Raw genomic sequence first — 144,179 nt, forward strand, 5'->3', positions numbered from 1 at the left:
CATAAAATTTTTAAAGTTAAAAATTTTTTTTTTATTTTTTTTAAATTTTGTTTTACTTTTATTTTTTTTAAACTTTAATTAACATATTTCATACATAAACTTTATCTAAAAAAGCTAGAATGTTATTCGGAATCAGAGAGAGGCATATTCAAATGCTTTATAAGAAGCAAACTCTTAATATCGTCGGCCAAAATAATTGTTTTTGTAGAAGAAATTGCAGACCCATTTGACAATGAAGTTATCAAAGGATCGAAAGAAACTAATAAGGCGTTTAAAACGTCTTCCATGGTATTTTTTCTGCAATTTTTTCTTGTATATTGCTCCCGCGTACGTTTCCGAAGTCCTTGTTCCTTGTTCCTGGCTTCAAGAGCTTCCCCGGTAATCTTAACAATTGGAAGGCAAAAATTGGCTTCAAGAGCTTCCCCGGTAATCTTAACAATTGGAAGGCAAATTATGTATGCTCCATGAATTAAAATTTTGTGAACAGACGATGGCATATAAAACCAAGGGGATATTATTTCACAAACAATTCGGCAGTTTCCAATTCGTAAGATCGGAATGTCTCCGCATTTATTTTATGGCAAAAAGCCAGTACTCGTAAGACCACACTGAATCGAAGAATTAAATCATAGCTTACTTCTGTTTTACGAGAAGCCAAATTTGATTGTTAGAAAAACCTCCTTTCAGTGTTTCAATTGTTCATACTGCCAGCAGTAGCAATTGTATATCTACCAGCAAATGAATTTCTTCCCTCAACTTTTGTTAAATATTTCTTTTATTTTCTACAGAAAAATCCTTGTCAACACCACGAGCTTGCCACTTTTGTATCGGAATTCTATATGCGATGTGCAAAACATACTCAAAAAACCTAATCCAGGCGTGAAGACTTGATAAGCCATATTCAAAGAGGTTTTCATTAGTAGGCAATATCTTCACCAAATGCAGATTGTTAATACTCCTCGGAGTTGCGTTACAGCTTCCACATGTTTGTGAAGAAGATTCCGATATGACAATGAATGTTTTGCCATCAAGCATGGTCGTATTGGTGATAAATTCTAAAGCTACTCACTAATGTTGGTTAAATATTTGATATTTGGCTTTTAATATTTTAAATTTCTCTGCGAATTAAGTCTGCCAATTCTTTCTCGCAAATTATCCTAATGAGTCGACAATATCGAGTAAAAGGTCTAATTTTTTTCCATAAAACTATCGGTCCGTTCTGCACTGTTAATGGCACCATAAAAATTGATAATAAATATTGATCTATCATGTTTCCACTAAATTCATAGAATTTTTTCCTGTACGTTGAATGGCCGCTGCTGCCATCACAGCTCCATTTGTATGTAGAACTTAATTGGGTATTATTATTTTTTTCAATAAGGGTTGAACAACTTTCTGGGTGTGCTTCAATAATACTAGCAATCGTATGGTTCACTAAGCTTTATAGTGCTACTTCAGCTAAATGGTCAGTGACCGTGATGATACTGGGATAGCATTTTTTTTGCACAACGTAGTTTATCGTAGCACGCATATATATGAGCGTTTTGTCCTTTGCCGGCTTTCTTTGACAAATTCCATGTGTACTTTATGTCCAACATCTACAAATAGGGTCAAACTTTGTACCAAATACAAAGTTTTCTGTGACAACTGCTTGGTTGGGATGACTTCGGGGTGCCATACTAAAAAAAGATCCATTTTTGCAACTGACACAGTGCCGAAAAAGTACCATAGTTTGAAGGCTAGCAGGTAATAGCAGTTCATATTACACATTTTGGACGCCACTGATTCACACATTCGGCTAATAAAAGAATCCACTTGAATTCGGTAAGTTCGACTCCACGAAAAACAGCTGTCGACTTGTGTTATGTGTTATCTGTATCTGTGTTATCTGTTATCGACTTGTGTAAAAATATAAACGCTTTTATTAATTTGAATTAAATACCGCTAGCGAGACCAAGTCGCCCACTGTGCGACTCCTCCAATGCTCGTGCATACAACGGGTGATGTGCCAGAGATATTGGTTCCATGTTTCTCTATATATATTGAAAACAGGAGCTTTTCTTCACTGAGAATGCAGGCTATCGTCCTATAGAAAAAAGTAAAACGAGATCCGGAATCGAAAATCATTGCGATGTTTTCGTCACTGTCTATATTAAAAAAGTTTCCTCGACTAATCCTCTTCTTCTTAGATTACACTGTGCGACAAAATTTATTAAAATCTTTGTTTAAGTTACTTTGTTATACCACTAACCATACAACATATAGACTTCTCATTTCATACAACGAAAATGGACGCAAAAATTTGTTGCGACAGGCCCCCGGAGGCCCCAGAGAGAATCTTACTCTCATTCTTACGCTAATTTTTACGCTCAGAATCTCATTTAACTTTTTTGGTTGTTCAGTCGCAGAGAGGCGCATCATCAAGAATGTTCTTCCGCGGTTTAACCGATCTTTATATGTATGCGTGCTCACACATTCACATACACGGTTTCATGTGTGCGTTGGATTTTGAAACCAGCTAAAATTTTTGATTTTTGTAACTTTACAGGCATGCTACCCTAAGAAAATGGGAGTTATCATTATTATATACGTATGAAAAAATTTTATTATATTTTATATTATATATTTTTATATATCATACTTTTTATACATATTTAGGAATACGATTAGATGGCAGCAGTAAAATGCTTCACATATATATTTACGAAATTACGTATTTATATATTTACGAACAATTAAAAATCATTGTACATAGATAGGAACAGGGTATCTGTTGAGCTATCAGCGTTTTGATAGCGACCGAATTAATAAAATAATCCACAATTTAATTTCAATAATTTTATTGGGTCAATTTAACCCCAAAACAACGGCAGCGGCCTATCCCAACAATGCCGAATTACAAGTGCTAAAACCTAAGAGCTTGCGCAGAAGCTCCACCAAAGCTCCCAAACTGCATGCGCTACAAAAGAACAACAAAGCGCATGCGAATCTGGGAGAAACAAAGAATATGGAGCAGCTGATAACGGGCAATTAGTGGACCGCTGCGGCTGGTTACACTGAGAGAATAGAAATAGAAATAATTATGATTTTTGATGCTGGCACAAGTCCCAACATCCTCCCCCCGTTGAATTCCATCTTTCAACAAAAAATCCTTAGGGGCATGGGGCAGCTTCATCACATAATATTGCTGATAATCTCAAGGTCCATAATTCTCAGTTGCAGGCTGCCGTGTCCATCCAGATCCAGAGAGCGCTCGAGCCAAGCGTCAACAGAGTGGCGAGAGTGGAAGGAAACATCTTTCCGAAATTGCGCGTAGGCGCACCTTTCGATTGCAGGATCGGGAGCCTTCACGGCTGGAGCAGCAGCCACCTTGGCAGCTGCAAACGGCGGCAGCAGCGATGCGGACGACCTCCCCCCATTGGAAGGGTGCAGGCTAGAGTTCCGAATGGAGTCAGACCTGGGTGCTGACTTAATCGGCAACGGTGACAATAATCCAAATCCCGAGCCAGATGAGGGATTAAGTTCAGCAGCTTCAGAAAATCCATCGCAGACAACTGCCAGATGCGACATTGAAATAGCGACCACGGGGGGAGCGGTGGATAGCAGGGGCACTGATGAGACGCAATTGGACACGTCCTGGATATCGTGATCCTTGTTCAGGTTTCGCTCCAATTTAAAAACCTGAGAACCCGATTGGATGTCGCAGTCCAGCGGGTAATCCTGACTGCATGAGCGACGCTTTTCCAACAGACCATCCTGCACCTTCACCACCGCTATGGTTGGTTCTGCCATTGACGAAGCAGTGGGACCATTGGGGCCGTCGAGACAAGTGGAGTGTGCAGGTACCCTCATGGAGTGCTTTGCCATTCCCACCTGAATGTCAAAGCGCACATCAGCGGCAAGCTGGGAGAACTTCCAGCATAATTCACTCCCAACTTCAACAGAGCTCAATCGCTCTAACTCATCCTGGAGTGTGGTAAATTTCTTGCGCAACGCAATTTCCAACGGCTCCAGTACCATGATGGTCAAATCTTCCTTCTGAACTGCAGCCTTGACCTTGTTATGCAGGGCTTCCATCTCCTGGTAGGTCACCTCTGCTCTTCGCCGCAAAAGCCTTTCCCTGCTTGCAGGAACCGAGGCACTAGCTACATCTCCAGACTCCATTATGCAATTTGTTTTTGTGCAAGGTGCAATGCAATGGAAACAACAGCAACAAGTTTTCCTTTGCAAGGTTTCCTTTAAGCACTTTAATGATCACAAATCAATTAGAGCGCGATCACGTCGGGGTCACCAATGTTGAGCTATCAGCGTTTTGATAGCGACCGAATTAATAAAATAATCCACAATTTAATTTCAATAATTTTATTGGGTCAATTTAACCCCAAAAAAAAAACGGCAGCGGCCTATCCCAACAATGCCGAATTACAAGTGCTAAAACCTAAGAGCTTGCGCAGAAGCTCCACCAAAGCTCCCAAACTGCATGCGCTACAAAAGAACAACAAAGCGCATGCGAATCTGGGAGAAACAAAGAATATGGAGCAGCTGATAACGGGCAATTAGTGGACCGCTGCGGCTGGTTACACTGAGAGAATAGAAATAGAAATAATTATGATTTTTGATGCTGGCACAAGTCCCAACAGTATCTTTCAGTCGCTTTTATTTAAAACCTAAATTTCACTGTTGTTATTTTCAAACGGATGATTCTTGCATACCCTACTGATGCCCACGGAAACAAAAAATCAGCCGTTTGTGTTTATTCTCACTCCACAAAAATCATCCATCAGAAGGGTATGGAACACCATCCGCTGGCAGAACTACAACAACTTAAAATCAATCGACTGAAATATACCCTGTTTCTACCTTAATATATAAATTTTAATGCATTCGTTGACATATGCATATATATAAGTTAAAAAGATTTTATTAATATTCTTTAAAAAAAATAAATTAATCTTTTTCACATTTTGTTTATTTGAGTATCGGATTAGAACTGACATGATTCTTATAATTAACAATTACTCCTATGCGTTGCTCCATCGCTGCCGCGATCTCGGTCGCGGTTGCTGCAGCTGCTTGCTTCCCTCGATGTCATTGGTAGCTGATGTTGTTGCTGTAGCTTAAGTCCATATCTTCATTGCTGATTGGTCAATGCAAGTGCATTGTGTTGTTGGTGGATGCACTTGCCATTAAGTTCAGTGAGCTTTGCCAAATATTTGGGTGTTTTCTTTCTTTTGGCTTTCCCACGATCACAAGCATAATCAATGCTTACTCAGCGCACGTGTCTTTCGATCCGTGTGACCCTTATTGGTGTCACGGCATCATATTGCATACGGTGCACGGTGCACTCAATGCGTTTATGTAAGCTCTTTTGCAGTTGTTATTGAGAACTTATGTGCTTGGACTTAGCGTTTTATTAATATTATCTAGTGTTTGACATTTTAGGTGTTAACTTATATGTGAAAAACATTTTACAGCTACCACTTAATCGTATTCCATAACAAATATAAAATATAGGTTGAAATATTAATATATAAAACATATTTTTTTCATCATTAGCGTATAATGTATACCCCAATTTTCGTAGGGTCGCATGCCTGTAAAGTTACAAAAATCAAAAATTTTAGCTGGTTTAAAACGAAATCCAACGCACACATGAAACCACACGGTGAATGTGAATGTGTGAGCACGCATACATATAGGGATCGGTTAAACCGCGGAAGTACCTTCTTGATGATGCGCCTCTCTGCGACTGAACAACCAAAAAAGATAAATGAGATTCTGAGCGTAAAAATGAGCGTATGAATGAGAGTAAGATTCTCTCTGGGGCCTCCGGGGGCCTGTCGCAAGAAATTTTTGCGTCCATTTTCGTTGTATGAAATGAGAAGTCTATATGTTGTATGGTTAGTGGTTATCTAATTAAACCAATGACTTCAAAGCCTTTTTAATTGCTTTACGAAAAGATGTAAAAAATATTAAAAGAAAAATGCACCAACTGCATAATATAACATTGTCAATAACAATTATTTGATATTTATTTATTTTATTGAAAATAAAAATGTTTTTAAAAAATCATAACATAATTATAAAAAGAAATTTGACAGTAATCAGTCAATAGTATAGAAAAGCCAATAAACTAGATTAAATACAAGAAAACTTATTGGAAATATTATGCGAGAATATTTATCAATTTTGTTAACATCTTCAATCCTTGGTATGGTGGATTTAATGACAGAGGCGCTTTTTTTTATTGCGTGAAACATACGGGGTCTTGTAGGTACTCCTGCTTAAGAATAGATAAAATATAAGCATGAAACCAAAAATTTTAAATAATTACCCCGCTGAGAACGGTATCTAAGTTGAGAGCGGCCATTTCCAAAATTACGAGATATACGAAAACTTGGCGGAAACTTTCCCAAATGCATCGTTTCATTTCCGATTGAGGTTACAGAAATGCCAAAATCACTTTTTCGTAGTGAAGGAATGGGACTTAAGCAATCATCATGAAATTCATTTACTCCGTCGGTAATCGAACACGTATCAGACCGGTAACTTTTTACTGTTAAAAGAAAAAAAATTTAAAACATACGAAGGATCAATTCCGTGAATAATTTCATTTTGTAATGGGTGAGGACTTAATTGTAACAGGGAGAAGGAATAATCTTTGACCCCATAGAAAATATATGTTATTGCTCAGCACCAACAGCCGAGTCGATATAGCCTTTTTTTATTAAATCGTTGGATTCATTTATTGTTCTGTAGGAAAAAATTCGCTAAACTTTCTGTAACTATAATAATAATATGAGCTTAACTGTAAATATCGATATAGCCAAGTACGTCTGTGCATTTGTTTGTCCGTCTATCTGTCTGTATGAAGGCGCAGATCTCTGAGACTATAGAAGATAAAGCTTTACGATTTTGGATGTAGTTTGTTTCAAATATTTAACACGCACCACACAACCCCAATTTACTAAATTTAGAAAAGTTTTTTGAAAAGGTTTTATTGCTAAACTATTTCAATGCCTAATTAACAGGTGAAAAACAAAACTCATGCAAATTGGATGACTTTTAGACTACTGGATTGTTTGAGTTGTTAATTTGAATAATTTTTTGGTAAATTTCTGTTTTGAGAATCTTCACTATGAAGATTAATTAAAGTTTGGTTGGAAAAGATGGTTATTGCATACCATATACTCGAGAAACTCAACAGCCGTCCTTACTTTTTTTTATTTTGATGTAATCTTATCCTCAGTAATGCGCCAAGCATAAACACATAAAACTGCCTTGCCTTTTAGTTGATTGGAGCTATAGTTAACGTTTTATAGAGATACACTCAGAACTCACCCATAACACTATCTGGTCTTCCAGATGCTTGTCAATTTTTATTATTAGCCAAAGTCTGGTTTTTATACCATAGAAGAGAGTATTATAAATTTGATGGTACCCATAAATAGTGCCAAATCAATTGTTATAAGAAAAGAATTCCGATTATAAGAACTTTCTTGTTGTGAACACTCATACGTAAACCTTCACAACCAAGTGTCATTCTGAACGACGGTCCACGTAGTTGACATACAGCAGGCTTAAGCGTGAGGAGGTGGCTACTATATACAGCCAAAGAATTAAAAATTTTCTGCGTTATACCGTTATAAAAGTTATTACTTCTAGTGTGGAACCTCTGTTTCCGTTGCATTGAAGAGTCGGGCGTATTTTACATAGCTAAAATTTGATCAATTTCTTCTGTTAGGTGTACTGCGGTTGGAACCTATGTTTGTTCTGGTTTTGGTTCAGGGGTTTTGGTTCCCCTGGTTTGGTTTGGTTTTAAAGCAAGTGAAATTATGAGTGGCGATTTTATGCTGACGGCTGACGGTGTAATTTAATTTAATATAATAATAATGTGTAATTTAAAGTTTATAATGTACAATAATGTAAAAGTCCCAATACGTCGACCAAATTTCCACAATGGTAAATAAAGCAAAAGGTGTACTTTGTTTTATTAAAAGTTGATCAAAATAATTTAAAGACCCCCTATATTATTATATATGGTGTGTCATGTGTCTGGTGTCCCCCATGTGGTATTTATAAAGACTGCATAGAACCTGTGTGAAATAATTAGTTATTATTTTCTCTTAGAGGACTAATGATAACTGGTATGCAAATTTTCAACTTCCTTCGTATCGTAAGTAAACTCTTACTAATAAACCTACCCGCCTTAATAAATCATAAAACAATGCTGGATTTTTTTTTTCACAACCTTATTAATGGTTGGATAGCCAGCATTTCCTTTACATTTTAACATTCCGAATAGAAGGAATAGAAATAAGGCGGGAGGTAGGCTGTATGCAGTGGAACCTGCGATAGAAAATGAGGCCGGTTATCATTGTAATATGCACATATATGCACAATTAATATCTTGTATATATATATCGAACACCCACTGTACCAAGAGTACTTAAAGGGTGCACACTGTAACACTTTGTCGCAGGGTTTACGTTTTTCAAGGTCTCATATGTGCATATGTCCGCATAAACGTAACACGAGTGGACCTTATGTATGTCCACATACCTCCGCCTAAGCGAACATATATAAATTAATTAAATTGAGGGGAAAGGATAGCTGTTTGTCCGTTGCTGGAGAGGATGTCTTCAGTAGAGGGTGATATGATATCTTTGGGTTGCCTGGGGTTCTTCCTTCTCGCTGGAAGGTATGTTGGGAGTTACTAACTCCGTTGTTACCGCCATTGAGGCTGAGTAACCAATTTTACAAGTGAATTGACTTTAATGGCTTGTGCCTTAGTTTTGGTATATGAGTTCTTTATTGTGTGAGACTCAAACATAAACTGAACTTAAAGCTAACAAAAATATATTTCATAGCGGCCACGCAAACAGTGTTCGTTGGCTATGCACGGGCATCCGGCCAGACGCTGTGTCAGCAGTTTGGCCAGAGCGAGCTCTTAAGTAATCGGACATTGCCGTTGTGCGGTTAACTTCGGCGCGGTGCCATTATCCACACACACTCGAGACGGGCTATCATTTATAATCACAATCCCCTCATCAACGTAGGTGATGGGGTGTAAATCACTTTGCTGGATCTCGCAATGTGCTGTGCCTCCAGCATGGAGCTCTTGAGCGCATGATCTTCTTCGTGCCAGCCGACAAAATGTAGCCCCTGCCGGCAAAGAGCAGTTTTCTACCGTGTGGATATTGTCGCATTGAGCAATAAAATTGTCCTCCAGCCTGAGTATGGTGTCGTGATGTGACACCGGGAAAACGGTGATCTTGTTGCAGGCCGCCTTAATCTTTGGAAACTTAATGATAAAGTGTATGATGTTATTGGATTGTAAAATCTTAACGGAGGATACGGACAAAACATTCCTAATCGAGGTCTCGGTGGGCTCTTCCATCTACACACCTTCCAGGTCTGCATGATCTTAGATGCTAGGGCTAACGACATTAACTTTGGCAAGTGCTACTGCCAGTATTAAACCGTGCAGCTCCATTGTTATCATCCTATTTCGAGTTAAAAGCATCTCGAGTAGGTGCCCTGTATCAATTTGGGACTTTTTAGCAGACCTCAGAAGTTGGTTGACGGTAGCGGAAATTTTATTAATTTGAATTTGCACCTTGTTGTAAATATTAACCTGCCTATTGTTTGCATTTGTTAATTCGAATTCTCTAAATTTAATTTTCTCGAAGTCTTCCGCGTCCGGCGTTCCCGCCACTACTTTCAACGGGGTCCCTAGGAAGTCTAAGCTTCTTGCTACCATATGATGGATGCTCAATGAGTCGAGCAGGTCGCGCAGATGGGCGACATCAACAATCAAGAGTTTCTGCATGTGAGACTGAGGGAACATGTTGGACATCCCGTAAGTTTCTTCTATGACGCGCCTATATTCCGAGAGATTCGCTGAATGTTTCACAAACACGAATTCCTCCCATATTAGAATTCGGCCATCAACGATGGGAATGTATTAAGCTTTAGAATAGTCCGTGACGCGTGCCGATGTTTTGGTCAAAAGGAAAATCAGGGATATGCTTGTGAACCTGTAATTTGGAAGTGCTGTAAGTTTTGTTGAAATTGGGTAGCCCACCACCAAAGCGTGATTAAAATAATAATGGAAGCAAAACTTATGCCAAGTGGCTACAAAAAAATGGATAATAAAAAAATTTAAAAATTATCAGGCGAGGGATGATAGAGTCACGCTCGGCCTACCTAAGGTTGTCTTTGTGGACCACCCTCCCCTTAATGAGGACTGTGGTCTCCATGTCCGCTTCAACGGTTTTTTCTTCACACAAAGGTGAGAGTTTGTTGCCCAGGCGTTTGTTGGACTTCACTAGGACTTTTTCGCCAACCTCGAACTCACTATTTTGTCAGGAAGCGTTTTCCCTGTTTCGGAGTCACGCTCGGCCTACCTAAGGTTGTCTTTGTGGACCACCCTCCCCTTAATGAGGACTGTGGTCTCCATGTCCGCTTCAACGGTTTTTCTTCACACAAAGGTGAGAGTTTGTTGCCCAGGCGTTTGTTGGACTTCACTAGGACTTTTTCGCCAACCTCGAACTCACTATTTTGTCGGGAAGCGTTTTCCCTGTTTCGGAGCTTGTCTTGGACTATTTTTATCTTATCCTGTATTTGGTACGCCACGTCAGCCTATCTATCCGCCAAACAGTCGATGACCGAATGGATAGATTTGTTGTATTTGGTTGTAGCCAGTAGGATCAGCTCTACGGTATCGCTAATGCCTTTGTCGATTTTAAGGCATCGAGCAAGCTCTACCAGAGTGCTGTGGAAGCGTTCCACCTGTCCGTTTGAGACACTGTGGAGGGGCGGAGCATTTGAAATGCTAACGCTGAAATGGTTTTCCAGCATGGCCACGATAGTGTGCGAGTTCAACGATGGATCGTTGTCGCAATATATGACCTTTGCCTTAGGGAAAATGGTCATCAGCTGTAGTAGCGCTGGTTTGAGGTCCTCTATGGAACTAGAGGGAACCGGTTGGACGACGGCAAATTTCGAGAACTTGTCGATGCACGTAAGGAAATACTTTTTATCCGTGGAGAAGATGTCTATGTGTAGCATTTCTCCTACATGAGATGGGATTGGTGTTTCGCCAAGCTCCTGTTTCTTTGGATGTCTGTCGTATTTAGCCTTGGCGCAAGTCCTGCTGGAATCGACTATTTCGTTCGCCATTTTGGTCATATTCGGGAAGTATTACTCGGAGAGTACCTGCTTTACGTTTTCTTGGGCAGACCTGTGAACTCTGTTGTGCTCGACAGTGAGAATCTCCCGCCTCTCGTCAATTGCAAAAATATCCGTTACTCGGTTTTTGCAGTGCCAAAATTTGGTGGCAGGGAATTGCCGAACCAATTTGTCCTGTACCATTGCTAGCGTGTGCAAATCGCAAATAGCGTGAGCTCCTCCAGCAATGACTCCTCGCAAGTGAAGTCAATGTTGTGGCGTCTCTTGTTTCCAAAGAGAACAAAGCTGCGTTTTGACGATAAGCGGGCTTCTTCCAGAGTTATCTGGTTTTGGAAGCAATTGAGAGGCTTGTCCGTGGATGGGAAATTGTGGGTTAGCGACAGCTCACTGTGAATTGTGGCCGCGCTTAAAAATGCCTCTTTCTCTTCTACATCGTTGAGTTGTTGCCTCGAGAGGGCATCTGCAACGAGGTTGCCTTTGCCAGGCATGTAATGAACTTTGGCACCACACTCGTCGATGCGTTCTTTCCACCTTTTAATTTTCGTGTTCGGATTAGAATCCGACACCGCGTAGTTCAGCGGTTGGTGGTCAGTGTAGACATTTATGTCTTTGACCCCATATAGGTAGTGACAAAGCTTTTCTAGTGCCCACACTATGGCTTACAGCTCCAATTCGTTGGTAGCGTAGTTAACCTCTCTGTCCTTTAAGCTTCTAGAGATTGTGAGGAGATTAGATCTCCCACACTATTATAATTAATTAATTTTAAAAATTGTATATATAAATAACAGATAATTGTTACTACTACTTCAATAAATAATTCGCACACACCAAGACAGGTGGCAAGAGGGGCAACAGCGGGGGGGGGGGGACATGCAAGTCAGCACTGCAGCGTCGGATGGGCCAGCGCTGCTGTGTTAGAAATACGGAGGAAGAGAAAGGTATCAAGGGAGAAATGCGTCGCGCACAGACGGCATGCGGGGGCAGCAGCGGGGGCAAGAGGAACCAGCACGGCGTCGCGCACGGAAGAGGGCGAAAGAGGAGTCACCGTGGAACGTAACGGTCCCGGCCGGGCCTCCGCGGCCGCGCTCGAAGGTCATAGGAAACAGCGGGGACCGCGCAGCTGTGTTTACAAAATGCACAAAAACACAGAAATGCATTTGAATGTCCAGGGGGGGATCGCGGGGTATCGGGACGAAGTCCGATGACCGGCACAAAATAATGCGGATCGGAGGCCCGAACGGGGCAATCGGGGGGGGGAACTATAAAGAAAGCCCGCCGATAGAAAGACGGCGGGCTTGGAGAAAGCTAACGGAGAAAGTGAAGGAGCGGAGGATTAACGGCAGGAAGTGGATTTGCAAGGATTAACGGGCGCCTCTGGCATTATATAAGGAGGGCCCCTGGAGCGAATCGAGGCCGAGTCTTCTAGGGAAGCTGGGAGAGTGAGTGAAAGACCCCCCGTGGGTAAGTCTGCCATTCAAGTTGGAAAGCTTCCTTGAAGAGTTAGGAGTACAGGCTGAAGGACCCCCCGTGGGTAAGTCCGACAGTCTTCAGTGCGGGCTATTAAAGCGAGTGAGCAAGGATATATGAAAATAGCTTAAGGACCCCCTGTGGGTAAGTCGGGCGGCGGTACGCGCATCGAATCGAGCAAGGAGTCAGGGGAAAAGGATCAAGGATCCGCGGCAAAGCTGAGGCCCAAGGGTAAAAGAGTCGGGTAGAGTTATTCCCGGACACGACACGTATCCTGGTGTAGTGGCGGCAACGACGGATCAGCCTGGCGTACGCCTTGTCTGCTCCTGACCGTTCGATCCAGGTGTGATCCTGTAACGCGAGGGATAGCCAACCCGGGAACTCAATCCCACTAGTGAAACCAGGCAGGGACACCCCGGGAAGTCAAGAGAATCCTGATCCAGGCGCTGGAGCGTATGCACAGCGATCCACCTGGAGTCAAAGGAGACGCGACGCCCACACCTCTGGCCTACCATAGATCCTGCGGGGCGTAGGCACGCAGGTGTTTGGAGGCGAGTGGCGAACGCGACCGGGGGCGTGTCCTGTAGGGTAGGAAGGCCCTTCGTGCCCTGATCCGGCCGCTAAGCAGCGAGGAGCATATCCTGCCCGGCGTATGCCTGGGAGGTGAGCCACTCGGTCTGTTAACACGGATTGGGTGCCGGCCACGGCGAAAGGGCAAATCCAGGCAAGCCAAAGGTTCCGAGTCCACGGCACCTCAAGCGGAGATACAGCAACGGCAGAGGCGACGACGAGGGAGCAGCGGCAACAGGAGAGCAGCGACGACGAGGGAGCAGCGGCAGCAGCATAGCCGCGACGACGAGGGAGCAGCGGCAACCGTAGAGCAGCGACGACGAGGGAGCAGCAGCGATGGACAGGCAGCGGCAGTGGAAGACGACAAGCAGCAACACAGGCCCCGCAACCAGAGTCCGTGAGTCCAAACGAAGGGAACCGAGAGCCGTTTCGGCGCCAGGCACCAAGACCGCACGACCTGCCGGGCGCAAGCTTTGGGAGGGCGTGCGTATTGGCACCAACCCGAAGCGGGGATCGGGACCACGCCGAGGCAGAGAGCGGTGAGCGAATCGGAAAAGCTCATCCAAAGTCTGGCAGTGCCGGAAATGAAGAGCATGGAGCCACAAGCGCGGAAGCCAGTCCCGGTACAGGTGGACCATGCGAAGGTGGCGAGACAAGTCCGAGAGTGGTCGTTCCGATTCGACGGAACAGGGGATCCTCTCGAGTTCGTGGACCGAGTAGCATGGTCTGCCAAAACATACGGGATGGATATAAACACAATCCCGCGAGCGATGCCCGAACTACTCCAGGGCAGAGCGCAAAAATGGTTCCTAATGAACGACGAGGAGTGGCTCACATGGAAGGAGTTCAGAAGGAGCTTCGAGGCCTTTTTCCTGCCAAAAGGATACTTCGAGAAATTGGCAGACCAGGTAAAGCAGAGGAAGCAACAGCGAGGAGAGCCTTTCAAAGAGTACATGGTGGACCTTCAGGCGCTGATGAAGCCGTTAGGAAAGTCCACAAAGGAGGTCATCGATAGGCTCGTGGAGAACTGCATGCCACGCATGAAAATGTTCATGAGACCCTACGCATGTGCATCACTCGAGGAGGTCATGGGTCTAGCCGAAGAATTCGAAGAGCTGGCTTTGGAGGAGGAGGTCTTCAATAGACAGTCCCCAGCGGTAGACAGAAGATGGCCAAAGGAGGAGTTGCACCATAAACCACAGGAGCAACAGAGCCATCCAGGACAGGGATGGGGGCAGAGATGGCAGCCGGAGGAGCATCGTCAAATGCCACAGCAACAGCAGCCGAGCCAGCAATGGGCAGGCCCAAGGCAACAACAGCCGAACCAACAATGGGCAGCAAACCAAATCCAAAGGCAGCCGAATATTCAGCGGGCAGCGACGCCTAGACAGGGACACGTAGAAAACCCAGCATAGGCGTGCAACAGATGCGGAGGCATGGGCCATTGGGCCAGCGGGTGCAGAAACCCCAGAATTTTGTTCTGCAGGATGTGCGGCGCAGTGGGGGTGAGAAGCACGGAATGCTGCCAGAGAGCGGGAAACGTGCAGCGATCCCAGCAATAGAGAGGAAGGCGGAGATCGCGAGGTGCTGCCTCTCAGAGATAGTTGGAGGATTAACCGGAGACGATCAGCAATTGGCGGCGGTCATCAAGGTCGGAGGAGCAGAAGTGAGGGCCATGGTGGACACCGGGGCAACGGCTAGCTTCATTTCAGCTAGCAGAGGACCCGGGAATCGCCGGAGAACGGAAAGCGACAAGGAGACTAGTAAAGTTGGCCGACGGGAGCCACATAGAAACTCAAATGGTACTCCTTACAACTGTAAGCTTTGGCAACAAGAAAAAGGATTTAAATATGATAGTGTTGCCAGGCATGGGAGACAGCGCGGTGCTTGGATGGGATTTCCTCGCAGAATTCGGCACAATAATCAACTGCGCAGGCCACCAAGTCACGATCCCGAAAAGAGAGAGGTGGACCGGATGCCTGGAGGATAGGCTGTCCATAGCGATAGCGGGACCCTCGGAGGAATGGGATCGCGAGCGGGACAAAAGGTTTATCGAAGAAGAGCTGGCGGCGTTCAGGAATCAGAAGGGTTGTTCAAACATAACCCAGCATAAAATCACGATGAAGGACGACATCCCAATTAAACAAAGATACTACCCACAGAACCCCAAAATACAGGGGGAAATCAATGAAAAGGTGGAAGAACTGCTGGAGAAGGGATGCATCGAACCGTCAAACAGCGCCTACAGCTCACCCATTGTCATGGTGAAGAAGAAGACGGGCCAGTGGAGGATGTGCGTAGACTTTCGGCAGATAAACGCAAAGTCAGTGAAGGATGCGTACCCGATGCCAAGAATAAACTTCATTTTAGAGCAATTGAGGGAACCAAAATTTTTCAGCAGCCTCGACCTTAAGGATGGCTATTGGCAAAACCCACTTGAGGAAGAGAGCCGGAAAAACACGGCCTTTACTGTACCAGGGAAAGGTCTGTACCAGTGGAAAGTGATGCCGTTCGGACTACACTCGGCCTCGGCAACATTTCAAAGGGCCTTAGACCAGGTCATAGGCCCGGACATGGCTCCCCACGCATTCGCGTACCAGGACGATATCATAGTGATCGGACGCACTAGGGAGGAGCACATGGCAAATTTGAAGGAAGTGTTCCGAAGACTGAAGGCGGCAAACCTAAGGATAAACACAGAGAAGTGCCATTTCTTCAGGGAAGAGCTTTTGTACCTAGGCCACCGGATAACGAATCACGGAATTGGTATGGATCCGGGAAAAGTCGCAGCGATCACGGAATTGGAACCACCGAAGAACGTGAAAGGGGTACGGCAGTTCATAGGAATGGCGTCGTGGTATCGACGGTTCGTTCCCGATTTCGCGGGGGTCGCAAAACCCTTGAACGATCTCCTGCGAAAGGGAACAAAGTGGGAGTGGACGTCGAGACAGCAAGAAGCGTTCGAAAAGTTAAAGTCGCGGTTAGCAGAGGACCCGGTGCTGGCATGCCCCGACTTCACGAAGAAGTTTGTACTGCAAACGGACGCCAGCGATTACGGCGTAGGCGCAGTGCTGACGCTGGACACGGATGAGGGCGAGCGAGTGGTCGCTTACGCCAGCCGAACGCTAATAGGCGCGGACAAGAACTACTCGGCAACAGAGAAAGAGTGTCTTGCAATAATCTGAGCAATTCGGCAAATGAGGCCATACCTGGAGGGATACCAGTTCGACGTGATAACGGATCACATGGCGCTGAAGTGGTTAAACAACATAGAGAGCCCACTTGGAAGGATAGCGAGATGGGTTTCACTAGTGAAACCAGGCAGGGACACCCCGGGAAGTCAAGAGAATCCTGATCCAGGCGCTGGAGCGTATGCACAGCGATCCACCTGGAGTCAAAGGAGACGCGACGCCCACACCTCTGGCCTACCATAGATCCTGCGGGGCGTAGGCACGCAGGTGTTTGGAGGCGAGTGGCGAACGCGACCGGGGGCGTGTCCTGTAGGGTAGGAAGGCCCTTCGTGCCCTGATCCGGCCGCTAAGCAGCGAGGAGCATATCCTGCCCGGCGTATGCCTGGGAGGTGAGCCACTCGGTCTGTTAACACGGATTGGGTGCCGGCCACGGCGAAAGGGCAAATCCAGGCAAGCCAAAGGTTCCGAGTCCACGGCACCCCAAGCGGAGATACAGCAACGGCAGAGGCGACGACGAGGGAGCAGCGGCAACAGGAGAGCAGCGACGACGAGGGAGCAGCGGCAGCAGCATAGCCGCGACGACGAGGGAGCAGCGGCAACCGTAGAGCAGCGACGACGAGGGAGCAGCAGCGATGGACAGGCAGCGGCAGTGGAAGACGACAAGCAGCAACACAGGCCCCGCAACCAGAGTCCGTGAGTCCAAACGAAGGGAACCGAGAGCCGTTTCGGCGCCAGGCACCAAGACCGCACGACCTGCCGGGCGCAAGCTTTGGGAGGGCGTGCGTATTGGCACCAACCCGAAGCGGGGATCGGGGCCACGCCGAGGCAGAGAGCGGTGAGCGAATCGGAAAAGCTCATCCAAAGTCTGGCAGTGCCGGAAATGAAGAGCATGGAGCCACAAGCGCGGAAGCCAGTCCCGGTACAGGTGGACTATGCGAAGGTGGCGAGACAAGTCCGAGAGTGGTCGTTCCGATTCGACGGAACAGGGGATCCTCTCGAGTTCGTGGACCGAGTAGCATGGTCTGCCAAAACATACGGGATGGATATAAACACAATCCCGCGAGCGATGCCCGAACTACTCCAGGACAGAGCGCAAAAATGGTTCCTAATGAACGACGAGGAGTGGCTCACATGGAAGGAGTTCAGAAGGAGCTTCGAGGCCTTTTTCCTGCCAAAAGGATACTTCGAGAAATTGGCAGACCAGGTAAAGCAGCGGAAGCAACAGCGAGGAGAGCCTTTCAAAGAGTACATGGTGGACCTTCAGGCGCTGATGAAGCCGTTAGGAAAGTCCACAAAGGAGGTCATCGATAGGCTCGTGGAGAACTGCATGCCACGCATGAAGATGTTCATGAGACCCTACGCATGTGCATCACTCGAGGAGGTCATGGGTCTAGCCGAAGAATTCGAAGAGCTGGCTTTGGAGGAGGAGGTCTTCAATAGACAGTCCCCAGCGGTAGACAGAAGATGGCCAAAGGAGGAGTTGCACCATAAACCACAGGAGCAACAGAGCCATCCAGGACAGGGATGGGGGCAGAGATGGCAGCCGGAGGAGCATCGTCAAATGCCACAGCAACAGCAGCCGAGCCAGCAATGGGCAGGCCCAAGGCAACAACAGCCGAACCAACAATGGGCAGCAAACCAAATCCAAAGGCAGCCGAATATTCAGCGGGCAGCGACGCCTAGACAGGGACACGTAGAAAACCCAGCATAGGCGTGCAACAGATGCGGAGGCATGGGCCATTGGGCCAGCGGGTGCAGAAACCCCAGAATTTTGTTCTGCAGGATGTGCGGCGCAGTGGGGGTGAGAAGCACGGAATGCTGCCAGAGAGCGGGAAACGTGCAGCGATCCCAGCAATAGAGAGGAAGGCGGAGATCGCGAGGTGCTGCCTCTCAGAGATAGTTGGAGGATTAACCGGAGACGATCAGCAATAGGCGGCGGTCATCAAGGTCGGAGGAGCAGAAGTGAGGGCCATGGTGGACACCGGGGCAACGGCTAGCTTCATTTCAGCTAGCAGAGGACCCGGGAATCGCCGGAGAACGGAAAGCGACAAGGAGACTAGTAAAGTTGGCCGACGGGAGCCACATAGAAACTCAAATGGTACTCCTTACAACTGTAAGCTTTGGCAACAAGAAAAAGGATTTAAATATGATAGTGTTGCCAGGCATGGGAGACAGCGCGGTGCTTGGATGGGATTTCCTCGCAGAATTCGGCACAATAATCAACTGCGCAGGCCACCAAGTCACGATCCCGAAAAGAGAGAGGTGGACCGGATGCCTGGAGGATAGGCTGTCCATAGCGATAGCGGGACCCTCGGAGGAATGGGATCGCGAGCGGGACAAAAGGTTTATCGAAGAAGAGCTGGCGGCGTTCAGGAATCAGAAGGGTTGTTCAAACATAACCCAGCATAAAATCACGATGAAGGACGACATCCCAATTAAACAAAGATACTACCCACAGAACCCCAAAATACAGGGGGAAATCAATGAAAAGGTGGAAGAACTGCTGGAGAAGGGATGCATCGAACCGTCAAACAGCGCCTACAGCTCACCCATTGTCATGGTGAAGAAGAAGACGGGCCAGTGGAGGATGTGCGTAGACTTTCGGCAGATAAACGCAAAGTCAGTGAAGGATGCGTACCCGATGCCCAGAATAAACTTCATTTTGGAGCAATTGAGGGAACCAAAATTTTTCAGCAGCCTCGACCTTAAGGATGGCTATTGGCAAATCCCCCTTGAGGAAGAGAGCCGGAAATACACGGCTTTTACTGTACCAGGAAAAGGTCTGTACCAATGGAAAGTGATGCCGTTCGGACTACACTCGGCCTCGGCAACATTTCAAAGGGCTTTAGACCAGGTCATAGGCCCGGACATGGCTCCCCACGCATTCGCGTACCAGGACGATATAATAGTGATCGGACGCACTAGGGAGGAGCACATGGCAAATTTGAAGGAAGTGTTCCGAAGACTGAAGGCGGCGAACCTAAGGATAAACACAGAGAAGTGCCATTTCTTCAGGGAAGAGCTTTTGTACCTAGGCCACCGGATAACGAGTCACGGAATTGGTATGGATCCGGGAAAAGTCGCAGCGATCACGGAATTGGAACCACCGAAGAACGTGAAAGGGGTACGGCAGTTCATAGGAATGGCGTCGTGGTATCGACGGTTCGTTCCCGATTTCGCGGGGGTCGCAAAACCCTTGAACGATCTCCTGCGAAAGGGAACAAAGTGGGAGTGGACGTCGAGACAGCAAGAAGCGTTCGAAAAGTTAAAGTCGCGGTTAGCAGAGGACCCGGTGCTGGCATGCCCCGACTTCACGAAGAAGTTTGTACTGCAAACGGACGCCAGCGATTACGGCGTAGGCGCAGTGCTGACGCTGGACACGGATGAGGGCGAGCGAGTGGTCGCTTACGCCAGCCGAACGCTAATAGGCGCGGACAAGAACTACTCGGCAACAGAGAAAGAGTGTCTTGCAATAATCTGAGCAATTCGGCAAATGAGGCCATACCTGGAGGGATACCAGTTCGACGTGATAACGGATCACATGGCGCTGAAGTGGTTAAACAACATAGAGAGCCCACTTGGAAGGATAGCGAGATGGGTTTCACTAGTGAAACCAGGCAGGGACACCCCGGTCGCTATCAAAACGCTGATAGCTCAACATTGATAGACAAGGTTCAATTTTATAATTCAATTTATTGTGGGTCAATTTAACCCCAAAACAAATTCCGCTCAATTTGTTTTTGGGCAAGGTGCAATGCAATGGAAACAACAGCAACAAGTTTTCCTTTGCAAGGTTTCCTTTAAGCACTTTAATGATCACAAATCAATTAGAGCGCGATCACGTCGGGGTCACCAATGTTGAGCTATCAGCGTTTTGATAGCGACCGAATTGATAGACAAGGTTCAATTTTATAATTCAATTTGTTTTGGGGTTAAATTGACCCACAATAAATTCTGTTCTGTTCTGGTCTGTTGGAAAAGCGTCGCTCATGCAGTCAGGATTACCCGCTGGACTGCGACATCCAATCGGGTTCTCAGGTTTTTAAATTGGAGCGAAACCTGAACAAGGATCACGATATCCAGGACGTGTCCAATTGCGTCTCATCAGTGCCGCTGCTATCCACCGCTCCCCCCGTGGTCGCTATTTCAATGTCGCATCTGGCAGTTGTCTGCGATGGATTTTCTGAAGCTGCTGAACTTAATCCCTCATCTGGCTCGGGATTTGGATTATTGTCACCGTTGCCGATTAAGTCAGCACCCAGGTCTGACTCCATTCGGAACTCTAGCCTGCACACTTCCAATGGGGGGAGGTCGTCCGCATCGCTGCTGCCGCCGTTTGCAGCTGCCAAGGTGGCTGCTGCTCCAGCCGTGAAGGCTCCCGATCCTGCAATCGAAAGGTGCGCCTACGCGCAATTTCGGAAAGATGTTTCCTTCCACTCTCGGCACTCTGTTGACGCTTGGCTCGAGCGCTCTCTGGAACTGGATGGACACGGCAGCCTGCAACTGATATTATGGACCTTGAGATCATCAGCATTATTATGTGATGAAGCTGCCCCATGCCCCTAAGGATTTTTGGTTGAAAGATGGAATTCAACGGGGGAGGATGTTGGGACTTGTGCCAGCATCAAAAATCATAATTATTTCTAGTTCTATTCTCTCAGTGTAACCAGCCGCAGCGGTCCACTAATTGGCCGTTATCAGCTGCTCCATATTCTTTGTTTCTCCCAGATTCGCATGCGCTTTGTTGTTCTTTTGTAGTGCATGCAGTTTGGGAGCTTTGGTGGAGCTTCTGCGCAAGCTCTTAGGTTTTAGCACTTGTAATTCGGCATTGTTTTGGTTCGGCCGCGGAATTTGTTTTGGGGTTAAATTGACCCACAATAAATTGAATTATAAAATTGAACCTTGTCTATCAATTCGGTCGCTATCAAAACGCTGATAGCTCAACAACGGGTCAGTGGAGGATGTGCGTGGACTTTCGGCAGATAATAAAAGTCAGTGAAAGATGCGTACCCGATGCCAAGAATAAACTTCATTTTAGAGCAATTGAGGGAGGCAAAATTTTTCAGCAGCCTCGACCTTAAGGATGGCTATTGGCAAAACCCACTTGAGGAAGAGAGCCGGAAAAACACGGCCTTTACTGTACCAGGGAAAGGTCTGTACCAGTGGAAAGTGATGCCGTTCGGACTACACTCGGCCTCGGCAACATTTCAAAGGGCCTTAGACCAGGTCATAGGCCCGGACATGGCTCCCCACGCATTCGCGTACCAGGACGATATCATAGTGATCGGACGCACTAGGGAGGAGCACATGGCAAATTTGAAGGAAGTGTTCCGAAGACTGAAGGCGGCAAACCTAAGGATAAACACAGAGAAGTGCCACTTCTTCAGGGAAGAGCTGTTGTACCTGGGCCACCGGATAACGAGTCAGGGGATTGGTATGGATCCTGGAAAGGTTGCAGCGATCACGGAATTGGAACCACCGACAAACGTGAAAGGAGTACGGCAGTTCATAGGGATGGCGTCGTGGTATCGACGGTTCGTTCCCGATTTCGCTGGGGTCGCAAAACCTTTGAACGATCTCCTGCGAAAGGGAAAAAAGTGGGAGTGGACGACGAAACAACAAGAAGCGTTCGAGAAGTTAAAGTCACGTTTAGCAGAGGACCCGGTGCTGGCATGCCCCGACTTCACGAAGAAGTTTGTGCTGCAAACGGACGCCAGCGACTACGGCGTAGGCGCAGTGCTGACGCTGGACACGGATGAGGGCGAGCGAGTGGTCGCTTACGCCAGCCGAACGCTAATAGGCGCGGAGAAGAATTACTCGGCAACAGAGAAAGAGTGTCTAGCAATAATATGGGAAATTCGGCAAATGAGGCCATACCTGGAGGGGTACCAGTTCGACGTGATAACGGATCACATGGCGCTGAAGTGGTTAAACAACATAGAGAGCCCACTTGGAAGGATAGCGAGATGGGTTTTCGAGCTGCAGCAATACGATTACGTAATCAGCTATAGGAAAGGCAAGCTGAACGTAGTCGCGGATGCACTTTCCCGCCAGCCGATCGTGGAGAAGCTGAGGAGTGCCACAGCAACGGAAGACGCGGAAGGCGTTTGGGTTGGCTCGCTGAAGAAGAAACTAAAAGAAAACCCACAGAAGTATCCGGAATACGTCGAGGAGGCAGGCCTGATTTACCGACATGTTCCACACAGAGCCGGAAGCGAGGAAGTGGCATCGTGGAAATTATGTGTGCTAATGTACATGAGGCAACAGGTGCTGAAGGAGAACCACGACGCACCAACAGCAGGACATTTAGGCGGAAGGAAAACAATTGCGAAGGTAGCAGCAAGGTACTTCTGGCCAGGGATGCAGAGGGACGTGAGGAAATACGTCAGGAAATGCGAGACATGCCTGCGCTATAAACCGAGCCAGATGCAGGCCGCGGGGAAGATATTAACACAGGTCCCAGAGGAGCCGTGGGCGACGGTATGTGCAGACTTCGTGGGACCGTTGCCGAGGTCCAAGCATGGGAACACCATGCTACTAGTGATGATCGATCGGTTCTCAAAATGGACAGAAATGGTCCCAATGCGGAAAGCCACAACAGAGACGCTGCAGAAGGCAGTTTGTGAAAGGATCATCGCCAGGTACGGGGTGCCAAAGGTAATGGTGACGGACAATGGTGTTCAATTCACCAGCCGGAGCTTCAAAAAATTCCTCGAGGAGCTCGGAGTTCGCCACCAGTTCACGGCACCATACACGCCTCAGGAAAACCCGACGGAAAGGGCAAACCGGACGGTGAAGACGATGATCGCCCAGTTTGCAGGAAAAGACCAAAGGACGTGGGACGAGCACTGACCAGAATTGATGCTGGCGGTGAACTCGAGCGTGTCGGACTCCACGGGATACTCTCCGTGTTTCATCACCCAAGGCAGAGAGCCAAGAATGCCGAAAGCAATTTTCGACCAAGGGGCATTGGGGACAGGAGAAGCCCAAGCCACTCCCTCAGAAAATGCGGAAAAATTAAAAGAGGTATTCGAGCTGGTGCGGATAAACATGGAGCGCGCGGCGCAGGAGCAAGCTCGGCACTACAATCTGAGGAGGCGGGAGAGGAGCCCGAAGATCGGCGACACAGTATGGGCAAAAGAGCACCATTTGTCCAAGGCGGCCGAAGGATTCGCGGCAAAGTTAGCGCCAAAGTACGACGGGCCGTACACGGTGGTGAACTTTGTGTCGCCAGTGATTGCTGTGCTACGGCACGCTGGCACAAGGAAGAAAAAAAAGGCCCACCTGAGTGAGCTGAAAGCCCAAGCGCAGGAGTCGGCGCAGGCATAAACCACAGAAAAACAAACAAAAAAAAATAAAAAATAAAAAAAAAATATACAGTAAAAATATATAAAATAAAGAAAAAATATTATTAAAAAGGAGAAAAAAATGAAAAGAAAAATACAAGGAAAAAAAAAAAATATATATATTTAAAATATATAAAATAAGAAAAAATATTATAAAAAAGAAAAAAAAGAAGAAAAAAAAAGAAAAAAAAAATACAGGGAAAAAATAAGAAAAATTATAATAGAAAAGAAATATAAAAAAAAAGGTAAACAAAAAAAGAAATTATTATTATGAAAAAAATATACAAAAGAAAATATATATATAAAACGGCATAGAATGACTCTGACGTCATCCGAAGAAGGGGGGAGGTGGATAAGGGTATCCACACACAAAAATATCCACATGCAAAATGAGGAAAAAAAAAACAAAAAAACAAGCAAGTCAGCACTGCAGCGTCGGATGGGCCAGCGCTGCTGTGTTTAGAAAAGCGGAAAGGGAGAAATGCGTCGAGCACAGACGGCATGCGGGGGCAGCTGCGGGGGCAAGAGGAACTCGCACGGCGTCGCGCACGAAAGAAGGAGGAGGAGAAATCACCGTGGAACGTAACGGTCCCGGCCGGGCCTCCGCTGGTTATAGGAAATAGCGGGGACGGCGGGGAACGAAGCGGCCGGCGACTGCGCAGCTGTGTTTACAAAATGCACAAAAACACAGAAGTGCATTTGGAATGTCCATGGGGGGATCGCGGGGTATCGGGACGAAGTCCGATGACCGGCACAAAAATAATGAGGATCGGAGGCCCAAGCGGGGCAATCGGGGGAGGGACAATAAAGAAAGCCCATCAATAGAAAGACGGCGGGATTGGAGAAACCTAACGGAGAAAGTGAATGAGCGGAGGATTTACGGCAGGAAGTAGATTTGCAAGGATTAACGGGCGCCTCTGGCACTATATAAGGAGGGCCCCTGGAGCGAATCGAGGCCGAGTCTTCTAGGGAAGCTGGGAGAGTGAGTGAAAGACCCCCCGTGGGTAAGTCTGCCATTCAAGTTGGAAAGCTTCCTTGAAGAGTTAGGAGTACAGGCTGAAGGACCCCCCGTGGGTAAGTCCGACAGTCTTCAGTGCGGGCTATTAAAGCGAGTGAGCAAGGATATACGAAAATAGCTTAAGGACCCCCTGTGGGTAAGTCCGGCGGCGGTACGCGCATCGAATCGAGCAAGGAGTCAGGGGAAAAGGATCAAGGATCCGCGGCAAAGCTGAGGCCCAAGGGTAAAAGAGTCGGGTGGAGTTATTCCCGGACACGACAGGTATCCTGGTGTAGTGGCGGCAACGACGGATCAGCCTGGCGTATGCCTTGTCTGCTCCTGACCGTTCGATCCAGGTGTGATCCTGTAACGCGAGGGATAGCCAACCCGGGAACTCAATCCCACTAGTGAAACCAGGCAGGGACACCACGGGAAGTCAAGAGAATCCTGATCCAGGCGCTGGAGCGTATGCACAGCGATCCACCTGGAGTCAAAGGAGACGCGACGCCCACACCTCTGGCCTACCATAGATCCTGCGGGGCGTAGGCACGCAGGTGCTTGGAGGCGAGTGGCGAACGCGACCGGGGGCGTGTCCTGTAGGGTAGGAAGGCCCTTCGTGCCCTGATCCGGCCGCTAAGCAGCGAGGAGCATAGCCCGGCGTATGCCTGGGAGGTGAGCCACTCGGTCTGTTAACACGGATTGGGTGCCGGCCACGGCGAAAGGGCAAATCCAGGCAAGCCAAAGGTTCCGAGTCCACGGCACCCCAAGCGGAGATACAGCAACGGCAGAGGCGACGACGAGGGAGCAGCGGCAACAGGAGAGCAGCGACGACGAGGGAGCAGCGGCAGCAGCATAGCCGCGACGACGAGGGAGCAGCGGCAACCGTAGAGCAGCGACGACGAGGGAGCAGCAGCGACGGACAGGCAGCGGCAGTGGAAGACAACAAGCAGCAAACGAAGGGAACCGTGAGTCCAAACGAAGGGAACCGAGAGCCGTTTCGGCGCCAGGCACCAAGACCGCACGACCTGCCGGGCGCAAGCTTTGGGAGGGCGTGCGTATTGGCACCAACCCGAAGCGGGGATCGGGGATCGACGGGAGGACGAGCGGTCGGTCGGCTGAGCCAGACAGCCGGTGAGATTCTCTTTATTGCTTTGTAAATTAATTACAATAAAGGGGATTTATTTGAAAAGAAGCAATACCGTGTTATTTCTGGGCTCGGGCAATCACGTCGAATCAATAAATTCGGTGGAACGTACCCTCAACCTCTGTGAGCTAGCCGCGGCGTTTGTTGCGAGCAAAACATAGCAAAACAGTTCGTTACAAGATCATAGTAATGGGTCGTCCCTTTTGGGAAAGCACTGCGCCAATGCCGTAAGCTGAGGCATCTGTCGTCAGATCAAATGCCAATTTATAATCGGGGTATCTGAGGATGACATCCTCAGAGGCCAGGATGTTTCGAAGCTTTTCGAAGGCCAGCCGTTGTGGCTCGGTAAACTGTACCTGGATGTTTCTGGACCTGTATCTGCTGACATTTCTATGTTCCCCTTTTAAGATGCTCGAAATGGGCTTAGCTATTGATGCAAAATCTTTAATAAAGCACCTATAGTAGCTAGCCAAGCCCATGACCTTACTTTAAATACGTTTTTAGGCTTCGGGAATTCCTTGATGGACTGGACCTTTTCTGGGTCTGTTCTAGTCCTTCGCTGGTGACTATAAACCCCAAAAAGTTAACGCTTTTTTTGAAGAAGACCGATTTCTGCGCTGACACTCCCATGTTGGCGTCGTGCAGGCTCTTTAACACCCAGTCTACGTGCCGTACGTGGGCGTTTTCGTCTTCTGAGAAAACGATAACATCATCGACATAGACATAGCAAAATTTGCCAATCTGCTCTCGCATTATGTCGTCGATGGTTCTTTGGAAGATGCTGGCAGCATTCCTCAACCCGAATGGCAGTCGGCGAAACTCGTATTTTCCCCCGTTTACGGAAAAAGAAAGAAAAGTTTTTTCACGGTCACGTTCCGCCAGTGTAATTTTGTGGTAGCCAGACTTCAAATCGAGCGTTATGAAGTATTTGGCCTTGCCTAAATTCCCTAGTAAGATAGAGATAATTGGCATGGGGTAGCGATCCGGTATTGTCCTCTCATTTAACTTTCGAAAGTCTAATACCAGCTGCATCTTACGGATGCCAGACTCGTCGGTGCCCTTTTTGTCTACTACCCATATTGGGTTATTGTAGGGGGATCTCGACTTTTGGATTATGCCGTTCTTTAGGAGGTCTTGAATTTCGCCATTGACGAAATCTGCTGCCCCCATCGGGTACGGGTAGGGTCTGGCATAAATGGGCTCCTCATCAACTGTCCTAATGGTGGCAACCACTGAAGTGTTGTAAGGTAACGCCTCATTTGGGTTCGCGAAGGCATTTTTGCTGTCGCTTAGCATTTTTGAAAATGCTTTTCTGACTGAAAGTGGTGCACTGGAGCGGTCCCCTTCAGTAAAATTTACGTTGGGGCATGCTTGGAATTCTAGCTTTTCTATTTCGGAACCCCATTTGAGGTGTCCGGAAGCTAGGCAAGGCGATGCCCCTGCCTGTTTTAAAAGATCAAGGCCGATGATGGCATCAAAGGAGGACAAATTTGGTAAGATGAAGAACGTGGCCTTCAAGTTGAATAGGGATACGAAGCATTTTTTTGAGATTGTGGTAACACCATGGATAGAATGTACTGAAAATGGCGAATCTACTGGGCGGACGCCCTTCAACCCTTCGTATGGACGGATGAAATTTTTTGACGCGCCCGTGTCTATTAAAAGCTTCATTTCTAGCCCCGCTACTCTTTGCCTAATGACGGGTAGCAGGGACTTTTTCCTAAAAAATTATTGACGTCCGAATCATATTCCTTAATGGCGTCGACGTCAATTTCTTGAGCCGCGTCTGAAGCTGCGGTGGTATATTTCACCCCGGATTCACCTGCGCTCTGCACGACGTGGTTAATCCTCTGCCTTTTGTGTGGGCCCGATCGCTCGGGCTCTGCCAGCTTCCTGTTTTGGTATGCCGGGGCTTGAGACGGCTTAAGCATCCTGCAAAGTGATGGATCAATGTCCATGGGTTCAGGGGTGCCTCCGCTGTGTGGGGCAGAGTGCACTTGTGCCTTGTATTGCTTGGCGTAGTACGGATTTTTGCCAGTGTTTGTCTGGGCATTTGCCGGCGCAGAAGCCTGCCGGTGTTCTTGCGCCTTTGGATATTGTTTTTTATCTTTGTCCTCCTGGCTTCTGGCAAACAATGCCGCGAAGGAGTACCTCTCGTGGTTAGATTCTATTTCTTGTGCCAAAGCGAGGGCTGAAGGCATATCTTTCGGCTTTGCCGAAAAAAAGGACATCCGTAAGGCTACGCTTAAGTCCCGAGATAAGTACTCGAAGTGCGTCGTCCCGGAATTTGTCACACAAAACCTTTGCCGCCGAGGCTTCGTACGACATGGTGGCTTTGTTGGTGAGCAAGGTCAGTTTTTTCTCGACCTCGTCATAGTATTGCAGTAGGGTCATATTTCCCTGCCTGAGAGTACTCATCTCCTGCTCGATAACGTGAATCTGACGCTTATCACTGTACGTAAAGTCGAGTCGATTTATAATCGCTCAATATAATTAATAATTATATAATTATATATTATTATATTAAATGCACACAATTATATAAATTATTTTTGATTAGAAGTTAAATTTTGAGTTAGCGACTTTTTTGTCTTGGTTAAGAATTTTCTATTCTGCAACGTTGTTGTATAAATATGTTTATTTATTTATTCATACAGAAAAAAGAAATGCAAACAACTTTACTTTCCAATAAGTAAATAGCCCAAAAATGGCTTAAAACAAATATATGTATAAAAATACAATGCTAAACCGTCAGCCAATTAATGGAAATTAATTAATGTAAAAAATGTTAAAGTGGCTGCAGTTTTTGAGCTGTCAGTGTAAGGAACACAATTTCACTACTTTTTTTAATTTTTATTTAACAAAAAACTAATGCAAACGTGAAGGATTTATGGGTGAAAGTGCTCACTTACATTATTTTACGATGGGCGCCAATTAATTAAATTAAGGGGTAACGATAGCTGTTTGTCCGTTGCTGAAGAGGATGTCTTCAGTAGAGGGTGATGATGTCTTCAGTAGAGGGTGATGATGTCTTCAGTAGAGGGTGATATGATATCCCTGGGGGTTGCCTAGGGTTCTTCCTTCTCGCTGGAAGGTATGTTGGGAGTTACTAACTCCGTTTTTACCGCCCTTGAGGCTGAGTAACCAATTTTACAAGTGAATTGACTTTAATGGCTTGTGCCTTAGTTTTGGTATAGGAGTTCTTTATTGTGTGAGACTCAAACATAAACTGAAACTTAAAGCTAACAAAAATATATTTCATAGCGGCCACGCAAACATGCAGTGGTCGCCGGCTATGCACGTGCATCCGGCCAGACGCTGTGTCAGCAGTTTGGCCAGAGCGAGCTCTTAAGTAATCGGACATTGCTGTTGCGCGGTTAACTTCAGTTAACTTATACATAACATAACTATATACTTAAGAATACATAACTGTCTCTCCACTGCCGCTTTGGGCAGCGCAGCTACGAGACTTAGACCTCCTTTAACTCCTAAGTAAATTTGTAAAAGCAGAAACTCCTATGAGCTCGGAGCGGCAACAACAGCTGCTCCTGACCTAAATAAAATAAAGAAGATTAAACTAAACTCCGGCAGCTTATTATATTAAAATCTTTGGGACCTTCGATGAAACATGATACATGGCGACCGTGACAGGACATCATTCCATTCAGGACATCGACATCGAAGGATCACCAACAGCTAGGACGTCGAGGGATCCATAAATAAAACTTACAAAAAAACAACTTGGGTCGATGAAGAACGCAGCAAACTTCAGGACACATGAAGATCGGCATTTTAAATTGCACATCACAGCCAACGCTGGCCAAAGAAACGGGACCAAACTAAATAGCGCAGTAAGTAGAGTGTGATGTGTGGAAAGAGAAGTGGCGTGGTGCAAAGACTTAAAGCCAGAAAGGCTGAATTACTGAAGCAACTAAATAGCGGATGTAAATTAGAATGGAACAGCTCGGTACACGCCGAAGTTGAGTACATTAAAAATCTGATAACCCTAAGAAAAAATAAAACCAGCCACACACACACATCCACCTACGGTGCAATTCAAAATATATCAAAATCCACAATAAAATCCAATCCACCGCCAAAGCAGGAGTTACCCAGGTTAAAGAAGAGTTGCCCCAATGACTGCAGAAGACCCCTGGAATCACCCTTCTGTGAACACACCTGTGCCAGCACCGGTGCCACAATAACCTAATGGAAGAAGATAAGCCTGTGAAGCCAGCACCGGCCCCGTTTAGCGCTTCAAGCTAAACCCGGAACAGTGAGCCGACAGCGCTACCTAGAGCGCAAAAATTTGTTTCACCCCCCCCCATGCACTGCGTTGCATATTTTTTTGTATTGCACTGCGATGCATATTTTTTTATAGTATAATTTTTTGTAAAATTGAGCGACATTAAAGTTGCCCGATTAGCGTGTGGCCTGAAAACCATACAAAAAAATAGGCAGGTTTTTTTCATGTAAAAAAAAAGAGATAAAAATAAGAACTAAAAAAAAAAAACACAATATATGTATATATAGCCAAATAGGGCAAGTTTTTAAATGAGCTAAACTGAATGGCAAATTAATAATAAATTAAATTATACGATTTACGCAAAAAATTATAGACCAATTTTAGAGAAAATACCCAAAATGGGTTTAGTAGATGTAAAACAAGTGGACACCACAGCAAATGTAATAAATAAAATTGAGTCCAAAACAATGAACACAGAATTGACAAACATTCTATTATCAATTATTGTATTTATTTTGATCGCATTCATTTTGTACAAAGCAGACATCTTTCATAATAAATGTATAGCAAAAAGAGCGATAAATAAAAGCCAGGCTATCGATCTGAACAAAATATAGAAAAGAAAAAAAAAAATTTGTATATATATATATATAACTAAAAAAAAAAGTTTATATACCCTTGCAGTTGTAGACTTATGTACTACCTGCAAGGAAAAGAAGGTGTGTGCAAAGTATCAGCTCGATAGCTCCAAACTGAGAGACTAGTTTGCGTAGAAACCGACAGACAGACGAACAGACAGACAGACAGACAGACGGACATGCTTATATCGACTCAGGAGGTGATCCTGATCAAGAATATATATATTTTATAGGGTCGGAGATGTCTCCTTTACTGCGTTGCACACTTTTGACCAAAATTATAATACCCTCTGCAAGGGTATAATAATTAAAATAAAGAAAATTGAAAAGAAATAACCCCAGTATGAATACACAAAGAGCCATAAACAAAACATATGAAAAGGACCCATATTTCAATGAAAGAATCCAGCATTTAGTATCAACAACCCCAGTTAGTGTGTATGAGTTAGAAATTCTTTAGAAACATTTAACTGCCATATTTCACCATTGTTTCACTGCACCGCAACCCGAAAAGGAATAGTATTAACAACAATTCCGGGTGTGCTAGTGAAATCAAGAATAGACGAGCATCCAATTTTAGGTAGAACGATTGTTATGATGGTTTCTAAAAGATAATCCATACCCATAATACAATGGAATGGATTGAATTATCGAAAGAACAATCATTAAAGCAGAACTCGACAAATCGCATGAGTCACTAACACAGAATAGTCCGATACAAAAAACAACGGTCAATAAACACGTAGAAATATTAGTTAAATGATTTAATGAAGCTCAAATATTAATATATGAACACAGAGAAAAGTTAAATCCAGATCACTGGTCTCGAGTATCAAAGTTTTTGATCAGACTAAGATCTAATCTAACATCTGTTAAATGTTCAAGCTTGATATTTCAATACCTACTATTCTCAATACTTCAATAATAATTAAAGCTGGTGACGAAACAGAATCAAAAGAAATTATTGACCAACAAGAAATAGAAGAAAGAGATATTAACAACCTTACGATCCCGGCAGTCCTTATTCAATGTGAATTATCAGACCAAGACTTGACCGACTCTGAGTTTAACGACAGCATTGTAGAATTAAAACCAACCACAATGGCTGATGAGAGCAATGCCCAAAGGGCTTACATTAAAGAAATATCGAATGCCATCCCTGAATTTAACGGGCAAAGGATACACCTTCAAAGATTTATAACAGCTTTGAAGTTAGTTAACCCAACGAAAGGCACATTCGAGAATTTGGCTGTAGAAGTAATTAAATCCAAAATAATTGGATCAACTTTATACAGAGTCCAAAATGAAAGAACTATAGAAGCAATAATCAGAAAACTACAAGACACTATAGTCGGAGAAACATCTGACATAATTAAAGCCAAACTGGCAAAAACAACCCAAAAAGGCAAAACCGCGGAAAAATTCACGACAGAAGTAGACAACTTAAGAAAACTCCTAGAAGCTTCGTACATTGACGAAGGCCTATCGGCCGAACACGCTGACAAATTCAGTACCAAGGAGGCCATCACCACAATGGATAAAAACTGTGAGCCTGGCCGCCTCAAAAAAATATTGGTAGCAGGCACTTTCGTAACTATGAATGAAGCCGTCACAAAGTACATACAATGAAGTACTGAAATGACGAGGAAATAATTATCGCGGTAATAATTTCAAAAAAAATTATCGCGGTAGAGGTAATAATCGAGGTAATTATAATAATACCAGATATTACCAAAATAACGGTTATTATCAAAAAACCCGTTACTACAGAAATAAAAATAACCAGAATAACAGTTATTACACAAACAACAACCGCGGCGGAAATAACCGTGGTGGAAACAACCGCGGCGGAAATAGCCGTGGGGGAAACAACAATAATAATAATAATAATAATAACAACCAAAATAACAATATAAGGATAGCCCAAACGAATTCGGAAAACTCCCAAACACCTTTAGATACACGTCAGTAAAAAATAACAAGATTCACACTATAAATCTCAGTCAAAGTACATTCGTTAGTTTCATAAACGCAGCAACAGGAAAAGAATTAATTTTTCTACTAGATACAGGTGCAGAAATTTCCATATTAAAGGAAAATTCTGATAATTTTCAAAACATTCAAGATGATCATATCATAAACATACAGGGTATAAGCCAAGAGGTTACCAAATCAAAAGGCATAACTTCTATTAAAATTCAGACTTCTAAGTACATCATCCCACATGATTTCCATATAGTAAATGTGCAATTCGCTATTCCTTGTGATGGGATACTGGGAATAGATTTTATAAAAAGTTACAATTGTCAATTAGACTTCAAGCCTTCTGAAGACTGGCTTGTAATTAGACCAAGTAATCTCAAATATTTCCAATTTCAAATTTCCAAATATTCAAATTATCCAATTTATGTTCCGATAACATACAGTTCTGGCAACAAATCCCTAATTCTGCCAGCAAGATCCCAAGTCATCCGAAAAATTAAGATAAATTCCGAAGAAAACAGTGTATTAAATCCGAATCAAGAGATTCATAAAGGCATCTACATAGCAAATACCATATATATCTATATCTATAAACAAAAACTGAGATTAAGTGATGATAAACCCGTATATACAAAAAATTACAGAAATCCTCATAGTCAACAAGACGAAACTCAAAGACAAGTCAAAAAACTCATTAATGATAAAATACAGAGGGTTCTATCTGTATCACCTTATAATAGCCCACCTTTGCTAGTACCAAAAAAGTCACTCCCAAATTTAGAAAATAAAAAATGGCGATAGGACATAAATGCACAAAAAAAGGAATCTTGCCTGACGACAAAAAATACGACGTCATTCAAAATTACCCAGTCCCACATGATGTGGGCAGCGCTAGAAGATTCGTTGCATTTTGCAATTATTACAGACGTTTCATAAAGAATTTTGCAGAATACTCCCGTCACATAACAAGATTATGTACGAAAAATGTAAAATTCGAATGGACAACATAATGGGAAAACGCTTTCGAACATCTAAAATCAGCATTAAAAAACCCAACTCTGTTACAATGCCCAGACTTTAGCAAAGAATTTTGCATAATTACAGATGCTAGCAAATATGCTTGTGGAGCAGTACTAACTCAAAATAAAAATGGATTACAGCTTCCAGTTGCATACACATCAAGATCCTTTACGAAAGGTGAAAGCAACAAGAGCACTACAGAACAAGAATTAGCAGCTATTCATTGGGCAATAACATACTTCAGACCATATATTTATGGTCTTCACTGGACACTTCACTGTCAAAACAGACCACAGAGCACTTACCTATTTATTTTCAATGATAAATCCCAGTTCCAAACTAACACGAATGAGACTTGAATTAGAGGAATATAATTTTACAGTAGAGTATCTAAATGGTAAAGATAATTATTTAGCCGATGCGCTGACTAGAATAACAATCACCGACTTGAAAAACATACATTTAAACACTAAAATTCTGAAAGTCACTACCAGAAACCAAAGTAGACAAAAACTCTACGCAGGAAAAGAAAAAACAGAATTGCATAAGCAATCCATAGAAAAAGCTTCAAAGCCCAACGTATATGAAGTCATTAATAATGATGAAGTACATAAAGTAGTGACCTTGCATGAAAATAACAATATGTGTTTATTTAAGCAAGGAAGGAAAATTACAGCAAGATATAATGTTAGCGATTTGTATACTAATGGAACCCGTGACTTAGGTCAATTCTTTCAAAGACTTGAAAAGCAAGCCGGTATGCACAAAATCAGCCAACTTAAAGTGGCACCGGGGGAAAATATCTTTGAACATTTTTCAATTGATAATTTTAAAAATATGGGCAATTATATATTGAAATCATTAAAAGTAGCGCTACTCAACCCGGTGACCGTAATAAAAAATAATAAAGAAAAAGAAGCTATATTGTCTACATTTCACGATGATCCAATACAAGGTGGTCACAGAGGCATTACTAAAACCTTGGCCAAGGTCCAGAGACACTATTTCTGGAAAAATATGTCCAAAGACATAAAAGAGTATATAAAGAAATGTCCTAAATGCCAAAAGTCTAAAACAACCTAACACACTAAGACCCCATTAACTGAAACTCCACAAAGAGCTTTCGATAGAGTAATTGTGGATACGGTTGGTCCACTACCAAAATCAAACAATGTAAACGAGTACGCAGTAACACTCATATGCGATTTAACAAAATACCTGGTAGCGATACCAAAATCAAATAAAAGTGCAAGTACAGTAGCAAAAGGTATATTTGAAGATTTTATTCTAAAGTATGGTCCAATGAAGACGTTCATTACGGACATGGGAACGGAATATAAAAATTCAATCCATACGAGCTAGTGGTAAAACTTCAAATTTACCAAAGCATTTTAATAGCATAGAAAACATAAAACCTCTTTATAATATAGAAGATTATGCTAAGGAATCAAAATTCATATTAGAATAGGCATTTAAAAGAGCCAGACTAATGCTAGAATCTCATAAAATAGAACAAAAAATTATTTACGACAAAACTAGTTAAGATTTTGAGTTGAAAATAGGAGATGTCTTATTAAAAAATGAAACTGAACATAAGCTAGATTTTAAATATACAGGCCCTTATAAGGTAGAACATATAGGAGATAGGGATAATATAACTATATCAGATAATAAAAATAAAAAACAAATAGTACATAAAGATAGATTAAAACCTTTTACTTCATAATCCTTCAAAATTACATTAAAAAAAAAAGAAAGAAAGCATACCGAAAATAACCCCACATAATATAAGCATATCTAGAATAAAACAAAAAAAAAGGGGGATTCACTAAAAAAAAATTTTATTTTTATCTTATTGTTAATATCATTTATTAAATTTTGTACAATCTATGTTAGAAAATAACTCCATTAAATTACGTTATTTTTTTAAAAGGAGGGATATGTAATATGCACATATATGCACAATTAATATCTTATATATAACAGGTTGGCTGATAAGTCCCCGGTCTAACAAAGAAAAACACAATTTTTTGGTAAAATTCTTTTTTATTATTCAACTTAGTTCCCTTCAAGAGCGATACATCGATTATAACGACCTTCCAATTTTTTGATACTATTTTGGTAGTACTCCTTCGGATTTGCCTCAAAATAGGCCTCCGTTTCGGCGATTACCTCTTCATTGCAACCAAATTTTTTCCCTGCGAGCATCCTTTTGAGGTCTGAGAACAATATATGGTCTGAGAACAATGGTGTTATATATCGACCACCAAGAGTACTTAAAGGGTACTTAAAGGGTACACACTGTAACACTTTGTCGCAGTGTTTACGTTATTCAAGGTCTCGGTCTTAAACCTAAGTGCACCGAAATATGAATCGCCCGCTGTGCCTTTGCTGTACGCCGAAAAGTGCATATGTCCGCATATACGTAACACGAGTGGACCTTGTGCATGTCCACATACCTCCGCCTAAGCGAACATATATACATAACATAACTATATACTTAAGAATACATAACCGTCTCTCCACTGCCGCTTTGGGCAGCGCGGCTACGAGACTTAGACCTCCTGACCTAAATAAAATAAAGAAGATTAAACTAAACTCCGGCTGCTTATTATATAAAAATCATTGGGACCTTCTATGAAACATGATACATCATATTCAACCTTGCTTAAATTAAATAAATTCAGGCTGCATAAATTCAGGATCAGCTAGAATCAGGTGGAAGATAACTGTAATACTTCCTGGCGCCTAAATTGTAAATCTGTTGTTATCGGGTATAGGAATGATAGAGCTAGCACAGCTTGTAGCTGTGCTCTTTGAGTTATCCTTCCGATGCCAGCAATATTCGAGTTTTTATGGTAGCATTTCGAGTCCTAGAGTATCAGCCATTCTTTTAAAGATAAAGTTAGTCTGCTATCTAGAACCTAGGATTTTGCGACAATTATTTTGGATTATTTGTGAATTAAAGTCATAAAATTAAAAGTCATAAAGCAGGGTAATCAACCCTGTACAATATGGACGCTCAAAACCATTTGATGTTTCAGTATTAGTAACTTCGACACCAAAGTCCTTACAGGTGATCTCACCCTTGAAAAAAGGGCTAGTGCTAAACTCACAGTTCATATAGATCTGTTAAGCTAATATTAGAGCAAAGTGATAGTGGTACTGCTACACCCTTGCTTGACGTGATAGGGTGTGCTGATCCAATTTTTTCTCAATGATGTGGGTCAATATAAAATCTTAGATGACTGTTGCCACGGTGTTGTACGGTACAATTTCATGTGCCGAGTTCATGGCCTTAGTTCCGATAATATTTCTCGTAGGTCGGGTCTTCACTTTTTTTGTGATGGTTCAGGACGAAATGGTCGTTTATGAGATAGACTGAGAGTTAATTTTTAGAATTGATTAGCGGTTTGTGCAAAATCAATGACCAACTCAGTGCGATTTATTACCAATTCAGTAGTTTTAAGCTGATAAAAAAGTCTCTAAAGCGTAAGAAATCCACAGTTACTGATGTGCTAGTGATGAATAATCTTCAGCCTGCCTAGCGGACAATTATGCAACCGATCATATCTCTGGGAAAAATTCGGCTTCCGAGTATTTCAGTATTAATGAAATTGTCCGATGACTTCAAGTGATACTACCGGACCCATTAATTAAAACCCCCTTAAAAGTCATAAAGCAGGGTAATCAACCCTGTACAATATGGACGCTCAAAACCATTTGATGTTTCAGTATTAGTAACTTCGACACCAAAGTCCTTACAGGTGATCTCACCCTCGAAAAAATAATTTCTCCACTAAAGCTTACCTATTAGAATGCTAGAGGGCTACATAGAAAACTTCCAAAGCTGTATGCTGATCGTTCTTTCCTTGCGTCGCACATTATAGTCTTTAAAGAAACTTGATTAAACAAGAAAGGAAAGCTGACTTCGGGTAGAGCTGAAGTTTATATACACTTGCAGTTGAGTCGCAGTCCGCTAGGTGGCGCCACGCATCTTATATTATTAGATATATAGCGGATCGCATATAGTGGGCCGATCCTTTTGAAATTTGGCATATCGAATTATTTTGCTCAAAGAGGAACCCGTTGAAACTCCCATCCTTCTAATTTGAAAAAACAACCAAGTTATGACATTTCCGATCAATCAGTTATATGGCAGCTATAGGATATAGTCGACCGATCCCGGCCGTTCCGACTTATATACTGCCTGCAAAAGAAAGAAGGGTGTGTGCAAAGTTTCAACTCGATAGCTTTAAAACTGAGAGACTACTTTGCGTAGAAACGGACAGACGGACAGACGGACATGCTCATATCGACTCAGGAGGTGATCCTGATCAAGAATATATATACTTTATAGGGTCGGAGATGTCTCCTTCACTGCGTTGCACACTTTTGACCAAAATTATAATACCCTTTACAAGGGTATAAAGATCTTTAGCTCCGAAGTTTTATCAAGTAAGTACACTTATAGACGTGATCGACCTCTGCGAAGGGTAGGAGTGTTTATCTCTGTAGTTTCCAAATTAGATTCTAGTGAGGTAAAATTACAAGAGTTTGTAATTTTCCAGAACTTTGCCCCTTTCTAACCCTGAGGATCCATTTCATCCTCCGTTTGATATTTAAATCGAAACCAATACTTTTATTGACCTTAAGTCTCCATTTACATCTCATAAAGTTCGTTGCTTCCATAAGGCTGACATTATGAAACTAAATAAGGTAATCTAAAATTTGATTGTTCCGATCTACTGGCATAAGAAGATATAAACATTGCCGTACATTTGATTGCACTTTCAATATATTTTTCGACTCTTGCATGCCGTGGAAATTTCGCAAGGCGAGCGGCTGCATCCTCAGTCAAGAAAAGATAGTATTATTAATGTTTATAGAGAAACCTTAAACCAATTTAATGGATTTTCACCTTGACGCTTGCATTTAGCTATATCTCTAGCTCTCTCACGGTTTTGTCGTCTCGGTTGCTCCGCATCGTCAGGCGTTGAGCCGCGGTTTTGGTTTTTTTTATTTTTTTATTTTTTTATTTTTTTTTTTTTGCGCGGTTCCCACTGCATACGTACAGCCCACCTCCCATCTAACCGACCGAGGGACGCTGCCGCGTGACGTACGGCTCGAATCGCGGGAATAGATCCGAGATAGTTAAGCGAAAAGTAGGAGAAAGATATCACGAGGAAGAGTGTTGCACAGATAAGGCGGTTAATATATGCGATTTAAAATTGTTAGTAGAGCAAGGTGACAAGATGTGGTAGAGACCATTGTAGTCCAAACATAATACCCTGAACGGATCGTGTTGGGCATATGTCGAACTAAAATGGCTGAGGAGTAGAGGACGAAAGTTTCTAGTCCTTCTACTAGGAACGTTAACATTTAAACGTGTTAGTAAATGCTGGCTGTCTATATTTCCATAAATAAGATTGTATAGAAACATGACACCCAGCATCGTTCTACGGTTTGTTAATGATGGTAAGTTCATTAGTAAAAGTATACTACGATAAGAAGGGAGGTAAAGATTTGCATCCCAATTAAGTCCCCTAAGCGCAAAAGTAAGGAAGTTTTTTTGTACAGATTCAATGTGATCTTGGTGTACTCCATATTGAGGACTCCAGACACACGATCCATACTCAAGAATCGGACGGACCAATGATGTATATAACGTTTTAGTTATGTACGGGTCATTAAATTCTTTTGACCATCTTTTAATAAAACCAAGCACACCCATAGTTTTATTAACCATGGTAGATATATGGTCGGTAAATTTAAGTTTCAAATCTAATAGGACACCTAGATCGTTAACCTGAGTTAATCGTTCTAAGGCGTTCCCATAGAGAAAGTACATAGCCTGGTCAGGACTAGATCGGTAAAAAGACATAAGTTTACATTTCGATCCATTAAGCTTTAGGTTATTTGCTAAACACCAATTTTGAAGTTTATCCAAATCGGATTGAAGTCTAGACTGGGCGCTAGTGAATTGATACTGAAGGCATAGCTTAACATCATCAGCGTACATAAGTACAAGGCAATTAGTTAAGGCAAAAGGCAAGTCGTTAATAAACAAATAGGGGTCCAAGATGGCTTCCTTGGGGCACCCCCGAAGTGGCGCGGACTAAACGCGAGGTAACATCTTTAAAGAAAACACGTTGGGTTCTTCCTGATAAGTAGCTCGAAATCCACATAAGAAGATCAGTTGGGAATCCCAAAAGACTGAGTTTACTTATAAGAAACGAATGTTTAAAAGAGTCAAATGCTCTACTGAAATCAGTGTATATGACGTCTGTTTGTAAGCCATTCCGGAAGCCATCCGTGATAAAAGATGTTAGCTCCAATAAGTTGGTAGTGGTGGAGCGGCGCTTCATGAAGCCATGCTGGCACGGAGTTATTATTGAACTACATAGGTGTTGCAAATGTGGAGTGATAAGATTTTCAAAAGCTTTGGAATTGCTGACAATTTAGAGATGCCTCTATAATTTGCAGCGTCGGATTTTTTCCCTTTTTTGTGCAGCGGAATATTTTTTGTGCAGCGGGCCTGGCGAATACACGGTCTTGACCTTAAAAAGATCCGATAACACACCACTTTGATCGAAAGATGGGCGAAATATAAAATTGGCTGATTGGATATCATAAGTGTAAGGCTGAGCTGAGCTGCTGCTAGGCGAATACGTAGTTTGAAAAAACTGTGCAAAGAGATCAGCCATTGCCTGATCAAAATTCGCATAAGAGTTCTCAAACGTAAGCAGTGGGGGAAAAGATACATGTTTACGCTTAGTGTTTACAAAGTTATAAAACTGCTTCGGATCCTCATTAAACTGAATCCTGCAGCGGCGAATATAGCTCCTATAAAATTCGGCGTTATGCACGGTGAAATTGGACCGAGCTACTAAGTATCTAGAATAACTAACTGTACAGCCAGATAATCTATGTTTATTCAAAAGTCTACTCATACTATTCTTTAAGTTGTTAAGATGCCTTGTATACCAAGGCGGATTCGTTGAAGCGGACGGATATTTCGACGGCAATTGAAATAAAATTTTTGTAATGCTAAGTTTATATCATCGCATGCCAGTAGATCAGACCAATCAAATTCCGAAATTAACTTATTTATTTTCATAAAGTCAGCCTTACGAAAGAAACGAACTTTATCAGATTTAAGTGTAGACTTAAGGTCAATTAAGGAGTTGTTTTCAATTGTAAGCTCAAGAGTGGGATGATATGGATCCTCAGGGTCAGAAAGGGGCAATGTTCTGGAAAGAGTAATTCCATGAGGATCAGAAACGAAACATAAGTCCAGCAACCGACCTAAAGAATTTCTAACGTGGTTAATTTGCCCGAGTGACATGTCAAACATGCCCACAGGGAAGTCGTGGTGGGAGTTAAGCTGTAAAGACGGTGAATTATCAACATTTGACCATATAAGTTCTGGGATATTAAAGTCACCCAGAGCTATCAGCTGGTCACCATCAGACAGAGGATCGAAAACCAAACAAATAGCGGACAAATGTTGCCAGTATGTTGGCGGTTCGGACGAAGGTGGTATGTAAGAACAGGTAACATACAAAGATTGATCGGACATGGTGATTTTGATGCAAAGGAATTCAATGTCACCAAACTCTTGTGATTTTACCTTTTCAGAAGCGAGTTTGGAGTCTACAGAGATTAACACTCCTCCTCCTCTTCGCAGAATTCTATCACATCTAAAAGTGATGTACCTACTAGGAAAAACTTCGGAGCTTAAGATCTCCGGCTTTAACCAAGTTTCTGTAAATACAATAATGTGAGATGCAAAGAAAGAACTATCAGAATACAGTTTGGGAAGTTTACTACGTAACCATCTTGTATTCTGATAGGTAAGTGTTAGAGAAGACATTAGTTTTTTAAAACAGAGGAAGATGAAGTGGAAGGTTGGTCAGTGGCCGTAACATGTGGGAGTTTTACACCCACAGGTTTGGTTATTTTCTTTTTCACCGTACTTGGCTGATGTTCTTGGACGAAAATGTTCTCTGGCCAAAAGAACAACACCGTAAGAGATGAAGAAGAAGAGCAGGGCTATGTTTGGAAGAAAAAATTTATAAAATTATTATTTTACCTCCAAATATATCACTGCACACGCGAAGCGATACGGATCTATGAATTGCAATATATTATTATTTTTATTTTTTTTAAGTGAATAGAAATAAACACCGATTGTTTATGCAAATCTAATAAGCAAATTTTATGACAACGCAGTGCGCACAAAAAAAACACGTCCGTCCGCTTTGAGATAAAAAGAAGAATTTTTTTATCTCGCTTATCATCCCGCACGAACGCATCAAATTGTCACCAGCTACATATCATCATTTAAAACCTTTTTTTTTTTTTTGATTTAACATATAAGTTTTATTTACGTCGATCAGCCAACTTAATGGCTATAATACGTAGAGTATAACAATGAACAGCTAACATGAATACAATAACAGGAGATTACAGTAAAATTACTACCTTCAGGACTCGGGAAACATTACGTCCTCTTGTCCAGAGATCGCTGGGGTGTCTTCGTTTCAGTCTTCTTCGGTTATTTTGATTGGCTAGAGACGCTGCTAGGTGGTTGGGGTGCGCTAAGAGGCGATCGCTGTAGCGACTCGAGTGACGGTTGATCTGCTCTCTAATGGAGGGAATGTGGAGATCATTTGCTAGGGCGTCGTTTCGAACATACCAAGGCGCGTTTGCCATCATGCGAAGCGCTCGGTTCTGGGTTCTCTGCACTTTCATGACATTTGTGTCAGAAGCCATGCCCCATATCTGAATGCAATATGTGATCGAGGGCACGACGATAGATTTGTACAGCAACACTTTGTTGGCAAGGCTGAGCTTGCTTGTTGGCTTAAGTAACCAGTTTAGCTTCCTGAGTTTACTCCGACATGTAGCTGTTATTTTCGTGGTTTGTTCCATCCAGGTGAGCCGCTTGTCTAAGATCAGACCCAGGTACTGGGCCTGGGGTGACTGTGGGATGGTGACGTCGTGGAGTTCGACTCTGGGTAGTGTCTTTGCTCTCAAAGGGAAACTGCACTTCCTGCTATTTATGGCAATATTCCTCCTGTTAGCCCACTTGCCATATGAGTCCAGAAATTCCTGGGTGATCCTTGATGCCTCGACTTGGCAGGAAGAGTTCACAAGGAAGGCAGTATCGTCGGCGTATGTGGCCAAAAGTGTGCCCGGTTCCACTAAACTTGGGAGGTCCGATGTGAACAGAGTGTAGAGAACGGGACCCAGAACGCTTTCCTGCGGAACGCCAGCACGAGCAAGTCTAATGCTTGACCTTTCCCCTCTCACCTCGACCATAAAACTTCGATCAAGCAGGTATGATTTTAGCAGCAGAAATTGACCAGTCGGGAGTAATGACTTCAACTTATGAAGTAGTCCGAGATGCCATACGCTGTCAAAAGCTTCCTTGACGTCGAGGAAAATTGCAGAGCAGTATTGCTTGTTTTCAAAGGCCTTTAAAATGTGATTCACTACTCGATGTGCTTGTTCTGGGGTCCCATGACGATGCCTGAAACCAAACTGATGGTCGGGAATGGTGACCTGCACGCTTCTTACTCCCATAATTCTACTTAAAAATATTCTCTCGAATATTTTAGAGAATGTAGGAAGCAAGCTTATAGGTCGGTATGACTCTAGAAGGTTCTCCGGTTTTCCTGGCTTTGGTATCATCGTTATCACAGCACACTTCCATTGGGAGGGAAAGTGGTGGATACGTAGCATTGCGTTTCTCTAGTTCGTCCGCGAAAGCTAAAGAAATCTCTGAGTCAGACCTGCACCATGTATTGTCAGTTTTCTTTATGGGGATCTTTCGGAGAGGCTGTCGTTTGATGTTTCGTGTCGATTTCCAGAGGTTGAAGCCGTACGGTTTGGTGGGGTCCGCCTTGAGGAGCATCTCATCAAAATATTCGCGCTTGGTTTGATGCAGAAGTTTTTTAAGCTCGTCCTCGGCACGACGGTAAGCCCTTTTGTCGACTAAGTCTTGGGATCGCATATATCTGCGACGTAAGGATCTTTTCAGCCTTACCAAGTTGTAACGAACTGTTTTGCTATATTTTGCTCGCAACAAACGCCGCGGCTAGCTCACAGAGGTTGAGGGTACGTTCCACCGAATTTATAGATTCGACGTAATTGCCCGAGCCCAGAAATAACACGGTATTGCTTCTTTTCAAATAAATCCCCTTTATTGTAATTAATTTACAAAGGAATAAAGAGAATCTCACAAAGGAAGGAATAAAGAGAATAAAGAGAAACCGGCTGTCTGGCTCAGCCGACCGACCGCTCGCCCTCCCGTCGATCCCCGATCCCCGCTCCGGGTTGGTGCCAATACGCACGCCCTCCCAAAGCTTGCGCTCGGCAGGTCGTGCGGTCTTGGTGCCTGGCGCCGAAACGGCTCTCGGTTCCCTCCGTTCGGACTCACGGACTCTGGTTGCGGGGCCTGCGTTGCTGCTTGTCGTCTTCCGCTGCCGCTGCCTGTCCATCGCTGCTGCTCCCTCGTCGTCGCTGCTATACTGCTGCCGCCGCTCCCTCGTCGTCGCTGCTATACTGCTGCCGCTGCTCCCTCGTCGTCGCTGCTTCCGTCGCAGTTTCTCCGTTTGGGGTGCCGTGGACTCGGAACCTTTGGCTCGCCTGGATTTGCCCTTTCGCCGTGGTCGGCACCTAATCCGTGTTAACAGACCGAGTGGCTCACCTTACCAGGCATACGCCGGGCAGGATATGCTCCTCGCTGCTTAGCGGCCGCATCAGGGCACGAAGGGCCTTCCTACCGTACAGGACATGCCCCCGGTCGCGTTCGCCACTCGCCTCCAAACACCTGCGTGCCTACGCCCCGCAGGATCTATGGTAGGCCAGAGGTTTGGGCGTCGCGTCTCCTTTGACTCCAGGTGATACGCTGTGCATACGCAGGATCAGGATTCTCTTGACTTCCCGGGGTGTCCCTGCCTGGTTTCACTATTGGGCTTGAGTTCCCGGGTTGGCTATCCCTCGCGTTACAGGATCACACCTGGATCGAACGGTCAGGAGCAGACAAAGCGTACGCCAGGCTGATTCGTCGTTGCCGACACTACACCAGGATACCTGTTGTGTCCGGGAATAACTCCACCCGACTCTTTTACCCTTGGGCCTCAGCTTTGCCGCGGATCCTTGATCCTTTTCCCCTTGCTCCTTGCTCGATTCGCGTACCGCCGCCGGACTTACCCACAGGGGGTCCTTAAGCTATTTGTCGTAGATCCTCGCTCACTCGCTTTAATAGCCCGCACTTAGGACTGTCGGACTTACCCATGGGGGGTCCTTCAGCCTGTACTCCTAACTCTTCCAAGGAAACTTTCCAACTTGAATGCCAGACTTACCCACGGGGGGTCTTTCACTCACTCTCCCAGCTTCCCTAGAAGACTCGGCCTCGATTCGCTCCAGGGGCCCTCCTTATATAGTGCCAGAGGCGCCCGTTAATCCTTGCAAATCTACTTCCTGCCGTTAATCCTCCGCTCATTCACTTTCTCCGTTAGCTTTCTCCAATCCCGCCGTCTTTCTATTGGCGGGCTTTCTTTATTGTCCCTCCCCCGATTGCCCCGCTTGGGCCTCCGATCCTCATTATTTTTGTGCCGGTCATCGGACTTCGTCCCGATACCCCGCGATCCCCCCCTGGACATTCCAAATGCACTTCTGTGTTTTTGTGCATTTTGTAAACACAGCTGCGCAGTCGCCGGCCGCTTCGTTCCCCGCCGTCCCCGCTGTTTCCTATAACCAGCGGAGGCCCGGCCGGGACCGTTACGTTCCACGGTGATTCCTCCTCCTCCTTCTTTCGTGTGCGACGCCGTGCGAGTTCCTCTTGCCCCCGCTGCTGCCCCCGCATGCCGTCTGTGCTCGACGCATTTCTCCCTTTCCGCTTTTCTAAACACAGCAGCGCTGGCCCATCCGACGCTGCAGTGCTGACTTGCTTGTTTTTTTTGTTTTTTTTTTCCTCCTTTTGCATGTGGATATTTTTGTGTGTGGATACCCTTATCCACCTCCCCCCTTCTTCGGATGACGTCAGAGTCATTCTATGCCGTTTTATATATATATTTTCTTTTGTATATTTTTTTCATAATAATAATTTCTTTTTTTGTTTACCTTTTTTTTTATATTTCTTTTCTATTATAATTTTTCTTATTTTTTCCCTGTATTTTTTTTTTCATTTTTTTTCTTCTTTTTTTTCTTTTTTATAATATTTTTTCTTATTTTATATATTTTAAATATATATATATAGTTTTTTTTCCTTGTATTTTTCTTTTCATTTTTTTTTTTCTTTTCATTTTTTTCTCCTTTTTAATAATATTTTTTCTTTATTTTATATATTTTTACTGTATATTTTTTTTTTATTTTTTATTTTTTTTTTGTTTGTTTTTCTGTGGTTTATGCCTGCGCCGACTCTTGCGCTTGGGCTTTCAGCTCACTCAGGTTGGCCTTTTTTTCCTTCCTTGTGCCAGCGTGCCGTAGCACAGCAATCACTGGCGACACAAAGTTCACCACCGTGTACGGCCCGTCGTACTTTGGCGCTAACTTTGCCGCGAATCCTTCGGCCGCCTTGGACAAATGGTGCTCTTTTGCCCACACTGTGTCGCCGATCTTCGGGCTCCACTCCCGCCTCCTCAGATTGTAGTGCCGAGCTTGCTCCTGCGCCGCGCGCTCCATGTTTCTCCGCACCAGCTGGAACACTTCTTGTAATTTTTCCGCATTTTCTTGGTCGAAAATTGCTTTCGGCATTCTTGGCTCTCTGCCTTGGGTGATGAAGCACGGAGAGTAGCCCGTGGAGTCTGACACGCTCGAGTTCACCGCCAGCATCAGTTCTGGCCAGTGCTCGTCCCACGTCCTTTGGTCCTTTCCTGTAAACTGTGCGATCATCGTCTTCACCGTCCTGTTTGCCCTTTCCGTCGGGTTTTCCTGCGGCGTGTATGGTGCGGTGAACTGATGACGAACTCCGAGCTCCTCGAGGAATTTCTTGAAGCTCCTACTGGTGAATTGAACACCATTTTCCGTCACCATCACCTTCGGCACCCCGTATCTAGCGATGATCCTTTCGCGAATTGCTTTCTGCAGCGTCTCTGTTGTGGCTTTTCGCATTGGGACCATTTCTGTCCATTTTGAGAACCGATCGATCATCACTAGTAGCATGGTGTTCCCGGGCTTGGACCTCGGCAACGGTCCCACGAAGTCTGCACATACCGTCGCCCACGGCTCCTCTGGAACCTGTGTTAACATTTTTCCTGCGGCCTGCATCTGGTTCGGTTTATACCGCAGGCATGTCTCGCATTTCCTGACATATTTCCTCACGTCCCTTTGCATCCCTGGCCAGAAGTACCTTGCTGCTACCTTCGAAATCGTTTTCCTTCCGCCTAGATGTCCCGCCGTTGTTGCGTCGTGGTTCTCTTTCAGCACCTGTTGCCTCATGTCCATCGGCACACATAGTTTCCACGATGCCACTTCCTCGCTCCCGGCTCCCGGATACTTTTGTGGGTTTTCCCTCATCTTCTTTTTTAATGACCCTATTCAGATGCGTTCCGCATCTTCGCTTGCTGTGGCACTCCGCAGCTTTTCTAATATCGGCTGGCGGGAAAGTGCATCCGCGACTACGTTCAGCTTGCCTTTCCTGTAGCTGATTACGTAATCGTATTGCTGCAACTCGAAGACCCATCTCGCGATCCTTCCCAGTGGGCTCTCTATGTTGTTTAACCACTTCAGCGCCATGTGATCCGTTATCACGTCGAACTGGTACCCCTCCAGGTATGGCCTCATTTGCCGAATTTCCCATATTATTGCTAGACACTCTTTCTCTGTTGCCGAGTAATTCTTCTCCGCGCCTATTAGCGTTCGGCTGGCGTAAGCGACCACTCGCTCGCCCTCATCCGTGTCCAGCGTCAGCACTGCGCCTACGCCGTAGTCGCTGGCGTCCGTTTGCAGCACAAACTTCTTCGTGAAGTCGGGGCATGCCAGCACCGGGTCCTCTGCTAAACGTGACTTTAACTTCTCGAACGCTTCTTGTTGTTTCGTCGTCCACTCCCACTTTTTTCCCTTTCGCAGGAGATCGTTCAAAGGTTTTGCGACCCCAGCGAAATCGGGAACGAACCGTCGATACCACGACGCCATCCCTATGAACTGCCGTACTCCTTTCACGTTTGTCGGTGGTTCCAATTCCGTGATCGCTGCAACCTTTCCAGGATCCATACCAATCCCCTGACTCGTTATCCGGTGGCCCAGGTACAACAGCTCTTCCCTGAAGAAGTGGCACTTCTCTGTGTTTATCCTTAGGTTTGCCGCCTTCAGTCTTCGGAACACTTCCTTCAAATTTGCCATGTGCTCCTCCCTAGTGCGTCCGATCACTATGATATCGTCCTGGTACGCGAATGCGTGGGGAGCCATGTCCGGGCCTATGACCTGGTCTAAGGCCCTTTGAAATGTTGCCGAGGCCGAGTGTAGTCCGAACGGCATCACTTTCCACTGGTACAGACCTTTCCCTGGTACAGTAAAGGCCGTGTTTTTCCGGCTCTCTTCCTCAAGTGGGTTTTGCCAATAGCCATCCTTAAGGTCGAGGCTGCTGAAAAATTTTGCCTCCCTCAATTGCTCTAAAATGAAGTTTATTCTTGGCATCGGGTACGCATCTTTCACTGACTTTTATTATCTGCCGAAAGTCCACGCACATCCTCCACTGACCCGTTGTTGAGCTATCAGCGTTTTGATAGCGACCGAATTGATAGACAAGGTTCAATTTTATAATTCAATTTATTGTGGGTCAATTTAACCCCAAAACAAATTCCGCGGCCGAACCAAAACAATGCCGAATTACAAGTGCTAAAACCTAAGAGCTTGCGCAGAAGCTCCACCAAAGCTCCCAAACTGCATGCACTACAAAAGAACAACAAAGCGCATGCGAATCTGGGAGAAACAAAGAATATGGAGCAGCTGATAACGGCCAATTAGTGGACCGCTGCGGCTGGTTACACTGAGAGAATAGAACTAGAAATAATTATGATTTTTGATGCTGGCACAAGTCCCAACATCCTCCCCCGTTGAATTCCATCTTTCAACCAAAAATCCTTAGGGGCATGGGGCAGCTTCATCACATAATAATGCTGATGATCTCAAGGTCCATAATATCAGTTGCAGGCTGCCGTGTCCATCCAGTTCCAGAGAGCGCTCGAGCCAAGCGTCAACAGAGTGCCGAGAGTGGAAGGAAACATCTTTCCGAAATTGCGCGTAGGCGCACCTTTCGATTGCAGGATCGGGAGCCTTCACGGCTGGAGCAGCAGCCACCTTGGCAGCTGCAAACGGCGGCAGCAGCGATGCGGACGACCTCCCCCCATTAGAAGTGTGCAGGCTAGAGTTCCGAATGGAGTCAGACCTGGGTGCTGACTTAATCGGCAACGGTGACAATAATCCAAATCCCGAGCCAGATGAGGGATTAAGTTCAGCAGCTTCAGAAAATCCATCGCAGACAACTGCCAGATGCGACATTGAAATAGCGACCACGGGGGGAGCGGTGGATAGCAGCGGCACTGATGAGACGCAATTGGACACGTCCTGGATATCGTGATCCTTGTTCAGGTTTCGCTCCAATTTAAAAACCTGAGAACCCGATTGGATGTCGCAGTCCAGCGGGTAATCCTGACTGCATGAGCGACGCTTTTCCAACAGACCAGAACAGAACAGAATTTATTGTGGGTCAATTTAACCCCAAAACAAATTGAATTATAAAATTGAACCTTGTCTATCAATTCGGTCGCTATCAAAACGCTGATAGCTCAACATTGGTGACCCCGACGTGATCGCGCTCTAATTGATTTGTGATCATTAAAGTGCTTAAAGGAAACCTTGCAAAGGAAAACTTGTTGCTGTTGTTTCCATTGCATTGCACCTTGCCCAAAAACAAATTGAGCGGAATTTGTTTTGGGGTTAAATTGACCCACAATAAATTGAATTATAAAATTGAACCTTGTCTATCAATGTTGAGCTATCAGCGTTTTGATAGCGACCGAATTGATAGACAAGGTTCAATTTTATAATTCAATTTATTGTGGGTCAATTTAACCCCAAAACAAATTCCGCGGCCGAACCAAAACAATGCCGAATTACAAGTGCTAAAACCTAAGAGCTTGCGCAGAAGCTCCACCAAAGCTCCCAAACTACATGCACTACAAAAGAACAACAAAGCGCATGCGAATCTGGGAGAAACAAAGAATATGGAGCAGCTGATAACGGGCAATTAGTGGACCGCTGCGGCTGGTTACACTGAGAGAATAGAACTAGAAATAATTATGATTTTTGATGCTGGCACAAGTCCCAACACCCGTCTTTTTCTTTACCATGACAATGGGTGAGCTGTAGGCGCTATTTGACGGTTCGATGCATCCCTTCTCCAGCAGTTCTTCCACCTTTTCATTGATTTCCCCCTGTATTTTGGGGTTCTTTGGGTAATATCTTTGTTTAATTGGGATGTCGTCCTTCATTGTGATTTTATGCAGGGTTATGTTTGAACAACCCTTCTGATTTGTGAACGCCGCCAGCTCTTCTTCGATGAACTTTCTGTCCCGCTCGCGCTCCCATTCCTCCGAGGGTCCCGCTATGGCTATGGACAACCTATCCTCTAGGCATCCGCTCCATCTTTCTCTTCTCGGGATCGTGACTTGGTGGCCTGCGCAGTTGATTGTTGTGCCGAATTCTGCGAGGAAATCCCATCCAAGCACCGCGCTGTCTCCCATGCCTGGCAACACTATCATATTCAAATCCTTTTTCTTGTTGCAAAGCTTACTGTTGTTAGGAGTACCATTTAAGTCTCTATGTGGCTCCCGTTGGCTAACTTTACTAGTCTCCTTGTTGCTTTTCATTCTCCGACGATTCCCGGGTTCTTCGCTAGTTCTTCTGAGATAAAGCTAGCCGTTGCCCCGGTGTCTACCATGGCCTTTACTTCTGCTCCTCCGACCTTGATGACTGCCGCTAATTGCTGATCGTCTCCGGTTAATCCTCCAACTAGCTCTGAGAGGCAGCACCTCGCGATCTCCGCCTTCCTCTCTATGGCTGAGATCGCTGCACGTTTCCCGCTCTTTGGCAGCATTCTGTGCTTCCCACCCCCACTGCGCCGCACATCCTGCAGAACAAAATTATGGGGTTCCACCCGCTGGCCCAATGGCCCATGTTTCCGCATCTGTTGCACGCCTGTGCTGGGTTTTCTGCGAGTCACTGTCGAGGCGTCGCTGCCCGCTGCATGTTCGGCTGCCTTTGGCTTTGGTTTGCTGCCCATCGTTGATTCGGCTGTTGTTGCCTTGGGCCTGCCCATTGCTGGCTCGGCTGCTGTTGCTGTGGCATTTGGCAATGCTCCTCAGGCTGCCATCTCTGCCTCCATCCCTGTCCTGGATGGCTCTGTTGCTCCGGTGGTTTATGGTGCGATTCCTCTTTTGGCCATCTTCTGTCTACCGCTGGGGTTTGTCTATTGAAGACCTCCTCTTCCAAAGCCAGCTCTTCGAATTCTTCGGCTAGACCCATGACCTCCTCGAGTGATGCACATGCGTAGGGTCTCAAGAACATTTTCATGCGTGGCATGCAGTTCTCCACGAGCCTATCAATGACCTCTTTTGTGGACTTTCCTAACGGCTTCATTAGCGCCTGAAGGTCCACCATGTACTCTTTAAACGGCTCTCCTCGTTGTTGTTTCCGCTGCTTTACCTGGTCTGCCAGTTTCTCGAAGTATCCTTTTGGCAGGAAAAAGGCCTTCAAGCTCCTTCTGAACTCCTTCCATGTGGGCCACTCCTCGTCGTTCATTAGGAACCATTTTTGCGCTCTGCCCTGGAGTAGTTCGGGCATCGCTCGCGGGATTGTGTTTATATCCATCCCGTATGTTTTGGCAGACCATGCTACTCGGTCCAAGAACTCGAGAGGATCCCCTGTTCCGTCGAATCGGAACGACCACTCTCGGACTTGTCTCGCCACCTTCGCATAGTCCACCTGTACCGGGACTGGCTTCCGCACTTGTGGCTCCATGCTCCTCATGCTCTTCATTTCTGGCACTGCCAGACTTTGAATGAGCTTTTCCGATTCGCTCACCGCTCTCTACCTCGGCGTGGTCCTCTGCGCGAACTTCTCCTCGAATCCCCGCGCGACCACCATCACTTCATCGACCCACTTTGCCACCAGTGCCCTCATGATCTCCACGGTTCCATCCTCTTTCTCCTCTTTGCGAAGCGCGTAGATCCAGTTTTTCCTCCCCATCTTGAAGCAGTGTTATTCCTAGACTCTAAAGCAATCACGTAGTTTGGGCGCCAGGTGTAACGAACTGTTTTGCTATGTTTTGCTCGCAACAAACGCCGCGGCTAGCTCACAGATGTTGAGGGTACGTTCCACCGAATTTATTGATTCGGCGTGATTGCCCGAGCCCAGAAATAACACGGTATTGCTTCTTTTCAAATAAATCCCCTTTATTGTAATTAATTTACAAGGCAATAAAGAGAATCTCACCTCCTGTCTGGCTCAGCCGACCGACCGCTCGTCCTCCCGTCGATCCCGGGTTGGTGCCAATACGCACGCCCTCCCAAAGCTTGTGCCCGGCAGGTCGTGCGGTCTTGGTGCCTGGCGCCGAAACGGCTCTCGGTTCCCTTCGTTCGGACTCACGGACTCTGGTTGCGGGGCCTGTGTTGCTGCTTGTCATCTTCCGCTGCCGCTGCCTGTCCGTCGCTGCGGCTCCCTCGTCGTCGCTGCTCTACGGTTGCCGCTGCTCCCTCGTCGTCGCTGCTATGCTGCTGCCGCTGCTCCCTCGTCGTCGCTGCTCTCCTGTTGCCGCTGCTCCCTCGTCGTCGCTGCTATGCTGCTGCCGCTGCTGTTTCTTCGTTTGGGGTGCCGTGGACTCGGAACCTTTGGCTTGCCTGGATTTGCCCTTTCGCCGTGGCCGGCACCTAATCCGTGTTAACAGACCGAGTGGCTCACCTCCCAGGCATACGCCGGGCAGGATATGCTCCTCGCTGCTTAGCGGCCGGATCAGGGCACGAAGGGCCTTCCTACCGAACAGGACACGCCCCCGGTCGCGTTCGCCACTTGCCTCCAAACACCTGCGTGCCTACGCCCCGCAGGATCTATGGTAGGCCAGAGGTTTGGGCGTCGCGTCTCCTTTGACTCCAGGTGGGCCGCTGTGCATACGCTCCAGCGCCTGGATCAGGATTCTCTTGACTTCCCGGGGTGTCCCTGCCTGGTTTCACTATTGGGCTTGAGTTCCCGGGTTGGCTATCCCTCGCGTTACAGGATCACACCTGGATCGAACGGTCAGGAGCAGACAAGGCGTACGCCAGGCTGATCCGTCGTTGCCGCCACTACACCAGGATACCTGTTGTGTCCAGGAATAACTCCACCCGACTCTTTTAACCTTGGGCCTCAGCTTTGCCGCGGATCCTTGATCCTTTTCCCCTGACTCCTTGCTCGATTCGATGCGCGTACCGCCGCCGGACTTACCCACAGGGGGTCCTTAAGCTATTTTCGTATATCCTTGCTCACTCGCTTTGATAGCCCGCACTGAAGACTGTCGGACTTACCCACGGGGGGTCCTTCAGCCTGTACTCCTAACTCTTCAAGGAAGCTTTCCAACTTGAATGGCAGACTTACCCACGGGGGGTCTTTCACTCACTCTCCCTTCTTCCCTAGAAGACTCGGCCTCGATTCGCTCCAGGGGCCCTCCTTATATAGTGCCAGAGGCGCCCGTTAATCCTTGCAAATCCACCTCCTGCCGTTAATCCTCCGCTCCTTCACTTTCTCCGTTAGCTTTCTCCAAGCCCGCCGTCTTTCTATCGGCGGGCTTTCTTTATTGTTCCCCCCCGATTGCCCCGTTTGGGCCTCCGATCCGCATTATTTTTGTGCCGGTCATCGGACTTCGTCCCGATACCCCGCGATCCCCCCCTGAACATTCAAATGCATTTCTGTGTTTTTGTGCATTTTGTAAACACAGCTGCGCGGTCGCCGGCCGCTTCGTTTCCCGCCGTCCCCGCTGTTTCCTATGACCTTCGAGCGCGGCCGCGGAGGCCCGGCAGGGACCGTTACGTTCCACGGTGACTCCTCTTTCGCCCTCTTCCGTGCGCGACGCCGTGCTGGTTCCTCTTGCCCCCGCTGCTGCCCCCGCATTCCGTCTGTGCTCGACGCATTTTTCCCTTGATACCTTTCTCTTCTTCCGTATTTCTAAACACAGCAGCGCTGGCCCATCCGACGCTGCAGTGCTGACTTGCATGTTCCCCCCCAACTTGAACTTGATTTCCTTAATTCAAGTCAAATAAATAAAAAGCCAATAAGCTGGAGCGAGAGCTCGCTCAAAAATTAAAACAATTAAATAAAAATTAATTAATAACACCTCCACTTCCGAAAAAGCTACCAAAAAGAACTACGGAATGCGCAAAGCATTGCCAGGGACCACTGAAAAGTCCTCACTGCGAATTTACATGTAAAAAACCTAAAAACATGCTATAACCGGCACCGGTACCGCCTTAACCCATATACCCAAGACATCTGCAGATGAGACAACGAGTGTGAGAGGCAGGCTGCCTTTTACGCCAGCGAGGAAGCGAAACGTAAGCACAGGAGAAAAATCCAAATTTTCGGAAAAAATGTTAGGATCTAAAGTATAAAGGGTTTTATAATTTTAGTCAAAAGTGACCCTGGAAGGCACAGATGTTTTGAGTCGATATAAGCATGTCCTTCTGTCTGGCTGTTTATATGCAAACTATTCTCTCAGTTTTAAAGCTGACCTCCTTTTAACCTTTGTTTCTTTCTTTCTTTTGCGTACAGTATATAAGTTGAAGAATATGAAAAGAACAGGCTGCGAAAATCGTTACCATGACATCGCAACATCGAAACTTGATTTCATTCCACTCTCTTCATCAACAGATCATCTAGAAACTATCCTTAGCCTGAAAATACCACACACCCCGTTTCGCCAATTTCGGGATTGAGATCGGGTCATGACTAACAGAGCATAGAAGCAAGATGAGTGGGTGCCGACTATTGAAATGCAAAGAAAGGTTTTTAGTAAATTTAATATGGAAGAAAAACGTTTCAATCCGTTTTGGTAACTTTTATGTATATATGAACGGATATATTCATTGAAGGTTATATGACTTATCTGTGCATCGTATGCAAACGAGGATGCTGGATTGCCCTATGCATGAGGAGAAGCTGAGAAAACGTTCCGCCCCTCATGCACTTGTTAAGTTGGCGTGCCTTTTTCACCCTCCACAATTCCAAGATGGATGCCATTAATTAGACGACTTACGGCACCTGCGCAACTCTCGACATGTGTCGTGCAAAAATGTGTCTGCTGTCCCTTTCAGAATTATTATTGAAATCCCACCATTAAATAGGGGAAGGATGTCAAGTCGAGCAGCCACAAAAAAATCCAAATAAAAGCTGCAGCGTAATTTTTTCATGCCTGTCTTTCTCCCAGCTTAGCAAGCAATTTGTTGTTATTTTTTGTGCATGAGCTTTTGGTAGCGGTAGCTTTGGTAGAGTTTCTACGCCCAAGCTCTTAGTTATGCACTACTTTATTGGACTTAACAGTTGGGCTCTACACTAATTTTGGGGCTAAACTCCCCCATTAATAAAGATTAAAATTATCAAAAAGTTGATAGAGTTTCATTTATTACTTGCTTCTAAGCAAGAACCCACCGCAGGTTTGTTCATTATGACATTTCATTTGGTTAGATTAACCACGTTAGAAACACTTTAGGTCAGCTTCCGAACTTATGTTTTGTGTCGAATCCAGATACAATTATTCTTTCCACAGCATTTCTTCTTTCTAAACCTTAGAATCCATACCATCTCTTTCTTGAGAAACTCGAAACTTATTCTCCGTAAATCTTATGTTGTAACTCAAAAAGCTTGTTTGATGGATACCTTTGTGTATCTACGAGTGTAATGCATTTTTTTGTCATCACAATTAATATAAAATATTATGGTTTTTGTATACGGTTTCGTCATCGGTATTTTATATTTTTACAAGTGTTTTTATTTACTCTTGCAGTGGGTATTATAATTTTGATCAAAAGTGTGCAACGCAGTGAAAGAGACATCTCCGATCCTAAAAAGTATATTTATTTAAACTTAGCACACATTCTTCTTTCCTTTGCACGCAGTGTAGAAGCAGGAACAACCGAGATCAGTCTACTATAGCTGTCATACAAATGATTGACCAGAAATGGAATAATTTTGTAGTTTTTTGAGATATAAAGTTGGGACTTAGACTGATTTGGTTATGTTTCAAATAATTATATTTACCAAATTTTATAAGGATTGGCGATTATGTCCTCTACTTGCCATATAACTTAAGGATCATAAATTTTACAACCTTGGTATCTTAGATCTCGTAAATTGGGAATAAAAAGCCAATTTCTCAAAAGGATCGGTTCATCATATATGATGCAATGTATATCGAATTTAATAAACCGCTACTTAACTGCATAGGTGTATCAACTTCGGTGTCATCCATTTTCCTTTTTTGTTATATCCATACAGAGGGTATTATAATTTTGATCGAGTTACTCGAGTTACTTTGCACACATTCTAAGCTTTCCTTTCTTGTTATACCCTTACAGAGCGTATTATAATTTTGGTCAAAAGTGTGCAACGCAGTGAAGGCGATATCTCCCACCCTATAGAGAATAAATATTCCTGAGTCGATATGTGCATGTCCGTCTGTATGTCTGTTTCAACACATTGAGAGACTAGCTCTCAGTTTTAAAGCTATCGAGTTACTTTGCAAACATCCTTCTTTTGTTTGCAGGGAATATATAAATCGGAACGGCCAGGATCGGTCGTCTATATCCTATAGCTGCCATATAACTGAGTGATCGGAAATGCCATAACTTTGGTGTTTTTTAAGTGGTTGGGACTTTCCACACATCTTATAATTGGCCAAAATATCTTATCTACAAAATTTCATAAGGATCGGCCGGCTATATTCCATAGCTGTCTGTTGGGCTAAGCAGCCACTAGATAGCCCGATTAGAATATTAATAATTTTTTAGCTGCAGCGGCATTTATTCTTGTCTTGCACTTTGTTATCATTTGTTGCGCATTCGCTTTTGGTGCTTGAAGTGCTTCTGCGCCCAAGTTCCTAGTGCTTACTTGCATAGTTTGGAGTTGATATTCACGGGCCGCTACTTTGTTATATTGTGAGGAACTAACCCTTAATGAATAATAAATCGGGATTTGAAATTGTTTGATTCGGCCGTTATCAAAAAGATGGTAGTATTACATTTTGGCATCCCCGACGTGATCGCGCCCTAACTTCAATCAGCTTAATTGCCCCAAAAACTGAAAAAACTGCGTGATTTTAAAAGCACGTTTTTATTTTGCATCAGTCTCGCTGAAAATTTACGGGATGGAGTCTGAATGTGAAACTATTAGATCAACTGCCGCAATTCGGGAAAGAATGCTGCGGTGACCTTAAAGAATAAGTGGTGACCTGCCAGAAGATGGAGCTGCTGCATCATAAGATGAAGGCTACGGCGCGAAATGAGGATTGCACCTTTATGAGGCTGAAGTCAGTGGTAAAGCCTTTGCGTGATCAGTTCACCACGCTTCAAGATGAGTTGGAAGAGCTTAATTTCAGCGATGCCAACATTCAGCGGCGGCTATGCCGACTGGCCGGATTTCTGCACCTTTTTTAAGACCAGGATTGATAGCCATCCTCACCTAACGAAAATGGAAAAGCTCCGGTGGCTCATTTCATGCCTGCGGGAGTTAGCCTTGGAGACGGTGAGAGCTCTGAAAATTACTGATGCAGTCTACGCTGTGGCCCTTGACCTATTGCGCAATCGTTTTAGTAATCGGCGTTTAATATTTCAGTCTCACATTAATGAGATCCTGCAGCTTCGTGTGGTCGAGCCAGGGTCTGTTGCTACTTTACGGGAGCTATCGGATCGGTTTAATAGGCATATCCGGCTCTCATGAGTTCCGGATCAGCTGCCGAGATCCAAGGATGCCTGCTTATCCAGATTATCCTGCCTCAAAGGCCAAGTGGTCATAAACTCTCGCCGGAAGCAACGACAGCTTTCCATCTTGGGAGTCCATGGCACGATTCTTAGAGCAAAGGTGCCGGACTCTTGAATGCATCGACTTATCTTTGACTGCGTATCCACCAGCTTACCAAATGGGCCGAGGTAGATCGTCCAATAACGCGGATGTTCAGCTTTCCGTTGCCCAATGTGCAATTGCCGACATCATTCCCTGTTGCACCATTGCGGGCAGTTGTCCAGCCCCAACAATTCCCAGCCAGTACGAGGCTTGGTTTCCACCGATGGTGTTGCCATTGCTACCCCACCTTCCCAGTCAATCAATACCGTCTTGACTCAGGAGTTCTCCCAACCTCCAATCATCCGTGGTCGATCAGGTGCCTTCCTGCCTTGCAGCGTGTTATTAGATTTCGGTTCACAAGTTCACCTTATCTCTTCGCGGCTGGCAAGTCAACTTCAGCTTCGTCGCTCCAAATGCTGTGTAGCGGTTGACGGTCTCGATGGCACTGAGTTTGCTACGGATGGAGCTTCCGTTAATGTGTGTGTGAAATCTCGCATTACCACATATTTTGCCAACCTGTTGTAGTTTCTCATATTGCGAACTGTCAGCCAAGCTTTAAAATCTATATTTGGAAATGGATGATTACTGAAAAGTAGCTCTGACTGATCCCAACTTCCACTGACCGTAGCGTGTGGACCTGCTAATTGGGGCCAGCCAGTTCTTCACCCTTTTGTCAGTTGGCTAAATCCATTTAGGTCACTACCTCCCAATTGCCGTAAATACGCTATTTGGCTGGGTGGTTTATGGACACAATGGACTACCGCGCGAAAACAGCTTGGCAGTTTTGGTCAACTACTATGCACCTCAACTGATGCCAATGAATCGCCTGGTTGTATGCCTTGTTCGCCCTGCACGATGGGACGAATACTACTAATTAAGTCGCCTTAATGCAACTACGCAACCCGTGGAATAACCCATTGCAAAGATGTGTCGGCTCCCCTTTTAGAATTATTATTGAAGGCCCACCCTTCAAAAGGGCAGAAAATGTTGGGCTAAGCAGCCACTAGATAACCCGATGTAGCTATCTACAAAATCTGTACAGCTTTAATAAACCATTTGTACCTGCAAGAGATTTTTTGAAGTGAAACTTCTTTAGGCGCGTAATGGATTTTCGGGGACGGAGTAAAACCGAGTCAGGATCGACACGAAAATGCGAGTACCCCCACCACCGCTCACCGTTCACTGTCCCTCTCTCACCATATGCGCTTGTTGAGGTGGGGGAGCCGCTCACGAACGTTGTCTCTCTTCTCTTCTTTCCTCTCTCTCAGACACCAGCGAACTGCGCCACGCCTCAGAATGCTCTCTGGCTAATGGGAAAACAATTATTTTGGTGTCGATTTATATCTCACCAGGTAAATCGATTACTGATATCAAAGATTTTATCCACCATGTGCTTCTGCCATATACAGAGGGTGGTTCGAGGCTATTGAATAAGAATTATCACGAAATTCCTCTGATCATTTCGGGAGATATTAATGTTAATTTCGCGAGGGAAGAATCTGTAGAGTTATTGAACTTTTTCAAAAACACACTCAATTTGGATATTGTTAATGATAGGAACACTAGCACGACTAGACACGGGACAACAATCGATGCAGTTTTTGCACGATTCATTAAGGATTTAAGTGCTCACGTATATATCTCACACTTTAGTTACCATAACCCAATTGTTAAGTCATAAGCATTTAATATTTAGGTCACAAGAACACGATTTACACATAACAAAGACACAAGTACAATAAATATATAATAAAGAAAATATTAGGTCAAAAAACCTACATAAAACGATGAACATTAAAAAAGACCAAACACTACAGAAACAACAAACTGAAAAGCAGCAAGGACTGCTGACATTACAAGTTCATGCAACCGACAAAATATTGCAGAATTACACTTTTTAAAATTGTTAATTTATCATTTTTATATTTTTTGCTATATTCCATTAATTTACCACTTAAGCAATATCTATGTATCGAATTAGCTATAAATATTGAACCTTTATATGAATAAAATCAGTCTCAGACAAATCTACTCTGAACTCAGTAATTTCTCCATGTCCAATTTGTTCAAGTGCAAGTTGCGGCAACAACCCAGCAATTGGTTTATGTACCCTTTGCTTCTATTCAAACATTTCAGATAAACATTTTGGTGACCCCGACGTGATCCTGCAAGCCCAGGATCACTTTTCGAACAAAAGTCAAAAAGGAACGAATAGTGATTTCTATCGTTCCACAATAAAGATATCAGGAAGACTCCTGCTAAGAGAGCAACAGGATCTTCACAGCAGTGTGACGCTGTCCCTTTAATCGGTAGATTAAGGGCCCCACACCTCCCTCAGTTCATAAAAAAGGGTTCAGTTTCTTCGACCACTCTCGGTTGCGAGTTGGAGCGCATCCAGCTACTAATAGCAAATAAATCACTCCCAACGGTCAGAAACGAAGAACGAAAATATGGACAGGGAAAATATTGCCCCCAAAATTATTATAGAGCCAGCCGTTGAAGAGGCGAGCGCTCAAGGCCTCCTAGATGCCCAGCAAGAAATTGGGCAGGAGATCGCAAGATGCATCCGGAATTATAAAAAGGATGGGCCGAATCGAAAACAAAAGGCATCATATTTCCAAACAAAGCTATACATTCTCGAAGAGGCTTGGGAAAGGTTCGGCGAAAATGATGAAAAAATTCAAGGAACGGCCAGGACCGAAAGCTACATCAAGTATGCTGAGGATCTCCGGACCAGTTGCATGAAATATGCGGCAACTTTCGAAAGCAGCCGTGACAAGCTGATGCAAGGCACAAGTCGAAAGGAAGAGGCTCAAGAACAAGTAGAAAATCAAGTTCAAGAGCAATCTCCACTCGTAGTTCCCATGGATAAACGATTAGCCGGATTATGTCGACGCCAAGGAGAACTTTTAGAGTCCGTAAGCGGTGCCTTACGAGAGTTTAAGGCATCCGGGGGAGGCCCAGGAGACTTACTAAAAACTTTATGGGCTCAGGTCCAAGAGATCCACTTGACAGTCTACGAGGAATTCGTAAAACCCGATAGACAGTGGATATAACAAGCAGGCATACCTACAACTGCAAGCAGAGGTGCAGAATGCACTTATGGCAAAGGTTATACCTACTACAAATAGCATTGATGTGCAAATGCCCCGGATAAACATTCCAAAATTTGATGGGGATGCAATGAAATGGAAACAATTCCATGATTTATTTTCCTGTATGGTTCATGATACTAACATGCCATCAGTGAAGAAAATGTGGTACCTAAAATCCGCTCTCTCGGGAAATGCGGAGAGATTAATACGCCACATCGAGCTAAATGAGGACAACTACTTACATGCATGGCGCATAATAGTTGGGTCATATGACAATCCTCGGCTCATCGCGAATACAGTTATTCGTCGGCTACTTCATCAGAGCCCGGTCTCTGACAGTGCCAAATCAATACAGGAGCTGTATATAACAACTCTGGAAACCCTTGCGTCATTAAAGGGACTAGGCATCAATGTATCCACATGGGATGCATTTTTGGTGGTGTTGCTGACCGACAAGCTTGACATGACTAATAGAAGTCTATTTGAGCAGACAGTTGGTAATTCAGTAGAGATCCAGCCGCTACAAGTAATGCTGGAATTCTTAGAGCAAAGAATCAGAGTCTTGAGCTCAGGAAAGCCAACGGCAGCATTTAAAAGAGAGCCGAAAAATCTAGCGTGTGCGTCCATCACGACATTAGGAAATGATATTCATGAAATTGACAATGAAAATGGCACATGATTGGTAAATTGTCATTTTAATTTCTTTGTAATTTTTAATTGTAATATTGTTATTTATGTAATATTGTATACTTGTGAATAAATTGAAAATTTTTGGAACTATACATTAATCGAACGTCATTCATCTATAAGAAAATATTAGAAAAAGCAAATTCATGCTTCGTCGTTGAATTATTTAACCTCTAATTTTCAAACTAACCTAAGAGAGAAAATAGAGATGATGAAATGAAAATAGAGAGAGAGGAATACTAGAAGTTTCACTACTGTCTTGCGTAGGCTTGACACACCCTTTTTTTTTTGAATATAGAAACAGTTTTAGGCAGCGATGGCTTTTTTAAGATATGAGATTAAAAACACCTATTTAATGGAAAAAAAATATTTGTTATCTAAGTATAATAAAAACAATAAGATAATTTCGAGGTTTCTCTTAAATCAAAAATCAGAAGATAGTGACTGATTTCATTAAGAAAAAATTAAATATAGAAGCACAAAAATAAATGTAGAAAACCGGAAATTTCTACTTTGGATAAGTATTCCAAAGATATGGTAACAGCTAGATGACATATTTTTAATTTAGTTGGTAGGCAAGCTAACAGCGCAACGGTGATCTGAGCTAAGAGCGCGACGCCGGACGGTACACGAAGTCTTACGACAAGCGCCGACCAACGGCCGTGATTTGTGCGAGTTACGATTAAGCTCCCTCTCTCTTATGTTAAGTAGTTCTGAGCTGATAGCCAAAAAATAAAGGCAGCTCTTCCAATCGAGTGTATTATTTTTTGCTAATGTCATCCTGGAATATTGCACAGTCATTAATTGCACTGTAATTGGTTCTGTGTGTGTGTGTGTTGTCGCTTTAAGAATTGTCGTTTTAGCAGGGTGACAGTGTTGTGTCGCTGTCGCCGAGTGTGGTTCGGTGGTAAGGATTGAAAGAAGAAGGGACGACGCAGGCAGTGACACTTGCAATTTCGTCGTCATGTGTGCAAAACCGAAACTCGCTGTGCTAATACGATGTCGGAAAATAACGGTGCTGCAACATCAGAAATGGGATCTGGCTCGCTACCTAATAATTCTAAAGGACCATGGCGAATTTTTATGGAATTGCAAAATAAAAACTTGATCGAGCTTATTAAAGCTGTAAAATCGGCGACACCTGAAGCAACAAATAAAAAAACAATTGTGCTAACAAAATTCAACGCAGACCTTGACGGCGCTGACGCAACGGCCTGGTGTTCAACCGTAAATATAATCCTGGCAGAAAATACTATAAGAGGCAGCGAGTTGGTAATGGCTTTGAGTGCATCATTGGAAGTTGTTGAGCTCAAAGGAGAGATGGTTCATCGAGGAGAGACGTTTATAACAATATTTGACTCTGGAGGGGAATGTTCACTAATAAAACAAAAGATAAGTGACAAATTAGCTGGTAAAATAATTAACAATGAAGTAATGTTGAAGGGTATTGGTAGTGGCGGCATATATAGCACATTGCTAATACGTTTGTTGTCGCTTATATGGATGACGTAATGGTGGCTGCTGCAACAAAAAGTGAGGCTTTGGAAAGGTTGCAAATTACTCTTGATTGTCTCACGAACTTTGGGTTCTCATTCAATATAAAAAACAATTTATCAATTGTTCCTCGGTCGTTTAGATGGTCTGTAATAAATCAGGTCCATCAGTCCATCATACATTTCGGATGGGAGAAGACCTTAGATAAGGCCTATGACTATTACTGGTTCGATAACATGTCCAAGTACATTCGGAAGGTCGTTGATAAATGTATTACGTGTAAAATGTCAAAGTCTTCTTCGGGTAAAGTTCAAGCAAGTCTTCATCCAATACCAAAAATAAATACACCTTGGCGCACCATTCACATCGACATAACTGGTTGAGTGGCAAGTCTGGTCAAAAGGAGTATATCGTTGTCCAGGTGGATGCCTTTACTAAATTTGTTTATTTAACCCACACGCTTAAAATTGATGCTGAAAATTGCATAAATGCTGTCACGTCGGCTATTTCTCTGTTTGGAGTAACAAACCGCATGATAGCGGATCAGGGCAGATGTTTTACCAGTACAAGATTTAGTGAGTTTTGTTCACAACAAAAAATTAAATGGCATTTGATTGCGACAGGTGCAAGTAGAGCAAATGGTCAAGCTGAACGCATTATGAGCACCTCGAAGAACTTATTAACTACCGTTGAAACTAGCAATCGATCTTGACAAGAACTGTACAGTTTGTCGAGTGACAAAGGCAAGCCTTTTAGAATTGTTTATAGGTAAAGTTTCCCGCCCATTGGGATTGATTCCACCCTGCGATATGGTAGAAGAGGTCGACTTGGCTGAAGTTAGAGCATGTCAAAATATTTTAGCTGCAGCAGCATATAAAAAGGAGCAATTTAATAAAAACAAGGCTAAAGTTGTAGGATGCAAGGTTGGAGATTTCGTATTGTTAAAAAATGAAGAGAGATATCAAACAAAGTTAAGTGCAAAGTTTTTTCAAATAACTGAATTGTTAGAGGGGGATAGATATATGATCAGGTCTTTTACATATAATAGAAAATATAAATATGCTCATGATGACGTAAGAAAAATGCCAGATGGCCAGAAGGATTTGAGTAATGAAAAAATTGTAACAGAAACTCTTGAAAGAGACAGTAATGAAAAGGAAACTGTTGAAAGAGACAGTAATGTAAAGGACACTGTTGAAAGAGACAGTATTGAAATCATGTAAAGAGAAACTGTTGCAAGAGACAGTACAGGTGCCTTAAGGGCTAATAATGAAATTTGTAATATTAATGTAAGCACAAGTGTAAAACAATTGTTTTGATCATGGCGTGTGGCGCATTAGATATTATAATGTAAAAGCTGAATGGTTAATGATAATGTAATAATGAGCTATGCCAAAGAAAAAAAAATGTATTAGTTAAGAAAGAAAACACAGAAATATGAAGATGTAATAAAAATTTGTAATTTGTAATAAAAATTATAACGTTAGATGAGAAATGAGAAGTTATAATTGAATAAACTGTCATAAGTTGATTGAATGGTATCAAAACATTTATGGAGAAATTACTCGAGGTCGTGTAATGGTCAGGATGGCCGTGTCGGCGGACACTAAGAATGTGTGGAAGTTGGTATGAGTGTATGGGTTTGCTAATGTCGCTAATGTTGTCGCTTTAAGAATTGTCGTTTTAGCAGGGTGACAGTGTTGTGTCGCTGTCGCCGAGTGTGGTTCGGTGGTAAGGATAGAAAGAAGAAGGGACGCCGCAGGCAGTGACACTTGCAATTTCGTCGTCGTGTGTGCAAAACCGAAACTCGCTGTGCTAATACGATGTCGGAAAATAACGGTGCTGCAACATATTCATGTAGATGAAGCATAAGAAGATGAAGAATAAAATTTAAATTTTTGTGGTATTTCTCATAAAACATTTATTTTTGAAAACAGTATTCTTGTTTAAAGTCAAGAAGTTAGAGTAATTTATTTATTTTCTTTTCTATGCTCAGCTTAGCGCCTAGCTTGGCGATGGTTTAATTTTTATGTATCTTCTTTTTGTGTGTTGTTCGCTCGCTTGCGTTTGGTCTTGATAACGGTTGTATGAGCGATTCAGAGTCTGAAGACTTGGTTGTTCTGCTAACTAACCTCGCTATATCAGAAAAGGCTGCTGAACGTATAGTTCAGAAAAAACAAAGTAAGGATTCACAACAACTGCAGGTCACAGGAAAAATATGTTTCTTGGCGACAGGCAGCACTAGCATCATATGAGTTGTTCAGACGGTTTAACGGTAGTTTTAAACATTTTCAGGCTTTTCTCATAATCAGTAACAAGATTAAGGGATTTGTTGATTCTATCCTTTCATCCTTTAACACAGTTCTTAATTTTGATGTTTTATAAGCCGTTTTATAACTTTACCTATTCCGATAAGTGTCCATTATACTTGCTCGAGCAAGAGCTTCCGACACTAAGCCAGGGACAGCCAAAAGGCCAACATTTTTCACTACCCCCGACCTTAAGTCAGGATATCACCGGAGAAAACTTCTTTTTCTGTTAACGGAGGCAAATACGAGTTCTGCTGCTTACCTTTCGTACTAAAAAATGCCTCAAGCATTTTTCAAAGGTAATCGACGATGTTCTACGGGAAAAAATAGGAAGGATCTGTTACTTCTATGTAGATGACGTTATTGTCTTTTCAGATACTGATTATGTTAGTCATATTGCGGAGGTATTAAAGAGATTGCAGGGCGCCAACATGCGAGTGTCCAGGCAAAAGTTACATTTTTTTAACAAAAGTGTCGATTTCCTTGGTTTTGTTGTTACAATTGAGAGTACTAGGACAAGCCAGAACAAGGTAAAAGCCATCAAGGAGTTTAAACATCCAAGATATTTGATCGAGCTTAAATTATTCTTAAGCTTGGCAAGTTACTATCGATGCTTCATCAAAGATTTTCGCAAGGTCTCGCTATTCCTTTGACAGAGTTACTTAAGGGTGAAGATGGCAGGTTCAGATAAGAACCAGTTAAGCGCATTTGACAAGTTTAGAAAATCCTTGCTTCAGAGGGCTTTATCCTTCATTATCCAAATTTTACGCGACCATTTGATTTGACAACTGGCGTTTCATCTTTTGGCATGGGTGCAGTCTTGGATTAAATTATGGGGATTAAATTATAAAATCAATTAAATTACAATCGAATAAAACTACCAAGCTGAGCGGACGTGCTTTGCCCGAGCTCCGGGAAAACTGCAACATAATAGTTTTAATAAAACAATTAACAAAATAAAATAAATAAAAATCTGGGGTAACCCAATATAAGCGAAAATGCGCTTAACCACAAGCAAAAGACAAACTTTTTTTAACAGTTGTGATGTGCTAAAACAAAAACTTGAGATAGATTTTTTTTATATAAATAAGTGCCACACAATGAGTAATGATCAAATGAACGAGCGTAGAAGCTCAGTGAACCAAAGAAACGGCTTCTACTCTTACTTTTCAACCCGCGATACCGAAATGGAAAAATCGGCGATTAAGAGCAACCCGGCTCTACTGACCGCTGAAAGCCAAAGGGCACGGTCTTGCTCACTTGCTCTGCTCACTCCAACCCCCGCGTCATGGAGTTCGTAGTGTAAAACCCCCCCTCCAATGGCGGGACCCAATTTCACACCAGCAACAAGCAGTGCTACAATTTCTGCAATCACAGCGACAACCACTGCAACTCAAACATCAGCGACTACAGCGAGTACAAAAACAACAACTTCGGAAGGTGCCAAAGCGGCCCCGGCCATACAGACTGGATTGGATCGCTACATCCAATTTAAGCGCAAGCTCAGCACGCAGAGTAAACCGGCAGGCAATAAAACAAAAATTAACCGCGTCCAGAAGATCGGAGAAGAACCAGGAAGATCCAGTAGTAACAGATTTGCTATGTGACAAAGTGTAATGGAGCTTATGTCATTCATGAAAACGACCATGCAAACACTTGTTCAAAACCAGAACATAGTAATACAGCTGCTCGTAGAACAACAGTCTTAATAATCTATGCAGACTCTACGAATATCAATGTGGAACGCCAAAGGTGTCTCACGTCATAAACTAGAATTGTCACAATTCTTTTTCGAAAACCATATTGACAAAAGGTTTGCAACAAACTTCTTGCAGGCCACAACGATACAAATTTAGTCAAGATACAGAGCCCTTTCAATCGGTTCAATCTAATAAGTACCAAAGTAGTCTCGAACTTATCATCAGACCACTTGCCTGTGCTTTTAACGCTTCTTCTAAGCCCAGAAATAACTGAACACCCCCTCAGCCTGACATCGCCAAAAACGAACTGGCTTAAATACAAAAAGTACGTGAGTGCCCACATAGAACTCGCCCCGGAGTTTATCATGGATTCGATTACACTACGAGCGCCCTGGAAGAAGTACTCGTTGCGGCAGCTAAAATCTCTACTCCTCAAGGGAAGGAAGGAGACCGAAACAAATACCACAAATCTAATCAACAAATTGGACAGCTCCTGCGAGAAAAGAGCCGTACGCGTCGGGGGAAAACAGCAGATCACCTGCTTCAAAGCAACGCCTTAAGGAAGCAACCAGGTCACTCGACCAGGCTCTTCACCAACAGGAAGAAAATGCACAGCTGAGGTACATCCAGAATCTTTCACCAAAAAGCATAAAGTATGCTCTGTGGAGGGCCCACCCAAATCTCAGCGCCCCAATCGAAACGACCACCCCGATAAGAAACTCTTCGGGATGCTGGGCTCGCAGCGACGAAGACCGAGCTGAAACATTCGCTACACATCTCCAAAGTGTCTTCCAGCCAAACCCTGCCTCAAATTCATTCCTCCTCCAGCTGCACCTTCATTCCGGCCGAACGAATTCGAAAAAAGGTGGTGACGTACTGACCCAAAAATGCTGATCGAACTTCCAAAATGCGCTATTACCATTACCATTAAAACTATTTAATGGTATTAATAATCTTGGCTATTTCCCAAAAAAGTGGAAGAAATTCACTGTTATAATGATACCGAAGCCTGGAAAAGACCACACAACTCCGCCATCGTACAGACCAATAAGCCTTCTATCTTGTTTGTCTAAATTGTTTGAAAAATGCTTGCTAACTCGCATAATACCACATCTGGAAGCTTGCAAAATTATCCTGGCACACTAATTTGGCTTCCAAAGAAACCACGGAACCATCGAGGAGGTGAACAGATTAACATCCGAAATACGCTCAGCCTTCGAACGGCGAGAATCAGTATTCTACAGATTCAGTAGCTACAGTAGCGCTATTTTTCTCGACGTATCTCAAGATTCCGACCGAGCTTGGCTTAATGGACTCATGCACAAAATTAAAACGTATTTGCCAACATACACCCACAAGCTACTGGAATCATACCTCTACAATAGGGTATTCTCAGTGAGATGCAACGCAGCTACTTTGGGCGACTACAACATCGTAGCTAAAGTTCCACAAGGAAGCGCACTCGGCCCGTGTGTATATGTTTTGTATACTGCGGATATTCCCACAAACGCACAACTAACAACGTCAACGTTCGCCGACGATACCGCTATCCTTAGTCGCTCCAGATGCCCAACGCAAGCTACAAACCAACTGGCTAATCATCTAATAGTAGTGGAAAGGTGGCTGTCCGATTGGCGCATTAAAATAAACGAACAAAAGTGTAAACATGTAAACATTTACTCTTAATAGACAAACATGCCCTCCGCTTTCACTAAACGGTATGCAGATCCCTCAAGCTAACGAAGTAACGTACCTTGGCGTCCACCTTGATAGACGACTAACCTGGCGTAAGCACATCGAATGCAAGAAGGTGCACCTAAAACTTAAAATTTGCAGCCTCCACTGGATCATAAACTCACGATCGCCACTGTGCTTGGACTACAAGCTACTATTCTACAATTCAGTCCTAAAGCCAATCTGGACGTATGGCTCCCAGCTGTGGAGGAACGCTAGTAGCAACAACATATACATCATACAGCGCGAACAATCAAACATTTTGAGAACTATCACTGGGGCACCTTGGTATGTTCGCAACGAAAACATCCACCGGCATCTGGGCATCCTCGCAGTGAAAGACGAAATCCAGAACCAAAAAGAGTCCTACCAAGAAAAACTGTCATCGCACCCAAATTTCCTCGCTCGGGGATTGACTCGAGTTTCTAGCAGATCTCGCCTGCGACGCAACGACCTTCCAACCCACAAATCGATTTTTAGGGCCGTCTAACTCTGTATCAGTCAACACGACTGTGTGCGCGGTTCCCACTGCATACGTACATCCCACCTCCCGTCCAACCGACCAAGGGACGCTGCCGCGTAACGAACGGCTCGAATCGCGGGAAGAGATCCGAGATAGTTTAAGCGAGGAGTAGGAGAAAGATATCACGAGGAAGAGTGTTGCACAGATAAGGCGGATAATATAAGCGATTTAAGATTGTTAGTAGAGCAAAGTGACAAGATGTGGTAGAGACCATTGTAGTCCGAACATAATACCCTGAACGGATCGTGTTGGGCATATGTCGAACTACAATGGCTGAGGAGTAGAGGACGAAAGTTTTTAGTCCTTCTACTTGGAACGTTAAAATTTAAGCGTGTTAGTAAATGCTGGCTGTCTACATTTCCATAAATAAGATTGTATAGAAACATGACACCCAGCATCGTTCTACGGTTTGTTAATGATGGTAAGTTAATTAGTAAAAGTATACTACGATAAGAGGGGAGGTAAAGATTTGCATCCCAATTAAGTCCCATAAGAGCGAAAGTCAGGAAGTTTTTTTGTACAGATTCTATGTTATCTTGGTGTACTCCGTATTGAGGACTCCAGACACACGATCCATACTCAAGAATCGGACGGACCAATGATGTATATAACGTTTTAGTTATGTACGGGTTATTAAATTGTTTTGACCATCTTTTAATAAAACCAAGCACACCCATAGCTTTATTAACCATGGTAGATATATGGTCGGTAAACTTAAGTCTCAAATCTAATAGGACACCTAGATCGTTAACCTGAGTTAATCGTTCTGAGGCGTTCCCATAGAGAAAGTACATAGCCTGGTGAGGACTAGAACGGTAAAAAGACATGAGTTTACATTTCGATCCATTAAGCGTAAGGTTATTTGCTAAACACCAATTTTGAAGTTTATCAAAATCGGATTGAAGTCTAGACTGGGCGCTAGTGAATTTATTCTAAAGGCATAGCTTAACGTCATCAGCGTACATAAGTACAAGTGAATTAGTTAAGGCAAGGGGCAAGTCGTTAATAAACAGTAAGTAGGGGTCCAAGATGGCTTCCTTGGGGCACCCCAGTTGTGGCGCGGACTAAACACGAGGTAACATCTTTAAAGAAGACACTTTGGGTTCTCCCAGATAAGTAGCTCGAAATCCAGATAAGAAGATTAGTTGGGAATCCCAAAAGACTGAGTTTACTTATAAGAAGCGAATGGTTAACAGAGTCAAATGCTTTACTGAAGTCAGTGTAAATGACGTCTGTTTGTAAGCCATTCCGGAAGCCATCCGTGATAAAAGATGTTAGCTCCAATAAGTTGGTAGTGGTGGAGCGGCGCTTCATGAAGCCATGCTGGCACGGAGTTATTATTGAACTACATAAGTGTTGCAAATGTGGAGTGATAAGTTTTTCAAATTGCTGACATTAGGAATTAGGAATTGCTGACAATTTAGAGATGCCTCTATAATTTGCGGCGTCGGATTTTCTCCCTTTTTTATGCAGCGGAATAATGAAAGATTCCGTCCACATAAGGAAGTTTCCAGCGAAAGGTTAAAAAGTTTAACGAGCGGTTTGCACAGAGCCTCGGCGCAGTTCTTCAAAACACACCCTGGTACTCCATCAGGGCCTGGCGAATACACGGGCTTGACCTTAAGAAGTACCGATAACACATCACTTTGATCGAAAGATGGGAAAAATATAAGGTTGGCTGATTGGATATTATAAGTGTAAGGCTGAGCTGAACTGCTGCTAGGTGAATAAGTTGTTTGAAACAACTGTGCAAAAAGATCAGCAATTGCCTGATCAGTGTTGTGGCCCTTGACCTATTGCGCAATCGTTTTAGTAATCGGCGTTTAATATTTCAGTCTCACATTAATGAGATCCTGCAGCTTCGTGTGGTGGAGCCAGGGTCTGTTGCTATTTTGCGGGAGCTATCGGATCGGTTCAATGGACGTATGCGAACTCTTATGAGTTCCGGATCAGCTGCCGAGATCCAAGGATGCTTGCTTATCCAGATTATCCTGCAGAAGTTGGAACCTGCTACAAAGGCCAAAAGGGGAAGACACTCTCGCCGGAAGCTACGACAGCCTTCCGTCTTGGGAGTCCATGGCACGATTCTTAGAGCAAAGGTGCCGGACTCTTGAATGCGTCGACTTTTCTTTGGCGGCGTATCCACCAGCTAACCCAGTGGGCCGATGTAAATCTTCGAATAACCGATCTTCGTGCATGGTTATTAACGCCCGTCCTGCTCTATGCGCCTTGTGTGGTATTTCGGTGCACGAGCTTCTTTCTTGTTCAAAGTTTAGTGCTTTGCCAATTGAGGAACGGTACGACGATGTGCGGCTGTTTTGTTTGTCTGGAGGATGGTCATCTCGCTGCTCGACGTGCAATCACCGTCATCATATTTTGTTGCACCCTCGCGGGCAGATTTCACCAGCATGAGTCTCCCGTCCCATCGGTGCCGTTTCTGTTGCGAACCCATCCCGCTCAATCAACCCTGTTATGAACCAATATCGCAATGCTGAGCTAGCGCTCTTGCCAACAGCCAATGTACTCGTTCCTGGTCGATCTGGAGCCTTCTTGCCTTGCCGAGTTTTATTGGATTCCGGTTCACAAGTGCACCTCATCTCGTCGCGGCTGGCGAATGAACTTTAGCTTGGCCGCTCCAAATGCTCCACAACGGTGGCCGGTTTCGGCGGCGCTGGGTTTAAAACGGATGGAGCATCCGTTAATGTGTGCTTGAAATCCCGCCATAGCACGTATTCAGAGGAAATTGAGGCTGTTGCAGCTTCAGATATAACGGTTTATCAGCCTAGCCAGGACATAGATGCTTCGGGCTGGAAGATTCCTGGCAATATGGATCTAGCTGACCCCAACTTCCACAAAACGCAGCGAGTGGACCTGCTGATTGGACCCGGCTTATTCTTTGACCTGTTGTCGGCTGGCCAAATCCAGTTAGGTCACGGGCTCCTCATTGCTCAGAACACTCGATTTGGCTGGGTGTTGGAGTTTTCTGGCCACGGTGGACTATCACGGCATGTGTCGGCGCTCTTAGGTAGGGAGGACAACCCATGGAATAACCTCTGCAATAATGTGACTGCTGCCCCTTCCAACATTGTTATTGAAGGCCGACCCTTCAATGGGGGAGGATGTTGGGCCAAGCAGCCACCAAAGAATGCATATAAAATAATTATAATATGCTAAGCTGCAGCTGTTGTTATCAGCATGTATTCTTCTCTGTTTTGTCTCCCAATTTCGCATGCACTTTATTGTTATTTGTAGCGTATGCGCTTTGGGAAGCTTTGGTAGAGCTTCTGCGCAAGCTCTTGGGTTGCGTTTGGTGTGATTTGGAGTTGATTGGAGCCGCATAGATTAGGGTTAAATTGAACCCAAAATAAATATATTGAAAACCTGATTTTAAACGCGTGTATTTATTCGGCTGCTATTAAAAACTGCATAACATGATGCATAACGTTATTTGCTTCCTCAAGCTCTGCATTCAGATGTTTAAAATGGTCCAGAATCCTACTTTATCAATTCCTGACACTTTTGTGAGAGCTCTGTGAACCCAACTGAAAGTACCTTTTTATCATTCCAGAATCATTCGCATATCTTTCGTAATATACTATCATTGTCCATTCCGAAATTACCATTCTCGTGGCTTTGCCATGACAAGTGGAAAAAGCACCATTAGAGCTAGAAGTACAGGTATTAATAAGGGGCTTCCCTTGTTGCGTTATACCCCCTGTATAACTCATTAGCTGTTTGGCCTGGAGGGTGCCGCCCAAGGGGAGCTTGTTGTTGATCTCTTCTGGAAACAGTGGAGCTAGCCGAGTCACAGGTCTCTTGAATACTCTAGAGGACGTTTTTATGTCACTATCCGAACTAGGTTGTCGTGTTTAGGATACGTTTTGGGAACTCTTCCTATTGGCCAACTTATTACGGGATTTTTTCTTCCTTTAAAGTACTAGCAATTCCTCTTTAATATTTGGAGATGAATGCTTCCATTTGTGTCGATTCTTTATCTCTTGCAGGTACTAACCATTCCTTCCAAATGGCGAGCTTCAGTTCTGATAGAAATTTCCATCTTGAATATGATGTCCTATGATGGCATTGGTTGAGAAAATTGTGGTTTCGAGTTTCTTCAAATTATTGTTGGTTTCAACAAAATTCGTCGCATTTTGGCACTTTCCTCGACGTCCAAGAAACCTGCGGAGAGCGTCCAAAAAGGCGTCTGTTGTGAGATTGCTTACCAGCTCCAAGTGAATTGCTTTCGTGGGAAAACAACAAAATACTGCGGTATAAGCCTTGTCGGGTCGTTTGAATCTTATGATGGGGCCGATGTAATCTACTCCAGAGTTAAAAAAATCGGGCGAGCCTGCATGACTCTTTCGGTTGGTAGGTTTCCCATAATTTGACTCATTAATTTGGGCTTGACTCTGGTACATCGCAGTTGCGTACAATGCTGCTGCCTTTGTTTTGTTATTGATGATCCAATATTGTTGACGAGCAATGGCACGCAAGGCTTGGGCCCCGCAATGCATGTTGGTCTCAGGTAGTTCTCTTGGGATCATTTTTACAATTGTGTCATTTTAGGGGAACAAAACTTGATGTTTTGCATCATAGGACAGGTTTAAATGTTCTAGGCTGCTCAAATTAACCCATCAAATCCAAAGATGGGAGCCAATGATACAAGGGAACTCTTTTTGTTCACTGTCTTGTAACGTTTGAGCAGTTTGCACTCCGCGTTAAGCTCGTTTTGCTGAATAGTGCACAGGATAATAGTGCGTTCCTGGCTTGGTTCACCTAGCCATATTGCCTTTGTTTGTGCTTTGATAGCCTTATAACGGAACCGCAGCATGTACGTAACAATCCGTGGCCATTTTTAAAAGGAATTAAGTTGCCTGTAGTTGTATATCTCTCCTCCAAATGTGTCCTTAGCGGCCGCTATACTGACGAATTTTATTTTTTGTTCTAAATTCATTGAAATAATGTTTGGCCCTATTTTCCAGTTCTCCCTTGATCCATTAAAGAAGAGGGTCCATAAAACCACATACTGTTGCTCGAGAGTTTGCTAGCTGTTGTTGATACGTGACGCCATTGAGACTGTTCCGTTACTTCTTGAATTTTGGCTATCCGATTTTCCACAAAAGTGTGGTAAGTGGAAGCCGTTGCATTGATTCATCCTTACACGACAGAATCAGTACAAATTGAATCAGTCCAAAAGAACCCAGCAACCTTGTCTATGGTAAAGACAAGAGTAAATCTTGCCTGACTCTGTGCGTGAGTTCTGCTCCTAGGACTGCTGCGCACAACTCCAGTATGGGAAAGGATTGATTCGCTGTTCTGCATTATTTGAGCACCACTTTCGTAATTTGAAACCGTGTAAAGCAATACTAACTGCTTCTGCCACTGAATCAGCACCCGTCAAGCAATTGTATACATAGAAGTCACTTTCGAACCGACAGCTGGGGAATGAAGGCTTATGGATTCCAGGTGCAACAAGGTGTTATGCTTTTTGTCGCACTTGAAACAATTGCTTCCTTTGCATTCCTTTGCTTAATGGTCGGTCTTGAAAAAGTTGTATTTTGTTTCTGGACCAAATTTAATTTTTCGGATACTCTTTTTGCTCGGAACTTCTCACATTTATATAAAGCGTGATTTGGAGCCTTGCATTAGTAGCATAATGATTGTCTTTCTGACTTACTGGATGCGCACGCCAGGTTTTTAGACTCTTCTTATACCATGCCGTTATCTTTCCTGAGCTTACGTCTCTGATTCTTTGCTCCAGGAATTCCAGCATCGTTTGCATCGTAAGCAAGACCACCAGAAACGCATGCTTTCAGCGTGGTAATGTTCAGCACCTGTATTGATTCGGCACTGTCAGATAAAGTAGTCGACGAGTAACTGTATTCGCAATGAGCCAAGGATTATCAAATTATCCTATGTAAAAAGCTGTTTTTATTTAGCTTAATGTGGAATATTAATCTCTCCGCATCTCCAGAAAAGGCGGATTTGGGGTACCAAATTTTCTATACTGGCATGTTAGTATCATGGGCCATACAGGAAAATAGAGCGTGGATTTGTTTCCAATTCATTGCATCCCCATTAAATTTTGAAATGTTTGTCCAGGGCATTTGCACATCAATGCTACTTGTCGTAAGGCAAGGCCTTCTTTTGATCGATTACAGGCTTACAGGACCACGACCTGGTCACCAAAATCTTAATTTGTAATGATTAAGTTAAGCATAGTCTACATAAACCGATTGCTAGTTTGTTGCCGCAACTTGCACTTGAACGAATTGGAGAAATAAATGAGTCTGGACTGACTTTATTAATGTAAAAGTTCCATATTTATAACTAATTGTATACAATGATATCGCTTAGAGCGTAAATTAATGAAATAGCAAAACGTAAAAATGATAAATTAACAATTTCAAAGTGTAAATTATTGATACAATATTTTGTCGATTGCATTAAATTTGAACGTGAGTAGTTCTTTGTAACGAACAGTCATGGCGCGAGAATCCTGCACTGACAGATTCGGGTGGGACGGGAGGTGCACGCTGTTGCCGGCCTAGACCTCGTCGGCTAGTGGGTGGGTCCCTCTGAAACTCCCCTCTCTCCCCGCAAGATCCTTACTGTCCATCATAGAATCTCGAATTTAATCGAACGCGTGCCTCGCCTGTCGAACAGCGCAGGCTTACCAATCTATTCTCTCTGAAAACTTTCGGCCCGCAAGCGGTCCGATGTAGCACCCCAGGAACGATCAGGTGACAGCATGACGGCTGCAAATCAGACTCGGCTGTATTTTCTTAGCACATTATAAACATGTTTTTATTCCTAATCCACATTATATTCCCTTGATTCCTAATCTTACAATCTGAACATAACTGCTAAACTTCATTCAATATCTCTTAAATCTAAGGCATATGTATGTCGGAGATAAGATAGATTTAATTCAAATAATATTTACTGATTAATTATAAGTTAAGTGTATGGTCCAAAAGGAAATAAATGAGCATTGAAAATGAAGAGAGAGAAGCTTATTAGAATAAGAGCGCGGTAGGGAAAGAGAGTAAAGCCCTGCTGAGCGTGGCGCAATGATGGAAGGAAGGAAGTGGAAAGGGAAGGCAATCGAGAACAGCCATCGGAAGTGAAAGGTCATAAGGAAGAATATCATTGCGACTCGCTGCGTGTGCAAAATAGAAAATGACTGAGAAGAACGACCAACATTTCCTGACATGTACTAAATTACGACAAAACTTCAATCATCAAACGTTAGGGAATCTTAATTTCTACAATTGCGCAATAGAACCATAAAGAAAGGTGGGTTGTCTTCACACCCGCTAACAAGCATGCCCGTGTGAGAAAGTTCGCGCGAGGGACGTGGGACGGGATCGGCGTTCCGGACCCTGAGCTTGGGAGTGATATGTTGGTTTAATTGCTTGATCTGGTTTAAACTACCGCTGTAGATTCAACGCGTGGATCATGCCCGAGCTTGGGATTGTCCAAAGGATGCAGACGGCAACGAATGACTCTACTTCGGGGAAATTTACTTATATTTCTCACTCACCACTTCATCCAGTCATTGCGATGATGAAAGCGCTTTCTTCATGCCACCTGTAGCGGAGTGGTAAAAAATTTAAGGGTCGCCAGATGCTTCCCGATGTTCTTAAAACTAACAAAGAAAGAATCCCACCGTCGTCGCCTGCTCTTGGATCTGCCTCTTCCTTCGGAGCATTCGCCGAACGCGAGTGACCTGCGGGCAGCAACAGTCTACGGCAATTATCACCGCGAAGTCTCCTTTCTCCTTTATAGCTCCGCCAGCTCGTTGCCCCCGGGTTCGGGCGCGCTTGCGCCTGCTCTTTCTTGAAACTCCTCTTTCAGAGCACGCGATTGCCCGAAGTCCTCTCCGAGGGTGAGGTCAAATCCGCCTCCGTCACTGGGATCGCCTCCTAGGTTCCTTCTTTTCTCTCCTTCTGTTGCTCCTGCGCCGATACTAATGCGGCGCAATTCCCGCCGCGCTTGTGCCGGGCGCGTGCCGCCCTCCTTCTCCTCGCTTCCGCTGGGGCCCCCGGAGACAGCTACTCCAAGTTTCACTGCCCGTGGGGCACACCAATACGCCCACTCAGCCTTGATATTCGCCGAGTTCCTATATAAAACCCCATTAAATTTTCCACCTAACCTCACTAACCAAGCTACACTCACCTAAGCGGGTTATTCCCGAGCTCTGCCACTAAAGCCGTCTCGGCTTGTACCCAATCGAGGCTTTCCGCTGCGGATCGCCGTAACTCCAGATTCGGAGTCCGTATTCCCGGGTCCGTGCTCCTCCGAGTCCACTTCGCACCGTTGTTGTCTTTCTTTTTTTAATCTCGGCCCCGAATACCTTTGGTGTCGCCGGTTCACGTGGGAAAGAACGCAAGCTTCACGCCGCCATTCGGACCTACCTCATACCCGTTCGATCGTACATGATTCCCCCTGTCGCTGCGCTGCCAACTCCTGTAACTTTACCCCTATCGATATTTTATCGATAGGCGGCGTTGCCACCTCGACCATCTCTGCCTGCCTCTGTTACAGAATAGCCCCCTCTCAAGAGCTGGCTTAGGATCGCCATGGATTCTATACAGATCAAACACAGAGGCAGGATTCGCTGCCGTAACTCCTTCGCATGGTACACTCCAACCAATCGTCCTTGCCTATCCTCTACCTCATAGGTCGCCTTGCCGGTCCTCTTTCTTATCCTAGCTTTGACATACTTAGGACCGACTTTAGCACTATACCCAGCTGCAAAGTTACTCTGCTTAAAATTCCTACGGAAGACCTCTTGCCCATTCTGAAACTTAATGTCCCTCGCACGTGTATTGTATCGCCTAATACCCTCAACAGCTTGAACGAGCCTCCGGAACCCATAAACTGCTGTCCAAAAACTAGGTAGTACGGAGAAGCTCCTGTTCCCGAATGAACAGCTGTCCTCAAGGCGCAACAAATTTCGCTAAGCTGCCTATCCCAGTTCTTCTGATCTGTTTTCACGTAGGACCGAATCGCTGCTATCACGGATCTGTTCACCCGCTCTGACGCGTTCGCCTGCGGCGAATGTACCGCCGTGAAGACCTGCTAGAAGATCTCTAAACGCCTCACCTTTGAATTGCGTCCCATTGTCCGACACTACCGTCTCCGGCACGCCAAACATATGGAACAGCTTCTGCTTCATATACTTAACCACTATCAGCCGACAACTTCTTCACTGCCTTCAGAAAAACGAACTTGGTGTGGTGATCCAACACAATGAATATGCCCACATTTCCTGACCGTGACCTCGGGTACGGACCCAGAAAATCGCCATAAATCCTCTGGAAAAATCTCTGAGAATCGCCTACTCTGCCCATTGTGGGTCTCGTAACGCGGTTGGGTGCTTTCGTTTCCTTACACACCTCACACCTGCGGACATAGTCTCTTACATCATCCACCAAATTCGGCCAATAATACATACGCCGAATCCTCTGCAGCGTTTTATTGAAACCCTCGTGTGCGGCCATTGGACTGTCATGCGCCTCCTTCAAGACTTCCGGAATCACTTCCTTGAGTAGCCATAACTTCCACGCGAATTGGTCAACCAACCCCTCTTCCTGCACCAGCTTCGCCCTCCGAAAAACCTTTCCGTCCATGACTTTCAAATCCGGAGTCACGTCCTTATTGGCTTCCACCGTCTCCGCCAACGTCCTGTAATCTCTGCTCTCGAAACACGGAGACTCATAGTCTACATCTAGGCCTGACACTTCGATCTCTTCGCCTTCGCCTTCGAAAACCCTAGATAGCGCATCCGGAACCGCGTGTGGGTTCCCTTTCCTATGTTCAAACTTGAACTTATAAGCCTGCAACTTGGCTGCCCACCGACCCAGACGTGAACTTAAATCGGGCTGTGACATGAGCCACTGCAGCGACGCATGATCCGTAACCACGGTGAATGTATGCCCCTCGACATACGGTCTAAAACGGTTGATGCATACAATCGCCGCCAGACACTCTTGTTCCGTGACGGAGTAGTTCTTTTGAGCCTTGCTCAACTTCCTTGAGACGAAGGCTATAGGATACTCGTCTCCTTTATCTCCCTCTGTCTTCTGGACGAGCACACCCCCTATACCATGACTACTCGCATCGCAATGGATGAAAAATGGCTTCTCAAAATCAGGACTGTGTAGCACTGGGGCTTGGCACATTGCTTCCTTCAATCTTGTGAACGCCTCGATCCCCGCCTGCGTCATCGTAAACCTGCACTTAGGTCTCACTAGATCTGTCAGTGGAGCCGCTATGTCCGCATAGTTGCTTATAAATTTACTATACCACCCAGTCATCCCCAGAAAACTCCGCAATGCCTTCAGAGTACGTGAGATTGGGTATTCCACCATAGCTGATATCTTTTCCGGGTCTGTTCTGATGACTCCTTCACCAATCACGTGACCCAGATACCTAACCGATCGTACGCAGAAGTGACTTTTCTCGACGTTTAATGTAAGCCCTGCCTGTCGGATGTGCTCGGCCACCGTCGTTAAAGACTAATAAGTCATCCAAATAGACGAAAACTTCGTTCCGCAGAGTGGCCGGAATGACCTTATCCATGAGCCGCGTCATCGTCTGCGATGCGTTGGACAATCCGAAAGGCATCACTGTGAACTAATACAACGGCTTTCCTGGTATTGTGAAAGCTGTCTTGTCCCGCGAAGCGTTGTCCAAAGGAATCTGCCAATAGGCGTCCTTTAGATCCAAACTAGAGATGTAAACTGCCTTTGGAAGCCGGCTTAGAATCGCGTCGATCTGTGGTAAAGGATATGCATCTCCCTGCGTGAAGCTGTTCACCTTTCTGCAATCCAAACTCAGTCGAACCTTCCCTGGCTTTTGGACTAACACCACTGGCGACGACCAAGCGCTCTCGGATTCCTCGATTACTCCTAACTTCAACATCCTTTCAACCTCCCCATATAATAGTCTCTCCACTGCTGGGGAGACGGGAAAATGTCTCTGCTTTACTGCCTTAGCATTCCCCACCTCGATGCTGTGGCTGATTAGATGCGTCTTACCTAGACCTAACTTGGCAAAAGACGAGAATTGCTCTACGACCTCCCTTAGCATAGCTTGCTGTGCTATCGTCAACTCGTGACAAACTGACACCTCGCTAACTTGGAACTCTGTCGACAGAAGTTCAAAGCTGTTCTAAAAGTCGATGCCCAAGTACAAATCCTGCCTAAGTGTAGGCAAGTATAGATTTTGACTTCTACATTGGTCCTTGAATCTGATCTCGGTTGTCACCTGACCTATCACTTGCTGTTGTTGTCCATCGGCTGTACTTACAAATGATCCTTTGCGATTAAACTCCGCTCCGCTTTTGATAAATCTTTCTGCCAACCTACCTCCCAAACAGCTGATTGCAGCTCCTGTGTCCAGCAACCCTAGGACTTTCTCTCCTAGGAGATAGACTTCCGCAAACGGACGCTTATCCGAACCCTTATACCTGATCGTCTCGATCTTCCTCAACGCCCGTCAATAACATTTTAACCTATTCGTATTTCTAGATTTTCTTCTCTGATTAATTTCCAGCTTCTTACTTTCTATTAATTCATTTTCTTCTCTATCTAAATCTGTTTTTCTTATCGCTACCTTTATTAGATCTACTTGTCCTTGCCCTGTCCTAATTGAACACGCTGAGTTGGACGGTCTTGCGCGTTCACTGTCCCGTTTTTTATACAATTCGCACAAGACGGTTTATAAACATTAGGTGCTCCGCACCCGAAACAAAACACCTTGCGTTTTCCAGCACAGTCCTAATATCAGTGCCCTTCCTTTCTACAATTCCAACAAATGAGAGCCACCGCCTCGATGTCCAGGTCCTCATTGGTCGAAAACTCACTCGCGTCTTCCAATTCCATTCCCTCATTTACTTCCGTTACCACCTTTGTAGCCGGATAACTCCTATGTTGACCTCTCGTCTAAATCCCTCACCGTTCGACGTCCACTCGATAGATAAAGTTGTCTACAGTCATGCCATCTGGACTTCCGCTAAACCTGATCTTCCAGCTATTTAGAATATGTCCTACCTTGTCGGGCCGATATGTCGAACTTGCTGCTCCTTGCTGTCTCGTGTCACCCATAAGAATATCCCCTTGGTCTCGAATCCTTCTCTCATTATCCGAGTGTTCGCTAGGATGTTCATTTCGCCCTGCCATCCGGTAGGCTCTTTCTTCAGCTTCCCTTTCGGCTCTTTGCTGAAACAATCTCTCCATCTGAGTTGACAGTTGTTCTATCAAAGTTGACTGCATGGCTTGAACCGACTGGGACACCATTGAGCTTAATTCTGCCGTACTACCTAGGGACTCTGCTTGAGAGTCCTCCTTGGCTTGCGGCACCCGGTGAATCCGCCCGACGAAATTGCTAGCTTGTGCCTGCCGAAGACATTTCGCTCGTCGTTTGAGGCTTCTCAAAACAAACAACCTTGCAAGTTGGACAAGAAGCTTTGGTTTTCGCGTGAGTAGTTATGCATGTCTTATGGAACTCATGCCCACATTTGGTTCTGGCCCTGCTTGTTGCCATCTCTTTGTTGCATAACATGCATACTGGCACCTTTTGGGGTGTCGCTGCCCCCTTCTCTGACTCTGCTGGGTTCATTATGATATCTCAATTTCCGATAATTCTGAAAAACTAACACTTAATTCCGCTAAAAAAACTTGTTGTTTTCCTGTAGACTATAATCAAACTATGCCGCTGTCTGATGTGTGCACCGCCAATGCGCCACCTCATTGTTTTTCTTCTTCCTGATCCTAGGTTCCAACCGCTTCGTTTAAGAGAATCGACAAAAAAAAAACCCCTTTACTCTTCCCTCGCCAGCCCTGCTGACTCCCAGGCCCTGCGAGGTCAATGATTCGGACGTGCTTAACTGCTACTTTTGCCGATAAATTCCAAGCGTCCGACTGCTCCTTTGGGGGATGACGGGGTCCGCTGCTTTTTTAAGGCGTGGTCAGAACTCAACGAGTCTGCATTTCCAAACACCTGTTCAGCCCGCTTTCCCGTCTATGCGTTACTAGAAGACGTCTGTGTCCGTGGCTAGATGATGCCTCTGCTTGCCTATATTCCAAAGCGCAAATCCGGATTCACCAAACTACCCCTAGCCTGTGAGGCTGCTGCAGCATCGTGGTCTACTCTGCTTTCTTTCGAAGTAGACTTCCAAGCGATGTTACTCTTAGCTCCTGAATATTTTGGTCGTGGTTAATGCTATGCCATTGTAACCAGCCGAAAAACGTATATAATAAATATCTTTGCACTACATGGTTGCTGTTAGCCATCTCCGAAAACACATGGTCACTAAGTTGGGCGCCAGATAATCTATGAGGAATTATTAAAAATAATTATAACTGTAACGAACATTCATGGCGCGAGAATCCTGCACTGACAGATTCGGGTGGGACGGGAGGTGCACGCTGTTGCCGGCCTAGACCTCGTCGGCTAGTGGGTGGGTCCCTCTGAAACTCCCCTCTCTCCCTGCAAGATCCTTACTGTCCATCATAGAATCTCGAATTTAATCGAACGCGTGCCTCGCCTGTCGAACAGCGCAGGCTTACCAATCTATTCTCTCTGAAAACTTTCGGCCCGCAAGCGGTCCGATGTAGCACCCCAGGAACGATCAGGTGACAGCATGACGGCTGCAAATCAGACTCGGCTGTATTTTCTTAGCACATTATAAACATGTTTTTATTCCTAATCCACATTATATTCCCTTGATTCCTAATCTTACAATCTGAACCTAACTGCTAAACTTCATTCAATATCTCTTAAATCTAAGGCATATGTATGTCGGAGATAAGATAGATTTAATTCAAATAATATTTACTGATTAATTATAAGTTAAGTGTATGGTCCAAAAGGAAATAAATGAGCATTGAAAATGAAGAGAGAGAAGCTTATTAGAATAAGAGCGCGGTAGGGAAAGAGAGTAAAGCCCTGCTGAGCGTGGCGCAATGATGGAAGGAAGGAAGTGGAAAGGGAAGGCAATCGAGAACAGCCATCGGAAGTGAAAGGTCATAAGGAAGAATATCATTGCGACTCGCTGCGTGTGCAAAATAGAAAATGACTGAGAAAAACGACCAACATTTCCTGACATGTACTAAATTACGACAAAACTTCAATCATCAAACGTTAGGGAATCTTAATTTCTACAATTGCGCAATAGAACCATAAAGAAAGGTGGGTTGTCTTCACACCCGCTAACAAGCATGCCCGTGTGAGAAAGTTCGCGCGAGGGACGTGGGACGGGATCGGCGTTCCGGACCCTGAGCTTGGGAGTGATATGTTGGTTTAATTGCTTGATCTGGTTTAAACTACCGCTGTAGATTCAACGCGTGGATCATGCCCGAGCTTGGGATTGTCCAAAGGATGCAGACGGCAACGAATGACTCTACTTCGGGGAAATTTACTTATATTTCTCACTCACCACTTCATCCAGTCGTTGCGATGATGAAAGCGCTTTCTTCATGCCACCTGTAGCGGAGTGGTAAAAAATTTAAGGGTCGCCAGATGCTTCCCGATGTTCTTAAAACTAACAAAGAAAGAATCCCTGCGTCGTCGCCTGCTCTTGGATCTGCCTCTTCCTTCGGAGCATTCACCGAACGCGAGTGACCTGCGGGCAGCAACACACTACGGCAATTATCACCGCGAAGTCTCCTTTCTCCTTTATAGCTCCGCCAGCTCGTTGCCCCCGGGTTTGGGCGCGCTTGCGCCTGCTCTTTTTTGAAACTCCTCTTTCAGAGCACGCGGTTGCCCGAAGTCCTCTCCGAGGGTGAGGTCAAATCCGCCTCCGTCACTGGGATCGCCTCCTAGGTTCCTTCTTTTCTCTCCTTCTGTTGCTCCTGCGCCGATACTAATGCGGCGCAATTCCCGCCGCGCTTGTGCCGGGCGCGTGCCGCCCTCCTTCTCCTCGCTTCCGCTGGGGCCCCCGGAGACAGCTACTCCAAGTTTCACTGCCCGTGGGGCACACCAATACGCCCACTCAGCCTTGATATTCGCCGAGTTCCTATACAAAACCCCATTAAATTTTCCACCTAACCTCACTAACCAAGCTACACTCACCTAAGCGGGTTATTCCCGAGCTCTGCCACTAAAGCCGTCTCGGCTTGTACCCAATCGAGGCTTTCCGCTGCGGATCGCCGTAACTCCAGATTCGGAGTCCGTATTCCCGGGTCCGTGCTCCTCCGAGTCCACTTCGCACCGTTGTTGTCTTTCTTTTCTTAATCTCGGCCCCGAACACCTTCGGTGTCGCCGGAGGGCGGACCTACCTCATACCCGTTCGATCGTACATGATCCCCCCTGTCGCTGGGCTGCCAACTCCTGTAACTTTACCCCTATCGATATTTTTCGGCGTTGCCACCTCGACCATCTCTGCCTGCCTCTGTTTCATCTTTCTGCCATTTCAGTTTTTTGTTGTTGTAGTGTTTGGTTCTTTAAGTAATCGTCCATCGTATAGGCTAAGACCTAATATTTTCTTTATTATGTGTTGTGTTTTTGTGTCTTATTATAAAATGCTCATGACCTAAAAATATCATTATACTGCTGATTATTATTATATCGCAAATAAATTCTTACATGGCAAATATACAATCTAAGGTACGTACAACTTAAATAAATCCCCTTAAAGCAAGTTTTTCTGAGCCCCACTTATTTCGAACGATAGGCGGTAACGAATTAAAGTAAGATAATGTTCAATCTATGGGCTCATTCAAAAGATAATTGGCCCTACGACACGAAAGCCGAATGGGGGGGACAAGCAAGTCAGCACTGCAGCGTCGGATGGGCCAGCGCTGCTGTGTTTAGAAAAACGGAAAGGGAGAAATGCGTCGAGCACAGACGGCATGCGGGGGCAGCAGCGGGGGCAAGAGGAACTCGCACGGCGTCGCGCACGAAAGAAGGAGGAGGAGGAATCACCGTGGAAAGTAACGGTCCCGGCCGGGCCTCCGCGGCCGCGCTCGAACGTCATAGGAAACAGCGGGCCGGCGGGGAACGAAGCGGCCGGCGACTGCGCAGCTGTGTTCACAAAATGCACAAAAACACAGAAATGCATTTGGAATGTCCAGGGGGGGATCGCGGGGTATCGGGACGAAGTCCGATGACCGGCACAAAAATAATGCGGATCGGTGGCCCAAGCGGGGCAATCGGGGGAGGGACAATAAAGAAAGCCCGCCAATAGAAAGACGGCGGGATTGGAGAAAGCTAACGGAGAAAGTGAATGAGCGGAGGATTTACGGCAGGAAGTAGATTTGCAAGGATTAACGGGCGCCTCTGGCACTATATAAGGAGGGCCCCTGGAGCGAATCGAGGCCGAGTCTTCTAGGGAAGCTGGGAGAGTGAGTGAAAGACCCCCCGTGGGTAAGTCTGGCATTCAAGTTGGAAAGTTTCCTTGGAAGAGTTAGGAGTTCAGGCTGAAGGACCCCCCGTGGGTAAGTCCGACAGTCTTAAGTGCGGGCTATTAAAGCGAGTGAGCGAGGATCTACGACAAATAGCTTAAGGACCCCCTGTGGGTATGTCCGGCGGCGGTACGCGAATCGAGCAAGGAGCAAGGGAAAAAGGATCAAGGATCCGCGGCAAAGCTAAGGCCCAAGGGTAAAAGAGTCGGGTGGAGTTATTCCCGGACACAACAGGTATCCTGGTGTAGTGTCGGCAACGACGAATCAGCCTGGCGTACGCTTTGTCTGCTCCTGACCGTTCGATCCAGGTGTGATCCTGTAACGCGAGGGATAGCCAACCCGGGAACTCAAGCCCAATAGTGAAACCAGGCAGGGACACCCCGGGAAGTCAAGAGAATCCTGATCCAGGCGCTGGAGCGTATGCACAGCGTATCACCTGGAGTCAAAGGAGACGCGACACCCAAACCTCTGGCCTACCATAGATCCTGCGGGGCGTAGGCACGCAGGTGCTTGGAGGCGAGTGGCGAACGCAACCGGGGGCGTGTCCTGTTCGGTAGGAAGGCCCTTCGTGCCCTGATCCGGCCGCTAAGCAGCGAGGAGCATATCCTGCCCGGCGTATGCCTGGGAGGTGAGCCACTCGGTCTGTTAACACGGGTTAGGTGCCGGCCACGGCGAAAGGGAAAATTCAGGCAAGCCAAGGGTTCCGAGGTCCACGGCACCCTAAACGGAGAAGCAGCAACGACGAGGGAGCAGCGGCAACAGTAGAGCAGCGACGACGAGAGAGCAGCAGCGACGGACAGGCAGCGGCAGCGAAAGACGACAAGCAGCAACACAGGCCCCGCAACCAGAGTCCGTGAGTCCGAACGAAGGGAACCGAGAGCCGTTTCGGCGCCAGGCACCAAGACCGCACGACCTGCCGGGCGCAAGCTTAGGGAGGGCGTGCGTATTGGCACCAACCCGGAGCGGGGATCGGGGATCGACGGGAGGGCGAGCGGTCGGTCGGCTGAGCCAGACAGCCGGTGAGATTCTCTTTATTCCTTTGTAAATTAATTACAATAAAGGGGATTTATTTTAAATGAAGCATTACCGTGTTATTTCTTATTACCGCCGCGCTTGTGCCGGGCGCGTGCCGCCCTCCTTCTCCTCGCTTCCGCTGGGGCCCCCGGAGACAGCTACTTCAAGTTTCACTGCCCGTGGGGCACACCAATACGCCCACTCAGCCTTGATATTCGCCGAGTTCCTATACAAAACCCCATTAAATTTTCCACCTAACCTCACTAACCAAGCTACACTCACCTAAGCGGGTTATTCCCGAGCTCTGCCACTAAAGCCGTCTCGGCTTGTACCCAATCGAGGCTTTCCGCTGCGGATCGCCGTAACTCCAGATTCGGAGTCCGTATTCCCGGGTCCGTGCTCCTCCGAGTCCACTTCGCACCGTTGTTGTCTTTCTTTTCTTAATCTCGGCCCCGAACACCTTCGGTGTCGCCGGAGGGCGGACCTACCTCATACCCGTTCGATCGTACATGATCCCCCCTGTCGCTGGGCTGCCAACTCCTGTAACTTTACCCCTATCGATATTTTTCGGCGTTGCCACCTCGACCATCTCTGCCTGCCTCTGTTTCATCTTTCTGCCATTTCAGTTTTTTGTTGTTGTAGTGTTTGGTTCTTTAAGTAATCGTCCATCGTATAGGCTAAGACCTAATATTTTCGTTATTATGTGTTGTGTTTTTGTGTCTTATTATAAAATGCTCATGACCTAAAAATATCATTATACTGCTGATTATTATTATATCGCAAATAAATTCTTACATGGCAAATATACAATCTAAGGTACGTACAACTTAAATAAATCCCCTTAAAGCAAGTTTTTCTGAGCCCCACTTATTTCGAACGATAGGCGGTAACGAATTAAAGTAAGATAATGTTCAATCTATGGGCTCATTCAAAAGATAATTGGCCCTACGACACGAAAGCCGAATGGGGGGGACAAGCAAGTCAGCACTGCAGCGTCGGATGGGCCAGCGCTGCTGTGTTTAGAAAAACGGAAAGGGAGAAATGCGTCGAGCACAGACGGCATGCGGGGGCAGCAGCGGGGGCAAGAGGAACTCGCACGGCGTCGCGCACGAAAGAAGGAGGAGGATGCCGCTAAGCAGCGAGGAGCATATCCTGCCCGGCGTATGCCTGGGAGGTGAGCCACTCGGTCTGTTAACACGGGTTAGGTGCCGGCCACGGCGAAAGGGAAAATTCAGGCAAGCCAAGGGTTCCGAGGTCCACGGCACCCTAAACGGAGAAGCAGCAACGACGAGGGAGCAGCGGCAACAGTAGAGCAGCGACGACGAGAGAGCAGCAGCGACGGACAGGCAGCGGCAGCGAAAGACGACAAGCAGCAACACAGGCCCCGCAACCAGAGTCCGTGAGTCCGAACGAAGGGAACCGAGAGCCGTTTCGGCGCCAGGCACCAAGACCGCACGACCTGCCGGGCGCAAGCTTAGGGAGGGCGTGCGTATTGGCACCAACCCGGAGCGGGGATCGGGGATCGACGGGAGGGCGAGCGGTCGGTCGGCTGAGCCAGACAGCCGGTGAGATTCTCTTTATTCCTTTGTAAATTAATTACAATAAAGGGGATTTATTTTAAATGAAGCATTACCGTGTTATTTCTTATTACCGCCGCGCTTGTGCCGGGCGCGTGCCGCCCTCCTTCTCCTCGCTTCCGCTGGGGCCCCCGGAGACAGCTACTCCAAGTTTCACTGCCCGTGGGGCACACCAATACGCCCACTCAGCCTTGATATTCGCCGAGTTCCTATACAAAACCCCATTAAATTTTCCACCTAACCTCACTAACCAAGCTACACTCACCTAAGCGGGTTATTCCCGAGCTCTGCCACTAAAGCCGTCTCGGCTTGTACCCAATCGAGGCTTTCCGCTGCGGATCGCCGTAACTCCAGATTCGGAGTCCGTATTCCCGGGTCCGTGCTCCTCCGAGTCCACTTCGCACCGTTGTTGTCTTTCTTTTCTTAATCTCGGCCCCGAACACCTTCGGTGTCGCCGGAGGGCGGACCTACCTCATACCCGTTCGATCGTACATGATCCCCCCTGTCGCTGGGCTGCCAACTCCTGTAACTTTACCCCTATCGATATTTTTCGGCGTTGCCACCTCGACCATCTCTGCCTGCCTCTGTTTCATCTTTCTGCCATTTCAGTTTTTTGTTGTTGTAGTGTTTGGTTCTTTAAGTAATCGTCCATCGTATAGGCTAAGACCTAATATTTTCGTTATTATGTGTTGTGTTTTTGTGTCTTATTATAAAATGCTCATGACCTAAAAATATCATTATACTGCTGATTATTATTATATCGCAAATAAATTCTTACATGGCAAATATACAATCTAAGGTACGTACAACTTAAATAAATCCCCTTAAAGCAAGTTTTTCTGAGCCCCACTTATTTCGAACGATAGGCGGTAACGAATTAAAGTAAGATAATGTTCAATCTATGGGCTCATTCAAAAGATAATTGGCCCTACGGCACGAAAGCCGAATGGGGGGGACAAGCAAGTCAGCACTGCAGCGTCGGATGGGCCAGCGCTGCTGTGTTTAGAAAAACGGAAAGGGAGAAATGCGTCGAGCACAGACGGCATGCGGGGGCAAGAGGAACTCGCACGGCGTCGCGCACGAAAGAAGGAGGAGGAGGAATCACCGTGGAAAGTAACGGTCCCGGCCGGGCCTCCGCGGCCGCGCTCGAACGTCATAGGAAACAGCGGGCCGGCGGGGAACGAAGCGGCCGGCGACTGCGCAGCTGTGTTCACAAAATGCACAAAAACACAGAAATGCATTTGGAATGTCCAGGGGGGGATCGCGGGGTATCGGGACGAAGTCCGATGACCGGCACAAAAATAATGCGGATCGGTGGCCCAAGCGGGGCAATCGGGGGAGGGACAATAAAGAAAGCCCGCCAATAGAAAGACGGCGGGATTGGAGAAAGCTAACGGAGAAAGTGAATGAGCGGAGGATTTACGGCAGGAAGTAGATTTGCAAGGATTAACGGGCGCCTCTGGCACTATATAAGGAGGGCCCCTGGAGCGAATCGAGGCCGAGTCTTCTAGGGAAGCTGGGAGAGTGAGTGAAAGACCCCCCGTGGGTAAGTCTGGCATTCAAGTTGGAAAGTTTCCTTGGAAGAGTTAGGAGTACAGGCTGAAGGACCCCCCGTGGGTAAGTCCGACAGTCTTAAGTGCGGGCTATTAAAGCGAGTGAGCGAGGATCTACGACAAATAGCTTAAGGACCCCCTGTGGGTAAGTCCGGCGGCGGTACGCGAATCGAGCAAGGAGCAAGGGAAAAAGGATCAAGGATCCGCGGCAAAGCTAAGGCCCAAGGGTAAAAGAGTCGGGTGGAGTTATTCCCGGACACAACAGGTATCCTGGTGTAGTGTCGGCAACGACGAATCAGCCTGGCGTACGCTTTGTCTGCTCCTGACCGTTCGATCCAGGTGTGATCCTGTAACGCGAGGGATAGCCAACCCGGGAACTCAAGCCCAATAGTGAAACCAGGCAGGGACACCCCGGGAAGTCAAGAGAATCCTGATCCAGGCGCTGGAGCGTATGCACAGCGTATCACCTGGAGTCAAAGGAGACGCGACACCCAAACCTCTGGCCTACCATAGATCCTGCGGGGCGTAGGCACGCAGGTGTTTGGAGGCGAGTGGCGAACGCAACCGGGGGCGTGTCCTGTTCGGTAGGAAGGCCCTTCGTGACCTGATCCGGCCGCTAAGCAGCGAGGAGCATATCCTGCCCGGCGTATGCCTGGGAGGTGAGCCACTCGGTCTGTTAACACGGGTTAGGTGCCGGCCACGGCGAAAGGGAAAATTCAGGCAAGCCAAGGGTTCCGAGGTCCACGGCACCCTAAACGGAGAAGCAGCAACGACGAGGGAGCAGCGGCAACAGTAGAGCAGCGACGACGAGAGAGCAGCAGCGACGGACAGGCAGCGGCAGCGAAAGACGACAAGCAGCAACACAGGCCCCGCAACCAGAGTCCGTGAGTCCGAACGAAGGGAACCGAGAGCCGTTTCGGCGCCAGGCACCAAGACCGCACGACCTGCCGGGCGCAAGCTTAGGGAGGGCGTGCGTATTGGCACCAACCCGGAGCGGGGATCGGGGATCGACGGGAGGGCGAGCGGTCGGTCGGCTGAGCCAGACAGCCGGTGAGATTCTCTTTATTCCTTTGTAAATTAATTACAATAAAGGGGATTTATTTTAAATGAAGCATTACCGTGTTATTTCTTATTACCGCCGCGCTTGTGCCGGGCGCGTGCCGCCCTCCTTCTCCTCGCTTCCGCTGGGGCCCCCGGAGACAGCTACTCCAAGTTTCACTGCCCGTGGGGCACACCAATACGCCCACTCAGCCTTGATATTCGCCGAGTTCCTATACAAAACCCCATTAAATTTTCCACCTAACCTCACTAACCAAGCTACACTCACCTAAGCGGGTTATTCCCGAGCTCTGCCACTAAAGCCGTCTCGGCTTGTACCCAATCGAGGCTTTCCGCTGCGGATCGCCGTAACTCCAGATTCGGAGTCCGTATTCCCGGGTCCGTGCTCCTCCGAGTCCACTTCGCACCGTTGTTGTCTTTCTTTTCTTAATCTCGGCCCCGAACACCTTCGGTGTCGCCGGAGGGCGGACCTACCTCATACCCGTTCGATCGTACATGATCCCCCCTGTCGCTGGGCTGCCAACTCCTGTAACTTTACCCCTATCGATATTTTTCGGCGTTGCCACCTCGACCATCTCTGCCTGCCTCTGTTTCATCTTTCTGCCATTTCAGTTTTTTGTTGTTGTAGTGTTTGGTTCTTTAAGTAATCGTCCATCGTATAGGCTAAGACCTAATATTTTCGTTATTATGTGTTGTGTTTTTGTGTCTTATTATAAAATGCTCATGACCTAAAAATATCATTATACTGCTGATTATTATTATATCGCAAATAAATTCTTCAATGGCAAATATACAATCTAAGGTACGTACAACTTAAATAAATCCCCTTAAAGCAAGTTTTTCTGAGCCCCACTTATTTCGAACGATAGGCGGTAACGAATTAAAGTAAGATAATGTTCAATCTATGGGCTCATTCAAAAGATAATTGGCCCTACGACACGAAAGCCGAATGGGGGGGACAAGCAAGTCAGCACTGCAGCGTCGGATGGGCCAGCGCTGCTGTGTTTAGAAAAACGGAAAGGGAGAAATGCGTCGAGCACAGACGGCATGCGGGGGCAGCAGCGGGGGCAAGAGGAACTCGCACGGCGTCGCGCACGAAAGAAGGAGGAGGAGGAATCACCGTGGAAAGTAACGGTCCCGGCCGGGCCTCCGCGGCCGCGCTCGAACGTCATAGGAAACAGCGGGGCGGCGGGGAACGAAGCGGCCGGCGACTGCGCAGCTGTGTTCACAAAATGCACAAAAACACAGAAATGCATTTGGAATGTCCAGGGGGGGATCGCGGGGTATCGGGACGAAGTCCGATGACCGGCACAAAAATAATGCGGATTGGTGGCCCAAGTGGGGCAATCGGGGGAGGGACAATAAAGAAAGCCCGCCAATAGAAAGACGGCGGGATTGGAGAAAGCTAACGGAGAAAGTGAATGAGCGGAGGATTTACGGCAGGAAGTAGATTTGCAAGGATTAACGGGCGCCTCTGGCACTATATAAGGAGGGCCCCTGGAGCGAATCGAGGCCGAGTCTTCTAGGGAAGCTGGGAGAGTGAGTGAAAGACCCCCCGTGGGTAAGTCTGGCATTCAAGTTGGAAAGTTTCCTTGGAAGAGTTAGGAGTACAGGCTGAAGGACCCCCCGTGGGTAAGTCCGACAGTCTTAAGTGTGGGCTATTAAAGCGAGTGAGCGAGGATCTACGACAAATAGCTTAAGGACCCCCTGTGGGTAAGTCCGGCGGCGGTACGCGAATCGAGCAAGGAGCAAGGGGAAAAGGATCAAGGATCCGCGGCAAAGCTAAGGCCCAAGGGTAAAAGAGTCGGGTGGAGTTATTCCTCACTTTTTCTTAAAGCGAACGGACGTGTTTTTTTTGTGCGCACTGCGTTTTGAAAAATCTTTATTTATTATAATAATTATAAACAATCCGGTGTTTATTTTTATTTATTTACATAAACCCGATTCTTTTCATCCCAAACATCCGATTCGCTTCGCGTGTGCAGTGATATATTTGGAGGTAAAATAATAAATTTATTAATATTCTTCCAAACATAGCACTGCTCTGCTTCTTCATCCTTTACGGTGTTGCTTCTTTTGTCTCACACTAGATTCTTATCTATATTCTTTGCTCTTATACTAACTCTCACTAATCGCCCTCTTTATTCTCCCTTTTTCGACTCTTTGGCACAGTGGTTCACGGTACGTCAATAATAAAAATAATATATTCATAATGGAATTTAAACTTGTCTGTGGTTTGAAGTCTTGTAATAAGACAATCTCTTCATCCCAGCCTACCATCCACTGCTGGCTATGTGAAAACGTTTTACACGCTAAGTGTGCCGGGTTCACGGCCTCAGTTTCGGATGCCATCTCACGTAGGTCTGGTCTCCACTTTTGCTGTGACGGTTGTCGTGCTGTTCAGGACGAAATGAGATCGTTCATGAGACAGACTAAAAGTGGATTTAAAGAGCTGGTTAGCGGTTTTCGTAAAATCAACGACCAACTCTGTGCGCTAGATACACAGTTTAGTAGTCTTCAACTACTAAATGAGTCTCCAAAGCGTAAGAAATCTGCTTTTAGTGATGTGCCCGTGGCGAAAAGTCTTCAGCCTATTCAGCCGACAACTATGCAGCCGCTCATATCTCTGGCCACCCCAAGGGCCGGATCTGGGAAAAATTCGGTTTCCGAATATCTCAGCATAAACGAGCAATTTTCCGATATGTCCTCTGTGGCATCGCTTCAAGTGATACCACCAGACCCAATAATTGAAACCCCCTTAAAAGTCACCGAACAGGGCAATCAAGCTTCCGGACCCCCGGTACGAACTGATGCTGCCATACTCGTTACGGCGGCACCAAAACCCTTGCAGGTGATCCCACCATCGAAACACATATTTGTTTCCCGGCTTGCCCCTGATACTTCTGAGATTGATCTCTCGGCTTACATCAAAGCCAAATCAAAAGCAGACATAAAGGTGGCAGATATAACTAAATTTAAATATAACTACACCAGGCATACGTCATCTTTCAAAATACGTGTGCCCGCGCAGATGTTCAAGACGATTTGTTCCGCCAGTTTCTGGCCAGAGAACATTTTCGTCCAAGAACATCAGCCAAGTACGGTGAAGAAAAAAATGACCAAACCTGTGGGAGTGAAACTCCCACATGTTAGAGCCACTGACCAACCTTCCACGTCAGCTTCAAAAAACTAATGCCTTCACTAACACTTACCTATCAGAATACTAGAGGGTTACGAAGTAAGCTTCCCAAACTGTATTCTGATAGTTCTTTCTTTGCATCTCACATTATAGTCTTTACAGAAACTTGGTTAAAGCCGGAGATCTTAAGCTCCGAAGTTTTTCCAAGTAAGTACACCACTTTTAGACGTGATAGAACTCTGCGAAGGGGAGGAGGAGTGTTAATTTCTGTAGACTCCAATTTCGCTTCTGAAGAGATTAAATCACAAGAGTTTGGTGACATAGAATTTCTTTGCATTAAAATCATATTGTCCGATAAATCATTATACGTTACGTGCTCCTACGTACCCCCTTCGTCCGAACCGCCCACATACTGGCAACATTTAGACGCTATTAGGTTTGTTTTTGATCGTCTGTCTGATGGTGACCAGCTAGTAGCTCTGGGTGACTTCAATATCCCAGAACTCAGGTGGTCCAATGTTAAAAATTCACCGTCTTTATTGCTGAATTCGCACCATGACTTCCCGGCGGGCATGTTCGACATGTCACTCGGGCAAATTAACCACGTTAGAAATTCTTTAGGTCGGCTGCTGGACTTGTGTTTCGTTTCTGATCCTGATGGAATTACTCTTTCCAGAACTTTACCACTTTCCAACCCAGAGGATCCATATCATCCCACTCTTGAGGTTTTAATAGAAAACAATAACGTAATTGGCCTTAAGCCTACACTTAAATCTCATAAAGTTCGTTTCTTTCGTAAGGCTGACTTTATGAAATTAAATAAGTTAATTTTGGAATTTGATTGGTCCAATCTACTGGCATGTGAAGATGTAAACATTGCCTTAATTAAATTTTATTATACTTTGAATAAATTTTTCGACGTTTGCGTGCCATGGAAATATCCGTCCGTTTCAATTAATCCGCCTTGGTATACAAGGCACCTAGGAAATTTAAAGATCGTTATGAATAGACTTTTAAATAAACATAAAATATCTGGCTGTACAGTTAGTTATTCAAGATACTTAGTAGCTCGGTCCAATTTCACCGTGCATAACGCTGAATGTTATAGGAGTTATATACGCCGCTGCCGGATTCAGTTTACTCAGGATCCGAAGCAGTTTTATAACTTTGTAAACACTAAGCGCAAACATGTATCTTCTCCTCCTATGCTTATGTTTGAGAACTCATATGCGAACACTGATCAGGCAATGGCCGATCTCTTTGCACAGTTTTTTCAAACAACATACTCACCTAGCACCAGTACAGGTCAGCCTTACACTTATAATATCCAATCAGCCAACCTTATATTTTGCCCTTCTTTTGATCAAAGTGGTGTGTTATTGGGTCTTCTTAAAGTCAAGCCCGTGTATTCGCCAGGCCCCGATGGAGTACCAGGCTGTGTTCTGAAGAACTGCGCCGAGGCTCTGTGCAAACCGCTCCTTAAACTCTTTAATCTTTCGCTGGAGACTTCGATCTTTCCCCTTATGTGGAAGGAATCTTACATTATTCCTCTTCATAAAAAAGGGAAAAAATCCGACGCTGCCAATTATAGGGGCATTTCTAAATTGTCAGCAATTCCGAAGCTTTTTGAAAAACTTATCACTCCACATTTGCAACACCTATGTAGTTCAATAATATCTCCATGCCAGCATGGCTTCATGAAGCGCCGCTCCACCACTACCAACTTACTGGAGCTAACATCTTTTATCACGGATGGGTTCCGGAATGGCTTACAAACAGATGTCATTTACACTGACTTCAGTAAAGCATTTGACTCTGTCGACCATTCGCTTCTTATAAGTAAACTCAGTCTTTTGGGATTCCCAACTGACCTCCTTATCTGGATTTCGAGCTACTTATCTGGAAGAACCCAACGTGTCTTCTTTAAAGATGTTACCTCGCGTCTAGTCCGCGTCACATCTGGGGTGCCTCAAGGAAGCCATCTTGGACCCTTACTTTTTACACTTTTTATTAATGACTTGCCCCTTGCCTTAACTGATTCACTCGTACTTATGTACGCTGATGACGTTAAGCTTTGTCTTCAGTATAAATTCACTAGTGCCCAATCTAGACTTCAATCCGATTTGGATAAATTTCAAAATTGGTGTTTTGCAAATAACCTAAAGCTTAATGGATCGAAATGTAAACTCATGTCCTTTTATCGAACTAGTCCTCACCAGGCTATGTACTTTCTCTATGGGAACGCTTTAGAACGATTAACTCAGGTTAACGATCTGGGAGTCCTTTTAGATTTGAAACTTAAATTTACCGACCATATATCTACCATGGTTAATAAAGCTATGGGTGTGCTTGGCTTTATTAAAAGATGGTCAAAAGAATTTAATGACCCGTACATAACAAAAACGTTATATACATCATTGGTTCGTCCGATTCTTGAGTATGGATCGTGTGTCTGGAGTCCTCAATATGGAGTACACCGAGATCACATAGAATCTGTACAAAAAAACTTCCTGATTTTCGCCCTTAGGGGACTTAATTGGGATGCAAATCTTCACCTTCCCACTTATCATAGTAGACTTTTATTAATCAACTTACCATCATTAACAAATCGTAGAACGATGCTGGGTGTTATGTTTCTATATAATCTTATATATGGTAATGTAGACAGTCAGCATTTACTAACACGCTTAAATTTTAACGTTCCTAGTAGAAGGACTAGAAACTTCCGTCCTCTACTCCTTAGCCATTGTAATTCGACATATGCCCAACACGATCCGTTCAGGGTATTATGTTCGGACTACAATGGTCTCTACCACACCTTGCCACTTTGCTCCACTAACAATCTTAAATCCTTTATACTAAACGCCTTATCTATGCAACACTCTTCCTCGTAATATCTTACCCCTACTCTTCTCCTAAACGTTCTCGGATCTATCCCCGCGATTCGAGCCGTACGTTATGCGGCAGCGTCCCTCGGTCGGTTGGACGGGAGGTAGGCTGTACGTATGCAGTGGGAACCGCGAGTTATTCCCGGACACAACAGGTATCCTGGTGTAGTGTCGGCAACGACGAATCAGCCTGGCGTACGCTTTGTCTGCTCCTGACCGTTCGATCCAGGTGTGATCCTGTAACGCGAGGGATAGCCAACCCGGGAACTCAAGCCCAATAGTGAAACCAGGCAGGGACACCCCGGGAAGTCAAGAGAATCCTGATCCAGGCGCTGGAGCGTATGCACAGCGTATCACCTGGAGTCAAAGGAGACGCGACACCCAAACCTCTGGCCTACCATAGATCCTGCGGGGCGTAGGCACGCAGGTGTTTGGAGGCGAGTGGCGAACGCAACCGGGGGCGTGTCCTGTTCGGTAGGAAGGCCCTTCGTGCCCTGATCCGGCCGCTAAGCAGCGAGGAGCATATCCTGCCCGGCGTATGCCTGGGAGGTGAGCCACTCGGTCTGTTAACACGGGTTAGGTGCCGGCCACGGCGAAAGGGAAAATTCAGGCAAGCCAAGGGTTCCGAGGTCCACGGCACCCTAAACGGAGAAGCAGCAACGACGAGGGAGCAGCGGCAACAGTAGAGCAGCGACGACGAGAGAGCAGCAGCGACGGACAGGCAGCGGCAGCGAAAGACGACAAGCAGCAACACAGGCCCCGCAACCAGAGTCCGTGAGTCCGAACGAAGGGAACCGAGAGCCGTTTCGGCGCCAGGCACCAAGACCGCACGACCTGCCGGGCGCAAGCTTAGGGAGGGCGTGCGTATTGGCACCAACCCGGAGCGGGGATCGGGGATCGACGGGAGGGCGAGCGGTCGGTCGGCTGAGCCAGACAGCCGGTGAGATTCTCTTTATTCCTTTGTAAATTAATTACAATAAAGGGGATTTATTTTAAATGAAGCATTACCGTGTTATTTCTGGGCTCGGGCAATCACGTCGAATCTATAAATTCGGTGGAAAGTACCCTCAACCTCTGTGAGCTAGCCGTGGCGTTTGTTGCGAGCAAAACATAGCAAAACAGTTCGTTACAGTGCATTATATATGTATATGTTGTAATGTATACCTAGTGTCCTCAATACGAAAACGAAACAACATTGAATCCGTACAAAAAAGAATTCGCGCTTTAATTGCTAAATTGAGATGCAAATATTTACCTTTATACCATTTTGGATTACAAAAAAGACAAGAAGCTTCTGTCACTTACTCTACAGTCACTGTTGTTCAATAAATTAACAGCATGATCTCCTTGTGGTATTATTTTAAACTATAACATGCTTATAACATTATATCACTGTTCTATAACTATGACATTAAAATTGAGAGGTAAATTGGCTGTACGAATGCAACGGGAGCCAAAGTTCATGACATTTTCATGTTTTGGACTACTTGGGGAGTAATAAATTTTATAAATTTATAGATAACTGTTGTATTATATATGTCCGAAAATGGTGGTTGTTTTCCACTGCCATTTTGTATTTAACCACGCGCAGCGAGTTGCAATGAGCTTATTTCTTGTCACTTCTGAGGGCTGTTCTTGATTGCCTTCCCTCTTCCTCTTTTTCATCATTGCGCCACGCTCAGCAGGGCTTTACTCTCCTTCCCTACCGCGCTCTCATTCAAAAAGCTTCTCTCTCTTCATTCTCTTTTCATTTGCAATGCCCATTTATTTCCTCTTAGACTATACACTTAACTTATAATTAATCAGTAAATAATATTTTAAATTAAATCTAACTTATCTCCGACACGGCCTTCCTATCTATAAAACGTCCTCGTGTTGCTTTGCATAGTAGAAGACTTATCATAACACATCATTATCAATATCCTATATTACTTATCTTATCTCTATAATTACAAAGCTTACTTATACTTTAAGACAAATTTAATTGCACTTCTTGTGCCTTCAAGCGTTAGTTTGACGGGATAACACTTCTCAAATTCTCTAGAGTACAAGCTCTCTTCCGTACAAACCCAACCACTTGGATATCCATCAGATATTATCTTTGCAGGATAACTTTTTTCTCTTTTACATATTTTAGAGTACACGCTCTATTCCGCTCAAGCTCAATCATCTAGTTACCAATTCACTCATCATCAAATCATCATTTTAGCAGGCTTCTCTCATACAAATCTATGTACTATGCTCTCTTCTGCATAAAATCTTTCCTCTGCATCCCTCTTATTTCACAGATCTCTTGCTTGCACGCACTACTTTTTTGCCGTCGTCAAGGTCTTCCGCTATTTCCAAAGTCTCTTGACCTATAGGCACACTACACCCACTATCAAGTGGATATTTATACATTCGTCTAACACATGATCGCCAATTTTATGCCTTACTACCTGAGCATGATTTTTATCCACTCTTGCCTTATCATACTGAACATTCTTACTTATGCCTTCCTTAGCTTCCTTCCTAGCCTTATTCAGGTCTATGCGCTCTTCCTCATTTACAGTGAGCATTCCCAAGGGTCTCGCTTCTTTGCCAATCATCAGCTCTAATGGACTATGGTTAGTTACCCGGTTCATGGTACAGTTTATTGCCAATTGTACTTCGCCCAATTCCTCTTGCTATGTTCGTTCACTCGTCTCTACAGTCGTTAGCATGCCCTTTAGCACACTCATGACACGCTCCACCTGGCCATTTTTGCTACTAGCACCCGTATATAGTAGCAAATGTCAATTTTGTTATTGGAACATAATTTTTGAAACTCGCTACTTGTGAAGCATCTACCTTGGTCCGCTATAATTCTGTTAGGAACACCAAATATTGATTTACTGCCTGTATGCAGTTCACCGTGTCAAAGTTCAAAGTGTGGTACAGATAAACAAACTTGGTGAAGGCATCAATTTGAACTATGACGTATTCCTACTCGTCCTTTTTTCCGCTTAATTTCCCACTAATATCTATGTGTACTGTATGCCATGGTATCTCTACTTTGGGAATAGGATGTAACTCCGCTTGAATTTTACCTGACACGGATTTTGACAATTTACATGTCACACAATTTTCTACAAATCTTCGCACGTATTTTGACATTCCATCAAACCAATATTGCTCGTAAATCTTATCTAGGGTTTTTTGCCACTCCAAGTGCATTGCAGCCTCGCGAACACGATTAACAACCGGCTACCTAAATGCCTTGGGTACGACTGGCAAGCATCGTGTCTTCCCATTTCATAAGAATTAGCTATTTCTTTCTGCATTTCTTCACTATTAAAATCGGTCATGATTTGCGATATGTCTTGATAACGCTTTTGTTCGGATATAAGCCAGTTGTGTTATAGTTGCGTAGTAGTTGTGTAGTTTTTTTTTAAGATTATAATTATATGTATGTCGGGAAATGTTGGTCGTTTTACTGCCTGTATGCAGTTCACCGTGTCCAAGTTCCACGTGTGGTACAGGTAAACAAATTTGGTGAAGGCATCAATTTGAACTATTACGTATTCCTTCTCGTCCTTTTTTCCGCTTAATTTCCCACTAATATCAATGTGCACCGTATGCCATGGTATCTCTACTTTGGGAATGGGATTGTATCCGATTGTACCTGACACCGATTTTGACAATTTACATGTCACACAATTTTCTACAAATCTTCGCACGTATTTTGACATTCCATCAAACCAATATTGCTCGTAAATCTTATCTAGGGTTTTTTGCCACCCCAAGTGCATTACAGCTTCGTGAACATGATTAACCACCGACCACCTGAATGCCCTGGGTACGACTGGCAAGCATCGTGTCGTCGCATTTCTTTGAATTTTACGATGCAGCAAACTATTCCTGATTTCATAAGAATTAGCTGTTTCTTTCTGCATTTCATCCCTATTTAACTCGGTCATGATTTGCGATATGTCTTGATCACGCTTCTGTTCGGATATAAGCCAGTTGTGGGTTATAGTTGCCAAGTACCTCCACTATCTTACTCAAACTTTCCTGCTCTACTATAGTGACAGGATTCCTAATCAAGCAGTCAACGTGAGCCATTTGGCTCCCTTTCTTGTACTCCACCTGGAATTCGTATGACTACAGAAATGACCACCAACGATAAACCCGCGGTGTCAATACCGCTTTCTTTTGCCTTGCACTAACAGAATTACAATCTGTACATAGTGTGAACTTTCTGCCGCTTAAATAATGTCAGCATCGCGTTTCTGATTTCTGATCGAGTTTTACACCGCCAATGTCTCGAGTTCATACGAGTGATATTTTGATTCGGGTATTGTGGTGAATTTACTGTAATACTCAAGTACACGGCGCTCACCATCTACCATGTGTAATAGCATAGCGCCATACCCATTGGCGCTAGCATCCGTATAAAGCTCTATTGGTAAATTGGAATCGAATATGATCAACACGGGGTCACTAGTTAGCACCTTAAGGGGCTAGGTGGGTCTGAGAGGCCAAAAAATGGCCTATTTTCAAATTTTTTTTTTATATAAAGAATGAAATATTTTATTGGAACTTTTAGGATTATTAAATATACATATTTAAAATGAATTTCTGAAATTTTGAGAACAGTTAGCCATTGAGACGTCGTTTCCCATGACTCCTGGCAAAAAGGTGGTTTCGCGTTGACAGCACAATTCCTAACAGAATCATCTGAAATAAAAAAACCAAATATTTTCCTTTAGTACAGACCTAAAACTAGAAACTGAACGAGGGAAAAAAAAATCCAGTGAAAATTGGATTTTTGGGACACCTTTTTGCAAAAAAATTCAAATTTTGGTAAAATTTTTCGAACATTTTTTTTTGTAAATAGTTGTAATCAACGAAAATAAAAATCCTTTGTTCAAGTTCTAGATAATCGTATCTCGAAGGCCTGTGCAAAATTTTATCAAGATCGGTTGAGTAGTTTCCGAGAAATCTTGACAACCGATTTCAAAAACACAGTTTTGAGAAAAACGCGTTTAAAGTTTGCGCTCTGCCTATAGCTGACCTCGAGCGTCCACCTTTTCAGGACTGTGTCTGCGAAACTTTTATTCCAATCGACTTGAAAATTTGGGAGAATATTCTCAAGATTCTGGAGAATTTTATAAAAAAATAAAAAAAAAATCGATTTTTTGTTTGCCGTCAGACCCACCTAACCCCTTAATGATTTTTTTCCAAATTTCCTCATGCTTTTCGCTCGACTCAAATTCGTTCATTTTTGATGTTAGCATTTCCTAAAGTAAGACGCTAAACCTATGAATTGTATAGTTTGTGTGACTGATTCTGGTTTGGGCAGTTGGGTTAGTGCTTTTATTTTTCGAGGATTGGGTTTTAGCTCGCCATTCTTATAAGAAAAGCGAGGTACTCTATCTCCGTTGGCAGAAATTTGAATTTTTTAATGTTAAAGGAAAAGCCTGACTTGGATATTACGCTTAGAACTGTTTCCAATCTGTCAAATGCTTCCTCTATAGTATTAGAAAAAAATAATACGTCATCGATGTAGACTACTGCGTATTTATTAACCAAGTCCCCTGAAGCTCCAACTATGGCACGTTGAAAGACAGACGAAGCGTTTTTGAGGCCAAAGGGCATGGCTAAAAATTTATATTGACCCTCTGGGGTCACGAATGCAGTTCGCTCAACCGAATCGTGGTGAATTGGCACCTGATAGAAGCCACCGGCCATGGCTAGGCTAGAAAAATATTTACCGTCTTGAAGGCGATCTATTTGGTCTGATATTAATGGCAAGGGGTATCTACCTGACACAGTATTTGCGTTGAGTTCTCCATAATCTATGCATAGTCTTTCACTGACGTCCTTCTTTTTTAATAGTAACATTGGACTAGAGAAAGGGGAGCTACTTGGTCGAATTACGTTAGATTTTAGCATTTGCTGAATCTTTTCTCTTACTATGTCTTTCTCACTCTCGCTAAAATAATATGGTCGTCTCTGTACCGCTTTGTTAACGTCCACTAAACGGATTTCTAAAGAACCTGTATTAACACGTCTATTTGGAATGCCATCAATGAGAAATTTGGAATATTTGGCCAGTATGTCGTTTAATTTTAACTTATCACTATTACTTAACTGCACATTAACATTACTTTTATGATCTATCACATTTACCTTTTTATCGTTATTTAGAAACAATACGGTTTGAGTTCTGTAGATATCGAATCTATCTCTTTCTAAAGTTACTCCAAAACCAAGCTCAAAAATTAAATTCAGAGATTTGTATGGTGGACAGACCAACGCCGCCACACTTGAAACAAGTTATTGTTGATCTCTCTCGTGCCGTTTGAATCTCTTCTTTTCAGGTCCCGCTGATCCAGAAAATTCTAAATTTCTGCTGAACGTGTGCGCCTTGAGTTGTTGTTGCCGTTCAGCACGCGTTTTTATGATTGTAGTGAACGCTACACGCTGCAGTCTAGGGTCAATTTGGGGTTCATGAGCCAAGCCCTCATGGGTCATTGATTTCCACTTGGTCAATAATGATTATCGATTATATGATGTCGATTATAATTAATCGACTGGAATACACCGAGAGGCATTCATTTGCATTGGGACGTCCCTTGAGCATATGGAGCAATACTGCTGCCGGCGGCTCGTTGCCTTCGTAGCGTTCCAAGAACAATTCTCGGAATTGCGACCAGCTCATTCCAGGAAAACAAATTTGCGACAGCCACTGCGATGAGCGTCATCACCAAGGATGCACCTTCTTGTGGATGTTCACTTAGAATCATACCTGCCGTTTCGCACCATGCTGTCGCGTCGGCTTCTGCAGCTTCGGGGTTGAATGTCGGTAACATCGCGGGTACGGCGCACGTGTCAGGTTGCGGAGTTGCTTTTTGTAGTTCGGTTAACGATCTATTTTGCGATTCTAATAGTCTGTGCCAGCTATTTTCCAAGTTATCTTGTAGGGGTGGTGATCCCACTTCTGATGTCGGGAAAAAGTGGTCGTTTTCCTCTGCCATTTTGTATTTCACCACGCGCAGCGAGTAGCAATGATATTCTTTTACGTTCACTTCTGATGGCTGTTCTTGATTGCCTGCCCTCTTCCTCCTTTCCATCATTGCGCCACGCTCAGCAGGGCTTTACTCTCCTTCCCTACCGCACTCTTATTCAAATAAGCTTCTCGCTCTTCATTCTCTCTTCATTTGCAATGCTCATTTATTTCCTGTTAGACTATACACTTAACTTATAATCAATCAGCAAATAGTTCTTGAAATCAAATATACTTATCTCAGACATATATAACTTTTAACAGGAAAAATTTTAAATTTTTTTTGAGCTTATTATAAAGTCTAGCTTACCTATTTTTCGTCGCTCAAAGTCCTTGAATGTTTTTATCTTCTTTTTAGCTCTTTTTCCCCAGTAGGTATAGTTTACAGCAGCGTATTCAAGAAGCGCTGCAAAGACAAAAACGAAACACATGACAAGGTAGATGTCAATAGCCTTGACATAGGATATACGAGGTAAAGAACTACGAACTCCTGTACTGATTGTAGTCATAGTTAACACAGTGGTGATGCCCAAAGCAACTCGTGCACTAGTTGCTTCATGATTAATCCAAAATGAAACCCACGACAGCATAACGATCAAAATGCTAGGAAGATAGGTCTGGAAAACAAAATATCCAATATTTCTTTGTAGTTTGAATGACAGCGAAAGACGTTGATATATTCCAGTGGCCAATCGTTCTTTACGATCATTTGTTTCATAGCCAATAATCGTAAACTGAGGCAGATCCGCATCCTCTACACCTCTAACAGGCATTGGCTTCCAGTACATTACAACATCGCTAACTGTATATCCATCTGTAAATTAAAATAAAACAAAAAGTTAGGCTAGAAAGTTATACCATTACAAATAATTAAAATAAATTATAAATAAGAAATATATCGGATCGTATATAGCTGGCCGATCCTTTTGAGAATTTCACTAGCAAATCATTTTTCTAATAACAATTTTTTAAACAGCCCAATGCCAATTTTCGAAGCATATTCAAAAATAGCAGGGTTGTGCCATTTCCAATCGTTCAGTTATATGGCAGCTATAGGATAAAGTCGGCCGATCCTTATACATTTTGGCAGATCCCAAGTAAGTTTACCCAATATGGAATCTGAACCAACCTGCGTGTAAGCAAAAATAGCATGTGTACAAAATTTCAAGTCAATAGCTTTAAAACTGAGAGAATATTTTTCGTAGAAACAGACGGAGAGTTGGACATGCTTATATCTACTAAGGGGGTAATCCTGATCAAGAATATATACACTTTATGGGGTCGGAGATGTCTCCTTCACACACTTTTGACTAAAATTATAATTAGTTAACTACTCCCCCTTCAAGATTTAGGCCGCCCTCGGTTGACCCAATCTCGGCGATCACCTCCCTCAATTGGGTTGCTGATTTTTTAGCGTTAATGACTCGTTGGCAGGTGAGCAAAATTCAGATCAGAGTACAGCATACCGCTACTATGATAGCGCTACCTGAGGCGTTTGGGTATTATGGACCTTTTCTCCCATGTTCTGGATGAACCTCAAGTTAAGCTTATTGAGGCGAAGAGGCTCAACATCTCGTGGTTACCGGTTATGTTCAACAAAGGTGAGCTTGCCACTCCCGGATTACTAATTCGGTTGTTGTCGTGGTTGATGAACAAGGTTTCATTTATCATAACACAATAGTTGAATGTTATGAGATACGTGCCTCGTAACGAAACATCCGAGCCAATGTTGATAGTGCCTTCATCTATTTGGGTGATCGGACGCAAGTCGCTTGGTTGGGCGCAACCGCTTCTGCATGAAGCTCTCTGGCGCATAAGCTACTCGCTGATATTTGACAGAATGCGACAGCAGGTGTTGTGGTACAGTTTTCGACCCGATGAATTCTTCCATCGCATTCCGCAACGATGTTGTTCTTATTCCGTACGTGATGTGATCACCGTGCGCAACTGGGAAAATGGTGACTTTCTTACATACAAATTTTACAATGTGAAATTTTATTGTAAAACACAAAACGTTAGTGGATTGAAGTACCTTGACGGACCCAACGAACAAAATATTCCCTTATGGGGTTACTAGTGGGGTCTTCCAGCCAAACTGCTTATAAATCTGCATGGTGATGCCAATGCAATGGCGATCATTAAATTCTGTATTTTAATCATTAACATTCTATTACGCGCAAGTAGTGTTTCATATAAATGTCCGGTGTTAATTGGCGATTTTCTGGCCACATTCAGAATTTTTTTAACTGTAGCTGTTAATTAATTAATTTGACTTTGGGTTTTGCTATTTATCTCCATCTGTCTGTTGTTCGAGTTTACGAACAGAGACTTCCTATATTAAATTCTTTCCAAATCTTCTACAACCTTAAGTATAAATCCTTAGAAGTCTAAAGTTCTGGTCACTCTGTGGTGCACTCCCAACGAGTCCAGTTGGTCCTGAAGGTGATTGGTGTCCGCACTCGGAAGCATCTTCATGTGCGACTGTGGAAACAAGTCACTTATGCCAGCGGTCTCCTCTACTACTCGTCTAAACTCCGAAAGATTTAAGGCCTTACACCACTGTAGAATTTTCAAAAAATCGATAATTTTTTTTTCATTGCAAAAGGTCATTTATGATCTTAAAAACAACATCCCAAAAGATGAAAGGCGTGACTCATTTCTACCTGTCTCAATTTTAAGTTTTACCGCTAGACCTCTGACGTATACTCTTACAGCGCCGAAAAGTTTAAATGCGTTTATCTCGAAACCACGTTTTTTGAACTGGGCGGAAACATAAGTCGAGTAAATCTTTACCAATGGATTTAAAAATTCTACAGTATTTTCTAAATAGTTTTCTCCACAAAAGTACGTAGGGGTTTTCTGAAATTCTGCATATTTTTTTTTTTATAAACAATTTTTTGAGGACGAAATTCAGTTTTTTTTTCAAAGGGCTGCCATTTAACAAAAAATAAATTAATTAAAAAACCCCTACGTACTTTTATTCCCATTGTAATAGAGATTTAGAAAATGTTTTGTTTTTTGTTCCAGATCAACAATTGCGGCAGCTGAATTTCCGCCCGTGAAAATGCAGCACTTTCGGGGAATTGCCGCTAAGCCGCCATTTTGTTTTTGAATTTTTCGAAATAATCATTTTTTTGTACTTTCACATATACATTAAAAAGCGCTTTATATAAAATTCGAATTATTCCATTTTTTGCATCCCAAAATAATTCCTCAAAACAGTCATTTTTTTTTTTTTCTACAGTGGTGTAAGGCCTTAATAAAGGGGCGTTGCCTGAAGATGTTATTTCAGGTTGCCCCTGTGGGCCACCCACCCCTTAATGAGGATCGTGGTCCCCAGGACCGCTTCAACAATTTTTTCTTCGCATAGTGGCGTGCCTTTATTACCTAGCCTCCTGTTGGACTTCACTAGGACTTTGTCACCAACTGCGAAAATTCTGTTCTGGCGTGAAGCGTTTTCCCTGGCCCTTACCGCATTCTGGGCACTTTTAATTTTGTCAGAAATATCTCGCTGCATGTCTTCGTTACCAACCTGTATAACGTCAACTAGCCTTTTATAAATGACTGAATGGAACGATTTTTTATTCTTGATGGTGGCTAATAAGATCAACTCCACAGTGTCATTTATACCCTTATCAATCTTTAGACATCTTGCTAGCTCTAAAAGAGTGCTGTGAAATCTTGGAGAACTTGTATATACAGGTGGGAAAGTATTTTTTATCCGTGGAAAAAATGTCTATGAGTAGCATTTCTCCTATATGAGAAGGGAGAAGGGATGTTTCGCCTAACTCTTGCTTCCTCGGGTGCCTGTCGTACTTAGCCTTAGCGCATGTTTTACAGTTGGTGACGATTTCGTTAGCTAACTTAGCCATCTTTGGGAAGTAATACTCAGAAAGCACTTGCTTCACATTTTCTTGGGCTGCTCTTTGGCCCTATTATGTTCGGTCGTAAATATTTCCTTTCTTTCATCGACCGCAAAAATGTCCGTAACCCAATTCTTGCTGTGCCTAAACTTGGTGGCTGAGAATGCCCGGACCAGATCGTCTTGAATCACTGCAAGTGTGCAGTGAATTGCAATGAATTGCATTCAAACCTTTGAAGACTATTGTGTCCACGACTTCATCGAATAATGTTTGCTCGCAGGGAAAGCTAATTACCTGTTGTTTCTAAAGAGTACGAAACTCCTTTTTAGCAGGAAGCGCGCATCTTCAAGAACGATTTGGTTCTAAGAGCAATTAAGCGGCTTGTTGGTTGTTTCTATAGCGTGAGTTAGTGATTTCGCACTGTGAATTGTCGCTACGCAAAACTCAGCATCCTGCATTTCCATGGCATTCAATTGCTGTCTTAGTGTGTCAGCAATTAAATTCTCTTTGCCGGGTTTGTAAAAAACTTTTGCACCGGCTTCGTCTATGTGCGCCTTCCACCTTTTGATTTTGGAATTGGGATTTGATTCCGATACCGAATACGTTAACGGCTGGTGGTACTTTTATATCTTTTATAACCTTGACTGCGTAAAGGTAATGTCGTAACTTTCCGAGTGCCCAAAAAATGGCCAAAAGTTCCCTTTCGTTGGTGGCATAATTCACCCCCCTGACCTTTAATTTTCTTGAAATCATTGTGAAAGGTCGACCCCCTTGAGAAAGCACTGCACCAATTCCATAGGCTGAGGCATCCGTCGTTAGATCGAACGCCTTTTGTAGTCCGGATATCTAAGCATGGTCTGGCAATCATTGTGAAGTATTTTATAAAGCTCCTGTAGTAGTAAAAAGACCTAGGAATGACCTTACTTCAAATACGTTCATTGGCTTAAGGAACTCCTTTATAGCCTTTACTTTTTCTGGGTCTGTTGTGGCACCGTTACTGGTGACTGGTTACTTTAAGCTGTTCTAAGTCTATGACTGTGGTCTTAGGACTTTCTGCGATTGCTAAATTTGCAAGCGAAGCGAGAATATCAACATCCATCCCCCCAGATTTCGAATCATTGAAAAACACGAAGTACACTATATCTACAAGATCCATATTTTTTGCAACGTAGAATCACCGTGTAAAAGCCGCACAAATTTAATGGTCCTGTGCAATGCACTGCCAATAGTAAGGATTGACTAGGTCATACTGCACACTCCGGGTGTTTGTGAAATCTGCGTGGTTCTCTCACCCTGTCACAACAACCACAGTGCCCCTCTGATTGTTCTCAATATTTTTGACTTGGCTCTTTGGACTATGTCTTGCTATTGCTGTCATTTCCGCAAATCAGGGGAACTATAGGACCAAATGTAATTTAGTCCGGAGTTGTACAGCATGAAAAAAGGCTATTGCTTGAATGGGACATCTAAACCTGATTATAGTTATGTCGTTTGAAAAGGTTGATGTTATGTGTTGACTGTTTGTTGGACTGTCAGCTGTGATGAGAGTATATATTGTTGGAATATATAGTGATAATCATTTTAGGTGTTATTTGGTCATTATTGATAAAACGTGCAACTTCGATTTGACTAAACTCGATGGGTTCCTTTTCGGTGGTGAGATTCAAGTGTTAGAGACGGTGGTGTAAAACAGAAATGCTAAAAAAAAAATGCGCTGGTTCTATCTTCGTCTTTGCAGCGTTGTAATACTGTTCCATAGTTGGCCCGAAGTAAGTAATGCTTGTTCTTTTTTTGTGCGTTTGCGGTGCTTGCCCCTTACGATCTTTATTGGTCTGATGTCTCTTCAGGTCTGTCTTAACATTTTATTGCTAGCGGCTGCGCTGCCTACAAAAGCTCGGCAGTGATCTATATCTATGCTCATATATAAAGTTGCTAGCAGCGTGAGCGCAAAGGTATGGTATGCATGGCTCGCTTGTGTGCAATTATCATGTTATGAGACGATTGCACTTCCCATAAGTGGGCATATATGTGCGATCATATATCCACTGGCTATTTGGCCGGGGCATTATGTTTATGTAACAACACTGTAGTACAATATTGTTGTGGCCACAGTGGATGCTTTTTATAATTGCCCATGCACACTACATCTCCCTCCTTTTTAAAATAACGTAATAAAATTATGTTATTTTGAATGGACTTATTACACAGTGTTACAAAAAAAACATAAGTGAATGAACTTTTGAAGTGACATAGTAGCAATTGTTTATTGGATCGAGTATATCACAAAACCATGTTTGAAATATTTGTAACACCCTCAAAATCTTGATTTATGGTTAAAAAACCGTTTTTCGGGACTTCTTTGCGCCTCAAAATTCCTGGACGCGTTTTTTTCAACCGATTTCAAAATGTTTGGTGTTTTTCAAAAGTTAAATGTTGTAGCTTTTGAAAAAAAAATATATCTTGGATTTTGTTAAACAAAAAGGACAAAATTTTTACACCTGAAACTGAAGTTTTCGACTTTTATTCGTGTGTTTCGGATTTTGACGCCAGTTTTTTGGTACAATTTACAAAAATTCTGTCATTTGGGAGCGCTCGCTAGGTTGAATTGACTTTTTTTGGGAAAAGCGTTATAACTTCACCAATTTTCATTATTTTTTGATGAAATTTGTCTCGTTTATTCAGAATTAATGAGACAACATTGATATGTGGCAAAAATGATAGAATTTTTGTAAATTGTACCGAAAAACCGAAAATCCGAAAAACACGAATAAAAGTCGAAAACTTCAGTTTCAGGTGTAAAAATTTTGTCCTTTTTGTTTATCAAAATCAAAGATATATTTTTTTTCAAAAGCTACAACATTTAACTATTGAAAAACATCGGATATTTTAAAATCGGTTGAAAAAAACGCGTCCAGGAATTTTTAAGCGCAAAGAAGTCCCGAAAAACGGTTTTTTAACCATAAATCAAGATTTTGAGGGTGTTACAAATATTTCAAACATGGTTTTGTGATATACTCGATCCAATAAACAATTGCTACTATGTCACTTCGAAAGTTCAAAATCACTGTTACACTGTGTTATCTTTTGGTTATATATGTATAGTGGAAAGTGTAATTATTTTCTTATTGTATTTATATTGAATGATAGTAGTGTATTTATAATGTGTTTTTATGATTTAAAATATATAGTATTTTAGAAAACCTTATATATTTTTATTCTGTTGATATTATTATAACAAAATTATTTTCAGAAAAAAAGAGTTATTTTATTTATTTTTCTTATTATATTGAAAAATTTGTTTTTTCTGTTCTCTGTTCCCATATATATGGGATTATATTCTGTTCCCATGTCCGTAATTAACGTCTTCATTGGACCGAACTTTAGTATAAAATTTTTGTATATAGCTTTTTGAACTATTTTTTGATTTTTTTTGTTAACTATTAAACTATATTTTTTTATGTACTTAGTAGTATATCGGGTCATACCATTCCAATAATAATATCTTTTGACCTTTGCCAAGGTTTTGTGATCCCAGTATGACCTCCTTGTATTGGATTATTATTGAATGTAGATAGTATTGCTTCTTTCTCTTTATCATTATTAATTATGGTCACCAGGTTGAGTAGCGCTACTTTTAATGAATTCAGTACTTTTTTGCCCATTTTTTTTAAATTATCAATTGAAACCTGTTCAAAGATAGTTTCCCACGGTGCCACTTTTAGTTGGCTGATATTATATTTACCGGCAAGCTCACTACTTTACGTACTTCGTCATTGTTGATGACTCCATATACGTTTAGCTTTGAAGCTATTTCTATAAATTGCCTAGGCAAATCTATTTGTTTTTCTTCTGCGCAGGATTTCTGTCTACTTTGATATCTAGTAGTGACTTTTAATATTTGTCTGTTTATTTCTTTAAGTTCGTCGATGCTTATTCTTAGTAATGCATCTGTCACATAATTATTTTTTCCCTTAAGGTATACTGCAATGATTTCGTTTTCTTCTAAATCTAATCTCATTCTAGTTAATTTGGATGTTGCATATCTCATTGAAAATAGGTATGATAAGGGTTTGTGGTCTGATTTTATAGTGAAATTTCTGCCATATATGTATGTATGGTATTAAATAATTGACTGCCCAATGTATTGCTGTTCCTTTTCAGTTGTGGATTTATTACTTTCGCCTTTTGTAAATGTTCTTGAGGCGTATGCTACCGGGAGGTCTGTCCCATCATATTATTGGGTTAAATCTGCACCACATGCTTGCTTCCTAGCATCTGTTGTTATAAAAAATTCTTTATTGTAATCTGGGTACTTTAATAATGTGGGTTGGATTAGTGCGTTTTTAATATATTCAAAAGCTTCTTGACACTTATTAGTCCACTGAAATTGAACATTTTGTTTGCATAAATGAGTAAGATGCCTTGAATAATTAGAGAAATTTGGGATGAAGCGTCTGTAGTAAGATTGCAGAAGGCTAAAAATCTTCTAGATTCGTCTGCATCGGACGGAACGGGGTAGTTTGTTATTACGTTAAGCTTTTTATCATCAGGTAAAATTCTTTTATTTGTGCATTTGTGTCCCAAAAATGTGACTTCGTACATAAAGAGCATTTTTCTGGGTGAAATTTAAGATTGTGTTTTCTGCATATATTAAATACATTAGTCAAATTTTTTATCATATGATTTTCGGAGCAGCCAATTACTACTAAGTCGTCCATGGAAAGGAAAGCTTGGGATGCTTCTAGTCCCGAAAATGCTAATGTCATTGTTTGGTCATTGAAATTGATAAAGAGTACAAGTGAGGCCGCCTTTTAGCAAAGGACGGGCGAAAGCTTGTTAACTTAATAACAAAGATGAAATGAAGCCGAGCGGCCGAGAAGAGTCGGCTTGAGGCTACTAACAAAGCGATGAGAAAATGATTATATGCTAAACTGTAATTATTACATTTATATATATGCCAATTTATGCCGTACCCTACATACTCCCCCCAGTTGAGGCCTGTCCTTCAACTTCATCCTTAAGGGGCAATAGGCAAAGCTTGGTCACTGCGCGCTTGGTAGTTCCAGAAGCGGTTCTAACCACCGCCACTCGAGGCACTCTATCCCGACCAGGGACTAGATCCAGAATTCTAGCCAACGGCCACTTCATGGGGGGTAGGTTCTCGTCCTTGACTAGCACCAAATCGTTAATAGCCATGGCAGGACCGGACGCACGCCATTTGGAGCGCTGCTGAAGAAGGCTTAAATACTCCTCCTTCCATCGGGCCCAGAAAGATTGCTGCAGGAAAGACACACGCTGCCAGCTGTCCATACGGTTGAAATTCAGCTTTGTGACATCAGGCTCGATAAAACTGACTGTCGGGCCACCAGTTAAAAAATGGGATGGCGTTAGGACATCAAGGTCTGCAGGATCCTCTGAAAGAGACAATAAAGGCCGTGAGTTTATGAAAGCACCAATGTGACAGAGCAGAGTTCGCAGCTCGTCAAATCCAAGAACTGAGGATCCAACGGCCCGGTAACAATGATGCTTTGCGGTTTTGACAGCCGCTTCCCAGAGTCCACCAAAATGCGGAGATCGAGGGGGAATAAAATGCCACTCAATGGACTCAATAGCGCAAAACTCCAGAAGCGCACGTTGATGCTTATTGCTTATGAAGAGTTGGAGCAGCTCCTTTAGGCCGTTCTTAGCTCCAACAAAATTGGTCGCATTGTCAGACCAAATGTGCTGAGGCTTTCGGCGAGTGCATTTAAGCCGTTTTAAAGCATGTAAAAACGCAGATGTGGATAGATCCTTTACAAGCTCTAAGTGCACGGCTTTAGTGGCAAAGCAAATGAAAACACTTACGTAAAATTTTACGGGAGCTTTATTGCGAACTTCTGGCTTATAGTAAAATGGGCCGCAAAAATCCACACCAGTCACTCCGAAAACCTGGCAACCGCTGACTCTTTGCTCCGGGAGATCAGCCATAATGTGCTCCAGCAACCGAGGCTTGGTGCAGAGCATCGGATACACTTGTGCACTGCCTTCGGCACCGTTTTCCTCCCAGTATCGGTCAGTCGGCCAGTATTGAGATCGAATAATACCAAGCAGAGCACGAGACCCCGTGTGTAGATTGCGCTCATGGAAATCAACAATTATAGCCCGAGTAACTGGATGGCTTCTATGCAATATAATTGGATGACAGCTATCAAAATCCAATGTAGAATTTCTTAAACGACCGTCCACACGCAACAGGCCAAACTTGTCTAGGAAAGGAGAGGATGTGGCAAGTATGCTGGCTGACGAAATTTCCTTTCCATTCTGAAGCGCCTTTATGTCATCCCAAAAATGCACACGCTGCACCAGACGCAATAGTATGTGGGTTCCAGCCTTGATGCCGCTAGCAGTGACACCCTTGTCACGGACTCGCTGTGAAAACTTGTGTATATAAGCGAACACTCGCTGCAGTGCTAGAAAAAAGTTGGCGTACTTGGAGCCAGCTGTCACGTCAACGTACGGGGATTTGATTAGCAGAACCCCTGCCCTTAGCTCCAGAGTGGGCTTTTCAGATAGAACCGCTGCTGGCCACTGGTCTTGAAGTCCAAGAAGAAACGCAGGACCATGGGACCACAGGTTGTCAGTCACTAACTCCTTGGGAAGAGCACCACGCGAGAGGATGTCTGCCGGGTTCAAATACGTAGGAACATAACGCCATTCCATCGTTCTGGTCAATTCCTGGATTGTTGAATTTCTATTGGCAACGAAAATATTAAAACAAGCGGGCTCCTCCCGAATCCAGGACAGCGCCACAGCAGAATCGCACCAGCAGAAATACCTCCCATCGTAGACCTTCAACTGAGCTACTTCCGACATAAGCCGAGCCAGCAACTCTGCTCCAGATAACTCCAGTTTCGGTACCGTAACTGTTTTTAGAGGAGCGGCTCGGGACTTTGAGCAGAGTAAATGACTTTCTGACCTGGTACCCTTGGATACGACATAAATGCAAGCCTCGATGCTGGCGTCACAAAATACATGAATCTCCACTTCAGACTGTGATGATAGTGACCATCTAGGGAATTCAGCACGCTGCGCCATGGCGAAGCTGGAGCAAATCATGTCCCAATCGGAGTGAAGAGCTTGAGGTAGACTTTCATCCCAGGACAACTTCTCACGGCATAGCTTCTGAACAAAGATCTTCGCCTTCGTAATGACAGGTCCAACAAGCCCTATCGGATCATATAGCCGGGCGATTGAGAGGATGATGCGCCTAGTGGGCTTCGAGGGTGACTGAAGCCCTTCAAATAAAAATAGCAAGCGATCAGTAGAAGGATCCCAAGCTAGGCCAAGAGTCTTCGTAAAGTTGCTGCCATCATCAAACCTTAGGAACGACTCTCGATCCTCTTCCGGTACGTCAGAGAGCACTTCAGAAAAATTTGAGCACCACTTTCTCAACCGAAATTTGCTCTTGGCGAGGATCCCCAATGTTTGCTGCATTATGTTGGTAGCCTCCTCTATGGAGTCACCTCCGGAAATTAGATCATCAACATAAAAATCGCGACGCAGAATTTCGGCACCCTTTGGAAACATAGACTGCTTATCCTTTGCCAACTGATGCCTTGCTCGAATTGATAAAAATGAGGCCGGCTTTGTCCCATAAATGACCGTATTCAGTTTAAAAACCTGCAACTCATCCTGGGTAGAATTCCGCCAAAGAATGCACTGCAGATAGCTGTCCTCGGGGAAAACTCTGACGCATCGGTACATTTTGCAAATATCTCCTGTAATGGCCCCTCAATGGCAACGAAACCTTAAAAGAATATGCAGCAGCTTTGGTTGGATAACTGGACCAGACATCAAAACGTCATTCAATGAATACCCAGACGTAGTGGCAGCCGAACCATCAAAGACAACCCTGAGCTTGGTTGTTGAGCTGTCCTCCTTCAAAACGCAGTGATGTGGCAGGAAATACTGTCTGGCAGGTCGTTTACTAGGCGGGTCTGGAGACATATGCCCCAAATCTATATACACCTTTATGAACGCAGCATACTGATCCTTTAATTGAGGCTGACGGCAAAGCTTCCTTTCGAGGGAGAGAAATCGCCGCACGGCTCGTGAGTACGATTCACCTAGCAACTCAGAGCTGACCTTCAACGGCAGCTTCACCGAGTAGGCGCCTGACTCGAGCCGAGCAAAATTCTGCACGAAATGCGTCTCGCAATCCAATTCCTCCTTCGTCCACTTCACAATGGGCTCGGAGCAGTCTTCGATTTCCCAAAATTTACGGAGCAGACACTCTAAGCGCTCATCCAGCTGGCTTGGGTTCTTCACAACGTCCTTGCGGGCTGTGGTTACGAACGACTTTCTCTCCAGATGTGAACCACCGCCACACACAACCCATCCAAGCCGGGTTTTCTGCAGCACCGGTAAGCCAGCTGAGAGCTGGATTTGACCAACACATAGCAGATCATAGAATAGACTGGCTTCGATAAGCAAATCGATCCGCTGCGGCCGAAAGAACTGGGGATCAGCCAACGTGAGGTTTGACGGAATATTCCAGCTGGAGACATCCAAGCTAAAGCTAGGCTGGAGGTCCGTGATGTTGGTAGCGATTACAGCGTTGACGAGGGCCGAATATTCAGAGCAATAGGATCGTTGGAGCACATCAACAGAGAATCCGTCTGTCGCGGAGCCAGTGTCGCCAATGCCCGACACTGCAACGTACGATTTGCGTCTACGAAGCTGCAGTTGACTAGCCAGTCGGGACGTAATCACGTGCATCTGCGATCCAGAATCCAAAAGAGCCAGGCATGGAACAAAAACCCCTGTTCCTCCGTAGAGCGTTATGCGGCAACTACTTCAAACTTGAACTCACGGGAGTAACGGTAGGTCCCGGAGTCGTAGTCAAAACCGTAAATAGTCTTGACTAAATTTACCTGGATTCTGCAAGGGACTGCTCAGGTTGGCCAGACGCTTGCTGTGATCAGGCATGAGTTGATGTGCTTGAAGTCCTGGGGTGGTTTTCCTCAAGTACCGGTGGTATGGTGGTTCGGCTGATTCCTTATCGGCCGGTCCTACTGGCGGTCCGTTTCACGGGAGCAACACTCGAGCTAGACTGGTATGCCGCGGGGTCTCCTCGTGGTCCGTTTCACGGGAGCAACACTTGGAGTAGTTAGGTAGCGCGGGGTCTACTGGCGGTCCGTTTCACGGGAGCAACACTCGAAGTAGACTGGTATGCCGCGGGATCAAGTCGTGGTCCGTTTCCGTTTTACACAGGATCACTAGAAGTAGGTTGATTTTAAGTGCCGTGGTTCAGACACTGAGTAACGAGACGATTGACTCTGATTTCGGAACTATCTTTATTTCAGAAGAACAACTCTTATATAAGATGCTAAATTAAAAAGTCAATGTTATGGACGTGCTAAACCTAATGTTAATGCCAGGGTCACCCACCTCTGAGTCTGCTGACTCAGATCGTTTGTTTTTGCTTGCATCGGTCAGTCGGTCATTCTTCCCGCTGATATGCTGATTCTGCTTCTGGCGCCGTCTACTAGTGCTGGGTTAATAGGTTGGATATAGTTTTATGCTTATTACTAATTATTTATAAGTGAGAAAATCGGTTAGTGGGTTTGTATATTGCGACATGCTGATGCATATTAATTGGATCAAATTACTAAGTGTGCATATAGGGTAGTAGGTCTTGGCACTAGGTGCCAACAACCCCAGAACGACTCCGAATGAGAATGTTCGCCGTGGCCAGTAAGGCTTTCTCACCGCTGCGACCCTGGGAAACTTAGCCGTGGATGGTGAAGCGCCTATTGGCTCGGCGGACTCGGCTACGACTGATGTAGACGGCACAGCAGAAGTACCTGGACAATGATGCAGCCGGCGATCTGAACTGTCGTCCCCAAATTTTTTAAGGCTCGCATATGGGCATTGAACTTATCGGACAGCTCTCGAAGCGCTGCCACTGAGTCACCTTCCAAAATATTGAGGCCCAGAATCTCATTCACATGAGCCTGAAATATCAACCGACGGTTATTAAATCGATTTTCCAAAAGCTGCACTGCGACATCATAATTCTCCTCGGAGATTTCCAAGGACCGGACTGCCTCTAAAGCGGAGTCCCGAAGACAAGATCACAACCTCTGAAACTTTTCCACCTTACTTATATAAAAGACCGAATGCAACTCAGCCCACTCTGAATATCCTCCGCTGAAAGTAGGAAGAGGAAGAGGAGGCAAGGCTTGAAAACTCCGACTGAGCGCTGGTTCCACCTGGATACTGGACGCTCCGCTGGCAAGGGTGGAAGGGGCAGCAATTCGAGCAGAGCGCAACGACGTCTCGTGCTCGATTTCGGCATGCATCGTAGCTACAAGCTCAGACACTGTCCATCGCAAGTCGCTGCTTATTTCAGCAATGTCTAACTCTTCAAGCTCCCCGTTGATGGCCTTAAAATCCTCGTACATGGCGACCAACTGGACGTGACGCACATGGAGCAAAGCATCCTCCACCTTTGACATTGGTTGCAGGGCGCCTTGGATCCTCTTCAAATCCTGGAGGATACCCTTTTCCTTGCATTTTAAAATCGCACTTCGAAATGGAGTGGGTTCTCCTGTGACGGCGCCGCTGGACTTCATCGCCACTATAATTGAAATACGCTCAATTAAGTTAAAAACACGCACAAATTAATTTTGGCGCCAAAATTATAGCTCTTGTTTATTTTATTATATTTGAGCGCAGCGAACACGAGTTATCTCACTGTGCGCTCAGAACCGTACCCTGAGTTGTGGAATGTATATATATAAGTTATCACCCGGCACATTCGAGCCCCTCCCTTTGCTCAGCATTATTCGCCCCCTACTACTACGCCCAGAACTCGACCCCAGACTCTTAAACCCGAATCCACAGCATAAGCAATTCCCAATATTTAAGTGCTGTGGGTTCAAGTACATCCGGGTATGTCGCAAGAGTGCAACTAAGTCACAAGTGTGCAACTATGTACGCTGACTAGAATGTTGCGGGAGAGCTGACACAAACTCTAAGTGTTACGCTGACTCTTGACACCGGATAGCTGACTCCACACCCGCTGACACCACACACGCCGACACCACACACGCTGACACCACATATAGAGTTGGAGTGAGAGATCGGCCAATTCCGAACTGACGATCGGAGGGTCACAACTCTGCGTAGTCAGTCTTCTCCGGACCTCAGAACCTCGAAGCCGAATCTAAATATTCTTAACTTACTTTCAAATTGTACTCCTTTAAATACTATTTCCAATCACTAATTAAGGACTTGTCGTATGAATTGTTAGCCTAAGAACTGTAGAATAAATTGTATCTAACCAACGAACATGAACGGAGTTCTAATTATCAGGTGATCAATGAAACAACACCTTAACTGGCGCCCGAGCGTGTAAGTAGAGTGAAAGTGTATTATGGGTGCTGAAAAATGTTTTAACAAGAAAGAAAAAGAAATCAAAAATCAAGATAAAAGTGTAAAAATATAGAAATCTTTCTCAAAAAAAAAAGAAGAAAAGAAAAGAGTAAATGAAGATTTTCTCAGGAAAAAAAGGGAAAAATAAGTAAAGAAAAGTATGGAAGTGCAAAGGATTTTTCCCGTAGTTAAAAAAAAGGGTAAAATGGAAGGTAAAAATATAAAAAAGGTAGCAAAGTATTTAAGTGCAAAAGATTTTTCTCGTGGTTTTTTTTTTTTTTTTTTTTTTTTAAAAAAAGAAAAAATATTCTTCGTTCTTTCCCCAAACAAAATTCTTTCCCCAAAACAAAAATAAAAAAAAAAGGAACAATGAATAGGAAAAAGTTTAAAAGTGTAGAAATCTTTCCAAAAATAAAATTAAAAAAAAGGGAAAATGAATAGAAAAAAGTTTAAAAGTGTAGAAATCTTTCCCAAAATTAATAAAAAAAAAAAAAGGAAAAGTGGGTAGAAAAAATTATAGAAGTGAAGTAACGAGGATTTTTGTTTTTTCTTGCAAGAAAATAATAATAAAAAAATGACAAAATTGATAGAGAAAAGTGTAAAGGTGCAATAAGTAAAATAATGTAAAGTTTTTCAGAGTAGAACAAAAAAGAGAGGAAATAAAAGAATAAAAAATTTTTAATAGATAGGGGAATTTTAGAGAGGTAGAGAATTATTTTCTCAAGGTATAAAAAAAAAGAAAATAGGAGAAATATAAGAATACAGTAGTCAAAGTAAAAGTAAAAATATAAAGGTATGGAAAGAGAGTATTAATACAAAAAAGAAATATATACGAAAACGAAGGGAAAAGAGTGGGTAATGTAAGAAAAAAATGAGAATGAAATAAAAAAATTAAAATGAAATCGAAGAATTACGAAATGTTGCATATGACAAAATTAAAAGAAAAAGAAGAAAAATATGTGCTGTGATAAAATAATGAAGTAATTACCCACCGCGGCGGTTTGCTACCATAGCATATTTGCGGGTGCTAAAATATTGCTTCATATAAAGTAATAAGAGAACCACCGCGAAGACAATCGCGAGTGGCAAGAACTATAACCAAAAATAATATAAAAAGGGTTGTGTTGTGTTATAAAAGTAAAGAAACGGAATTACCCACTGCGGCGGTTTGCCACTGGCATATCCGCGAGTGTTAAAATATTGCCGTGCATAAAAAAATAAGAGAACCACCGTGAGCATATTCGCGTGTGGCAAGAAATATAAACCAAAAAATAAAGATAAAAAATGGTGTGTGGCAACCTACTGGAAACGCTAAGAGGTGTGGAATGCACCCAAAAAAAGCTGTCCAGTGGGTTGTGTGTGCAACCGTACCTGAGTAGGCCTGCGGGCTAAAACGGAACAATACGGACCACCGCGCCCAGTACCAAGCAAATAAAAAAACACAAGACAGACCCAAAACCAAAATTTACAACACACGAAACAAAAAGAAAAACTAAAACGAAACAAGAAAGAAAAACTAAAACGAAACTAAAAGTACGAAACAAAAAGAAAAACTAAAAGTATGCAACAAAAAAAAAATGAAACTTAAAGTATGCAACAAAAAAGGAAAACTAAAAGTATACAATATACGCAAAAAAACAGCACCCGTAATACACGCTCACTCTACACCCTATTACAAATAAATAATATTATATTCTGCTATTCCTCATATTTAAAAAATTTATTTTTCTAATTATCAGAAGAATTTGAAGACGAACACGAGCACTCCAATATCGATACACAAATACTTGTAAAGGGTGAGTAAAGCGCTTCCTCCCTTCCTCCTCAAAGATAATAAATTCAGACAAAGATTGAATATTCCCTTTGACATAAACATAATCATTAAAAAATTCAAACACCATTTACGAATATTAAAAATTATATTGCAAGGAAAAAACAAATATTAAAAATTATATTGTAAGAAAAAAAAAAACAAAAAACAATGAAATTAAAACCACCATTTACGAATACTAAAAATTATATTTCAAGAATTCAAAAAATTAAATTGCTTACTTACTTACTATTTTTTATACGACTTACACGTCATTCTCTTGGGACCCGAAGAATTAAAAATTTTCTGTAGGCAACCGAACTAAATGAATGATATACCAATCGAAAGGTATTGTTTCAATTAGATAATTTTTGTCGAAACATATTCCAAAAGTTATTTGGTTTGGGAGAAATTAGGGTGAAAGTAAAAAAATTTTTAATCACTAAAGTGGGGCTGGTGGACACATTTTAGTCCCCAGATAAAATATTTTTAAATAATACGCTAAATACGCGTCGATTGGTACCTCAATCGATTCGATCCGACATTTCATTCAGAAGTTATTCGAAAAATTCGAAAAATTTTTTCTTCTTCTTCAAAATGAAGCCAGTTGTCGGTTTGTCGGTTTGCTTGTTTGCACTATTTTTTTCTTAAAAATCCTGAAAAAAATTGGAAAATGTTTGTTACAATCATATGAGCAACTATTTTGCTACAACTTTTTGAAATATCTTTTGAGCTTACGTCAAAAAATTAAAAAAACTTTGTTAATGAAAAAATTCATATCTTTATAATTAAGAAAGATATTAAAAAGAGCTTTACACCGTTGATATGGTTTTTTAAATATCAATTTCACTTTCTTTGAGACCAAACGTCTATATAGTACACAAAAAAAAAATACACTGAAAATAAATTTTTTTTTAAGAAAAAAAATTATTTTTCAAAATTTGGTTGACTGATCCTTTTTATATTGCACGTGTAGATAGCTTTTAAGATGACGTAACTTTTGATATATCGCTCATATCTGGCAAAATCCGTTAACTCAAGATATAGTCCTGTAAGTGCAGCTACCCATTTTGTACAGCCTCCTGTGAAGCTTGCATTTACTTATATGTACATGTGTGTGTATTTGATTGGCAACTTTGGTTTTTGGAGTCTGCATATATTTGCTGGGACTCAACTGGGACTCAACTGGGACTCGAACCCAGGTCCTCCGTGTTAGGAACCACGACGCTCTCCAGTCGGCTAACCTCAAACTTTGTTGCTCGAAGGCAACTTTTGATGTAACTCTGCTTTGTGTTATATTGTCTTATATCTTAATGAGAAGAATGCAAAATTTTATGAGTAGAAAGGTTTGTATGCATATGCCCCCACTGAGCATATAATGCATATAAATAAAACTCTGCTTTACTTAAATTACAGCCAGCACCGTTTTGGGCCAAGTCATGAATTAAAAGCTAAAAAAAACAGGCAAACCAAAAAAAGTAAAAAAGTATTTTCCAATTTTTTTTAATTTTGTATCTTTGCGCATTTATTTTACATATAATACATGTTTATTGTATGATTGGTCGGATATGTCATAACTTTGTTTTTTTTATAAGTTAGAAGGATGGGACTTAGTACAGATTGCATTTTGGGAAATCTTATCCGATTTTCAAAATTTTATTAGGATAATTGGCTTAACTTTGTTGTTTTTGAAGCTAGAATGATGGGACTGTCTACGGTTTCGTTTTGGGCAATCTAATCCTATGTTCATAAGAATCGGCCAACTATATCCTATACCTGCCATATAACTGAACGATCGGAAATGGCACAACCTTTCTATTTTTAAAGATGCTTGGGGCTGTTTCCAATATTTTTATTAGAAATTTTGTTGATGGTGAAATTCTCATAAGGATCGGACAACTACATAGGATCCGATATATATAATAATAATATACGATTCTGCTTAACTGCAAGGGTATATCAACTTCGGCTCCGCTTGAAGTTAGCTTTCCTTTCTTGTTTTTTTTTTTTATAATTTATTATATAGTGGAACTCTCATAAGGATAGGCCTCTCATCTGTTAATTTGTTAAAATAATTTGGTTTCTCACAACAACGAAAAAATTTTGTATTTTAAATACATTTTTGGGCAAATTTTTAATTAAAATTTTTAAACTAACCAAATTCCAAAACCTTTGTAAATTATTAATACGTATAACTTCAGAGCCACGTGCAAGAAAAACAAAAAAACAATCAGTTACGTGCCGAACAAGAATATTTTTTATATGCAATTTTGTACACCTATATAGCATATTATTGTCACTACAATTGATATCAGATATTTTGGGTTTCGCATGCAGGTTCGTCACCGGTACTTTACCTCGTCAAGAGGTTTTTTTATATGATATGAATTGAAGGAAACTTCTACTTTGCCAGATTGCGTTAAGGAACTCCAGACTTTTGAGGGGAAGCCCGGGAAATATGTGTCCTGGATTAACAGGGCGCAAGCCATTGTCAATGATTATGAAATCATTATAGGCAAGCCCTTGTATAGGACCACCATTCTTTATATTAGACAGAAAATAAGAGGTGACGCCGATTTGGCGCTTTCTTTTTACAATGTAGAAGACGATGATACGCCGACAAGCGGGACGTCCGAACCCTTGAGTATCAATTAAGCCAATTGACGCAGGCAGGTAGAACCCTAGATCAATTCTACAATGATGTCAATAATCACTTTTTCTTGATCCTAAACAAATTAAAACAATCAGGGCACGCGCCTAACGTGGCCAGTGCCCTAATTGAGATGTATAGGGACAAAGCACTGGATGTTTTTGTAAGAGGGCTCAACGGCGATGCCTCTAAATTACTGATCATCCGGGGTCCGAAAAATTTGCCTGAGGCATATTCCTTTTGCCTGGAGCTGCAAAATGTATCGGTCAGGGGTAATGCACGAATGGAACACACAAATAGGTTCACCCCATTTTTCCAACCCCGCTACCCAACAAACGCATCACGCTATGCGCCTCCAATAGCCCCACGGTTTTCGCCTTCGTTCCAACCACCAATGAGGGCACCGGTGGGCGCAACCTTTAACGATGGTTCATCCGGTAACTCACGAGGCTTTAATAGATTCCAGGGACCACGACCAGCCATTAAGATGGAATCAAATCGGTCTGGCCAGTCGTATCAGTCCGGCTTTGGCATACGCCGTGGAGACGACTCCGAGTATAGGTCCCAAAATACTTCATCCGGTCCGAATCCCTTCAAGAAGGCACAAAGATTGTACCACATGACGGCGGTTCCGTCTAGCGTGGTGGCAATGCCTGAAACCGACACGCAAAATTCCTCTTGTCAAACTACTTACGTAGACGAAGCGGTGAGCGCCCACGACATGAGCCTTGAGTATGATGTCCCATACCATAAGGCCGAAAACGAGAACGCTAACGATGAGGTAAATTTTATGACGGACGCCTATCCAGCGTGCCATACATAGAATACGTCGCGAAGAATGGCAACAAGTTAAAGTTTCTTATCGACACCGGCTCCACCCCATTACCTACTCCCTTTTACGTTGAATCTGCTGCTGACAATGTTAGAATTATGCATTGTTTAGTAGGTCGAAATACGTACTAGTACTCAAGACCCCATTCTTCCAATCCATGCTTTGAGAATTTTAAGCTGGATAAAATTCGAATAACGCAGAGATTGGTAAAAAATCAATTCACCTCCGCGAAGCACTGCTATAGGCCCCACATTACCTAGAATGATAGTGTCGGACAACGAAAGGGGTCTCCTTTGCTCAACGGTACTAAACTACCTCCGAACATTGGAGATAGAACTATAACATTCTTTTTTTTTTTTTCCTATTACTCCGCTTGGGAGCTCAGGGCATCCACAAGTGTATTCCACCGGACCCTATTCTGCGCTGTTCTCTGTTCTGCCAAGTCCCCAGGTGATGTATTATTGTCTGCGAGTTCGCGTATTGTAGATCGGCGCCAGGTTAGCTTTTTTTGGGGCGTCCCACTCTTCTTCTTCCTTTGCGGGTTCCACTCCAGGGTTCCACTCCTAACTATGCCCATCTCCTTATTCAAACTGCGCAATTCTGGAAGGCTCCATTAGGGTCCTCACATTCCATTGTCCAATTCGTGTCCGTTGCGAAAAGCGGCGGGTCGTCATCTATAAGAACTATAACATACTCCTACTTAAAAGAGCGAAACCAGACTATGGTCAATATAGGGCATAATAAAAATAGGACTGAACCTAGACAATATGAGTCGGGGGATAAGGTTTTCGTCGCTAATAAGCAGATTAAAACTAAAGAGAAACAACGTTTCAGACCAGAGGAGGTCCAAGAGAATCGCGGAGTGACGATAAAAACTAAATCAGGGAAAATCTTACACAAAGCAGACTTGAGGAATTGAAGAGCGCTTTACGACCCTCTCTTTTTTTAAAAAAAAAAAAAACAAAACACAAAATTTTTTTTATTTTAACACTCTCGCAAAACATTTCTTTATTTTAACATACACACAAAAAACATTAAATGTAGTACACAAATAATTTAAGCATGAATACACAAATATTATACACACAAATACACAAATAATTTAAGCATGAATACACAAATATTATACACACAAATACACAAATAATTTAAGCATGAATACACAGATATTATAAGTATGAATAGTATATACGCAAGCTTTTCTTTCCTTCTCGATCAATGCCCTAAAAGCCTCACAATCGTCGGTCTCACATCAGCCGCGCGCATATACAAATACGACGCACCCGTTGTACCCCTGCAACAAGGAGGAGTATGGCGCATCAACGGAATGTTCAAACTGGTACACGTCATCGACATATCAAGGATGATGCAGCTAGTAGACGAAACTAGCCGGGATGCGGCAACCCTGACGGATCAACGTATCAACACAATAACGAGGCATTACCTGGAGTAGGCAGCGAAAGGGATGAACAGAGGGATGAGGCCATCATCACGCAGAGCTCGAGCGGTAAACTGGCTGGGTTCAGCCTGGAAATGGATACCAGGATCACTGGATGCAGAGGACTGGAATGCGGTACTCAACTCGGAGAAGATGATCACCGAAAACGTTGACCAGCAAATTCGGATCAACGCTTGACTATTCGACAACAGCCCACCATTCTGTTAATTGATCTGCGGGACGCAGACTTTTAGAGGGGGAGGAGTTATCACCCGGCACATTTGAGCCCCTTCCTTTGCTCAGCATTATTCGCCCCCTACTACTACGCCCAGAACTCGACCCCAGACTCTTAAACCCGAATCCACAGCATAAGCAATTCCCAATATTCAAGTGCTGTGGGTTCAAGTACATCCGGGTATGTCGCAAGAGTGCAACTAAGTCACAAGTGTGCAACTATGTACGCTGACTAGAATGTTGCGGGAGAGCTGACACAAACTCTAAGTGTTACGCTGACTCTTGACACCGGATAGCTGACTCCACACCCGCTGACACCACACACGCTGACACCACATATAGAGTTGGAGTGGGAGATCGGCCGATTCCGAACTGACGATCGGAGGGTCACAACTCTGCGTAGTCAGTCTTCTCCGGACCTCAGAACCTCGAAGCCGAATCTAAATATTCTTAACTTACTTTCAAATTGTACTCCTTTAAATACTATTTCCAATCACTAATTAAGGACTTGTCGTATGAATTGTTAGCCTAAGAACTGAAGAACAAATTGTATCTAACCAACGAACATGAACGGAGTTCTAATTATCAGGTGATCAATGAAACGACACCTTAACTTATATGAACGCTTGTGTGAGTCGAATGCACTTGCAAGTGGAACGTACGTATGTATGTATGTATGTATGTATGTTGGCGGACCGGATAACAATCGTATGTAGTGTATTTATTTAAATTATTAAATGATTTATGAATAAATACAAAATAATTGTTTCACTGACGCACTGTGTGCCGTTTATGTTCAAAAATGCACATATGTACATATGTTGATACACCGCGCAAAACTGAAACCTGTATTTTCGCACTGTTTTATGCTCGTGGAATTGTTAATTTTATTAATTAAATCACGTCGGGGTCACCAATGTTTGCTCATTGAGATTTTTCAATGACTTTTATCCAAAATAATAAAAAAGTAATTATTTGTTTTACAACGTTATAAAAATGTTTATTTATTCGCATATGAAATGGGGTGACAGAAAGCTCCGATTTAGAATGCGTATGCACGGAGATAAAGAGTACAAGTGAGGCCGCCTTTTAGCATAGGACGGGCGAAAGCTCGTTAACTTAATAACAAAGATAAAATAAAGCCGAGCGGCCGAGAAGAGTCGGCTTGAGGCGACTAACAAAGCGATGAGAAAATGATTATAGGCTTAACTATAATTATTACATTTATATATATGCCAATTTATGCCGTAGCTGCTGCCTGACTCGACAATTATCGAATATATTATTTACGTCTTGAATCTTAAGTAAATCATTTATCGCGAACTTCCGCTAGTATACCTTGTGCGACAATGTCGGTTAGAAGAAGTACCGAAAATATAGCAGCCACTCCGTTGGAGAGTCTGGTGCTGTGTGCCATTTGTAACGATACGAGCCCTAATGATAGTATCTTGGAAACTCCTTGTAAGCATAAGTTTCACAAAGTATGTCTGTTAGAATGGCTGGAAAACAATGATACCTGTCCGAACTGCAGGCAAAGCTGTCCTCGAGCTTTGATGATAGATAGACAGTGTACTCCTTCCCAGGGCCGGATTTATGTAAAGTGCCGCCCTGTGCATTATAGAAAATGCCGCCCTTATTATTAATTGAAATTGAAAACTTCCTAAATCAAATGTCGGGGAAACCGTGAACTATATACATAATTATTAACAGATTAAATAAATGTATATCGTTGGTTGAATTCATTTATTGTTTTATGATATAAAAATAGTCACATAAGGTTTATTTCAAAAAATCTAAAAACACCCATCTACATTAAAAACTATAGAACACCCCATAGCCAAAAAGGAGAAAAAGATAAACAACTATAAAAACTAATAGAAGATGACATAGTAGAACCATCAGTAACAGAATACAACAGCCCATTGCTGTTAGTACCCAAAAAGTCACTTCCTGGCTCAGAACAAAAACGTTGGAGACTAGTTATTGACTTTGACGGTAGTCATGAACAAAAAGCTACTATCTGAAAAATTCCAACTACCAAGAATTTAAGATATTCTAGATCATCTTAGTAGAGCAAAATTCTTTTCATGTCTAGATTTAATGTCTGGATTTCACCAAATTACCATAAAAAAAGAGTCCAGAGATATACCTTCATTCTCAACGAGCCCTGGATCATGCAGATTCAAAAGATTGGAATTTTATATAGTCATGTAAACCCACACATACCCATAATGTATGTACAGCACATTACATTATATGTACAGTATGTACACGGCAGCAAAGCTTTTACTAAAAAGCTTGAAGCCTAGCTTATGCGGAGATTAGTAATTAAGCAAACTTGGAACAGTACGCATGTACAAATAAATTAATTGTAAGACTAAACTGAAGTCTTTTTTTTTGTGGAAAATTTTTTACTCGACAAAGAAGTCGAAAGAGGTATTACATCGAATACCGTCACTATCAGCCGATAACCGACTAAGAACTTTCCATCAATCTGGCGATGAGGATTAAACAAATACTAAGCAGTAAAACCAGCCGTCCACCAACATAAAGTTTAACATAAAACATATCTAGAAAGCTTTCATCGGCACGTGCATACGAAGACTCAAAGATCTCAAAGAAGAACCGAGAACATAGTACGAAATAGTACGAAATAATATAAGATGCGTGGTGCCACCTAGCGGACTGCGTCTCAACTGCAAGGGTATTTAAACTTCGGTTCCGCCCGAAGTTAGCTTGTATAATTGTTATAATTGGACCTGCCAAAAAGGATCGGCCGACTATATCTTAAAGACGACATATAACTGAACGATCGGAAATAGAACAACCTTAACTGCAAGGATATATCAACTTAGGCTCCGCCCGAAGTTAGCTTTCCTTTCTTGTTTTTTTTTGAGGTCGCTGGCAGTTGGCAGCTTACAGTTTGGAGTGTTCCCACAGAAAATATTCCCAAGGACTTGAGATATACAAGAAGCGGCAACGAAGTATAACAATTGTCAAAGTAGATAATATGATTTGTTTAGTTACTCAGCGTTTCTTTATTTTTGTTTTCTAAATATTGCCTTTAATAAAAACAAGCACAGTTCGATTTATAGATATTGATAAAATTTTTTAATTGTTTTGGCGTTTCTAAAAATGATATATTTACATATGTCACTGAGTAGGGTTGACGACCGAATTAGAATAATAGACGCGGGAGCGCGCCTCAACGCTTGATGCTGTGCAGCAACCGAGAGAGAGCGAGACAACGATAGCGCATGACGGCAGATGCAGGTGGCCGATCGAATGCACAAGAGGAGGCGACGCAAATAGAGACAAAGATAAAGAAAAAAAAACAAATTCAATAAATTATTGCCAGCCAAACTTTCCGGCGGCTGCTTGACCCGACATACTCTCCCCGTTGGTAGATAAGCTTTCAACAGCATCATGAAAGGGCAGCAGGCACAATTTGTTGACTGCCCGCCTTGTAGCTCCGGACGCCATCTTCCGCAGCGCACCCGACAGACTCCGTCGTCGACGTCTTCATCCTCGCTGTCACTGCAGCTGGGCGATGGCATCTCGGTAGCCATTTCGCTCCCAAAGTCCAAGAACGGCTTCACATCCACACTGGGTAATATATGACCTATCACACTAGCCACCAATGTGCAGATCCCGGACAGACGCTTCTCCATGCGCTGCTCGAAGTGACGACGGTGCCTGTAATACTTATCCTTCTCGCTGAGCACTTCTTCTTTGGCTTGGAGACAAAACTGCAATGAGACTCAACCTTCACCGGCTCCGTCTGAGGCTGGACGAGCAACTCTGACTGCTCAGCTGCCATGGGACCTTACCATCGTCAGGGCTTCCGCCTCCACAAACAATCCAACCGAGCCGAGTTTTTTGGATGGATCGCAAACCAGGAGACAGATGAATTTGCCCCACACAAAGCAGCTCGTAAAATAGTCCAGCTCCAATTAGCAAATCAACTGGCTGAGGCTGTTGAAAGTGGGGATCCGCTAGCTCTACATTGGCAGGAATTTTCCAAAAGCTGACGTCCAATGCAAAATTGGGTCAGTGGAAGGTCAGTGATGTTGGAGGCTACGATCGCAGTTAATTGCGCAGAGTAGTCAGAGCATTGGGATTGCAAGCTGACTTGCACAGAACCCATTTGTAGAGAACCCTGTGCCTTTTATAACGAACACAGTCACCGGAGACCTTATCTTCCGCAGCTGCAGCTGGTTCGCCAGCCTTGAAGTGACTAGATGCACATGCGAGCCAAAATCGAGCAGCGCTTGGCAGGGCAATAGAACTCCGGAGCGGTTCCTAACCAGAATATTGGCAGTAGCTAGCAGCACCACATCACCAAAACGATCCTTAGCGACGAGAGAATTGACGGCGGCGGACGCTGAACCAGAAACAGCGTCGCTAGATGTGGAATCCTCAGGAGAGGGCTGCTGGCCTTGAGCTGGCGAATTGCCACCGAAATGCTATGATTCTATGAACTATGATTCTTGCGTCCACACGCACGGCAGCTTGTCGCATTGCATTGCCGAGATAGGTGCCCAGATCCAAGGCACTTACGGCATAAATCCAATTGCCTAACTTCGCCTAAACGATCCCCAGGCGACAAGCTTAAAATCCTTAGGCCGGAGTTTATCTCGTGAGAATGGCCATTACAGATCATGCATGCGGAAGAGTTTGTGATCACAAATGCAGAGTTACCTGGATGAAAAGGTCTACGCCATCCTACCGAAAGGTTTGATTCATATGTTGTCGTCGGCAAATCCATGCTCCTCAAAGTCTGGCATCTCTGCTCAAGAAAACTGGCGATGGACTCTCACGTTGAATGGATTCCAACGACTCCCACGTTGAATGGAATCCGAAGAATCCGAGTCAGCTTGCATTTCCTTACACTTAGACTGCGTGGCATCATCAACCTTATGCAACAGCACTTGGATTATGATGCAGCTAGCAATCAGCCCATGCTGATTCAATACAATTGGGAAGTGGCAGTGGCGGCAAAGCCTGGAAAGATCTGCCGAACGACGCATCAAAATTGGTGGGAGAAGATGCATTTATCAGCGTCGAACTCGCCGGCAACAAACTGGAGCGCCTCATAATCTCCTGATCCAGGATGAATTGTGCCTCCCTCGCCGCTTCGTTGAAGTTGACGCGCAGATCGTTCCTGAGTTCTGAAACATCCAGACAGACAACACACAATGTGCTCTTAAAATCCGCGACGATGCCTTCCATATCGCTAAACCGCACATTTAGCATCACCTCCGGAAATTTCTCCACTGCTTTCAAGGAGGACAGCAATCCTTGAAGGTCCTCAAAAAGGACAACTGCACTTTGGCTCAGGTATTCTTTCCTTCCAGGAGAGGCACAATCAAAAAACGGATTCATTTTCGCAACAAAAATATTATTTTTGTTCGTTTATTTATTTTCAGCTCAGATAACGCGGCAATATATGTATGAGCGATATATGTATGTCAACAGATGTTAATATTGCGCGCCCAAATCACAATGTTTATGTTTATATATTTTAAGCTGCGCAGCTCAAATTTTCAATGAAAAATAATTTGTTGAATTATTTTCCTAAGCACAATCAAGTCGGGGTTCACCAATCTTCAGATACCGAGCGTTTTCGGGAGCTTTATTTTTGTGTTATAAATAATAGCTTTAATAAAAACAAGCACAGTTCGATTTATAGATATTGATAAAATTTATTTAAGTTTTTTTGGGATTTCTACAAATGATATATGTACATATGTGACTGAGTAGAGTTGACGACCGAAGTAGAATAAAAGACGCGGGAGCGCGGTGCAGCGGAGCGACCGAGAGATACCGCGAGTGAGCGAGACAACGATAACGCTGACGACAGATGCAGGTGGCCGATCGAATGCACGAGAGCGGGGCACGCGAATGGAGACAGCGCTGGAAAGTGAAATTAAACGAGTTCGATTTTGACATATCATTTACAAAAGGCAAGGAAAACGGTTTGGCAGACGGACTAAGCAGAATTGTTGAATATCTACTTTTGTTTGTCCTCTGATGATGAATTTGACGAAAATGTACAAACAAAAGTAGATATACATAACACTGATATATTCACGCTAGAGATCAATAACAGTTTACCAGAGATTACACAAAACACAAACATAGAAGATAAAGATTTCTCTAAAAGTTTGATTAAATTATTTACTAACGAAACTGACGATTTGGCAACCGTTCGCAGTGCAGATTCCGATGATCATAATTTTATAAGTATTACTGAAAAATTACTAAACGTCATTAAAATCCAAATAAAAATTATAGGGCCAGAGTGATTCAAGTACATTCAAAATTTTGTATAAAAAAAAATAAGACACATTTTTAAAACAAGTGGCGATGAGAAAAATATACCCTTGGAGTTGAATCGCAGTCCGATAGGTGGCGCCACGCATCTTATATTATAAGATATATAGCGGATCGTATATAGTTGGCCGATCCTTATGAAATTTGCTAAATCGAATTATTTTGCCAAAAGAGGAATCCATTGAAACTCCCATCCTTCTAACTTAAAAAACAACGAAGTTATAGCATTTCCGATCAATCAGTTATATGGCAGCTATAGGATATAGTCGGCCGATCCTTATGAAATTATACAAATCAGATTGTCCCTCACTCCCTTCCTCAAATGACCCCAATCCAAGGTGGAACAGCATATGCCGAGGGATGCATGTCCGGGGGGTCGCATACGTTAATATGCGGACTCTGGGGGACCGGCCGACCCCTCAGTTTCAATCAGGCTTATCATGATAAGCGGGCTATGTCATGATGGACGAACACCTTCCCGCCTACTCGTGGGTCCAAGTATGAATCTGAACAAAAATATAAATAAAAAATAGTGGAGAACGGAACTCCCCAAGTAAGTCCGGAAATGGGATCATGGATCCGTCAATCTCCAAGGCAGATAGAGGCCACAGAGATGCTGGGATGGCGAAGCTCCCCACTGAGGGACAACGTCCGGAGGCGAGCTGCGCCGGTGTAGGGGGAGATGCCAAGGCACCGACCCCCAAAACGGGGCCCACTATGGGACCACCGAACGGTGTGGGGGGCAAGACCCCAGGGTCGAGCTCCTCTCGCACCGGCGGCACCCCTAAGGAAGGCCCCGGTCCGGCGACTGCTGGCCCCTTGCAGCGGAAGGGCTCCTACAAGGATAGGAGGAGCGCGGCTTTCATTCTGATGAGGGCAGACCCATCGGCGAAATCCAACCCCGACCAGGCTGAGATAATAAAGTGGGCGAGGGAAATCCTGCCTGACTTTCAGCCAGCAAAAGCGGGGGTGAGACTGGATCCAAAGAAGCCGACAGGAGTAGTCGACTCTGCCAAGGATAGCGCACAAAGTGCGAAGAGGCAGAGGTCGACGGACGGTGGAGCGCCCCTAGCGAAGAAAAAAAAGGTGCAGACGCAACAGAGCAACAGATCCTTCGCAGAGGTTACTAAGGGTAGGACCATCATTGGGGTCGTTGACAACGGCTCCAAAGATGGCCTGATCCCCAAGAAGCTTTGGCGGAGGGTGGTGAAAGAGCTGCATGGGCGCTTCATGGAGGAGATGATCAAGAGCGAAGGACCTCCATCGGACTGCGAAGAAGCAGGGTGGTACCAGGGTAGCATCAAGGTGATAGCGTACCAAGATGCGAGGTCTGTAAGCCTCTACAAGCGCATGATTGCGTCACTTGGAGAGGTTTACCCAGGAGCCAGTCTGGAGGCGGTGGACTGGGACAAGATCCCCAGCAAACCGAGGGCCCGCGTATGGCTGACAGAGAAGCCGGCGGACTCTGCTACCATACTGGCCATGCTCAAAATGTGCAATCCCACACTCCCTACGGCGGACTGGAGAGTCGCCAAGGTGAAGGAAGCAGTGGGACTAAGAAATCAGGTCGTCCTCACTGTAAATGAGGAGACTGCTAGGATCCTGGAGGGTGCTGGTAGCCGTATTAAGTACGGGTTCGAGCACTTAGCAGTGAGGATCTACAAGTCGGATGCGAAGAATAAGCCAGGAGGCATCGACTAGGAGACAGACGCACAAGAGCTAGACTTGGGGGAACCGACCGAAGAGGTCCGCCCAGAAGGAATGGCAGATGTGGAGGAGGACATTCTGGAAGGGTACACCTCAGAGGAGAGTGACTTGGCAAGGGCTCTTGGGGGCGTTGCATCCGCCGGCCTCCGGCTCCATCTCGTAGAGAGTGGAGCTGACGTGGCCCTCATCCAAGAAACCTGGATCCATGGAGACAGGATTCTCGGTTTGACGCCGTCGGATTTCAGGTTGTACACAGCCGATGTAACAGGTAAAAAGCGAGCATGCATTCTCGCAAAAAAGAGCCTTAACATTTTCTTGCTACCAAATTTCAGCAATGAAGTAGCCGCATCGATAGAAGGTCCAGGAGGCCATCTAAGAATATGCTCGGCGTATATGGGTCATGAACAAATAGGACCCCCACCGCACTCGCTACTTAGGCGGCTAGTGGAAGACACCGAGAGGAGGAAAATCGACCTACTAATAGGATGCGATGCCAACGCTCATCATAGTCAGTGGGGAAGCACGGACACAAATGAGAGGGGTGAGTCAATCTTCGAATTTATCCTCAGCTCTAAGCTTCTAGTGGGTAACAGAGGTTCAGAACCCACCTTCGTAGCCAAGAACAGAATGGAGGTTCTTGATGTCACATTATTCTCGCACTCCCTGGCTGATGCAATCACCAGCTGGAGAGTCCTTGACAAACACTCATTTTCAGACCATCGCTATATTGAGATAGTAGTAAATTTTGAAAACTTCACCAAGCAAGCAGTACGAAATCCTAGAAAGGCAAACTGGGAGCTCTATAAAAATATACTAGATAGATCCTTAGGCGAACCGCCTTTAGAGACCATCGAGACCTATGAGGGGCTCAACGCCATGGTAGATAAGCTTACTGCGACTAGTGCAAAAGCTTACCACAAGGCCTGCCCCAAGAAAAGAATAGGTAGCAACAGATCGAAGAAGCCTCCGTGGTGGACCTCGTCTTTAGCCCCGTACAAAAAAAAATGCACGTAGGGCCTTCAACCACGCGCACCGTACCAACACAGACAAGGCGTGGGAAACCTATAAAGCTGAACTCAGGCGGTATAACAAAGAATTGCGTAAGGCAAAGAGGGTTGCCTGGGCCAATTTCTGCACCAATATCCAGGAGACATCAGAAGCCGCCCGCCTAAGAAAGATTCTCTCTACTACAGCCCCCATCGTAGGTTATATTAAGAACACGGATGGGCGGTGGACAACCTCAAGCCAGGAATCCCTGGAGACCCTTGTCAACGCACACTTCCCGGGTTGCTCATAGGAAGAAACAACCCAAGTGATGCGTAGCCAGGGCCATCAGGGCTTACTCAACTACCTACTTAGTGACAGAAATCTTAAATGGGCAATAGAAAGCTTTAAACCCTTCAAATCTCCGGGCCCAGACGGTATTATACCGGCTCAGTTATCAAGGGCCGGTATTAACCTAAGGAAATGGATCAAGAAAATCTTCAGTACAGTCTTCACTACTGGTATGGTACCAAAGACGTGGCTGTGCGCGAAGGTTGTATTCATACCCAAGGCGGGCAAACCATCCCACTGCACCCCTAAGGACTTCTGACCTATAAGTTTTTCATCCTTCCTCCTTAAGACTATGGAAAGACTCTTGAGTCTCCATCTCAAACTAACCATTAACCCAAATGACATCTCATGCTCTCAGCATGCTTACAAAAGGGGCCGATCAACAGAAACAGCCCACCACGAAATCACTGTGATCGCCGAGCGAGCGATCAACTTTAAGGAATACGCACTTGTTGCTTTTCTATACATAGAAGGGGCCTTCAACAACATCTTGCCGTGCTCAATAATTGATGCACTGACGGGACTTGGAATAGACGACCGATCAATTCACCTAATACGGCAGATCCTGGTCAACAGGAGTGTCGAGGCTACTCTTGGAGGTTCGACTATTCGAAGATACGTCAAGAGAGGCACCCCGCAAGGAGGTGTACTCCCACCACTACTCTGGAACGTGGCGGTTAACAGCCTACTGCGATCCTTAGAGGGTGGCGGGTGTAAGATCATTGCGTACGCGGACGATGTTGCTATTGCCTTTGAAGGGAAATACCCACAAACGCTATGGGACCTAATGACAAGGAAGCTCGAAATTCTGTCTGCCTGGGCGCAAAGGAACGGGCTGGGAGTCAATCCGTCCAAGACAGAGCTCGTTTACCAGGAAGTACAAAATACCAAATCTAAGGCTTCCGAAACTTCTAGGGGAATCACTAGTTCTTAGTGATAGTGCGAAGTACCTAGGCATCACTCTAGACAGAAAACTGGACTGGAAGCTGAACACCGCAGATAGGACTAAGAAAGCGGCAATAGCACTCTATACCTGAGCGATCAACTTTAAGAAATAGGCACTTGTTGCTTTTCTAGACATAGAAGGGTCCTTCAATAACATCTAGCCGTGCTCAATAATTGATGCACTGACGGGACTTGGAATGGACGACCGATCAATTGACCTAATACGGCAGATCCTGGTCAACAGGAGTGTCGAGGCTACTCTTGGAGGTTCGATTATTCGAAGATACGTCAAGAGGGGCACCCCGCAAGAAGGTGTTTTCTCACCACTACTCTGGAACGTGGCGGTTAATAGCCAACTACGATCCTTGGAGGGTGGCGGCTGTAAGATCATTGGGTACGCGGACGATGTTGCTATTGCCTTCGTAGGGAAATACCCACAAACGCTATGCGACCTAATGACAGGGAAGCTCGAAGTTCTGTCGGCCTGGGCGCAAAGGAACGGGCTGGGAGTCAATCCGTCCAAGACAGAGCTCGTGCTGTTCACCAGGAAGTACAAAATACCAAATCTATGGCTTCCAAAACTTCTAGGGAAAACACTAGTTCTTAGTGATAGTGCGAAGTACCTAGGCATCACTCTAGACAGGAAACTGGACTGGAAGCTGAATACCGCAGATAGGACTAAGAAAGCGGCAATAGCACTCTATACCTGCCGCAAGGCGGTAGGCCTGAAATGGGGAATGTCCCCCAAGATAGTCAGATGGTTATACACAGCGATCATCAGACCAATCTTATTCTATGGAGTTGTGGTCTGGTGGCCAGCCATGGACAACTCCTTATGCAGGAAAAGGTTCAGGAAGACGCAGCGCATGGCGGAAGTCTGTATAACAGGCAGTCTACGCACTACGCCTAGCGACGCCCTAGATATCATCCTTGACCTACTACCAATAGAACTGATGGGGGTAAAGATAGCCACACTGGCGGCAATAAGACTGCGAAAGGCGAATCTATGGAGCAAGAATAGTTTTGGTCATACCAGACTGAACCTACATCACTTCATGCCTGAGGGGGGCACGGACTACTGCGTGCCCATCGACCAACCCACCAATAATTACAGAATCATCATCCCCTCGAGGGAGGAATGAGACGCCCGGACACCGGAACCGGAGGGCCCCATTCATATCTACACAGATGGATCAAAACTTAACAGCCAGGTGGGAGGCGGTTACTTTTGTGAACATTTGAGCCTAAAGGAGTCCTTCAGACTCCCTGACCACTGCAGTGTTTTCCAGGCTGAAGTAGTAGCCATTAGGGAAGCACTGGAATCCCCAGCACTAAGGGGCAATCGGGATACAATATGCATCTTCTCCGACAGTCAAGCAGCCCTCAAAGCACTAGACGGATTCTCGTCCAACTCCAGGACAGTCAATGACTGTCGCAGATTTCTCAACGAGATGGCTGAACAGCATGACATCTTGTGCTTGTGGGTGTATGTTGGCAAATACGTTTTAATTTTGTGCATGAGTCCATTAAACCAAACTGGATCGAAAGCTTGAGATACGACGAGAAAAATAGCGCTTCAGAATTCTGGCTATTCGAATGCTGAGCGTATTTGGGATGTTAATCTGTTCACTTGCTCGATGGTTCCGTGGTTTCTTCGGAAGCCAAATTTGTGCCGGGACAATATTGCAAGCTTCCAGATGTGGTATTATGCGAGTTATCAACCATTTTTCCAACAATTTAGACAAACAAAATAGAAGACTTATTGGTCTGTACGATGACGGAGTTGTGTGGTCTTTTCCAGGCTTTGGTTTCATTATAATGATGGATTGCTTCCACTTTTTTGAGAAATAGCCAAGACTAATGATAGCTTTAAATAGTTTGCAGGCGACCTCTATAGCGCATTTTTGAAGTTCGATAGCATCTTTGGCGTCAGTAGGTCACTACCGGGAGCCTTTTTTGGTTTTAGCCTTCTTATGACTTTTTCGATTCCGTTCGGCCGGAATGAAGGTGCAGTTGACTGAGGGGTAGCCTCTGGCTGAATGACTGACAGGAGGAATGAATTTGAGGCCGGGTATGGCTGGAAGACACTTTGGAGATGTGTAGGGAAAGGTTAAGCTCGGTCTTCGTCGCTGCGAGCCCAGCATCCCGAAGAGTTTCTTATCGGCGTGGTCATTTCGATTGGGGTGCTAAGATTTTGGTGGGCCCTCCACAAGGGATACTTTTGCTTGTTGGCGAAAGATACTGGATGTACCTAATCTGTTCATTTTCTTCCTTTTCGCGCATCTTTTCTCGTACGAGCTGTTGATTTGTTGATTGAATTTGTAGTATTTGTTTCGGTCTACTTCCTTCCCTTGATGAGTAGAGATTTTAGTTGCCGCAACGAGTACTTCTTCCAGGGCGCTCGTAGTGTATTCAATGACCGATTTCATGTTAAATTTCGAGGCGAGTTCTATGTGGGCACTCGCGTACTTTTTGTATTTAAGCCAGTTCGTTTTTGACGATGACAGGCTGAGGGGGTGTTCGGTTATTTCTGGGCTTTGAAGAAGCGTTAAAAACACAGGCGAGTGGTCTGATGATAAGCCCGAGGCTGCTTTGGCACTTATTAGATTGCAAGGTATGTTTTTGTCACCTCAAAATCAATAAGGTCTGGGAGCTTGCGTGGGTCGGCTGGCCAGTATGTGGGACTTCCAAGGGAAACATAGTCCAGTTTATTTCTCACGTCTATAATTGCATTATGCAATTGCTTTCCTCTGGGAGTCACTAGACGTGATCCGCAGTGTGTGTGTATGGCGTTGTAGTCTCCTGCGGCTATAAAACGATCCCCAAGTGAATTGTAGGAGTCCATAAATTGTCCTTCCGAGATTGAGACACGAGGAGGGCAGTAAATGGCAGCGATTGAAAGGCTTCCGTTTCTTGACTGAATTTGTATCGATGTGGCCTGTAAGAAGTTTGTTGACCGAATGAGGGCCTCACATCCTTGGAGAAAAAGACGTCTAGCGTAGCTTTTGATGCAATGTACACATTCTGTGGATTTTGGTTGCGCGTTGCGTTCGCTTGACGCATGCGACTCTTCAACTCCTTGTACACCATACATCATCTATAGTTTGCCGTATAGTTGTCTCCGCAGTTTCCGCATTTCTTCACGGTACTGTCCTTGTTTTTAGTGCAGTGAGTAGAGTTGTGTGCGTCCCCGCAGACTCCACAGACAGCCCGAAGTCTGCAGTATGACCTAGTGTGTCCATACTCTTGGCAATTAGTGCATTGCACTGGACCGTTGTGTTTATGTGGCTCTTCAACTGTGATTCTCCGATGCAAAGGATATTGCAGTTTGTATATTGGGTGGACTTCGTTCTTCTTCAGTGATCTGCTTTCTGGCTCGAGCTCGACCTTGAAGGGGGGTTGTGATTTTTTATTATTATTTAGAATGTTAATAACATTCTTGACGGCGACGCCTTTTTCTTTAAGAGCGGTTTTTATTTCCGCGGCGGTAACATCGGGTTCGATTCCCTTTACTACCACTTGTATGCCCTGGCTGCATTTCAGCTGCTTTTCCATCGATAGAGATCCAAGACGACAGGTGGACCAAGACTTCTTGACGATTCCATTGGCTGACTTGGTGAACGGATTCACAGAAAAATCAGTAGGCGATGATGTATTAAGCGTTAAAAATGTATCCGAATGTATCGCATGAGAAGTAGGGATACCCAAACTTGACCGCCAGCAGGTTGATGTTCGGAATTTTGCGTGTGTGTGCCGACAGCGCCGCAGCAGAATTTCTGGCCCTATGTTTAGTACCATTGGAAAAGACGCCAATTATGCGAATATGTTCAATTGTTCTTTTTTAAAAAGGGTTAAAGTTTCTGTGTTTAGACACTCCAAGGTTTTCTCGTTGCGGACTCAGCTAAAGAAGTGGCTAAAATAGGAACTGGAAGAATAAAGGTTTGGAAGTTATGAGATACGGGTTTTTAATAGTTTAAAGTTATATAGTTATTTTCCTGATTTATTTTCTCCGCTTTTTTTTATTATACCCTTGCAGAGGGTATTATAATTTTGGTCAAAAGTGTGCAACGCAGTGAAGGAGACATCGCCGACCCTATATATATTCTTGATCAGGATCACCTCCTGAGTCGATATGATCATGTCCGTCTGTCTCTTTCTACGCAAACTAGTCTCTCAGTTTTAAAGCTATCGAGTTGAAACTTTGCACACATCCTTTTTTCCTTTGCAGGCAGTATATAAGTCGGAAGTCGGAACGGCAGTATATAAGCCGGGATCGGTCGACTATATCCTATAGCTGCCATATACCTGATTGATCGGAAATGCCATAACTTCGTTGCTTTTCAAGTTAGAAGGATGGGAGTTTCAATGGATTCCTCTTTTGGCAAAATAATTCGATTTAGCAAATTTAATAAGGATCGGCCAACTATATACGATCCGCTATATATCTTATAATATAAGATGCGTGGCGCCACCTATCGGACTGCGATTCAACTCCAAGGGTATATTTTTCTCATCGCCACTTGTTTTAAAAATGTGTTTTATTTTTTTTTTATACAAAATTTTGAATGTACTTGAATCACTCTGGCCCTATAATTTTTATTTGGATTTTAATGACGTTTAGTAATTTTTCAGTAATACTTATAAAATTATGATCATCGGAATCTGCACTGCGACCGGTTGCCAAATCGTCAGTTTCGTTAGTAAATAATTTAATCAAACTTTTAGAGAAATCTTTATCTTCTATGTTTGTGTTATGTGTAATCTCTGGTAAACTGTTATTGATCTCTAGCGTGAATATATCAGTGTTATGTATATCTACTTTTGTTTGTACATTTTCGTCAAATTCATCATCAGAGGACAAACAAAAGTAAATATTCAACAATTCTGCTTAGTCCGTCTGCCAAACCGTTTTCCTTGCCTTTTGTAAATGATATGTCAAAATCGAACTCGTTTAATTTCACTTTCCAGCGCTGTCTCCATTCGCGTGCCCCGCTCTCGTGCATTCGATCGGCCACCTGCATCTGTCGTCAGCGTTATCGTTGTCTCGCTCACTCGCGGTATCTCTCGGTCGCTCCGCTGCACCGCGCTCCCGCGTCTTTTATTCTACTTCAGTCGTCAACTCTACTCAGTCACATATGTACATATATCATTTGTAGAAATCCCAAAAAAACTTAAATAAATTTTATCAATATCTATAAATCGAACTGTGCTTGTTTTTATTAAAGCTATTATTTATAACACAAAAATAAAGCTCCCGAAAACGCTCGGTATCTGAAGATTGGTGAACCCCGACTTGATTGTGCTTAGGAAAATAATTCAACAAATTATTTTCCATTGAAAATTTGAGCTGCGCAGCTTAAAATATATAAACATAAACATTGTGATTTGGGCGCGCAATATTAACATCTGTTGACATACATATATCGCTCATACATATATTGCCGCGTTATCTGAGCTGAAAATAAATAAACGAACTAAAATAATATTTTTGTTGCGAAAATGAATCCGTTTTTTGATTGTGCCTCTCCTGGAAGGAAAGAATACCTGAGCCAAAGTGCAGTTGTCCTTTTTGAGGACCTTCAAGGATTGCTGTCCTCCTTGAAAGCAGTGGAGAAATTTCCGGAGGTGATGCTAAATGTGCGGTTTAGCGATATGGAAGGCATCGTCGCGGATTTTAAGAGCACATTGTGTGTTGTCTGTCTGGATGTTTCAGAACTCAGGAACGATCTGCGCGTCAACTTCAACGAAGCGGCGAGGGAGGCACAATTCATCCTGGATCAGGAGATTATGAGGCGCTCCAGTTTGTTGCCGGCGAGTTCGACGCTGATAAATGCATCTTCTCCCACCAATTTTGATGCGTCGTTCGGCAGATCTTTCCAGGCTTTGCCGCCACTGCCACTTCCCAATTGTATTGAATCAGCATGGGCTGATTGCTAGCTGCATCATAATCCAAGTGCTGTTGCATAAGGTTGATGATGCCACGCAGTCTAAGTGTAAGGAAATGCAAGCTGACTCGGATTCTTCGGATTCCATTCAACGTGGGAGTCGTTGGAATCCATTCAACGTGGGAGTCCATCGCCAGTTTTCTTGAGCAGAGACTTTGAGCCAGACTTTGAGGAGCATGGATTTGCCGACGACAACATATGAATCAAGCCTTTCGGTAGGATGGCGTAGACCTTTTCATCCAGGTAACTCTGCATTTGTGATCACAAACTCTTCCGCATGCATGATCTGTAATGGCCATTCTCACGAGATAAACTCCGGCCTAAGGATTTTAAGCTTGTCGCCTGGGGATCGTTTAGGCGAAGTTAGGCAATTGGATTTATGCCGTAAGTGCCTTGGATCTGGGCACCTATCTCGGCAATGCAATGCGACAAGCTGCCGTGCGTGTGGACGCAAGAATCATAGTTCATAGAATCATAGCATTTCGGTGGCAATTCGCCAGCTCAAGGCCAGCAGCCCTCTCCTGAGGATTCCACATCTAGCGACGCTGTTTCTGGTTCAGCGTCCGCCGCCGTCAATTCTCTCGTCGCTAAGGATCGTTTTGGTGATGTGGTGCTGCTAGCTACTGCCAATATTCTGGTTAGGAACCGCTCCGGAGTTCTATTGCCCTGCCAAGCGCTGCTCGATTTTGGCTCGCATGTGCATCTAGTCACTTCAAGGCTGGCGAACCAGCTGCAGCTGCGGAAGATAAGGTCTCCGGTGACTGTGTTCGTTATAAAAGGCACAGGGTTCTCTACAAATGGGTTCTGTGCAAGTCAGCTTGCAATCCCAATGCTCTGACTACTCTGCGCAATTAACTGCGATCGTAGCCTCCAACATCACTGACCTTCCACTGACCCAATTTTGCATTGGACGTCAGCTTTTGGAAAATTCCTGCCAATGTAGAGCTAGCGGATCCCCACTTTCAACAGCCTCAGCCAGTTGATTTGCTAATTGGAGCTGGACTATTTTACGAGCTGCTTTGTGTGGGGCAAATTCATCTGTCTCCTGGTTTGCGATCCATCCAAAAAACTCGGCTCGGTTGGATTGTTTGTGGAGGCGGAAGCCCTGACGATGGTAAGGTCCCATGGCAGCTGAGCAGTCAGAGTTGCTCGTCCAGCCTCAGACGGAGCCGGTGAAGGTTGAGTCTCATTGCAGTTTTGTCTCCAAGCCAAAGAAGAAGTGCTCAGCGAGAAGGATAAGTATTACAGGCACCGTCGTCACTTCGAGCAGCGCATGGAGAAGCGTCTGTCCGGGATCTGCACATTGGTGGCTAGTGTGATAGGTCATATATTACCCAGTGTGGATGTGAAGCCGTTCTTGGACTTTGGGAGCGAAATGGCTACCGAGATGCCATCGCCCAGCTGCAGTGACAGCGAGGATGAAGACGTCGACGATGGAGTCTGCCCCTTCATGATGCTGTTGAAAGCTTATCTACCAACGGGGAGAGTATGTCGGGTCAAGCAGCCGCCGGAAAGTTTGGCTGGCAATAATTTATTGAATTTGTTTTTTTTTCTTTAT

At 44.2% G+C, this 144,179-nt stretch overlaps 1 protein-coding gene across 1 annotated transcript; it reads right to left on the minus strand.

Moving 5' to 3' along the window:
* Positions 1-6,037: 6,037 nt before the first annotated feature.
* On the minus strand, positions 6,038-105,779 carry LOC116656481 (gamma-aminobutyric acid receptor subunit beta-like). Its single transcript, XM_044717475.1, has 4 exons — positions 105,692-105,779; positions 104,419-104,922; positions 6,335-6,556; positions 6,038-6,280 (listed from the first exon to the last, which is right to left on the minus strand). The coding sequence occupies exons 1-4, from the start codon at positions 105,777-105,779 to the stop codon at positions 6,105-6,107; spliced, it is 990 nt and encodes a 329-aa protein (XP_044573410.1). The 3' UTR covers positions 6,038-6,104.
* Between the last annotated feature and the right edge of the window lie 38,400 nt (positions 105,780-144,179).

This window comes from Drosophila ananassae, chromosome XR (assembly GCF_017639315.1).
Source record: "Drosophila ananassae strain 14024-0371.13 chromosome XR, ASM1763931v2, whole genome shotgun sequence".
Taxonomy (NCBI): domain Eukaryota; kingdom Metazoa; phylum Arthropoda; class Insecta; order Diptera; family Drosophilidae; genus Drosophila; species Drosophila ananassae.

Bases quoted from the DNA above. Each gene is read 5' to 3' on its own strand.
- LOC116656481 (XM_044717475.1), bottom strand. From the start codon at position 105,779: ATGATAAATGAAACCTTGTTCATCAACCACGACAACAACCGAATTAGT. The intron at 6,557-104,418 runs GTAAGCTAGACT...TTCTTTTAACAG, and splicing joins CTTTGAGCGACGAAAAATAG to TAAAAAGTTACCGGTCTGAT. The intron at 6,281-6,334 runs GTAATTATTTAA...ATTCTTAAGCAG, and splicing joins TAGATACCGTTCTCAGCGGG to GAGTACCTACAAGACCCCGT.